This window comes from Anser cygnoides, chromosome 24, assembly GCF_040182565.1.
Source record: "Anser cygnoides isolate HZ-2024a breed goose chromosome 24, Taihu_goose_T2T_genome, whole genome shotgun sequence".
Taxonomy (NCBI): Eukaryota; Metazoa; Chordata; class Aves; order Anseriformes; family Anatidae; genus Anser; species Anser cygnoides.
The window spans coordinates 5277781-5397956 of record NC_089896.1 but is presented as its reverse complement, the minus strand read 5'-3'; the positions used below and the strand labels follow the sequence as shown (position 1 = coordinate 5397956).

At 52.3% G+C, this 120176-nt stretch overlaps 5 protein-coding genes across 11 annotated transcripts; 4 read left to right on the top strand and 1 right to left on the bottom strand.

Moving 5' to 3' along the window:
• The first annotated feature begins 1364 nt into the window (after positions 1-1364).
• LOC106037927 (protein argonaute-1) lies at positions 1365-28690 on the top strand. Of its 2 annotated transcripts, XM_048052695.2 has the most exons (19): positions 1365-1523; positions 10358-10541; positions 11534-11654; positions 11797-11978; positions 12311-12447; positions 12752-12886; positions 13184-13271; positions 14513-14660; positions 15004-15123; positions 15959-16081; positions 16696-16829; positions 18130-18314; positions 18462-18621; positions 18938-19028; positions 21160-21354; positions 21877-22011; positions 22887-22988; positions 23821-24020; positions 24436-28690. In XM_048052695.2, the coding sequence occupies exons 1-19, from the start codon at positions 1499-1501 to the stop codon at positions 24542-24544; spliced, it is 2574 nt and encodes an 857-aa protein (XP_047908652.1). In that variant the 5' UTR covers positions 1365-1498; the 3' UTR covers positions 24545-28690. The 2 variants fall into 2 exon arrangements, with proteins under 2 accessions (XP_047908652.1, XP_013039560.1); XM_013184106.3 differs by lacking the exon at positions 1365-1523 and having other exon boundaries at positions 10375-10546.
• A 3659-nt stretch (positions 28691-32349) lies between these two features.
• On the top strand, positions 32350-72023 carry AGO3 (argonaute RISC catalytic component 3). The gene is made up of 19 exons (XM_066982641.1): positions 32350-32544; positions 40275-40446; positions 44669-44789; positions 45724-45932; positions 47045-47181; positions 49733-49867; positions 52062-52149; positions 52290-52437; positions 52732-52851; positions 53261-53383; positions 53601-53734; positions 54161-54345; positions 54619-54778; positions 55966-56056; positions 56899-57093; positions 57432-57566; positions 58177-58278; positions 59805-60004; positions 60619-72023. The coding sequence occupies exons 1-19, from the start codon at positions 32526-32528 to the stop codon at positions 60725-60727; spliced, it is 2583 nt and encodes an 860-aa protein (XP_066838742.1). The 5' UTR covers positions 32350-32525; the 3' UTR covers positions 60728-72023.
• A 391-nt stretch (positions 72024-72414) lies between these two features.
• Positions 72415-78708, top strand: TEKT2 (tektin 2). 5 transcript variants are annotated; one of them, XM_048052724.2, is made up of 10 exons: positions 72415-72605; positions 73386-73558; positions 73956-74081; positions 74685-74890; positions 75018-75161; positions 75850-75964; positions 76396-76503; positions 77202-77345; positions 77607-77686; positions 78272-78708. In XM_048052724.2, exons 2-10 carry the CDS (start codon positions 73403-73405, stop codon positions 78483-78485), a joined length of 1293 nt encoding a protein of 430 aa, XP_047908681.2. In that variant the 5' UTR covers positions 72415-72605; positions 73386-73402; the 3' UTR covers positions 78486-78708. The 5 variants fall into 5 exon arrangements, with proteins under 5 accessions (XP_047908681.2, XP_047908680.2, XP_066838744.1 ...); XM_048052723.2 differs by lacking the exon at positions 72415-72605 and adding an exon at positions 72620-72694; XM_048052725.2 differs by lacking the exon at positions 72415-72605 and adding an exon at positions 72643-72766.
• A 948-nt stretch (positions 78709-79656) lies between these two features.
• Positions 79657-85166, top strand: ADPRS (ADP-ribosylserine hydrolase). Of its 2 annotated transcripts, none has more exons than XM_048052728.2 (6): positions 79657-79915; positions 80645-80741; positions 81593-81800; positions 81907-82091; positions 82182-82282; positions 82842-85166. In XM_048052728.2, exons 1-6 carry the CDS (start codon positions 79684-79686, stop codon positions 83132-83134), a joined length of 1116 nt encoding a protein of 371 aa, XP_047908685.2. In that variant the 5' UTR covers positions 79657-79683; the 3' UTR covers positions 83135-85166. The 2 variants fall into 2 exon arrangements, with proteins under 2 accessions (XP_047908685.2, XP_047908683.2); XM_048052726.2 differs by having other exon boundaries at positions 79659-79948.
• A 575-nt stretch (positions 85167-85741) lies between these two features.
• COL8A2 (collagen type VIII alpha 2 chain) lies at positions 85742-119194 on the bottom strand. The gene is made up of 3 exons (XM_048052697.2): positions 119037-119194; positions 96290-96469; positions 85742-90767 (listed from the first exon to the last, which is right to left on the bottom strand). The coding sequence occupies exons 2-3, from the start codon at positions 96450-96452 to the stop codon at positions 88846-88848; spliced, it is 2085 nt and encodes a 694-aa protein (XP_047908654.2). The 5' UTR covers positions 96453-96469; positions 119037-119194; the 3' UTR covers positions 85742-88845.
• Between the last annotated feature and the right edge of the window lie 982 nt (positions 119195-120176).

Sequence of the window (120176 nt, the reverse complement as noted above, 5' to 3'; positions counted from 1 at the left end):
ATGAATTGTGGATGTGAGCAGCTCCTGTTCGTGACAGCAGGAGTTCCCCTTGCTTGGTCCTGTTAGTAAGAAGTGAAAACACTTCTTTTTAATACTTTGAATTTTTGCGGCTTTCTTCCATTACCTCATACAATTAAAACTAGGATTAAAAAAAGATCACGTTTTGCATTGTCTTGAAACAATGCTACTGAGGTTTCATACATTACTATAAAGTCATGCCACACAATCAGTGTTTTCACTCTTGTATGCCATTTAGGGAGAGTAAGTCTAACATATATCGTTTAAAATGGGTTGTTCTTGTCTCTATAATTTCACTTGTTCTTAGGTAGAGCAGGACCAAGAAAGGGGGCTGTGAATAGATCACTTGCTAGTGTAACGCCACCACTGTTGTTGGTTTGCCAGCAAGGCTCAGACCAGAGCATCCTTTAAAATAAAAACTGCTAAGAAACGAACACACCCTCCTGTTCTTTATTCTTCAATCCAGCAACAAGAAATGAATCTTTAAAAAAGAAAAACCTCCCCTGCCAAAGGCATCTCGCCATAAACCCACAAGGAGCTAATGACTGCCCTAGCACTGCAGGACCTCAACTACTAAGGAATTTATTCCTTAATTGTGTACTCTATTAGACGGCCTAAGGACAGTGCTGTGAAGCATCGGACAGCTGCGGTGCCTTCCTGCGGAGCACGTTTGGCCTGTGGGTCCTGTGAAATTCCTTGAGGTTGGAGGTTTCAGCCCCTGTCCACCTGTTCCATTTTCTGTTAAATTCTGTTCTCGCAGAAGAGGCTGGCCGCAGAGGACAGCTGCGTAGCCCAGTTTTGTCCTGAGGAGGGGATGAAGACGGAGGGCTCCTGCCCCTGGAGCTGAGCAGGGGCAGCTGATGTTTGTCATGATGTAATGAGACCAGAGATGAAAAACCCATGCAGGAGCAGCGAGTGCTTCGTGCCTGGCTGTGACCACGGAGCCACCAAGGGCCCATGCCTCCTGTAGAGCTGCCACAGGCCATTCCAGCTCAAGAGAACTCATTAATACCATTTTAATTGCTAGCTCTGCGTGGCTCACGGCATACTTAAACCCCCTCTTAGATCCTGGTAACGAGACACACCAAACCATCAGCACGCCCCACTTATCCCAGCGCCTTCCCCATAGCCCAGCACCCCAACACCGCACAGCTCAACCTTCCCGTCCCCGGTGGGGGGACCCCCGCTGTCCCTTCAGGGGGTCTCCGATCCCTTTCCCCGCGTGTGTTTCCCCCCCCCCCCCCCCCCCCCAAACACCCCGCGGGGGGCGGTGGGGCCGGGCCGGGCCGGCCCAAAATGGCGGCGGCGGCGGGGCCGGCGGGCGCCGCCTTTGTTGGGCGCGGGGCCGGGCGGCGGCGCGTGCGCGCTGGGTGGCGGCGTGAGGCGGCGGCGGTGCGGCACCGGCCCCGGCCCCGAGCCCCGGCCTCTGCCCGGCCCTGCCCGCGGCCCCCGGCTCGGAGCGGAGCCCCGCGTGGATGGGATGGAAGCGGGACCCTCGGGAGCAGGTCGGTGGGGAGGCGGAGCCGGGGGGGGGGACGCCGCGGACGGGAGGTGTTGTCCGCGCTCCCCCCTGGGGGCTGCGGGTGCGAGACCGGGGAGCCGGCGAGGGGGCGAGCTGGGGGGCGAGGGGGCTGTGTGGGGCTGCCCAGGGGGTTGTGGGGCTTCCCTGGGGGTTGCGGGGTTGCCCCGGGGCAGTGTGGGCTTGCCCCGGGGGCTATGGGGCAGCCCCGGGGGGTGCCCGCTCCCCACGGAGCAGCAGCACCGTGCGTGTGCGCGCCCCCCACCCCGTCCCTCAGCCCCCCGTCTCCCCCCGTTGCAGCTTTGTGGGGCCGGGGCTGAGCTCCGGAGTCTCCCCCGGTTCCAAGCGGGGGCTCCCGGCCTCCGCCTCGAGCTCCCCGCGGCCCCCCCCCGGGGCTCCCCGGGCTCACGCAGCGGGGCCGTGGCGGTGCCAGATGCTCCGGTGCCAGCCGTGAGCAGCGCAGGCTCCCGCTGCGCCACGGGGCTGGATTTTGGCTATCTCAGCCCGGGAGGGGAGCGATGCGGGGGCCTGGCCTTGCGCGGGGCGGCGTGCCGGCGACTTCGGTGCCCGCCGCAACGTGCTGCGGTTCCGAGACGAAACCCCCGCGTGTTTAAAATCGAGCCGTGTCCTTTTTTTTTTTCTTAACGCGTTTAATTGAAGCCTAGCGTGGAGGTACCTACGCGCCTACGTTACCTTTTGGCCGCCGGAGCGGTGCGTGTGGTGCCGATGTGTTGGCCTCCTGGAGACCGTGATTTGGCGAGCAGCGCGGGGCTGGCACGGCGTGGCCGGGGCGATGGTGCCCCTGCAGCCCGGCTCCGTCTGGGAAACGCCGATAGCACAGCTCACGCCCCGACACGCGCGCTGTCAGCCTTCAGTAATTTTGTTAAGGTGCTTTGAAATCTCTCGGATGGGCTGGGGAGGATGGGGACGTGCCGGGGTTCAGGCCCAGCTGATGTCTCTGCACTGGGGCTGCGCTGCGAACGAAGCCCTGATGCCCCTTTGTTGGGAGTTTGCCCTTTTCTCCCCCAAAATCCGGCTGTGGGAAGCCGGCTTCGTCGAGGCTCTTCTCCCGCACGGGGCTGTAGCGGGACCGCGCCGCCGGGGTCACCCTGCGGGCCAGGAAATGTTTGTCCTGTGTCAGCAGGATGAGCGCCGCGCCGCCCGCCTGCCTTGTGCAGCCCCTTCCCCTGCTGACGGTCTCCTCGGTGTGGTGCGGGCCTTGCGTTTAGGCTTTAATAACGCCGGAGCTGTAACCTGTCAGGATAAGAAAGCTCAGGGGGGAAAAAAAACCACGCTCGGATGTGCTGAACATGAAAATGTCTGGAAAGGCAGCAGAGGGGAACCTGGGAAATTTTCAGATGTACAGGCAGCTGCTGGGGGAGGAACATGCGTGCGGTGGTTTTAAAAGCTAAACTTGGTTTTCCCCCAACTTTTAGTTTTCTTTATCCTTTGCAAACTTCCTAAACGCTGTTAATCTTAACAGTTGTCTTCCTGTGCTAAACCCAGCAAAAAACCCGAAGCTGTTCTGTCTGTTGGATCTCTTTATCTTCAGGAAGCATGAACTCACATGTGCGTGTTTCTGGGATGGGATTGTAGCAAGAAACAAAGCCAGGAGAAGCACCTTGCCTCAAGACATAGCACGTACAATTTATCTTTAAACTCTTTCTGTAGTCAATCTCTAAACCCAGTGAAGAACAAACTAGAGTCAAATTATTAAGATGGCAGACGTTGAAAGGAAGACAAATCAGGTAGAAAGGCGCTGCTTTTTTTCCGGCAGCGCGGTGTTGCGATCTGTAGCAGGGGTTTTAACCTCTTTTAGGGGAAGCTCCTGGACTGCGGGGTCCGTGGGGCTGCCCCACAGACAGGACGTGCCCTCTCGCGTGGCCACAGCGAAACGTGAAGGCGAAGCTGTCCTTGCCTTTGTCCTGTCCCTTTATCAGGAGCTGGAGGCTTTCTTTGTCTGCTGCTCACAGATGTGCACTTTCTTCGCTTGTGCTTGGAAAGTCTACACCAGCGCATGTGAAACCCTCCTGGAAGAGGCCGGAGAGATGCTATCTGCCGCCCTTTTTAGGCGCTGGTAGTGGAGTCCCCGGGCTCGTGGTCGGTGATGAAAGGGACTGGACGAGCGGCCCGCGTGGAGGAGGAGAGCCTGGAGAGCGGTGCTGGCTGCCAGGCGCTGGCCCCTCTCCACTCGAGAGACAAATACGCGTGTTTGGCCTGGGGACTCCGGGAGAAATATCTGAATTTCCAGCTATCTGGGCTCTGCTGGGCGCTGCGGCGGTGTGGCAGAGGGACAAGCTGCCTGCTGGGCTGCAGTTGGGTTTGGGGACTTTGGTTTTCCCACTGACGGCTGCCTTGATTTGGTCAGAGGCACAAAAAGGTGGGCGTGCGGGGCTGGGGGGTTGGTTCAGGGGGACAACCCTTGGGGGTCGGCTCATGCCACCGAGGCACCGGGCTGTGCCTGTGCTGCTGGAGCCCCTGATTCCACACTGCTGGCCCCAGAAACACAGAATTTGGTTCATAATCCCTGTTAACAGCAGTGTGGAGAGAAAAAGCCTCACCTGTTAACGGTAGTTGTGATGGATTTGTGGTAGCACCAGTAGGTTCCCTGTGAGAGCCAGCCAGACACAGGTATGAAACTCCTCTCCGGGGGTGCTGGAAGCCGGGGATTTCGCCAGCATCCCGCTGAGGGGCTGCAGTAAGTGATTTCAAATCCAGCCAGGATCCAACATCTCCAGCATTGTTTCCTTTGTCCAGGGTTGCGTGGGCATCTTGGCTGACAGGACTCCTGGAAAATAAAGTGTAATAGGCTTCGTTAAGTGTTAGCAATTTGAAACGCAGCTTTTGGTGGAGCAAGGAAAGCACACCGTATAGGTTTGGCTCCTTTTCCCCAAACTGCAGGGCTGCACGCCCCTCGGCTGACGCAGGGCAGAACCGCGCCCACCCGGCGCTGGGGAGATTTTGAACCCGAGGCTTTCGGGTTCATCACCTGCGATTCCCAAGCTGGGGGCTGACGTGGCGGAACGATGCCCTTTGCAGAGCAAGATGCTGGGTGCGGGGGATACAAAGAAGCAGGCTGCTTTCCAAAGTAAATGCCAGAGTAAAACAGATCGGAAACAGCTTCGGGGTATTTCTGGGACGCAGCCGCAGGCCAGGAGCAGCACCTGCCCGGGGGGGCGGGTCGGGGTCTCCCTTCGGAAAATCAGCTTTGGGGCGCGGGGACGGGTTTAACGCTGCGAGTCCGGCTGGAGCCCTCCGCCTGCCGTGTGGTCATGTTCTAATTTTACCCGGCGTGGCGTCGAGCCGAGCGGCGGCTGCAGCAGCGCTAACCTGGCCGGGCGCGGGGTGACGCGGTGGCGGGGAGTCAGCGGGCGCGGACGTCTGGGTGCGCAGAGCTGAGGTACAGAGAGCGCCTTCTGCGCTCCGGGCTCCCTGTGGTCCTGTCTTGCCCTGCCCGCTCGGAGCTGCTGCTTCTGGAGATGGTAACTTCGGAAACTGGGAGCGCGTGTGCGTGTCAGAAGAGGCTAGATGGAGAAAACCTGGCTTTTGGAAGAACGCTAACGCTGGAGGAGCGGGGATCCTTTAAAAACGGAGGGGGAGAGGGAAGGAAAAGCCTGAAGCACCCAGAAATCGCCATTTTTTATTTTTTTTTTTGGCTGTACCGTTTCCAGAAATGAAAAGTCTCGTTTCCAGCTGGCTATTCCGGGGCAGCAGCTAACGAATGTCACTGCTTGGAGCCCGTCCCGCTGCGCGGGGCAGAGGGAGGCAGCGGGGAGAACAGGTGCCGGAGCTGCCGGGAGCCGCGCGGCGCTCGCGGACGTGCGGTGGGTGCAGATGGGGCCGCACATCTGCGGGGACGAGCGGGACGGGGCTGCCCGGGGCCTCTGGTGGGGACAGGGTGGCTCCTTGGCCTGGGGACACCGGGAGAAACGTCCCCAGGCCCTGTGGATGGCGTTTCTCGTACGTTTTGCTCAGGTCCGTGCAAGGCAGGAACGGCAGCTCTGTCCCCGCTCTGTCTGCCCGCTGCAGTTGACTTTCCTGCTGGTTGCTTTGCCTCCTGACGGGGAATTTTCCCTTCTTGGGGTGGCGCGTGGGGTTGATTTAGGGTTTATTCGGGCCGAGGACGGGCCACGCAGCGTGTCCGGAGGCACGTCCCTGTGTACTCCCCACCACCTTGCTCGCTATCCTCAGGTTCCTGGCTCCGTTTTTGCGGCGTGGGTGCGTGGGGAGGGGGCCGCGGGGCGGGGGCCGTCCCAGACCCTCTGCGGTGATAAAACTCCCTTTTGTCTCGGGCCCCATTCTCCCGGCCTCTCGTCTGAATGCGGCGGCGGAGAGGATTTAGATGACATGGTAATTTCATGCCTTTCCACCGGCAGCTTCGCCCCGGCGCGGGCAGCTGTTGGTCAGCGGGTCGCGTCGGCCGGCCGGCACAATAAATAACGGGAACGGAGCCTGTCCCGGCGCTGAGCGCCCCAAACGCAGTTTCACCTTGGCGGCCCTGCCCTCGCCGCTCCCAGCCCAGCGGTGCCGAGGGGGCTCCCGCCACGCTGCCGGCGCGGCCCCGGGACGCGGCTTTTGTGTGCCGAAGCCCGCGGTTCCTCGCCGGCTGCTGAATTTATAATGGCAGGCGGATTTTATCCCGCTCACTGGCCGCATTGTGCGGCGCCACCGCCGCTCGCCCTCCAGCCCCTGGCCCTGGGCGCGCTCATTTACATGACAAAGTGGGAGTCTGCGCCGCTTTGCCATGGAGAGTTGAGGTATGCAGAGGAACCCCTCTGTCTCCGGGCTGTTTGGGTCGCTTTTTTTATAACCAGGCTCCTTCTACCAAAGGGGGGACTCCTGTGCGTTTCGCCGCTGGCCCCTTTCCTGCTCCCTTTGTGCCGCGTCCTCGTGGCCCGTGGGGAGCGGCTTTTGGGACAGGCCGATGGAGCTGGGGGGCTCAGGAGGGGTTTGCAGCAAGGCAGCTAGCACAGCGGGGCAGGGACGTGGTGTGGGGAAGGGTTAGGCCAGGGCAGGTTCGCCAGAGGATTTTGGGGTCTCTCCCACGTGGGTTGAAGGGGCAGGAGCCCGGCTGGAGGGGTTCGGGGCTGCCGGGTGCCTTTGGGTGCTGCGTCGCCCTCGTCTCCTCCCCTGCCCCAGCTGCCCCGGCGTTACCGCGCTTATAAATAGTCGTGTCCTGGGCAGCACCGCTGCGCCAGGCCGGGAGCTAACACCGGGAGCTAACGGCTTCTTTTAAAGGCTTGGGATCTCAAAGGAATTTGGGAAGGGAAAGCAATTATCGGCCGCCCTTTGCTGGCGGGGTGAGGCGATAATCCTGGGGCTGCAGCGGGTGGGAGAGCTCCGCGACCCTGTCCGGCGAGCCCAGGGCCGCGCTGCTGCGCCCGACTGCTTCAGCTCCTCGCGTTCAAGGACCCCGGCGGCCTGCAGGCACCAAATAAAACCTTCTGGCTCGGCTTTTCCATCCCTGACGCTGATCCCGCTTGCTGCCCTCGTCTTCATGGAGCATCCCGCTGCTGCCCCGCTCTCGCGGCGCTGTTCTCTGCAGCAGGGATGTCCGGTTAAGTGTCGCCGCGTTCACAGTATTTCGTGGCTTGCATCGAGCTTCTGAGGCAGCTCTTGCGTTGCTCGAGGCTGACTCCTTAATCCGTGGTTCATGGTCTTAATTGGGAGGGTTTATGCTCCTAAAGCACCTGGAGATGCTCAGGTGGAAGGGTTTGTGTGGGAGGGCGTTATTTATGGACCGATCTGTGCGGTGCTGCGCTGGAGGGGGCTTTGGGAGGTGTGTTGTGTGGCGGTGCCCGGGGTGCCTTGGGAAAGGTGGAGGCTGCGAGGACGCCACGTGGGGCAGGTGCCCGCACGCTCCTGACAGCTCTGTGTGGATCCCGTTCTGCACCACGCTTCTGCTCCTGCTCTCCCCAGCTGCTTCGGCTCCTCTCCTGGAGCCACGGTGCCTCCAGGCTGCTCCCCTGCCTCCTCGGGGAGGCAAAGCAAGAGGAGAGGGAGCCACGGACGCCAGGAGGTGCCATCCTGCACGTGCAGAGCTTCTGGGATCATCTCCTGGATCAGAAGGTCCGGAACAGGAGAGGGAATGACCGAATGCCAGCCCTGACAGCTGCTGAGGAGCAGCATGGCTCCTGGAGAGGCAGAGGAGAGCTGCGAACCTGCCTGCGCGCCGTGCGAGGGCCCGCGCGGGTTCGTGCTCGAAAGGCAGAGCAGGGAAGCGGAGGCTCCAGCAGCGCTGGCAAATACCTCGTTGATTGCTAACGCCGGTTTAAAAATGCATCAGCTCGCAGCCAGGGAGCTGGTGATTGCCAAGAAATATTCGTCGTGTGGAGACACGAATTACACTGCGAGTAGCTCATCAGAAAAATCGGTTTCTTAAAACGAGCCGCCTCGGGAGCGCAGCTCGCCCTTTTGTTTCGGGGAGGCTGCGGTGCGCGGCTGCGCTCCCCGGCCCGAGGAGCTGCAGGGGCCAGGGAACCGCCGCGCTCCAACACTGCCGGGAGCCCCTGCGGGTGTCCCGAGCCCTGTGTCAGCCCCGGAGATCCCCATCGTGCTTGTTGGGCTGCTCGAGTCGCCGCGTGGCCGATGCCCTCTGCAACCCGTGGGCGAATGGCACAGCTGGGGCGCCGGGTTTCTGTGGAGCGAGGTTTCTTCCAGCCCCGTTTTCCCCGTCCATCCCTCTCTCCTCTGTCCGTCTGCAGCCCGGCATTGCCTCTCAGGGTGTTCAACACCCCTGTGAGTTTTCGCATGGGGGCAGCGCAGGGCTCCTGCCTCACCGGCTCAGAAGCAAAAGCAAAGAGCTGGCGGTGCGGCCGGTTGGCCAGGCACCGACACCAGCAGCGGGACGCGATTTCGCAGGCTTGAAAACGAAATCAGCTGGGTCTGCTGGGCATCGCTGCTGGCTAAGACCAAAGGCGGCAGGGGCAAACACGCAGGGTCCTGGTGGCATTTCATCCAGAGAAGTCTTGCAGAGGTCAGGTGCAAAACTGAAAAGCAAGTTTGAAGTTCAGGTTGCTGCTCTTGTATCTGATACGTTTAGCCTGGGATTGAAATTCGGATTTAAAAGGAAACTGGAGGGGAGCGAGGGGTGCTAAGAGCGCCATGTGTTACGGATCCCAAATTGGAGCTGGGATGCTGTTTGGGGGCTGGCTTTGACAGTTGGCCATCCAGATGGAGTGCTCTGAATATCTCACAGGCTGCGTTCCCTGCACCCGGCCCAGCTGGCTGAAGACCTCGCTAGGTTTGGAGGAACAAATAAAAGATGCGGACGGGGATAGGTACAGATCAGGAAAGGGCAGATCATGTTTAAAAAGCAGCAGTGCTGAATGTTCCTTTGGCAATATTTTAAGGTATCTTTGAGTCCAAAGGTGCTGTCAGTTTAGAAAAGCACTTCAGTCTTACGGTGCCCTGCTGGCACCCGTCCCTTCGTCCTCAGCTCCAGAACTTCATTAGTGAGTGTCTGTAACAAGCCTTGAGGAAAAACTGGTGCATCCCTTTTTATGGGTGTGGGCACTGGGATTATTTTTGGCTACCTCCCATAATCCAGAGGAGGTTTTCATCAAAATATTTTTTCATTTTCTCCGTTTTCTAGCAGCGCCTTCCCTGGAGTTCACCTTCCTCGCTGACCTGACTGCTGTTGTTGAACAGCAGCTGAGGATTGCACGTTGGGGAGGGAGGAAGGGATAAAAGAAAGTTCGGGTGCTGGGGTTGGGTTGTTTTGTGACCTGGAGTTTGAAATGCAATCGTTACCAACCCGTATGAAATCAAAGCAATGTTACCCTGCAAAATCTAGCCGTTAACGCAGCACAGGCACGGTAACAGGTAACGGGCTGAGAACAGAGTCCCCCGGGGACCTGCGACCCCGCAAGGCCGGTGCCTCTGTGCCCCTGCTCGGCGCTGTCGGGATCTGGGCTGTTTTTAGAGCTGTCCTGGTCCCAAAGCACTCTGGTCCCCAGAGCCCGACGTGGGGCGTCCCTGGTGTCACCGTCGTGAGGGTCGGCGTGCCCGGCGCTGCGGGACGGGGAGCCCGGGGGCTGCCGCCCCGAGGAGCTGCAGGCAAGGAAAACAAGTGGCAGCCGTGGAAGGTGGCCTTGGTCGAAGCGCGCCGTCACTAATTCAGCGTGCCGGCCTCTGCCGGATGAGCGGGTGAAGGTTGCTGCTGCTGGAGGCCTGCGGAGGGCTCTCGGCTGGGCCGAGGCTGTCCTTGCTTTAAAACCCGAGAGCTGGAGAGTTTCTCTTGCTGTCCCGCTTGTTTACAGATCGCGGCGTTCCTCGCGTGAAGCGGGAGGTGAAGCGCAGCGAGGAGGCAGCGTGCTGGCTGCTTTCAAAGCCCTTGTAGCGTGGAAGCGAAGCACAACAAGTCTCCTGGCGTCGGGAGAAGCAAACTTCTGTCGCCAGCCTCTGGTCAGAAAATAGAGTTCAGGTGTTAGGGCGTAGGTGTGCCTGGGCATGGGACGTGCGATTTGTTCCTCTGCTCCTTCCGAGCTCTGTGCAGCTGCCACACGCGGCCCTGTTTGAGTTACTTGCCCTAATGCAAAGTGGAGATTATTTACCCGCTGGGTAGGCGGTTTGACATGGGAGCGGCTGGCGGAGGCAGGGCAGGAGCAGGGCGCCGGGTGCTGCCGTGTGGCAGCTCAGCTGGCTGTGGTTCCCCGGGGAAGCTCCTTCCACCCCCTGCTGCCGTGGTCCCAGGTCTGCAGCTGCTGCCTCGCGCCCTGGGTGTGAGTTTGGGGTGCGGTGACGGAGGGCTGTGGGTTCGGTGTCGTCTGACCGGGTGCTGGAGTTTCTCCTCCTGACCCCCGTTTTGTCTCCCCGCAGCTGCAGGCGCATACCTGCCACCCTTGCAGCAGGTATTTCAGGCGCCGCGTCGGCCCGGGATAGGAACCGTTGGGAAGCCCATCAAGCTCTTAGCCAACTACTTTGAGGTGGACATTCCCAAGATCGATGTGTACCATTATGAAGTGGATATCAAACCCGACAAATGTCCACGCAGAGTCAACAGGTAAGGCAAGTATTAGAGGTTTTGGCACTCGCTTCCCACCTCCAGTTTCCTTGTGGAGACACAATAAGTGCCTTTGTCCCTCTCCAGCGGTGGAAATCACCAGGGTGACACTGTCTGTGGCTGCCTTTGCCCTCTCTCTGTGCTGGGGTGGTAAAACAGTGCTGGAAGTGGTGCTGGGGCCCTGCAGGAAGCCGTGCTCGTGCCCAGCAGGCCTGGACAGTGCCAGGTGCGGTCAGTTCGTTCTCAGCCCTGTGCGCTTGGAGCCCTTCTGTGCTGGGCTTGCGGCGCTGCCCAGCGTCCGCAGATGGCTGAACCTCGTGAGCTGCATCTGCGCAGCAGCGTTTGTTCCTGTTCCTGATAGCTTAGGAGGTCCTGAACCTTACCACAGTCCCCTGCTTCTTCAAAGCAGCTGTGCTGTTTTGGCAACAGTCACGTATTTTAAAAATAGCAAGCCCCAGATCTCAGGCCATTGCCTGCTTTTTTTTTATTTTTTTTAATTATTTTTTTAATTTATTTTTTAGCTTTTTGTCGCTCTTTTCACTCCCCTTCCCCTCCTGCCCCCGGCCTCCCCTCGAAGGCCAGCGAAGCAGATGCTGGAGCTGCTGTTCCCTGTGCTCTTGGCAGCCCGTGCTCGCAGGAAGCGAGTCCCTCCCTCTCGCCCTCCTGGCAAGCACGGCGGCTTTGCAGCCAGCTCCAGTGCGCGTGGGGGCACATTGCCGCGTGCTGTGTAAACTTGTTCTGCTGAAACTGATTTAACCAGCCGTGGAGCGAGGCACGTGGGTGTTCATGTGGGGGCCCTCTTGCCTGGGAGAGATCTGGCCCCGCCATCCCTTGGCCTGCAGCACTGCAGCGAGAGCCCGGAGGTGCCCCAGGTGGAGAAGCTCAGGACCTGGCAGGTCACAAAAGGTGCTGGGCTGTGAAGAAGCTGGCGAAACAAACCTTGCTCCTCTCTCCCCTGTGTCCCTCTTTCTTGCCTCTGCTTGTCTGTGTAGGGAGGTCGTGGAGTACATGGTACAACACTTCAAACCTCAGATCTTCGGAGACCGAAAACCAGTCTACGATGGGAAGAAAAACATTTACACGGTCACGGCCTTACCTATTGGAAACGAGAGGGTAAGAGGGGGGCAGGGGACCGCATGCAGGCATGCACAATGTGCCGCGTGCACCCTAACCCACTAAAAACAACCTGTGTCTCCTTGTGCTGTGGCCTTGAAGTCCTGTGGCAATGCCGTGATCGCTCCCCTTCCCTTCCCAGGTTGACTTTGAGGTGACAATCCCAGGGGAAGGCAAGGACAGGATATTTAAGGTCTCTATCAAGTGGATGGCCATTGTGAGCTGGCGCATGCTCCACGAAGCCTTGGTGAGCGGGCAGATCCCCGTCCCCTTGGAGTCCGTCCAGGCGCTGGATGTGGCGATGAGGCACCTGGCTTCCATGAGGTACCGGCACCTGGGGGGGCTGCAGGTGGGCGCTGGGGGAGGCAGGACTCTGCCGCGTCCCCCGGAGGCACCAAATGTGCTGGGGAGGGGCTGTGCTGGGGGAGCCGGCTGTCCTTGGCAGGCCGTTGTGGCTGGGAATGCTCTTCAAGGACTCCGGGGAGGCTGCTTTGTCTGGCACTGGCGGTGATGTTATCGCCGCAAATGCTCCTGCAAGAGAAATAAATGGGGGCGTGCAGCTGGCAGGGCCAACGGGGCAAGCGATGGCTCTGACGGGCTGGGGGTGCTTCGTGGTCGGTGCCTGCTGTCTGACGTGCTGTTCCCTCGGTTTGCAGGTACACCCCCGTCGGCCGCTCCTTCTTCTCCCCGCCCGAAGGCTACTACCACCCCCTGGGAGGCGGCAGGGAGGTCTGGTTCGGCTTCCACCAGTCCGTCAGGCCTGCCATGTGGAAGATGATGCTCAACATTGACGGTGATGTATTTTTCATGCCAGCATAAACACTTTTTCTCTCCAGCGTGCACAGCACAGTCACGTTTGCTCGCAGAGAGCAGCACAGGCCAGGTCCCAGCATCTCTTTGGGTTGGGGGCTTCTCATGTAGGGTCTGTCCGGTGGGAGCCAAATCTCCGGTGCTGAATGTGATGGAGTTGGGGGCCTGCAGTGGGGAACTGCAGCAGCGGGGCTGGATGTGTTCAGGGAGGCTGCATCTGGCATGCTCTTGGGTCAGGTCCCTCTGCTGGAGGAGAGCAGAGACTCATCGTGGTATCTGTCCTGCAGTGTCTGCAACGGCCTTCTACAAAGCCCAGCCTGTCATCGAGTTCATGTGCGAGGTGCTGGATATCCGGAACATCGACGAACAACCGAAGCCACTGACAGACTCGCAGAGAGTGCGGTTCACCAAGGAGATCAAAGGTAGAGCCCTGGGGTGGCACTAGGGGACTGCCACAAACACTGACCTCAGTAAATCAGCTCGTGTCCTGCACCCAGCCCCGGCACCAAGGGTGGGGACGCGGGGGTTGCACCTTTAAAATGCCTCCTGGGGCGCTGTTGCCTCCCTCGCTGCACTTCACAGGCATCTGCAAGCCTGCCTGCTCTGCAAACGGTTAATTATTTAAGGAAGGTGTTTGCAGCGTCACGGGGAAGCTGGGCAAAAGGGAGTTGCTCCCACATTTACCAGTGATTCTGCTGTGTCTTTCTGTCTCGCGTCAGGTCTGAAGGTGGAGGTTACCCACTGCGGGCAGATGAAGAGGAAATACCGCGTGTGTAACGTTACCAGGCGGCCGGCCAGCCACCAGACGTAAGGCGGGTGGGAAGATGCCCGTGGAAAAATCTGAGCTGTTCTCCTTTCTAGCAGCTGCTGTTGGTGTTAGGGAGAGCTGGAGGGGGAAGCTCCAGCCTGTGACAGGGAAAGGCGGTGTGTTTGGCGCTCTGCAGCAGTGCTGCGCGCAGCAGCTCGCGCCGCGCTGTCATGCGCCGTGAACACGAGCGGGATGCAGAGGGTGGGAGCGGAGAGGAGGATGCTTTGTCTGGCAGGCAGCGCGCTGCAGAGGGCGGGAGCTGACATGCCAGGAGTTGTCCTAGTTTTTACCTCTGAGTTTGGTTTTCTTCTTGCTTAAAATAGACGCTGCCAAAGCAAAAGCTTTGTCAGGGGATAAAGCAATCCCCTGTGTTTAAATTATTTGCACGTGCCTGGGAGGAGGCTGGGCCAGGGAGCCCCCTCTGTGTTGGGGGGCTGCAGACCAAGTGCACCCTATGCTTCTCCGGGGCTGAGCCGCTCCCCACAGACCCCCACAGGGCTCTGCAGCACCCATCAGGGACGGGGGGAGGCAGAGGTACCCCCGGTGCCGAGCTGCCTGCTGTCTGCAGCCCGTGGGCATTTCCAGGGCAGGTTCTGCCTAGCCCGGCGCTGGCAGGAAAGGGGAGACACTGGGATGGCGAGTGTGCGGGGCGGGCACGTTCCGTGCTGCATCCCCATTTCCTGGTGGTGTCGGGTGAGGCTGGGCATCACACGCTCCTGCTACTGATGGCCCAGAACCCCCCCGCCCTGCACTGGGGAAGTTTTAATTTTTTTCCTAGTTTTAAAGTGAGCTGTACCTCCTCCTGCCCGTCATGCTCTCCTCACCCCTATAAGCGTTCAGGAGCTGGTTAACCTTTGTAGCTCAGCTCAGCTTCCAAAGAGGGCACCAAGCACAGAAGCCCTTGTGAGTGCCAGTGTGGCTGTATTTATGTACCTGGCGGTGGCATGTGTGGCATGTCCTGTAATAAACATTTACCCTGATTAGCAGGATTAGTGAGGGAGAGCTTTATTTAGGGCCCTCAGTCTCACGCTGGGATCGGAGTATTCCTTTCTTGATTTCTGAAAATGCTGCTCTTCTGCTTTTATTTTTTCTTTGTGGTAGCTGCTTTTTATTTTTCCTTTGTGGTAGCTCACGGTGGGAGCCTACCAGTTCCCTTTCTTTCCAGCCAGAGTAAGTAGTGCTTGAGGTATGGAGGTGTCTGTTCTGAGTAGGTGCATCCTTTGTGTCCTGCCTCTGCCAGGTTTCCCCTGCAGCTGGAGAGCGGTCAGACAGTGGAGTGCACAGTGGCTCAGTACTTTAAGCAGAAATACAACCTGCAGCTGAAATACCCTCACCTACCCTGTCTCCAGGTTGGCCAGGAGCAGAAGCACACGTACCTGCCCTTGGAGGTGAGTGCCAGCTCCGCACCGCTGGGCGCCCCGGCTTTTGGGCACCGTGAAAAGCAAAGGCAGCGGCCTCCGGCCTTTGGTGGCAGGTGCATGACAATATTCTGCAGCTAATGCATAATGGGTGTTAATTGCCACAGCGCTGACCTGGCGAGAGGCGTTTTTAAGAAGTGAGGGGTGAGACCATGCTGTAAAGATGCCATTTTCCTGCCGCTGCAGGCTCATCACCTCTGGTTTGGGGCTGGCTGCTGGGTCTGAGTGCTGCACCCACGGGACAGGTCGGCTGTGGTTCTCCATGCCTCACACGTTCCTAACACGTGGCTGCTTCTCTTTCCCCTGCGTGCAGGTGTGTAACATCGTGGCAGGCCAGCGGTGCATCAAGAAGCTCACAGACAATCAAACGTCAACCATGATAAAAGCGACGGCCAGGTCTGCCCCGGACAGGCAGGAGGAAATCAGCCGCCTGGTACGTGCCCCTGCACCGGGGGGTCTTTGTCGGGCTGGGCTCTGGTGGCAGGCTGGGGCACTGTGGAACAGTGCCTGGCTCTGGTCCTGCTCCTGAGCTGCCCTGCAGAAGGCAGCTTCAGCCTGTTTAAGAGATGCTGGTGGGATTAATGGCTTGGTTATTCCTCTCCTCTTACCGCATCCCCTGTCAGAGGTGCCTGTAATGGTCGCTTGTACAGGAGAACACAGCTCAAAGTGACCGTGGAAACACACGTGCAGCAAATTCAGGTCCTCACGTTGATGGAACCTGACACAAAGGGATCTGGGACTAAAAATAGAAAAACAAATTAGAGAAATGACTTCAGCTCCAGACACGTGGGGACTGTGCATTATCAGCCTGTGGTACGGGAACTCTGTGTCCCCAGGTCTGCCTGGGGCGAGCAGGGGAACGATAAACCTGGCTCCAGCAGTGGACGGACAGGATCTGGTTAATGGCCCTGTTGTTATCCAAACCAATGTCTCTGGGCTTTGGAAGCCGGGGACATTTGATATTCTTCCTGCGACGTTTGATAACAGCGTCTTGCCAGTCTGAACCTTCCCATTGAAGCCTTAAATCTTAGGAGCAGGCTCTGCTCTTCGCTGCATTGGTCAGTTCGTTCAAAATTAGGTTGCCCCTGGGTCACTTTGGAGGGCAGAATTTGGCCCTTTGTGTTAAATCGCTTCCCCTCTCCTTACAAAGAGGACTTCAGCGCTGTAGAGAAAATATTTTGTGCCCGTGTTTCCCGGTCAGCTGAACGCTGTGTGGGATGAAGCAGCTGGTCTCATTCCCTCCCACTGGCCCTTCCTTCCCTGTGCAGATGAAGAATGCCAGCTACAACCTGGATCCGTATATTCAGGAGTTTGGGATCAAGGTGAAAGATGACATGACGGAGGTGACGGGGAGGGTCCTGCCAGCACCCATCCTGCAGTACGGAGGCAGGGTAAGCAGGGCTGTGCTGGGGGTGTTCAGATGTGCTGTGCAGAGATGCCTTCGCAGCATAAAAACCCCGGTTTTAACTAAAACTTGTGCTGCCTTCAGGTTTGTGGGTTAGAGCTGGAATTTTTTTCAGAGTGCCTTGGATTTGTTTGTGTCTTTTTGTTTGTTTTGTGTTTCTCAATATGACTCGTCTGAAAGTTGGAGGCAAAAGTAATGCAGTGACAAGAAAGTGGGTGGAAAGAGAGAGGGGTATTCAGAGTCAGGTTTGATCATCCTTCCGCGTGTTTGAGGTGTGGTTGGGGTTTGCGCCCACACCCAGAGGGACACATGGCTGCCCGGGACCCGCTGCCTCGTGGTGCTGCATGAGAAGAGCTCAGGTCTATTTTCCATCACCTCGGAGCAGCGAAGGTTCTGAATTACTGTGGCTGAGTGCCGTGCTAGTCCCTAAAGGTGCGGGGAGCTGCTTTCGGCTCTCGAGGGTGTGCAGCTTTGTGATGGGGAGCGCAGACACGACACGTGCGCTCCCCAGGGGCTGCCGGCGTGGGGCCAGAGGCGGTCCCGCTCCCTGCCTCGCGGGACGCGGCCTCTCAGCGCTCTGACCGTCTGTTTGCCTTGCAGAACCGGGCCATTGCAACTCCCAACCAAGGCGTGTGGGACATGCGAGGGAAGCAGTTCTACAACGGCATTGAGATCAAAGTCTGGGCGATTGCTTGCTTTGCCCCGCAGAAGCAGTGTCGAGAAGAGGTGCTGAAGTAAGGAAACGGGCAGCCCGCGAGGGTGGGAAGAGGCAGAGGGAGATGTGTTGGCGTGCAGGGCAGCCACCCTGCTGTTCCCAGCCCCAGGCTGCACTTCCCTTATCACAGATATCGGATCTCTGCGCGGCTGAACTGCTTGCTGGTACAAATTTGATCCAGGTCCGGACTGGGTGTTCAGTGTTGTTCCTTGTTAGTTTATCCACAGTGCCTGACTGTTTATCCTGGCTGCAAACAGCCCCTGAGCCATCGCAAAGCCTGCCAGGTTAAAGTTAGCACATCATCACTCTCATACACGTGGACTGACAGTGAGTCTCTCCGCAGTCTGCTCTTTGCAGCAGGTAGCTGCAGTTTCTTGCTCTGATGGTGTCAGCCATAAAGCCAGATACGCTGCATTGGGCTCTTCTGACCTGAATTCCCTCCAGGGGAAGTTGGATGGGTTACGAGGGATATTTAGTTAAAAGTTTCTGCAATACCCCAAGAGCTCAAAGTTGAGTTTAATTTATCAAATGAACTTTCTGTCCTGCTTCAGATTTACCCTGGAGTGGTTTCCTTTGTACTTTAGGAGTTTAAGTCAGAAAAGCAGTCACTTTGGTCTGGGGTTCTGCTGGGGACCCAGGTGTCTCCTGACCAAGGGCGGATGCATCGAGGCGAGCGTTTGGTTTGGCTCTTCTGGCTCCGTTTAACACCGTTATGTTTTGGGATGGTTTGGAGCAGCTCAAAGCCTCTACATCTGCTGGAACTGGGTGCAGGTGGGAGTGACACAGCGCTCCTCTTGCCACCCCTTTGGGCTGGGGGAGTGCAACTGGCAGAGCTGGGAGCCCTGCGCTCCCTGTGGCTCTCCCTGCATCAGATTTATCCTTGGTGACCTGGCGTGCAGCAGAGCTTGCGCACACCAGAGCACGTTGTCTGGTTTGGTAAGAGAAGGCTTGCACCAGCTTTGCAGTCACCTAGAAACCAACGGTCCCAGGGAACAGGTCTGCTCCTTCTTCTTCTGAAATCATCTAAATGGGAATAGCTTACAGCTCCTTCAGTCCTTAGGAAAAATCCTTACAGTGGGTAAGAGCATGAGGAGAGGATGGCCAGGCAGGGGTCACTCCGCTCTTAACTCCTGTTGGTCGTCTTGTGCTTGTGTTCCCCGTGCGGTGCACGTGCTGCTGAGACAGGCAGTGACTTCCCTTTGCCATCCCTCTCGGGGTTGCTGGATGCTGTAAGATTGGAGGCGTGGTGGTGTGATGGGCGCAGCTCTGTCCCGTGCTGCGGTGCAGAGGGGCTGACTTCTCTTTCCTCCCGCGCGCAGGAACTTTACGGACCAGCTGCGTAAGATCTCCAAGGATGCAGGGATGCCGATCCAAGGCCAACCCTGTTTCTGCAAATACGCCCAGGGTGCAGACAGCGTGGAGCCCATGTTTCGGCACCTCAAGAACACCTATTCAGGGCTTCAGCTCATCATTGTCATCCTGCCGGGGAAAACACCGGTGTATGGTGCGTCTGGGGCAGGGGCAAGCAGGGGGACGAGAAGGGTTTTGCTCTGGCTCTGCCCTCCCGCTTTCTCCCCCGATTTTGGAGGGTAACACTGGAAGCTGTGCTTTGCTCATTGCCTGCCTGTTCACGTGCTTCCTCTGCCTGCAGCTGAGGTGAAGCGTGTTGGGGACACCCTCCTGGGAATGGCCACGCAGTGTGTCCAGGTCAAGAACGTGGTGAAAACCTCCCCGCAGACCCTTTCCAACCTCTGCCTCAAGATCAACGTCAAGCTTGGCGGGATCAACAACATCCTTGTGCCTCACCAGCGGTTCGTATAGCTGCTGCCTGTCGCAGCTTTAGGGCTCGTTTCCAACGTCCCTCCTGGCCTGCCTTCCTTTGGGCCGTCGCAGTGCTGCCAGCATGGCCTTCCCTGAGGAAGGGGGGACCCACGGGCTGCTCTGTAAAGTATCTGAAATGTAGGCGAGCTCATCTCGCCTTGTAGCGAGCTGTTGATGTGCCAGTGCCCAAGCTAGAGCCCAGAGAATCACAGCGTCCTCTGTACAATTTGCTCATCTGTGTTGGGCTGAGCATCGCCCTGAGATGCCCCAAAAGGCTGACTGCTGCTTTCTCTCCTTTCCCACCAGCTCTGCAGTCTTTCAGCAACCGGTGATCTTCCTCGGGGCCGACGTCACTCACCCGCCAGCAGGAGATGGGAAGAAACCCTCCATAACAGCCGTAAGTCCCTTCCCGAGACTGGGCTCAGTGTCTGGTAGCCCTGAAGGGAGGCAGGAGCTGGAACAGGAGTTGTGTGTCCGTGAAGAGGCTGTATCATATCACCGTTGTCCCCATGGTGACACTTCTCAGGGTGGCCCCATGCTCTGTAGGGTGCTTGGATCCCACTTCGGGGAGGTGGGAAACACCTGAAGGTGCCACTGTAGGGGATCCTACTCCTGGGGCTTGCTTGGGGTTCTCTCATGACACAGGCTCTGCCTGGGGCTTCCTGCGGGCCCCAGTCCCCTCCTGCCTCTTCACGGAGGAGCTGTGGTTTTGAGGAGCAGCTGGGAGAGCTGGCAGCAGCCGGGAGAGCTGGCAGCTGCCAGCAGATGGGGCTCGTGATGTGCCGGGCCCGGTTGGACAGGGCCTGCGGGGAGCTCGGTGCTGCTGCTGTGCTCCCTGAGGCTGGAGGCTTCGGTGCTGGCTGCACAGCAGCTCTGGGAGGCACCTTCCCGGGAGGGAGAGCAGGGACTGGAGATGGGGGGGGAGAAATGGGGTGACTTTGCTTATTTACCCCAAGCAAATAACGAGCATCCACGGAGTGATGCGACGCTCAGCTGCCGGTGGGGCTGGCTGGCAGCGCGCGCCATTTGGGAGCCTGCAGGATGTTGTCCTTGTGCTCCTCGCAGTGAAGGCGAGTGTCAGGTTCTCACAGCATCTGTTTTAATTAAGCATGTCAGCATTTTCCTATTCAGTTCTTAGCTTTCCAGGACTCATAGCTCAGGTTTTCCATGGCATGCAAATGTCTCTGTAGGAGTGGTTTTTTCTTAATTAAAAGGGGCTGGGAAATGCTTTTGGCTGTTTGCTCATAGGTGTGGGTGGGACAGGGCAGTCTGTTTCCTGGCGGCGGTGCTTCCACTCTGAAAACACTTTCTGTGTTTTTCTGTACAGGACCACTGTGGTTTGTTTTGTTTTCCTTGATTTTTGTAAAAGCTTTTTCGGAGCTGCAGGGGAGGAGAAGGGTATAGACTTGGCCTTAACCTTCTTCTCGACACGTTGTTAATAAGACGATAGGAAAGGGTTCATTGCTAGGGCTAAAGGAAACATTTCTGCTGAGCGTTTCAGCTCTGACAGCAGCCCAGAACCTAGAGCTCCTTTCGCTAAGCAAAAGCGAAACCCGTGCTGAGGGTGGGGGCCGTGGGATGGGCTCAGCGCCGCAGAGGATGTGTGGCTGCGGTGCTTTCCCTGCTCGGGTGGGCGGGATGCGGACCACGCAGCAGTGTCCCGCTGGCCTCAGAACAGCAAAGCGCCCAGGCAGCGTGGCAGCGTGTCACAGCGTGGGCTAAAACCCACCTCGGCACCGTGACTCACGCTGTGCCCCCACCCCTGCGTCATGGCTGAGCCTGGCTGCCCTCGGCCTCCGTGCCTGACGTCTTCGGGGTCTCCCCTCTGGAGCGCCGGGCTGCGCTGGGTGACTCCTGCAGCGGAGCGGGGCACGGGGACGTGATGCTGGCAGCTGCTCTTTGCAAACATTGACCGGGTTCGGTCACCTTTTGGGCAAAGACCTCCCGGCACCCCAGTGCGGGCAGGGCGGCTGTGCTCTTGCCACATTTGGAGAGGTAAGGGCTGAGCTCCCTGCTCTTGCTGTAATAAAGACCTAAGCGGCTTTTACAGCACGGCGATGGTGGGGTTTTGTACCTGGGGGTGTCCTTGTCCTGGTGGGACAGCAGAGCAGGGTTCGGGCTGAGCTGCCCTTCGTGGAAGCCCAAAGCCTCAAGTGAGGGATGGAGGGAGAGGAGTTGTAGCCCCACTCCCCCTTCACCCCTCTGCTGTTGAGCAGGAGCAGGGACAGAGCAGTAACAGCCCCGTGTGGCTCAGTGGTGCCAGCCCAGCCATCTCACTGGGAATTCCTGTAAATGCCCCGAAGGGCACTGCAGAGCATGAAACTGGGATGTGGCTGCCACCAGGGTTGTCCTTTCTGGGCTGCAGTTGTCTTCATGGTATTTGCTGTCCCATCTCCTGATCTGTGAGCTCAGGGTGCTGCCCACGGCCAGCTGTGGGTGTTGGAAGCAGTCAGAGGCTGGGAAAGTCCCACATCTCCCCCGTCCTTCCCCTGGTAACGCGTCGGCCTGGCCCGCCTCTGTCCCTGCAGGTTGTGGGCAGCATGGACGCCCACCCGAGCCGGTACTGTGCCACGGTGCGCGTGCAGCGACCTCGCCAGGAAATCATCGAGGACCTGTCCTACATGGTGAGGGAGCTCCTCATCCAGTTCTACAAATCCACCCGCTTCAAACCCACCAGGATCATCTTCTACCGTGACGGTGTTCCCGAGGGGCAGCTCCCGCAGGTGAGGACCGCTTGCATCCCCCTCGGCCGGCAGAGCTGGGGCGTGCAGCTCTGTGGGGCAGCAGGCCAGCCTGCAGCCGGAGGGAAGGGTCTTTTTAAGGCCCCGAGCTTGCCTCACTAGCATTTCTGTTGCCTGAAATGGCAAGGTTTTGCTGAAATGCTTTGTGCGTGCTGGTGGTGTTGGGCTGATTTGGCTGGCGGGAGCTGGGCCAAAGCCTTGCGGAGCCGGTGCTGGGCATCTGGCAGTCACCGAGGACGTGCTTGGCAGCACGAGGGCAACAGGCAGTCGGTGCTTTGAAGCATCTCCCGAGGCTAACTTTGAGCACTCTCTCTTTTTCCACTTGTGTCTGGGGACGCGCAGTGCTGACAAATGCTCGTGGATGACGGTATCGGATCTCTTGGTCCCTGCGCTGCTGCCTAACCCTGCGCTGGCTGCTGTGGCTTCCCTGAGGGCGGGCAGGGACAGCTGGGTGCAGAAACCAGCTGCTGCATCCGCTCACTCTGCGTGCGCTTGTCTCTCCAGATCCTTCACTACGAGCTCCTAGCGATCCGCGATGCCTGCATCAAACTGGAAAAGGATTACCAGCCTGGCATCACCTACATCGTCGTCCAGAAAAGGCATCACACCCGTCTCTTCTGCGCAGACAAGAACGAGAGGGTGAGCAGCAGGGCCGGAGGGGGACATTTCATCGCCAGCTTTTAGGGAGAGTCAGCCCTGGACTTTACCAAGCGGAAAGCTCGTTGCTGGCAGGCAGAGCACTTTCTTGAATAAAATCTGCTGCTCAATTGACTCCCGTATCCATGTGGATTAGGCTGCTTCTAGAAACCCAGACAGCTGTTTGCTGTTATTATGAGTTACTGGGTGCTGATGATCCTGGTGACTCTCTTGAAATAGCCTCTGTCAGCTTGAAAACATCTGTTGTTTTGGTGATAGCTGTAGCCGCTGACGTTGTGACAGGATGAATAACCCCTTGCTTGCTCACAGCTAGTTCATGTGTGCTTTGTGTGTGCTGTGCAGTAACTCTCTGATCTATATTTAGGGTTTAAATCTCGTCTAACCAGACTCTGGCTCTCCCTGAGCATGAAGACTTAATCTTGGGAACTAAGGACCATTTTTGACCAGGGCGTAAAAGCCCCGGTATCTTAAATCAAAGGCTCTAGTGTGCTCTCTCTGCAGAGATCCCTGGAGTTTTACTCACTTAATCCTCATTTCTGCAGTGGGATGGGCCAGTGCCCAGCCCTCACCCTGCCTGCCTGCCTTTTTATGTAGTGTGCTCTCTGTCTATGTCATGGCTGGTGTTGATGCTTGCAGAAAATGCTGGCAGGCCTGTTGGGGCAGGGAGCAGAGCGGGATGAGCTGCTTCTGTTCCCTCCGAGCGGAGTGGCTGTGCATGGTGCTCTCAAACAGCGATGCTGAGCTGGGGGACCCTGTGCTGTGGCCCTAATGCAGAGCAGGTGTTGCAGGCGGTGCTCCGGGCAGCTGGAAATACTTAAATTGTGCAGTGCTTGGATCTCTCTTTCTGTTCCCTGTAGATTGGGAAGAGTGGGAACATCCCAGCCGGAACAACAGTGGATACAAACATCACCCACCCCTTTGAGTTCGACTTCTACTTGTGCAGTCATGCAGGCATTCAGGTACCGTGCTGCAGAGCTGGCCGTTGCGATGCTGCTGTTTTTCTTTGGTCGTTGCTGCAGATTGCATCTCGTGCATCTGACGGGGCCCTCCCTGGAGACACGGGCACTTGCTCCAAGCTGCCGTTGCAGCGGTTTGGGCTAGCAGGTGCCAGGTGGCGTGGCCGCTGCGTTCTGTGGCGTGTGCTTGGTTTCTCTCCTGGAGCCAAGGATCTCTCCTCTGAGAATTTCCTTCTTTGGAGCGGCCAGCTCAGCAGCTTGTCAGCTGGTGCCTGAGCACGCTGGGCCTGCTGGTGCGCCTGGTTGTCAGCAGGGACCTGTTGTCTGCCCGTGGGCGGGAGAGCTGGGGCCAGCCATCTCTGGAGGAGGCGGCTTGCTTTACAGCTGCCCTTCTTCAGGCAGCCAAGATTAGTCAGAAACCATACAGAAGAAATTGCACTCACTTAATCTACAGCTGTTTCCGCAAGAGAGGCTTTTTGGCATCCTCTCCCGCTGCAAGGACAGCAGGGAGCTGGCCTGGTTCGGTGGGGAGCTGTGGGGCTCTGCGTTGGTGCAACGCGCGATGCTGTGCGGTGGCAGGGGCCTGGGGAAGAAGCAGCACGGAAGCACCAGCAGTGCCTGGGCATGGTTTGCACATCAGTGCAAAGTGCTTTCCTGCCTCACGGTACTTGTTCACATGTGGGGTTCTTAAATTAGGGTAGCACGGACCTCTCTCCTGCTCAGGCTGTTCTGCTGTCTCATTTTGATCGGGGAGGAGGGTGATCGGGATACCAGGCAGCTGCCTGCAGGCACGGGCAGCACCTTTCATTTCACACCGTTCCCTTTTTCTTGGCAGGGTACGAGCCGGCCGTCCCATTACTACGTGCTCTGGGATGACAACCGATTCACGGCGGATGAGCTGCAAATCCTCACGTACCAGCTGTGCCATACGTACGTGCGCTGCACTCGCTCGGTCTCCATCCCGGCCCCGGCGTACTACGCCCGACTGGTGGCGTTCAGAGCGCGGTACCACCTCGTGGACAAGGAGCACGACAGGTGAGCGGGCTGGTCCTGCGGGTTCACGGAGGGCAAACCCTAGGGAGGAGCAGCGGGGCACGAGTGCACTGCCTTCGGGTCCAAAAGAGGCTGGGTCAGAGCAGCTCTGCAGACCTGCCCGTAGCTACGTCCTCTTAGGTCCCAGTCTAGGAGGAAATGGGGGTCAAGGAGGGGTAAATCCAGATCCCATCTCGATCTCATCCCGGACTTGGGGGAGCATCCCTGGGGTGTTTGAGCATTTGCAGCCACCTCGGGGTGCTGGAATCACCGCAGTGCTGGGCACAGTTCACGCTTAGCACGAGGGAGAGGTGCGGACAGCGTCCAGAACAGCAGACTCAGATGTCCAAGGGGGTTTCTCAGTGTGCCTTGGGGGGGAATATTAAATAATCACACAATGATTTTCTTGCGCTTTCAGTGGCGAGGGCAGCCATATATCTGGACAGAGCAACGGCAGAGACCCCCAGGCCTTGGCGAAGGCTGTGCAGGTTCATCAGGACACTTTACGTACCATGTACTTTGCTTGAAAGCCTAACTTTTGTTACCTCACTCAAGAAAGCTTTCAGATTTGTAGGAGCCATACAAAAAAGGAAGCATTGGGACACCTTGTTTTTTTTTTCCAATGAGAAATCACTGCAGGGCAGGCAGCGTCGATTTGAGGCAGGAGACCAGCACCACGGGACAGAAAGATCCAACACCTTCGTAGGATTGGAAGAGACTGATTATTTTTTTAATTTTTTCTGGCTTTGCAAAATTTTGACCTGACCAAACACATGAAGGCATTCAAGGAAGGGATAAAACTCCCAGGAGGCGGAAGCAGGTTTTCATTTTTAAGATGCAATACTATAGACTCCTGACTGTGAAATGGCGGATTTGGTCCTCCGTTGCCCACCAGGCGCTGGTAGGTATTTTTTGTGGGGGTTGGGGGGAGGGGATTTTTAGAGCCTTAAAACAGAAGACTAGATTTATAAAACTAATATTTTAGAATATGAGATGCTTTAATGGGTTAAGGGGGAAAAAACAACTAGTTTATAGGAGAATTCTAACACTAACAGTTCCCCGCCCCCGAATAATTCCCCCCATATAATGTAAGGCACCCTAGCACTTAGCTCAGAACTGAAAACTGTCTTCCTTGTGTTAAAAGCTAGTTAGCTGCTGCCACTTGAAGCAACAGTCACAGACTTTTCCATGGGTGAGTGCCTTACTATGATGCTGCAAAATTTCAATGTTTTTAATCTTGTAAGGAAAATAGTAATCTTGTCTTGATGGTGGTCCATATTTCCATCGGAAGGAGTTAATTTCTATGGTCCTAAGTTGCAGTTTGTGTTAGATCACAACCTCATGGTGGTTAAACTCCATTGAAAGATGTGCACTTTCATATAGGACACGTTTAATGGCTGCTGACCCATTTTTGTTTCCAATGTACTACTTGTTATTTAAAACTGTTTCTGACAAATGGGGGCATTGTCATCCCATGAGGACAGAAATCGCTATCAATTTTTTTTTTTCCTGAATTTCTATGATGGACACCGGGATTTTTTTACTAAACATTATTTTTATATGATACCGAGTCTGTTGCCAAAATACACAAGTCATTAACATGCTCAGAGTTTACATCACCGCACTTCCTGAGGCTGTGCGCTCGCGCCAGAGATTTCTCATGTTTCCTGTCCGGTGAGTGTTACAAACTGCAGTCCGTGCAGCTCCGGGGTACTCCTCAGCACCCATCTCCCTCGCACCATGTGCCTTCGACACATGCCTGCCTGGGCCGGCTGCTTTCAGAAGTACCGCGTACCCCAGCGTCAGCACCTCCAAACTGGCACCGTGTCTGCTGCTAGGTTTTGCTGCTCTTCGTGTCACGGTCTCACTGATTTCACGCGCAGGGTTTTTCTTCTGAAAGCACACCACATTTGTTCCTTAGTCAGAATTGCGAAATCCTCATTATTGTCATGGGGGAAACTCCTACTGATTTGTGTTCTTTACAGGAAAAAAAAAAACCTTTTTTTCCCAACAGTAACGTAGTTACATAGTGACTGCTTTTCAGACTCATTTTGCTGCACAGAATGACCATTATGCACAGCAGGGCAGTAGTAGCAACTCATTACCGATATCAGGTGGGCAGATTATCTGGTTTTTGATATGAAAGGTGCGCACAACGCTTCCTTCAAGAGGAAGAATTACGTGTGCACTCCTACCAAGCTCTTTCAGGGAAGAGCTGTCACCATTTTACTGCCAAGAGCGAACGCGTTTTCAAAGCAGATCTATCCCAAGCACTGCCCCTTGTCAGTACGTGTGGATAGAAGCACATCTTTTAGTTCTGTACTTTCCGATGTTTGAACTCGCCTTGCCTTCATGAAAACAGCAGTAGTCATGTTGGCCCATTAATCTGTCCTAGCACCAGGTATTCACTCTACCTGTTTTCTTTCTGGGCAACATATTTGTGAAAAACGAAGACATCACTATGCTATGCAAACTAAGTGCTGAGCCCACTGATGTCACCTTCTGTGAAGATCCTACATTTAGCACAGTTGTATTTTGTCCTCAAGACTACAGTATTTGGCTCATATTCTCCTTTGCACCTTGTGTCAAACTCCACTGCTGTCTATCCGCAAGGTGGTGGGGAGGAGACCAGGAACTCTACGTGGTCGGTAGGGTAGCCAACTCTTAGGGAAGCTTTTAGAGAGCAGGGAACGCGTCAACACTAAGTGTCAACATGAGAAGCCTACATTCCTCTACACAAGTGCCTGCATAGTGACACAAATTCAGCACCTCTCCATTTCATCCTCGGAATTCTGGCTTGTGTGCATTGAAAGCAAAATGATCTCAGAGAGGCTGTACCTGCTCACGTTGTGTTAGAAAGCCCCTCGCTAAGAATAAAACCGGGGTTTAGGCCAAGGTTCTCTCTGTAAATCAGTTTGTTCACCAGCATTACAACGGAAAGCACCTGGTTGCTGCTCTGCAGCAAGGGGCAAAGGTATTTTGGTTTCTATTTTTTATTTTAGTGTTTTAGTTGGGTCTAGACTTCTGAAATGTCTTTTAGTAGCTGTGGCATAGCACATGCCATTTTTAACCATTTGAAAAGAGATAGCGTGGGCATTTACAGAAACAGCTTGTTGCTCTGTAACAATTTTTTTTTTTAACCTTGAGACTTGAAATGTAAAATGGACCTTTAAGATTTGCACTCATTTGTAAGGTGGCTGTTCATAGAAAACTATGAATGAAGACTTGCTGATGTAGCACCTACTTTTAACAGCAATTTTAACTACACAAAAGCTTCACAGCTTCTGAAACTCTCAGCTGTTGACTTGCAGATCATGTTCTGCCCTTATTTCACCCTCTGCGTTGGGTTTTCATGGTTTTGAATAAATAAATAAAAAAGCCAAACTAGTAGCTGCTGTGCCCTTTAAACCCTATTTCCGTTTTGAAGAAATTTAGGAGGGGTTTGAGTTACCCGCATGTTTTATATAATGGACTATGCACTGTACCTTCTGCGCGGCTCCAGCATTCGATATTTCTACCCTTCTCTTGTCCAAGATGCAAGTGAAAAACTGCATGTTGAGGTGCTGTGCATTTTGGTACCCCTAGCGGATAGGTGTTAACCCAGCTACATATCAGGACTTGTAGTTAGCCACAAACTCCACGTGAACATCCTGAACGGCTCCCGAGTCTCTGCCTTCTCAGTGCGCACGTGTTCCTTCTGCGACTGGAACCACCGCCAAGTGCATGCAGTCCTGTGGGAAGAGGAATCACTTTCATTTACCTGTCAGTTGTTGAATGCTGTTTGTTTCCCTGATCTCCTATCGGAACGTAACGGGGGCGCGGGGGCAGAGCAGCCCCCGCCCCAGAGCTTCCAGGGCAGTCGGGGGGTTCTGGTGCTTGCAAGCCTCTGACCTGATGCCTGGTGTCACAAAGCCCGAGTGTTCAGCGTTGCCTCGTGGAAAGTTTTCTTCTTGGAAAATTAGTTAACGAAATAAAAGAATGTCATTCTTTCAGCAAGGGAAGCCAGACAGCTCTGGACAGCAATAAACGAGTGAAATTCATATCTTGCCTGAGTGATTTGCACTTCAATAGTTGTGAAAGAAAATTGATGGGGACTCCAGTGCTTTTGTGTTCAATTCTAGCCCCTTTCGTACCTCCTTTATACGAGCAAGTGTTGAACTGTACATAGGGTGTTGACAAGACACTCTGTTTGGGTTGTTTTTCTTGTGTTTGTTTTTTTTTTTTTTTTTTTTTGCTTTAGCTTGAACTCCGTATGGTCCATTTGTTAAATAGACGTGAACAGTTGATGTACAGTACTTACTAAACAAGCAGCAGCACAAAACTTATTTTATTAAGAAAATATGGCTTATATTTTAAAGGTTGGATATCAACTTTTTTTTTTTTTTGTATGCGTGGAATTAAGACTGGTAAAGAGTAACAAAATCCTTGGATTAGGCCAAAAGAAAATACTGTAAGATCGTAACCACCTCTTTATTAAAGAAAACGGTATGATTAAAGAGCTCCAGAACATTGTATTTATATTTGATTTGATTGCTTTTGTGGATTTTTATTTTTTTTATTTTTATTTTTTTTGCCTTGGTCCTGATTTTTGCTTGCAACTTTGACTTTGCAGTCCCAAGTGTCTGTTACCCTGTAACTGTTGGCAGAAGACCTAAATAAAAGCAATGTGACTATGTTGGGGTGACACTCCTGAGTCAGATCGCGTGGGGAAGGAAGAAGCTTCCATGCTCAGTCCTGGCAGTTCACTGGAGGAGGGCTTGGGAACGAACAGTGAAATGCTGACTGTAGCTGGATTGCATCAGATATTGTGGAGGATCCAAAACTCCTCTCTTTCCAACTTATTTCCGTTTGATGAGAGAAACACTTAAGCGAGCAAGTAATATGCTTAAAACTTCTTGGAATACGATGGGCAATTCCACTTTTCATTAAAATCTCTGAGAACCGACTTAATTTGAGCTCCTTCGGTTATTAAATGGCACAAGCGTACATCAAAATCTGCCGCCACTCCAGCTGCCTGGCCGTGCTACCTTAGCGTGACTTGAGTGGTTTTGAGACGGGCAATATAAAAGCAAACATTTCCTCTGGATCTGTCTTGACTCAAACCCAAAACCCAATTTAAAACTGCTACTTACATTTTTACCTGTACCTTTTGTTCCCCGCTCAGACGGCCCCCTGCTATCTCTCAACTTGTGCACGTTTACACATCGCGTTTCCGCTATTTGCAGGCTTTATTTTAGTTTGATTTGCGGAGCAGCCAGCTCCTGCACTTGTGAGATCGTTTCAGCCTTTTCTGTTCAAGTGAGTTGTGGCCAGACGTTTCCAATGGCCGTCTGCTGTGAATCTGCACGCTTCCTGCGCGGCTTGTTTCGTGCTCGGAGGGTTATAAAAAGCCCACTGGCTCCGAGATGCTTTAAGGGCAGATTTCAGACTCCTTTTGGATTGGGGTTAAGCTTTGATCCCCGTGTTTCTGTACCTTGTAATACGTTACATTTCCCAGCTTTAGAGTTCCTTGCAAACTCCACAGTCCTCTGCGAACCCACGCCAATAGCTCAGGCTTCTGTCTTGGGGTACAAAACTGGAGGCTGTTTGCCAGCCACTGAATTCTGTGGATTAGTTTGGGCTCTACCTTACAAGCACGTATTGACATACCTTTAGACGCTGAATTATTTAGCAGTTGAGCTGTAACTGTGGATTTTTGAATAATGCTAAGTGATTTTAAGGAGGGACTTGCTAATGGCATGCAGGTACTCAGCTAATTTAATTAAACTGTTAGCATGCGGAACGTATTACACTGAACTGAGCATCTCTACAGATTCTGCACACCTTCTGCTCCTTTTAAGGTAATATCATTTAAAATATATATATATATATATCAGAAAAATCTTTTGCAGCTTCAGGGGGACTGTATGTGAGAAAGAGAGGTGTAACAGAAAATTGTGCCTTGTGAAGCTGGGTCTGAAGTCCTGGAAAACAGATCGGACTCCTTGGTTTCAAATGTTAGGTCGGCATTTGAGCCCCAGCCCTCGGTTCTGATTACAGTGTCCTAAGCTGCAGCATCAGAAGTGCTCGCATACCTCTGAGGTACCCGCGTTCTGTGGAGATGTCTGCCCTGGGTATATCTGCTTGATCTTGGTGATCACGTTTCCCCTTCCCTCTCAGGATTACAATTAAGGAAATATTCTAGTAGCTTACTTTTAATTTCCATGTTTTTAGAATCTTTACAACGTAACTTCTCTGATAACTAAATTTATGCTTTTAAGGCTAATTTGGTTAGCAGTCCCTGGAACAGGAGTTCTTAATAATGTATGTGAAGCCTGGATCTTGAATCTCAAGCTTCTACTCTGCTGCTCCGACGGTGCAGTTCCCCTGCTGCTACCTCCGCAGCTGCGTAGCTGGGAAATGCCCCTCACCAGCAGGAAAGCTGACATCCTTCCTCCAGAACAAGCAGCAGGTTCAAAGATGCTTGGATAGCTTCACTATACTCCTCCTATTCATGTATGTTTCTTATCAAAGAAGTATTTTGGGGAAGAGAAAATAGAGGTAAGGGTGCCACGGCCTGACCCCACGCTGGAACTGGTACGTCTGAGTCACTTTGCCGCACGCACACAATTGTTTTGCTTGTTTCACCCTCTGCGTTTCTTCTGGTGACAGTTTGTGTACCAAATCTATAACAAAGCGGTACTAAACATTGTTAAAAACACTGCCAAAAACTGAGGAGAGGGCAGGCGTACGCTCTGAATTTATGCAGATCTAGTGAATCATAGCCTTTATTCTCCTCAGCCCGAGCTACTTAGTCTCATAGCTCCTCTGCAAACTGGAAAAACAAACACAAGCCCGATGTCAATCCTTTGGTTGTTATGGGGATGTCGAAGGATAACGTGTGTTTATCAGGTGTTAGTTTTTAGACAGTTGACTGTGCACTTGTAAGATGTCTTTACATGTCACTCCCCGAGAAAGAAGGCTGCGTGAAAGGCTCGTGGGACGGCTGCCCGTCCCCACGTGTCCCCTGCAGCTGCCTTTAACCGTGCCTACAGAGCAGTTTCGTGCCTCGTCCTTTGCGTTTGGGCACTGCTGCAGCTTCGCAGGCCCCTTCCAGGCCACTTTTGTGCCTTCCTGAATTTTTCAGCCCGGAGGACGAAGCCCGGCTGTTGTGGCTGTCCTGGCAGTGTGGACGGAACGTGCTGGAGTCTGCAGAGCTCCGGCCCAGGCTGTTCCACATTCCGCACATGGGAAGTGCTCGCAGTGTGCGGTGTTCTTGGGGGTAACGAAGGATGAGGCTTAGTCCTTTAATGTTCATTTAGTGAGGATTAAAGAGAAACAGAATCACAGCATGGCTGAGGCTGGAAGGGGCCTCCTGAGATCAGCTGGTCCAACCCCCTGCTCAAGCAGCGTCACCCAGAGCACGTTACATAGGATGGCATCCAGGTGGGTTTGGAATATCTCCAGAGAAGGAGACCCCACAGCCCCTCTGGGCAACCCGTCCCAGTGCTGTCACCCGAACTGTAAAGAAGTTCTCCCTCAGATGGCGACGAAACCTCCTGAGGTTTGATTTATGCCCATTACCCCTTGCCCTGTCACTGCCCACCGCTAAGGACCTCTCCAAAAACGTTGAGATTACTGGCCCCATCCTCTCCACCTGGTCCCCTCAGGTACATATGACCTGTGGAGAGGCTGGTGGGATGGAGGTTTGTAGGATGGAAGTTTGTAGGACGGAGGTTGGTGGGATGGAGGCTGGTGGGATGGAGGCTGGTGGGAGGGAGGTTTGTAGGATGGAGGTTTGTAGGATGGAGGTTGGTGGGATGGAGGTTGGTACGATGGAGGATGGAGGTACGTTTGTAGGACGGAGGCTGGTGGCACCCCCGTCCCTCTCTCCTCCATGCCCAAAGGAACCGATGTGGAACCCGTTCGGCCCCGGGCTGCACCCCCTGAGGCACCGAAGCCCCTCGAGCGGCTGCGGGGGGGCTCGCAGGGTGCAGGAGGGACAACGGGGAGAGACGGAGCCGCCTCAGGGGACAACGGGGGGAGAAACGGAGCCGCCTCAGGGCCCCTCAGGGGACAACGAGGGGAGACGGGGCCGCCTCAGGGCCCCTCAGCCCCCCCCCCCGGCCCCATCCCGCCGTCGCCTAGCAACCGCCCCCTCCTCCCCCGCCACTTCCGCACCCCCCCCCCGCCAGGAAGGGGCCGAGCGTTAGAGGCGGGACTTCCGGCGGCGGGGGCGCGCGGGGCCGAGCGGAGCCGAGCGGCGGCGGCGGCGGCGAGAGGCGCGAGCCCGGGGGGCTGCGGGGGCGGCCACGCAACTTCCGGCGGGGCGGGGCCGGGCGGGGCCGGGCGGGGGGGGCCGGGCCGCGGCCTGCGGCCTCCGCCGAGCGGGTGGGCCTCCGCCGGGAGGGGACGGGACGGGACGGGAGGCCGGGCCTCCGCCGCCGGGCCGCCGCTGCCGCCGCCGCCCAGCACCGCCCCGGGGCCTCCCGAGCCCGCAGCCCCCAGCGGCTGCGCCCAGCTCCATGCATGGAAATCGGCAGCGCAGGTGAGGGGCCGTGAGGGGGGGGGCACCGGGCTTGAGGAGGGCGGAACCGGGCCCTGAGGGGGGCACCGGGCCCGTTGGGGGGGCAGTGGGGACCCCCCCCCCGTAGGCCCCCGGTGGTTTCGGGGCACCCGGGGGGGCCCTGAGGGGGGGGGGGGCACCGGGCCCGGTGGGGGGGATCTGGGCCCGGTGTGGGGCACCGGGCCCGGTGCGGGGGGCAGTGGGGACCCCCCCCGGTACCCCCCCGGTGGTTTCGGGACGTTTCGTAACGGGCCGGCCCCGCGGCAGTGCGGCCGCCTTGCATAACGGCGTGCTGTGCCGGGGAGCTGGGCTTCGGGCGGCACCGGGGGGGGGAGGGGGGGGGGTCACCGGGCACACCGACGTGAGGCGGCTCCCGGTGGTGGCTGCGCCCCAAAACCCCGAGGCTCCCCGCACCCCGAGGCTCCCCGCGCGGGGCCGTGGCGGTTTGGTACGTGACGGTGGATCCCGGAGAGCCTTCCGCCTCCTCCCTCACCCGCCGGGCCTTCTGCCACGTGAAGCCCCCCCGTAGCATCCCCAAAGTGCTTGAAACGCGCCCGAAGCACCTGCCGCCCGCCTCTGAAACGTGCTCGGCAGGACTCCCGCCTCGCTTTATCAGCAGCCTTCGTCTCCCCGTGCCGGGGCGGCTCGAGGAGAGCTTGGCTCTGGGCTGCGTTCGCTCGGCGCCGCGTGAGGCAGTGGGTGGCAAAGGGCACGTCGGCAGCCGCGCCGAGCGCCGTGCCCCTCGCGCCGACGGGAGCCCCGGCCGCCGAAAGCGCGGCTGTGGGGCTGAAGCTGGCTGAGCAGGACGTGTGTTTCCGTCCCTTCGGGTGGAGGTGGCTTTGGTGCTTAGGCAGAGGTTTGAATTGAGGATGGATTTGGCCCAGAAAAGCTTGCCGCCCGAGCTGCGTCCTCGCTTAATGAGCTTGGGTGATGGGATTGGAACCAACTGGGGAAGGCGCAGGGTGTTAGCAGTCCTGCGGCATTCAGGTGCTGTGCTAATGATCTGCGTGTGTTAAGTAAACTTTAATGATAACCTGGTATAATTCAACTCATCTCAAGATACAGGTTTGCCAGAGTAGCGCACAGATGTCTCATTTTTTTCTTTCCTATGAGCTTCCCTTTTGGAAGGCTGCAACGTGCTGGATTTTAGCAAAGCGCTGCCGTCGTGAGGCAGCGCTCCTGGTGAGGTTAGTCCGCGGAGCGTTGTGTTCAGCACGAGGGACGTTTCTCTCCGTGTCTGCTCCGTAACGAGGAAAAGGTTTTGTGCTTTGTTAATGTCTGAGGGAACCTTCTGGCCACCAGACCCCGGCATTGGTGCAGGAGGACACAAACCGTGCATGGCTGAGCACGTAAGGGTTGAAGCTCTGTCTCCTAAAGGGGAAAGCCACTGAGATGTTGTGCCCTCTGTGTGTGGAGGGAAGGTAAGCGGTGTCTCCGACACAAGGTGGGGAAGCACAGGGCTGTGAGTATTCCTGGAGTAAGGATGGAAGCCAGCGTGGTGTAGGTGAAGCGGTGCTGTGGGCAGCTTCCTGTCTGTGCGGTGATCTTAGCCTCTGAAATCTGGAAAGTGTGCCTCTTCCAGACTAAATAATGCTGAAACGTGGCTTACAGCAGGGGGAGGCTGCGGCTGCAGCTGCTCAGGGTGCACTTTGTGGTGAAATCAAGTAAACGGTGGAGTAGCAGCAACAAACTTGGCTGTGGAAAGGTGAAGGGAAGTGAAAACAGCTCTGAGAGAGCTGGAATTGGGTGTCGGGCATCGCGCTTCCAGCAGAGGAGCATTGTGAACCTCCCCAAGGCAGGCGTGTGCGGTGCGCCCCTGCTGCCATGGCATCGCCGGCGCTCTGTGGCATAACGAGCCCGAGGACTCGAGCACTGCCTCCCTCTCCGCTTACACTTCGTTACTCCTTCCTCCGAAGTTCAAAGCTTTTTGTGTTAAACGTGCCGTCGTTCTGGTGACGCCGCTCCGGTACGTTTCCAGTGAAGCACTACGGACGTCTTCCATCGCCTGGTGGCTTTCCTCTCCCAACTTTGGGCAGACCCAGTTCTGAGAACTGGGTGTTTTCTCTCTGCGTGAAGCCTGGCGACTTGGGAGGACCATTAAAAGCTGCATGTTTGTGGGTGGAGTAGAGCGGAGAAGGGGAATGAATCATAAGTGCCTTCAAAAGTTACTCTTCCCCAGAACAGCGCGCATGTGATGTGAGTTAGAGTGGAACCTCGCCTCGGTGGAATTGCAGGGGAAGCTGTTTGAATCAGAGCACGAGCTCCACAAATCGCTCCTTCCTCGGTGGTTTAACTGTCAGGGTACTTCTTGAGCTAATTTCCCAGATAAATTAAAACAAAACAAACAAAAAAAACGACGACAGGACTATAAGGCTTGTGTGCTTTTCAACACATCCGGTACGCGTTGAAGCAACGTGCTAATCAAACAGCGATCTCCCACTCGCCCCAGCCGGTTCCTGCAGCGGAGAATTGAGAGGCAGCGCCTACCTGGGGCGCTCAGGGGAGCCTCAAAGCTCAGCCATCGTCCGAAAACTTGTGTCGGATCCGTAGGGAGAAGTAGCAGGCAGCAGGGTGGCTTGCCAAGTGATCGGAGATCTCGATAACTGAAGTCATTTTTCTTCTGCATTAGAATAGGTTGTATAACCCAGCTGTCATGGAAAGCATTCACCTCTTAATTAAAGAAAGGGTTATTCTCGGATACAAACCGGTTTGGTTCTTAATGTTCTTCAGGCACAGCTTCTCGGTGCTTTGTACCGTGGTGCGTTTTTGTGAAAACGGTGAGATTAGTCATTAATTTATTGCTTTTAATTTTGCTCGCACGCGAAACTTCTAAGGGGTGTTAAGTAATTTTAGCGTTACGTTTCAAGAAGTTCTGCTCGGTGACTGTTAAAACGTATTTTTATTTTCTGGTAGCACGGTTCTAAATTTGGCCGTATCCCACGTGCCTCAGATCTGCCGCGCTGCTCTCAGATATTCTTCAGGCAGAAAACCGGAGAAAGGGAGCTGCGTGCGGCTCAAACCTGAGCCCAAGGTGGCAGGCCGGTGGACAGCGCGTTTCTCCTGCTCGGTAATAGCAGTTTGAAGTTAGGGACTGTGCCGTTTTCAAAACAGCGAGTAGGAAACCGGGAAGACAAAACCCCGGCACCTTTGGCGGGGGTCCTTGCGCTCTCCCTCCTCCTCCAGCCTGTCGCTGATAACACACAGCGCAGATCAGCTGCTTTTTGGAGCTAGACGCTCTCTGCCCTTAGATTTTATTATTTTATTTTTTAGCAGGAATTTATAAGCATTTGTTATCTCGTAAATGCTTCCAGAGCACCTCGCTGTGTCTTCTGTACCCGTGCTGTGCTAGAGCAAGTCAGCGTGCTGCTGGCTGTCTGTGCGCTTGGCTATCGCTGCGAGTGGCGTCAAAACGTTGGCTTTTGATGAGTTTGAACACGACTTATTAGATGAGGCCGTTAAAAGAAAAAAGTGGAGCCTGAATTGCGAGCAGGAATGCTTAGAAAACGTGGATTGCGTTACTCATAAATAATGTAATGCCACCCAGAGAGGTTGCTGCTGCAGAAATACGGCAATTCATGACTTCTGGCATAAGTAAGGAGCCTGGTTATTGAAACCAACGTTTAAATATAATCTTCCCTATCTATTTTTTTTAATTTGGAATTAACTCATTTCTTGCTGGTGACAGGATTTTCTCTGAGCTCCATGGGTTGGGCCTCTGAGTCCATACAGAAGCTGGGGGCCTCTGAAAGGGAACAACTTTTTTTTTTTTTTTTTTTTCCTCCCCTTTCCATCCTTTCTCCTCTCTTTAGAGAGCTTTCTGCAGCGTGCAGGCTCCAGCCGGGGGATGAGGTCTGTGAGACAAGTCTGCCTCGTGTTCCTGAGCTGGAGTTTCAATCATCTTTTCCCCGTTAAGTCCCCTATCCTGGTTTTTAAGACCGGGTGGTCACCCATTCAATTAGAGATTTAGAACAGCTTTACACACACACAAATCTATTCAGTAGTCATCTGTTAATAGTTTTTAATTTTGTAACGCTGAAGCCCACCGTAGGAAAAGGTATAATTTCTTGCTGGAGGCTTGGCGCTGATTTTCGTTCCTTGCAGAAAGGATCACGTAAGGAGATCTGCATTTTCTATTAGCATCCTGCTAGAAATCGGGGCTTTGCTTCCTGCTTTGACACCGCCTCGCCTTCCAAAAGCTTCGGTTTTCCCCGGAACGGTTTTATGGGAAGAGTTGGGAGGTTTCTGTGCCTGCGCTTTCAGTTCAGGCGTTATTGTGCCTGGGTCCCCATCTGGTTGCCGGATTCAAACCGTGTTTTGGGTGCGAGCCAGACGGGGTCTGAGCCGCGAGCTGTGCCGCCACAGCAAACACTGTAGGGTTTCGTTGTTTGGTCTTTGCAGTAAATCTGTACTTCTGCAGAAGGGACTGTCGTGATTCAGATCCTGCCCAAGCCATCGGGGTACTTCCACGTTGCTCTGGCACGTGGTCTGATTTCGGAGGGAGTTTCCAAGCTGTGGATCCGAATCCCAACAACCACAAACTTTGGAGGTTTGCAGGTTCAGCTGGGGTCAACGCTGCCGAGGTGCCGGCGCCTCCGCCTGGACCGAACTTGTGTCCGAGCCAGAGACCCTGGTCTTAACGTCACTCCAGGCTTCAGCTCTTTGAGAAGTAGTATTGGTGTGAGTTGGTTTTTTTTTTTTTTGGCGTTTCATGAATAATACTTGCTCCGTTTTAGCCATTTTTTGCTTTTTGGTGAATTGATACTGGTACAGGTGGTGGTGGCGGTGGGGGACGGGTCCCGGCAGGCTCCGCTGCTGCCTCTTCCCGAGCCTTCACTTGTGGGAGGTCTTCCAGCGTTGAAGGATGCTCATAAATAATGCCTCCAACGAATGCCACGAACAGCGATTTATAAATCGATATGCCCTCGGGTCCTGAGGAGAGTCTCATTTTCTGGTCTGCGTTCTTACCCACGTGGAGGCTTAGTTAAACGTTTCCTCTGCAGCCCGTCCCCCTGTGTTCTCTGAGGGACCGCGCGCTCCGAAGGTTCACGGTACCCAGTGGCAGCTCTTGTGTCTGCTGGAGGCTTGTGTCTGCTGGAGGCTTCCTCCCTCGCTGGGGAAAAGCCTCCCAGGAATCCATCCGAGGCTCCGGGTGCAGTTTGGGCGTTGGTCCTTCCGTGCTCTGCAGCGGTGGGTCACCGCTTTTTGTTGCTTCCTTCCATCCGCAACCCGTTCTGTGAACTGAGTACCGATCTGGCGTCCCAAACGGACCTGGTCTGTGTTCTTCCGTGGATTTTTAAGAGCACGCTAGGAACGTGTTCACGTTTGGTGTTGCAGCAGCAGGGTAGCAATAGGCGAACCTTGTGCTGGGGCAGCAAAAACCTCTGCCCTCGTCCTCCGCCGCGCCGCAGCAGTGCCATCGCGGGGGTTTTTCAGACTTTGCGTTCCTATGGCTGGGCGGCTCCTGAACGTAGCCCTTGTGGGCGTGCTCAGCGTGCGGTAGGGTAACGCCGCAGCTCACGGTTTTGGTTTACCTGGCCAGTGCCCGGGAGCATCCTCCGGTGTTTGGGCACTTGCTTCGTGGGGCTCGGTTCATGGGTTCGAAGGCAGCGCCGCGTGGCCTTTCAGTGTGTTTTGGAAGCGGGGTGTTTTTGAGGGGGTTCTGGCATGTTTGGGCAGCCGCTGCAGAGCGGAATTACCATTTACTCCTGTTTCTAGCGGGCTTGCCCAAGGGAGCCTTCGCACCACACAGAAATGACAGCAAAAATCAGCTGAACGCCCCAAAACAGTTCACAAATGACGTGCAGACCCGCACCGTTTATTTATCACCCCCTTGATTCGATTCCTCTGGGCCACAACCCGGCCCTGGCCGCTTCCAGGCGCACCCTGCCTGACGTCGGTAACCAAATACTGCTCCCCTCTTCCAGGGTTTTGCTCTTGTGCAGACAAACGCTCGGATTTTGTTCGTGTGAGCGAGGGGTGAACAGCGGGGTAGCGTTCCCTGCCCCAGCAGCACCCGCAGGGGGGAGACGGGGCAGCCGGGATCACGGCATCCTTTTTAACCTTATCTGTATTGTCTTTGCATTTCCTACGGTTATAAACTATGGCGTGCATGATCTCGTAATAATAAAATCAGTGATCGAGTCGTTTGTGTCACTCAGATGTTTCGTAGCAACTCCTCGCGTATGCTTACATCCAGAAAACATTTCGGGAGTAAATTGTAGGGCTGCCTCTACTCGTGTCATCGTCCCAAAATGAAGGAAAAGTTTAAGAGAACAGATGCCTGGAACAAGTTTGGCATAAGCGTAGTCTGTGAGGGTGTTTTAAACGATGCCTCTTGTTTTGTTTTTGTTTTATCTTAAGGCTCGACGCCAACCCACCCAGAATTTTTTGGTAGGTTTCTGGGTAGAGCCAGACAAATGTTACGGTGGAACTCGGCTTTGATGTTCGCCTATTCTCAGTACGCAGCCTCAAGATAGTGCAGCTTTTTCCAGGAATGGTGGAGATTAATCAAAAGACAAATACGATGTTTTTACCAGCACTTGACATTTCGACTCTTCTATGAAAATGAGTGGGCAGGAATTGCTGTCTGCGTCACTGAGTAGGAGTGGAGGGGAGAACTTTTAACTGATCTGATCGAATGCTCAGTAAATCATGACATTTGTGGGATGAGTAATTTTAAAACTGGAAGCAACTTGGACTACAAAGCCTGTTGTTTTTGTTGTTTCCTGAATGGAAAGAGGTATTTTGAAGGGGCGATACCAGCAGAGATTCTTGAATGCGGACCGTGTTTACTACTGCGATGGGGTGTGTAAGCCGTGAGTAACCGGGATCTGGAGCTGAGGATTCCTGCCTGAATGGCACAAACGAAATGGCACGGATAACCGGGTGGGAATGGAACACGTTACCAGCTAGATGCGTTTAGGTAACTTTTGAAATACACATCTCATTCCGGATTTCGATGGTTTCTCTGAGCACCTGTGGGTGTTCTTTTCTGAAGTCTAAGTGAGGAAGGGTTTTATGGTCCTAGCGTCTTAATCGGAGTCTGTCGCCTTCTGGCCGGTCACGTTTATCAGTGGAGTTGCACAGGAAGTAATGGTTTTGTTCTTCGTCCGTTTTCAGCCAGCACAGTTCAAGAATAATGTCTTCGCAAGCTATGCACACAACGACAGTAAAAGTTTGTCACAAACAGCACGAGTCCAGAGCTGCAGTTTTGTTGTTACGCGGGTGTTCAGAAAAAGGCATGTGAAAACTGGTGGTTTAATGCCAGGCTGACTTTCCCCAATAATAGTGTTACGAGGAAAAGCACACGCTTTTGCTGGTTTAGGACATTTCCTGATCTTATTCATGCTAATCACATCAGCTAAAACCGATCAGTAAGAAAGCGATCTAGTTGTGAGTGGAGGGGCATGGAGGGGAACAGGGCAAGCGTTAGCTTGGAACTTAACGTGTCAGCGTGCCGTTTGGTAAGGCCCGTCTGCCCTTCTTCGAACGCGCCAGCTCTGATGCCTGCCTGGCCCTGCGTGAGTTGGTTCAGGGAATTAAAACTGAAAAAGAAAGTATGTTAGTAAGTCTCGGTGGGAGACCAGTACACGTACCTGCAAATGCAAGGAGCCTTCTGTATTTTTAGCTGCCGAAATGCGAGCAGGTGGTACCTCTGCAGCACAGCGTTTTGTGGTGCCTATCTCCTGATCTGTCGTTTTTCTCTTTTGCAGGACCCGTCGGGGCACAGCCCCTGCTCATGGTGCCCAGACGTCCTGGCTATGGCACCATGGGCAAACCCATTAAACTGCTGGCCAACTGCTTCCAAGTTGAAATCCCAAAGATTGATGTCTACCTCTATGAGGTGGATATCAAACCAGATAAGTGTCCTCGGAGGGTGAACAGGTAAGAAGGTGAACTTTGTCTCCTAAAGTATTCTTGTGCTGACATTTTTAAGCAGAGGGACCTACGGAACTAAATGCAGCCTGCGTAGCTTGAAGTCTGAGCATCCATAGAGCAGGTGAGAGCTGTGTTCTGCTACGCTGTGTGCGAGTTCTCACAGCTCTCTGTGAGATGGGTGCAGAACCTGCTCCAAGGTCTTTTAGTTGGGTTGTGTGCTATGAAGTGGGCCAGCAGGTAGTGGTCACAGTACTTTGTGACTGGTTTGGTGGCAATCTCTATTCCTCAGGGCACCAGAAATACGGTGTTACTATAGGCTGTGACTCTTTTTAGTAGAAATACCGGCTGCTAAATCATTTCCATTAGCAGATATCTACTCCTATGGACGTTTTTGTTTTTGGTTGATACAGAGGTGCATTGATTAATTCCCAAATTTAATTCACACGGATGCTGTGATCGGAAGCTGGTGTCCGAAAGCCACCTCTGTAGGCGTGGGAGGAGACAGAAATCAGCTGGAAAGCTTCCCTTAGGAGCAGTGGTATGAAAGCGCTGCAAGCAAACTAGTTTTTCCCCTTGTAATAGATATTTCATGGAATTAGCGTTGTTTTTGAAATGAACGGGCTTGGTTTGAGCTCCACGTGGGTCCTCTCTGTTAGAGCGTTTTGTACAGTGCATTGTACCTCATCTTGTTTTCACGGCTGCTGAGTCTTAGGTCGATTAAATCCCTTCCTACTCTCCTGTATTTCTGGATTGCTGGTTAGATGGAGAGAATATTTCCATGCTCTGGATCCCCATTCATTTGGTGATCCAACAAATAGCCCATTTTGGGTTCTTGATTCTTCAGTGTTATCAGACTGCTTGTATAGCTTTTTATACATGGCCTTGGTATATTTTGTCCTAAACTTTACAAATTTTGGTAGCCAAAGAAGCCCCTTTGGAAAGTGCTTTAAATTGAAAGTCTGATATTGTAGCTATAATTTTTTTTAAAGATGACAACCTTTTGTATCTCCTGTATTTCTTCTCTGCATTAAATAATGTTTTAGGAGGAGTTATTTCTTAGTTTCTTGTGAAATCCATTTTGTCAGTTAGAAAGTTTAGCACAGCTGAGAAGCAATCTTTTCCTCTTTCATCTCTGAAACCCTGGATGTATTGCTGGTGCCTGATTCTGGCTGGCGATTTTTCCCCCTGCTAGTTGAAAGCTGCAGTTATAAAGGCTATATGAATGCCTACATCAAATAAGAATTAAAAGGAAACTAATAAATTGCTAAAATTGGGATATAATATTCCTGTGTGAATTAATATTTAATATAATCTCACTGTTATGAAAAGTTAATTTACTGTATTGTTAAATGAAGAATGCTTGTGAAACCATGGGCACAGGAATACAAAGATTATAAACTGCTCTAAACTGACTTACTGTTTTGTATGACTTTCAGATAAATGCCATTTCATTTAAATCTATTGACTAAAAAGTCTTTTTTGGAAGGAAATGTGGGATTAAAATAGACTAAAGGAAGCCTTAAATCAAAGCTATCGGAACTCTGATCACTCATGCAGTCAGGGTCTGTGATTCTCTGTGTAGTAAGGTTTTTCTTTAAAAGTGGGAAAAAAACTACAGATGTTTGAAAATAGTGAACTTGAGATAGGTTGTTTAAAGATAGCAGCTAAGCTTGATTTTTTTTAATTTTTGAAAAGTTAAATATTTCCCTTTCATGGTCCTGCTTGGAGGGTAATTTCAAGCTTGCTTCCAGAATTAAATCTGTTTATCAAAGCTTGTCTTAGTTGGTAATGCTTTAGATAAATGCTGTGCCTTCTGAAACTTTCAGCTTTTGTGGAGAGAGGCAAAAGTATTTAGTCTGTAAAGTAGTTCAGCGTGAAATTGTAGATATTTTTGCGTCCTAACAATGATTTCCTGAAGGCTGTTAGCAGCTGATACACCTTTGCATACCCTTTTGTCTCAGGTTATCTGTAACATTGCTTCTGACTTTTTTAGGTTAGTGAGTGCTCGTTGCTTCTCAGAAGTGCTGTTTACAGGTTGGAAATAATTTTCAGTGCTTTTTGAATGAGGTTTCTCATGAGTTGAGCTAAGAAGGCCAACTGAACACAGGCTACCTAAGAAATTGCTTTAATAGTCACATTTAATAGTCAAATAGACTTAATTTGTCTTAATGTGATAGCAAGCAGTACGTAAAATATGACTCCTAATGTAATCTGTAGTTTAGGATCTGAAAGCTGAGGGTAAGTTTTCCATGCATATTGTTTTATTTTTTTTTTCCCCAAACTAGGGAACCATGAAATTCCCCAAACTAGGGAACCATGAAAATGAATTTAAAACTATTCCTACTTTACCAACTTTAATGCAAGTAACAATGTAGGAGATGTTAGTTAAAAACTGCAAGAGCTCGGATAAATGAGCCCAGTAAAAGAATATGGTATCTGCAGAGTAAGTGCCTCTGAGAGTGCTGTGGGTTATGCAGAGAAGAATGGCTTTTGTTAGTCTAAATTGAAATCAGCGTGCTGGACTATACATCCTTTGAAGAATTTTCTTAGAAATACATTTTTCCCTTTCTCACCATGCTGTGACAATTACTGCTGAGAAGTCAGTGGGTTTCCATAGGCTCAGCTCCTGAAATAGTTTCTGACTGACATCTTGGCTGCTTGGATTGGGAATAAATAGGTTTTTAAGTCTAATTTTTGAAGATTTTGCTGAACAGCTGCTGCTTTTAAAATTCACCTCCACCTTTGCTAGTTTTAACCTGTATGGAGGCTTTAAAAACTCGAGTTTCTCTTGTGTTTCCTTTTCCCTTTCCTTGGCAGTGATGTTCTTCACCACTGTTTCCGCTGTGTCGTAAACTGGAAAGCGGAAGGCAGTAACGCCTTGCCTTGAAGCTGTCAGTCTGTGCGAGAGCAGGAGACGGCTCTGGCATGAGTTTTGGTTCCCAGAGCCTCTTCCTTGTCCCTCCTGCTCCGTTCCTGGTCCCTAATGTGCATCCGTCTGCATTTATCATGGGTCGTGCGATGGAGCTGGCGCTTACAGAGAGCTGCTGCCGCACGTGTAGCATCGTGCGTAAGGGAGCGCGGTGCCAGAGCACTTGGGGATTTGGGACTTGTGGACTTGTGCCAGAGCACAACCGAGTGCTAAGTAGACACGTTAAAGTGGCTTTGGTATGCTCTGCGTTTTGCCGGTGGAAGGACTTGGATGCTGAGGCTTCAAGTGAGTTTCCCTTCGCCTTCTCCAAGTCCCCAGTGAAAGTGCTGCTCTCACCCTGCTTGAAGAGGAAGCTGGCGTTGGTTGTCTGAGTATTTTAGGCTAATATTGCCGGGTCAGGAAATGGTATGAGTAAGCTTCTGCATTGCAAACGTGCTAGTTAGTGTATGCTTAAGAAGGAAAATGTTTAATTTCTGTAAAATAAGGGAACTATGACACATCAAGATAGCTTGCAGTGGGACTGAAACACAAAGAATCCCCAAAGAGTTCAAAATGTGGAGGCATGTTTCAGTCGGAGGTATTGCAAAACTCTCTTTGCACCTGATGTATCTACTACTTGTATCGAGAGGACTTCTTTAATATGAGATGAAATTTTTTTTTCAAGTGTAAGTTCAGTGCTTGTGTCTCTTTACAACAGGTTCCTGTTTTCTTATTGCCATCAGCTCACAGTAAAGTAGGAGAATCTAACGATGCAAATTTCATCTTTACTTGATTTTATTGTAAAATCTTAGATCGTTAATGACAAGACTTTTATTAGGCCACCTCATCTTTATATAAAACGTCGGCAGAATTCAAAGCTCCTGTTAGCTGAAGAGCAGATGTGTGTTACTGGGTACAGGGTACAGTTCATCTGCACGGCTTCCGTGGGCTGGCATTGCTCTGTACCGGGTTTTCATAATAGCTTGTGGGTTTCTTCCGAGGGAAGTGCATCCTTGCTTTGTATATAAAGGTTATGGAAAGGCCTCAGTCATTTCTGGTACTTTCTGAAATGTCTTTAGCAAAATTACTTTCTGGTACTTGAGCATTTGCACTGATTGCGATTTTATTTTGTAGCGTTTTTCTGTTATCTTAGTTGCAGCGTGCGAAGCGCTTTTTGGGAATATCGGTGGGTGTTGTATAATCGCCTCGAGCGGTGTGTTTATTGAAACTGCCTCGGCAAAACACAGCGTGTGTGGGAGCCGGTTCCAGCATGAAACTTCTCTGAAAACATTTTCAATGTGTAAATATCAACTTTTCTAGGGAGGTGGTGGACTCAATGGTGCAGCATTTTAAAGTGACAATATTTGGGGACCGTAGACCAGTTTATGATGGGAAAAGAAGCCTTTATACAGCCAATCCACTTCCTGTGGCCACTACTGGGGTAAGATAACTGGAAAAACAATGGTACTTGTAACAGCTGCTTAGAAAAGCAAAAGAAACAAGCCCAACTTCTAATATTACTGAATTCAGAAAATATTTTAAGGTATCTGTGCTGAAATAGTCCTTTTAATGCAATTTCTGTAAATTTCAATATATGTAAATATGTTACATTATATATAACGTGTCATAGTTGCATTCAGAACCTCCCCTAGAATTTAGTCACCTCTTTCTACAGCGTAATCTATTAAATAGAGTTTTTCAGACTGTAATACAGCTTCCTGTGAAGTACTGTTAATAAATTAAACTGCAGTTTCTTGGGAATGAAGAGTTTTCTAATTCAAGATGACAGTTCCGTGAACCACATCTACAGTTCCCTTTATTTTGTGCATTGAATTATGTACTTCATCAAATGTGTGATATCCTAATTATCTCGGTTTTTGAGTCTCTGGCCCATTTGTGGGAAGGAGTGAAAATACCTGTCCATCGATCAAAACGAATGGAGTCCTGGTGTGTGTTGTTAAAAGCAGATCCTGAGGTCTGTCCTTTTGCAGGGACAGCAAAAATAATGAAGTATTCAGTTTAAGTCAAGAATTCTACATCTGAATTTTTTTTGTATCTTAAGGATGTTTGGTGCATGTGTCGTGTTAGTAACTGCATTTAAGCTGTCAGACATAACTTCTGGATAACCCACGCAGTCCAGCTCTTATCTAGGTGTATTTTTATATAGGTATCTAACAGATTAATAGGGAGTTTTGATTCACTGAGACTTGCGAAGTAGATTCTCCTTTCCCAGCTTTCCAGTTCAATAAATACAAAGTAGATGGTCCTGCTCCAATACTGCCTCGGATTTCAGGTGTTAGATACAGGTGACAAACGCATCCTAGCAAACTCACAAATTAAACAGCCACTTTCTTTTTTTCCCCTCAACCACCCAGGTGGATTTGGATGTGACATTACCGGGAGAAGGTGGAAAAGATCGTCCCTTCAAAGTGTCAATAAAGTTTGTTTCTCGGGTGAGCTGGCACTTGCTGCATGAAGTTTTGACAGGAAGAACCTTGCCTGAGCCTCTGGAACTAGACAAACCTATCAGCACTAACCCTGTTCATGCTGTCGATGTGGTGCTACGACACCTACCCTCCATGAAGTAGGTTCACTGTCTTCCTGCAGTCTGTCTTTACCTGAAGTATCCCCATTGGGAGACCTTCATTCCTGTTTTTTCACAGGTGAAAAGAAAAAAATGATCATTCCCTCATGCAGCACACCTGATTAGTAGAAGTATGTGTTTTTGTAGACATTTAAACTCCAGAGCAGGTGATGTGTTTTTTTGGAAAGCTCAAGGAACAGGAGATGCTTATATTAGGTCTTAATTGAAAAACGGAGAGTTTACAGTATGCTAGAGCACTGCTTTCACATTTTCTGTTCAAAATGAGCCAAATATTGTGTACCTGGTGACTATCTAAAAGCATGAGTCTCTAGTTCATTGATATACCCATCAGTGGTGCGTGGTTCTCATGACTTAAATACATTGTTGAGACTAGATCCTGTCTTAACCATGCCTGTTATTCTTTATCTCAGAACCCTGAAATATTAGAGAAGGCCCTATCGATTTTTGCCTTACTTGGGCCTTGGAATTTCCTTTTTGATTGCTGGCTGTACCTTTCACTGGTGTTGTTCATTGGGTGTCACTGACTCTTAGAAATGATCTGTGGTTTTGTGGAAGCCAGTCTTCTTCAGCTGCCCAAATCCTAAGGAAATGTGAAAGACTGTTGTGTCTGTACTAATGCCTGTACATTTCAAATGTAAGGAAGCATGGAGGTTTGTGAACGTACCTTTTCTACTCAAAAAGCATTAGTTTCTCTAGTTCTTTGTTACCACTGCAGTTTTAATGCAGTGTACACCGAGAGAAGTAATCAAATGTTCACTAGTAAAACATTCAAAATGATATTTGAAGGTCAGTCCAGTATATGCAGTGCTACTGTACAGAATCTGTGCTGTGATGGAAGTTACGCTTAATAAAGTGGAAGATCAGAAAGGAGAAATTAACTTGTTGCAAAAACTAGTAAATGTTTTGTCTAAATTTAAAAACACTGCAATGGAAACACCAGCATTCAGTGTATTGTTTAAACTTGACACCGATCCCAGTGCACAAAATTCCAAAAAAGAATAATGCTGTGCGGTATGATCTCCTAAGACAGAGCTTTTTATTGTATATTGGGAAAGTGGTAGCATAAACGTGTGGTCATCTTTTCTGGCTAGGTATACCCCTGTGGGCCGCTCCTTTTTCTCCGCTCCAGAAGGCTACGATCACCCCTTGGGTGGCGGCAGGGAGGTCTGGTTTGGATTCCATCAGTCTGTTCGGCCTGCCATGTGGAAGATGATGCTCAATATTGATGGTGAGTTGGGATTCGGAGTTGAGAATAAAGATCATAACTCTTGTCTCTAAGAATAAAATGACCTTGAAATTCAGTTCATTAACTGTCGTGTTTGTGTTTATGATACCTAAAATTTAGGTAGTAGAGTAACTTCTGCTGCTTTCTGTACAGAAGGATTTAGTAACCATGAGCCATCTACACTAATTTCTTGTCTTTTTTTTGTAAAGAATAAAGAGTTAAAATAGTTTGGGGTATTTTGCTAGAATTTGTACCAGAGTAAGCAAATTTCCAAACTCTATAATCTCTTTGTGTGCAAGGGATTTTCATCTGAAAAATACATGAGTCTTACAGCTCAGTTTAAAGATTTAGTATTTGTAATGTCCTTATAAAATGGAACGTTAACTGTAAAGGCAACCTTCTGCAGGAGTTTTAATGACAATAGTCGAGTGAGATGGTAATAATAAAGTGTATGCATGCATACTTTGGCTTGCTCTTCAGCCAATTCAGACCAGACCTCTACGGCAAAGGCTACCTAGAAATCCTGGTCTTCTTTTTTTCATTTTTGTTGTCATGCCAGCATTTGAGCAGAAGTTCACCTGCCATATTAAAAAACAAAATCCTTTATAGGGAGAAAAGGCCTAGCATAGCTTGTTTTCCTCCTTCACTTCTGTACTGGTGCATCCACAGTAAGACAGACAAATTGCTTAAGCTGTCTCTGTGAGGCTGTCTGTAGTAGGTGGCATTCAATGCTTACAAGGAAACTGTAAAGTGTATCACAAATACCTATGTAAATAGGGCTAATTAAGGTGGGCTTTCTTATGCTAAATCAGGTCTACTCTGCACCACTTTATTAAGTCCCAGATGAATGTACTTGGGATCAGCCAGTACATGTGTCAGACTCCTTGTGTCTGTAGGCACTCCGAGTCTGCCTGGTAGCTAAAACCCCTGTAGAAAAATGTCAGGGTTTGAGATGCAGGTGCTGCCTAAAAGTTTCTGTAATTCACATTCTGTTCTCACTGTCTGTTTGAAATGCTTTCTAAAACCAATGTAAATAGCCTGACTTCTTGAACTTTGTTAAACGCTCCAAGTCAGGTTGTGTGTAGAGCCTGTCTTAAAGCGTAATGAAAATGTCACGTATTTCTGAGCTTTCACAACAAAAATGTGCATGTCCACTGCTGTGGTTTGCCTGAATTGTGAACGATACTCATTTGACTTCAGGTGGGTTTGTTGTTTTAAAATTACCATTCAAAGTGCAGCTATGACTTAGTTATTGTTTGAAAAAGGAATGTAAAAATATTTCCAACCTGAGAAATATCCAATCCTAGTATCTGTGTGCAAGGTACTGAGATGACTACTGTTCAAGGAGGACAAGAGTATTAATTTGTACCAATCTATGATGCACTGCGCCATTACCTTCTGCGAAGGTAGTTTTTCCTGTCAGCGTTAAATAGCGTAGTAGTTATTCTTGCAGTAGAGCTTTTTCAATCCTTTCTGGGAGTGAGACACTCAGTAACTTTGTCTTTAAGCTACAGTTTATAGGCTGATCACCTTACGTTGTGGTTTAGGCTGTAAGGATTACATTCAAATCCTATTGTATGATTTTTTTTTCTGTTGTTTAACTTCATGCAAGGTTCGTTGCAAAATCCGTTCCTCTCTGTATCACTTTTGCTGCTATGGGAGACGAGCGGCGCGCTGCCAGCCGCTGGGGGTGTAAGCTATTTGTGTTCATTCAGTAGTCGGCATCCGGAGGTGGTGGCCGGCGTGCGTCATGCGAAGCTGGCAGCCTGCTGCAGTGACACACGTCTGAAGAATGTTTGGTTGTATCAGCACGGAGATGTGGTGGTTTGGGTACATGACATCTGGGAAACTAAGAAAGCGCTTGTCTACTATTTCACTTCTGTTCTTGCTGTTTAAAGTTTGAAACGTATGGATTATCTTACGTTTGAGCCGTAGCCTAGTGCTACCTCGCATTTCTTGCTAAAAGGTGTTGTTTCAGTTGCTTATAACTTGGCTAAGCACGTTGTTTGTGGTCTTCATTCCGTGGAGTGAGTCAACTGTCCTGGGTGAATACAGTATGTTGTCACTTAGTGTGACTGGGGCGTTAGTATGCAGGGAGGGTAGGAGATATTGGTAGATCAAGGGCTGCACTAAGCACTACGCTAGCATAATTTGTGAACTTAAAATTGTGCTTATGTAGCTAGCAAATATTCAAGTAATTGAGCAGATCTCATATCATTGACAAAATCATGTCGCATATTGCTTGTAGCTCGATACAGAGTTGACAGAGAGCGTCTCTTTGGGACATTACAGCTCTCTAGAAATAAATATCACCTGGGGAAAAACCCTTCCAAAACCCAGAAATGCAAAGTGGTTGTAGGATGATGATGCTGGTGACTGTGTCACTGTGGGTTTTGTTTGTGTGTTTATTGCAAACCTCGCTAATCTGTTTTGAAAGCAAGTGCTGCACAACATCTTGTTGGGGATTAGTTGGAATCTTTAAAAGCATTCATTTATCTACTGCTCGACAGCATTCTGACTTGCCTTTTTACACGTGATATTTTGTTCTTCTTAGTTTCTGCCACTGCCTTCTACAAAGCACAACCTGTAATTCAGTTTATGTGTGAAGTTCTTGACATTCATAATATTGATGAACAACCAAGACCTCTGACTGATTCTCATCGGGTAAAATTCACCAAAGAGATAAAGGGTGAGTAGAAACATAACTGTCCTGTCCCAGGTAACTCAAGGTAATTCCAAGAATTTGCTCTAACTGGAAACCTTCTAGTTAGCACGCATCAGAAGGGCCCTGGGACTGCTAGGAGAACTGCAGTACATGTTTGTAGTTCTAGTCCTGAACGAGACAATGTGGCTCTGCAGAAATGAAAAATGAGATATGTTCCCAGTGGCTTAAAGAGGGAAAGGGCAAGCGTGTTGTTTATTGCCTGGTTAGAGGTAAGTGGTTGTTGCCTGCTGGCTGGCTAGCCTTTTAGAGGCAGGGGTCATCGAGGCCGTAGTGGTATTGTGCTGTAGGTCTCCCGCTGTTTAAATGCTGAGGTAAAATGAACATTGATTTCAAAGCTAACATCATTGATTCTTTGAGAGTATGCTATTGCGGTGACTACTTCTTCTAATAACTGATTGCCTTATGGAAAAATAAGTACCACTTGATAACTTGCAGCTGAAGGCCAAATTCCATTCCAGAGTATTGCATAAGCCACTGGTTAGAGTAGTTGCACTCCATACATGCTACTTTGCTTTGTGTTTTCCCATATCCTTTCATTCCAGTGTAATTTGCAGAGAGAGAAGCCTTGAAAGAGTTCAGCTCTTCAAAGCTCTGCTCTGAAATGCTTGTGTTACCTGATGCAAGACTTAACTCTGCTGAAATACTGGCCAGCAAATAATAAATCTGAACTACAGTCACGAACTGATGTGCTCGTGGAATAGTCATTAGTTGGGAAAAACAAAAAAGCCACCTTTAAGTAAATATTTATAGTAGTCCTAATGTGCTTCCTTTTTACATTTGTCTGTCTTCATTCTGGAAGACCAATAACTGGAGAACGAGAAGCTGCCTCTTCTCATGCCTCAGACACTCTGCTACCATAGTCAGAAAATATTAAAAGGTTACCTTTGCTGTCAATATTTATTTTTATTGCTGTAGTATCAGGGAACTCTAGCCAAGACGTGATTACGTATAGTGAAACAAACCCTGCATTAAAGAATTTGCAGTGTCTGTGAGCAGCTCTGAGGGAGGGTAGTGTGTTCTGTGGTGTCACAGCAGATTAATGACAAAGCAGTGAATGGTTTCCAGATATTGGTGTATTCACAGTGATTCATGGCTCATATTTTGTATTTCCTTTTCACGCTGTATCAGGTCAATGGTAGCTTATTTTTTTAATCCTCGAAGTAATACTGATGTTAATGTTGCAATTAGTGCAGTCAGGAATCAGTGAAGCACAGTTAATGCTTCTCTGGGTTGTCTGTGTACCAAGTAAAGTGGTTGTGGCATCTGCTCTCGGGGACTAAGGGACCTGGTTTGATCTGGGGTATTCAGTTGGAGGTCTGCAATCCACATGAGCCTTGACAAAACGAATCATCCTGCTTTAAGTCCTCTACTAGTGGACTGTAGGTTGAATCATTTGGGTAGCAATGCTCTTTTCAACTGCCTTGTCTTCCGTGGGGCTAGGGAAAAGCATAACAATGTGGCCATGCTATGCAGCACCTGTGTGATAAGCTCAATACTTTCAGCAGATGTTGAGTCTACTCCTGTGTACGCCACAGGCAGTCGGTGCTTGCAGTTTATAGAAATAACTGCTGAAAATCCGATGAGGCTGCTGTTGTTGCTGTCAGTATTTGCTGTGGTTAGACAGTAATGTCTGGTGAGCCTGTGGCATATAGGGTGGGTGCTTTTAGACTAGATCTTCAGCTGCTCAAAAGCTAAAGAAACTTGGTGAAAAGTAAAGAAAATTATAGGCTGACTGTGGTTGCAAGGCTAGGAAAAGCGAATATAAGGGAGAAATCTGCCTTTGCCCTTTTAATTTTATTGTAACTGCTGGTTTTAAGGGAAATACAGCACTGAGAATGAGAACAAAAGGATACAGTAAAAACAGCACTCTCTCTCCGAGGTTAGTCATATGTCTGCTAAATGAAACTGCAGTGAGAAATTCAGATGACATTGAATGTTAAATATTTTACATTGATTTGTTTCTGAGGAAAATACCTGATTAGTCAGAAATCCACTTAAAATGAAAGCAAGATGTTTAGAGAATAATTATTTTTTGTTCTGTGCTGTTCGAGCTCTGACCATGACAGCTGTTGGATTAGAACATACTCATAAGAAAACGCGTGTCTCCTGTGAAAACTTTTGTGTAGCTATGACATAATTTTTTTGTATTTCTGTGCAGGTCTAAAGGTAGAAGTGACTCATTGTGGAACGATGAGGCGGAAATACCGTGTTTGTAATGTAACAAGAAGGCCTGCAAGTCATCAAACGTAAGATGCTTTTTGTCAGAGCATAAAATGTGTAATAGCTTGGCACTGAATATGTAATGGGATCTAATATTCATTTGGGGAGAGTTGATACTTGCCAACTAAGCTCTTGGTAAGTTTGATTAAAACATATATTTCTTCAGCTTTCCTTTACAGTTAGAAAATGGACAGACTGTGGAGAGAACGGTAGCACAGTATTTCAGAGAGAAATACAACCTTCAGCTGAAATATCCTCATCTTCCCTGCCTACAAGTGGGACAGGAACAGAAACACACCTACCTGCCTTTAGAAGTAATGAATTTATTCTGATAAATCAGCTCGTTATTGGTAGGCGGTATCATTTTGCAGGATGTTAAGAAGTAGTACACTTTGTGGTACAAGCATGTTGGCATATTTACGTATTCTTTATTTGCTTTTTGTTGTATTTTTACCATTGACTACATTTTTAAGGAGCTTTAAAGATTAAACAACTCTACGCTTTTGCTTAGTTCTAAACACTTTGGAGGTGTATTTTATAATGGTAGCGTAGTACTGTACATGTGTCGTATGTTGGGATCTGTTTCTAAATGTGGATTTTTCTTCAAGGTATGTAATATCGTGGCTGGCCAACGGTGTATCAAGAAGCTAACAGACAATCAGACATCGACTATGATAAAGGCCACAGCAAGATCTGCTCCAGATAGGCAAGAGGAAATAAGCAGATTGGTTAGTTCTTAAATTTCAGTTTGGTGTGACCCTACTCGGTAAATGACACTGGACTAAACCACACTAATGCCTTGACCCCAGCCTGACAATTCTTTTACTGGATCACAGCCTACTGCTTATTTGTAAAAAGTATCTTATATTGTGTTCTTCAAGCCACCTGTAGGTTTCCTGAATGAATGACTGAAAGTTTGACTGCTTTCCTCAGTACACAGTAAATATTTTCACCAAAGAACTCCAACATATATCTTCATCTTTTTATGTGTCTGCTGCTGAATTCAGCCACTCTAAACAGTAGTGTTTTAGCTGCCTGGAAATGTAAAGCTTGAGTATTTTTAGTTGAATATTCTTATAAACAGTTCTGAAATGGTCTGCTTTTGAGCTGACATGTAACATGTAAAAACTCTTCTAGGTGAGAAGTGCAAATTACGATGCAGATCCATTTGTTCAAGAGTTCCAGTTCAAAGTCCGGGATGAGATGGCCCATGTGACAGGGCGGGTGCTCCCAGCTCCAATGCTGCAGTACGGAGGACGGGTGAGGATTTTGTGGTTTTAATTTTGGTTCTGTTACAGTTTTCAGAGAGTGATTTCCCATGCACATTGATGAATTTAACCACTTCAGTTGCCTTGTGCAGTACAGGGATCAGAGTTCAAATAGCAAGCTTTGTTTTTTCTTACCCTAAAACTGTAAATAGATAGGCTTTCTAATTTTCATTCACTTGAACGTCAGTGTGATTTTTCTGTTTCCACAGAATCGAACAGTGGCAACCCCAAGCCATGGAGTATGGGACATGCGAGGGAAGCAGTTCCACACTGGTGTTGAGATCAAAATGTGGGCTATAGCTTGTTTTGCAACGCAGAGACAGTGCAGAGAAGAAATACTGAAGTAAGGCATGTCATAGTTCAGGCTCTGGACAGTTCTCTTAATGAAACCATTTAGTAAAAGCATGAACACAGCAAATCTAATGAGCATTTTATCTGGCTTTACACTTCTGAGGTGTTAGGGAGAGAATTCAAGCTGCTTCCTTGCTGGAAGCTACAGTCAAAAAACACTGTTTCAGTCTTGTGACATTGCTGCTTTACATTTTAGCATATTGAATTGAGTACTAGAGGCCTCTAAATGTTTTTTTCAGTTCTAGCCTATGGTATTTTAAAGCTGTATGGCTGCCACGTAATGCATGTTTTAAAAATGCTGCTTTGAAAGTTAGGTGGAGTCCTTTTCTTCATTTGAGTAACAGACTTCTGCCCCCTTATGCTTTGGTTGACGTGTGCTCTCGCTGGTGCAAAAATTCAGTAAACTTCTCATCTTTAGGGGTTTTACAGATCAGCTGCGTAAGATCTCCAAGGATGCAGGGATGCCGATCCAAGGCCAGCCCTGTTTCTGCAAATACGCCCAGGGTGCAGACAGCGTGGAGCCCATGTTTCGACACCTCAAGAACACCTATTCAGGGCTTCAGCTCATCATTGTCATCCTGCCAGGGAAAACACCGGTGTATGGTAAGGAAATACCTCTGTATTTACCTGTTTGGTCAAGTATCTTTCTAACAGATGCCCAGCATGTTAGAAAATTCTCCAGGACTATTCTTTAGACATAAGAAACCAGTACTTTGCCTGAAGTTAAAATAAATTGGAAGCAATTCTGAGCATGCAGCTGAATTTAAAGTTATTTTGTAGAGTATCTATACTGCAATTATTGTGACGTAATCTAAGATGAAAACATACCAGTAGTTTCAAATGGACTCAGTTTGCATCCTAATATTTGCTTCACAGCGGAGGTGAAGCGTGTGGGAGATACGCTATTGGGAATGGCCACACAGTGCGTTCAAGTCAAAAATGTCATTAAAACATCTCCGCAGACCCTTTCAAACCTGTGCCTGAAGATTAATGTTAAGTTAGGAGGAATCAACAACATCCTTGTACCTCATCAACGGTAAGAATTGTTGTGGAGACTCTTTCGGGTTTTGTTTTAACAAATGTGGTTGTTTGATACTTTGCACGCAAAATTTAAACGTACCCAAGATTTAGCTTGAAGTATCCTTCTGGTAATATGTGAGAATAAGGCAGAATTATTTTTTTTTCTAGAATGGGCCCTGAATAGTTGTAGGCCTGTGAACTGTCTTAAGTGTTTTTCCAAATGTTTGATTGGTATCAAAAATTTGAAGAGTACCTGTAGTTCTAGAGATGAAATTACTGCAATTAGAAATTTTCTGGAGGTTTAGGATTATGCAACACATCACAGAGAAATGTAACTCTTGGTTAGCATACCAGTGTGCTGCTAATAAGGGTAGAAGTATACTGAAGGCATCCTACTTCTCCCACTTTATTACGCTAAGTAATTCAGCTCACACTTGTTTTTTGCACAGGTAATCTGTGCTCTGTTTCTGCTTATATTCCATTTGCTTTGAAGCCTTCAGTAGGTTTGTAAGTCCAAGCCATGCGTCCTCCCATCTTTCTGCCATGCTTCATTCTGAAGAAGCATAAGTCTGTTAGTCCTGAAGACAAGAAATTCTGATGGTCTCTAACCATTGCAAGAGCTTATCTATTCTTCAAGAGTGGAAATGTGCATAGTGCAAGCCAGAAAAACTTATGGAGTGTAAGTTTTAGGAATTCTTTCCCGAGACTTTCTGAGACCTTGGAATCAGTCTAAACATGAAGCAATGGCACATGGAACGTATTTTGAAGGCACTGGGAGATGATCCTGCTGCCTTATATCCTGTAAGCCAGAATAAAGTGTGTGCTGCTGCACCCAGCCATCTGTTGCATGGCTGATACAGCACAGAAGCAGTGTTTAGCTGGCCTCATAGCACTAGTGTAATCAACTGGTAGAATAATAATTTCTGTAAGATACTGTCTGTGAAGGTGTAGCTCTTTGGCTTTTCTCCATCGGAATCATGCTGCAGTTACATGGCAGTGTGATTTGGAATGACCGTTACAGCGTTGTAGAAGTTTACATCTCGTGCACAAAGATTTCATTGTTTAGGTCTGGACAGAGTACCTGATAAGAAAGTCTCTCTGCGCAGCTTAGCTGAGATAGAAACAAAGCCCCATATTGAGCAATAACCTTGCACCAACTGTTCATCTGCAAGTGTGACTTAGCACTTTTTTTTTCCTTTGAAGACCTTCTGTGTTCCAGCAGCCAGTGATCTTTCTGGGAGCCGATGTCACTCACCCTCCTGCTGGAGATGGGAAGAAGCCTTCCATAGCTGCTGTAAGTTTTATTAAATCAGCATTGTTATTTCGTCTTGGGTAAATGTTAGAACAGTAAATGCACCTATGACTGTCAAATATCTTTCAGGGCTTATGCCAGTTCTTTGGTGCACATTTCCAATATTATTAGAAATCATTTCTTTAAAAGGAAAACACTGCTTGATACTTTTTCTTAGCATTTTATTTTTAAATCAGGGTAAAATGTCAGTCATATTAAATAGAATATTCTTGCAGAAATATTGTAAAGGAAATAATGCAGCTTTGAGATATTTGTTAATAATATCGTTGTATTTCCGAAAGAGGAAGGCTAAATTAAGGCCTAGTTTGGCATGATTATTCTTGATGTGTTTTAACTTTTTGTGTTGGTATTGCCCAGGAGACCACCAGAGTAGTGGTTGGATGCTTGCTATGTGGTCAGTCCATTGCTAATTTGTCTCCTTGGTATTTTACTTGTCATTGATTGCAGTTATGGAAACTGCCTCTTTGCCTTAAGTAAGTAAGGCAAACTGAAATGTTTCTCCGTGTAAATGTGAGAAAATGTCCAAGGAAAAAAAGTCAGTTTCTTGATTATAAGAATGTGTTAGTGTACTGTCAATAGAGGGGAAGACTCCAAGGCAGATAATTTCTGCAGATGTGTTTCAGGGAGCCTGGAGGGCAAGTTACATACCTCTTTTCAAAAGGTATTAAACCTGCACCTACCACAAGTTCCAGTTAAAATGTTACTGTAATTATTTTTAAAGCAAGCATCTTTTACTTGAAAATTCTTTTCTTGGCTTTTTTGCTATTTCATTTTTTTTATAGATTTGATCTTGTAGCTTTTAGTCATGTAATGTTCCCCTGAAGGTTGTAGGTAGTATGGATGCTCATCCAAGCCGGTACTGTGCCACGGTGCGAGTTCAGCGACCCCGGCAGGAAATCATCCAAGATCTGGCCTCCATGGTTAGAGAGCTTCTCATCCAGTTCTACAAGTCAACACGGTTCAAGCCCACGCGTATCATCTTCTACAGAGACGGGGTCTCTGAAGGACAGTTTCGACAGGTTGGTTCATCTGTTTGGTTTTTGAAACACTTACATAATCCCTGGCCTCCTGTTCGAATGAGCTGTACTGCTTATATTTGTACCAAGGTATCACAAAATAATTGAGCGTTTTAGGAGAGATTTTCTTAAGTATGTTCAGTTAGAAAAGTTGCACCTTCTTTCCTGTATGGGAAGAAAAACTCTTGGATCTTTGGAAACAATGTATTTCTTAATACTCCCTAAGATTAATAACTGTGTGGCAAAGTTGAACCTAGTGTTAACTACAAACTATTTATTAAGCATTTTGTGTAGAATACAACGTGACAAAAAACTAAACTATTCTGTTCATGGTCTTGTAGGTTTTGTATTACGAACTGCTAGCCATTAGAGAAGCCTGCATCAGTTTGGAGAAAGATTACCAGCCTGGAATAACCTATATTGTGGTGCAGAAACGACATCATACACGATTGTTCTGTGCTGACAGAACAGAAAGGGTAATCGTTGTCCTATCTCAGTACAAGCTTGATGTCAAGCACACATACTGCTATAGAAAATATCGGCATGGGCTTCTGTCAGTCTGATTGTGTTTGTGTTCAGGGAAGATGTTGAATTGATAGGCACAAAATGCGACACCAAACTGGAAAATCACTGACCTTTTAAAAAAAAAAAAAAAAAAAGACTTTGTCACAGTGCGCATTGGTACTAATTTTTAACAGTGAACTGTAACTACCTAAAGCCAAGTCTTCAATTAAAGACTGCTGTAGAAAATGCAAAATGATGGAATCCTTAACGCTTGTGTTCTGATTGAGTCAATCTGAACTTAAGCTCACAATTCTAAATGTAAATGTGCACACAGCTTTTTCTGGGTTTCTGGCATTGAAGGTTCTGAAGTTCTGGATGAGTTATTCTGTGTTGAGATGGTAAACAGCAGTACAGTGTCCATGTCACACGTTCTAGGTTACCGTATTGACACATTCCAGACAGTGCTGAGACAGTCTTTCACTGAAATGCTGCATGTCTTAAATGCAAACTTGTATTTTTAATTGGAGTTGAGGTGTATAAACAGCTGTTAGCTGCACTGTTTTTAACAAAATTTTTATTTAGGTTGGACGAAGTGGCAATATTCCAGCTGGAACAACTGTAGATACAGACATTACACATCCATATGAGTTTGATTTTTACCTCTGCAGCCACGCTGGAATACAGGTATGATTGTCTTGTAAGTAAGTGTGAATTCAGAACACTCTCATTTTCTCCCTTATGTGACAAATGTACTTACAAACAGTTCCTTAGTAGGGAAATGTCATTTAGCTCAGTTCTATCTGAGACATCACGTTATTACTGGACTAATAGTATTAATTATTTGCTTTAAGAGGTGGTCTCTGCTATGTTCAAAACTTAGACTTTGTGTAGTGTAAGGCAGTGTTTGATCATTTGCTGACTAAATGCAGACAGGTGAGTTACAGACTGGAAATAAAATTCAACAGTGGTATTGCCAACAATACAAGGGAGAATCAACTTAATGACAAAAACTCTGTCAGGATATTGGTTAAAATGGAAAAAGTTCACTCTTTTTTATCATTCTTCACTTTTTTATCATGTGATTCTGTGACCATGTTGTTGTAAGCTCTGTTTAGGCTAAGTAGGTATGTTTTCTTATCCTGTTTTGAATCATTGCGGTGTTTTTATTCAGAGGTCAGAACATCTACTGCTTTTCTCCTTACGCGTGTACCTTTATGCTAGGTCTGGCCAAGCTAGTTTTTGGCCCCTTTGGAAGGGGAAAAAAAAAAAAAGTATCGATATAAGTTGTAGCAGAAGTGTCAGATGTAGGTGCAGCTCGTTGTTATAGCAAGCCACAAGTACATCTCTACTAAACTGAGATTTTATATATACTTAAGGGAAAAAAAGACTTCTAGACTGGCTAAAATACAGCTATTGACATAACCTGGTTACACCGTAAGGTTTAGCTCTAGTGCATCACATCCTTTGAGGGAGAAGCAGGAGGGAAGAGGAGTGTTCATTTATTCCAGAGCAATGTCTTCCAAAGTAATTGCATGTCAGTCCTTTAATGGAGAACTTCCAAGAGCTCCTAAGAACTGTGCACAGCATTCAGTGCTTGTTATGGTCTGGAAGGAATTGTTAAGGTAGTAACGGTGAAAGTCAGCGTGCATCTGGTTGATGTACAAGCATCTGTTTCAGCATAATGCCAAAGAGCAATTGTAACTCTTAAACCTGTAGGCAAGATGACATTGTGTAAAGCAAGGAAGTGTACGTTTTATATAGAACTCCTCAGGTAACTTCTGAAATAGTGGAACCATTTCTAGTCTTCATACTAGAAGTTAGGGGGTACTGAGGAACTGGAAAGAGTTAAATGCAACAGTTATTTCTGTGAAATGTCTCGGTGAGAAACAGTTTTAATTGAGGGTGGTTAAGAGGTGGTGTAATCAGTTTAGTCATGTTGGAAGCAGGCTTCAATTGTTAAGGGTTACCTAAAAGGTATGTGGGCTTTTTTTGCACAAGCAATGGTAATTGAAGTAACGTAATATGAACAGTAGACATTTATTAATCTCTACATACATTTAGGGCTGACATAAGCCTGAAATTTCCTTGGCTGCTGTTACCGAGGAATTCAGACTAGACAGTCTGGCCCTTTCTGAGCTTAAAAATGACTTGATTGCATGGGGGGGAAAAAAAAAAAACAGCTAAGTGAACTGATGTTCCCTTCTTCTTAGGGTACCAGCCGTCCCTCACACTATCATGTTTTGTGGGATGATAACTGTTTTACTGCAGATGAACTTCAGCTGCTGACTTACCAGCTCTGCCACACGTATGTGCGCTGTACACGATCAGTTTCTATACCTGCACCAGCGTATTATGCTCACCTGGTAGCATTCAGAGCACGATACCATCTTGTGGACAAAGAACATGACAGGTAAAGAAAAATGCACATGCTTTAAGTTTTTGTCCGTGTTAGTCTCTGCTCCGTTGTCAGGCATAAAGCCAACTGACTATAGGTAATTACCTCTCATTTTGCAGTTAATTTGTGTTAACTCTGTGACTAGATTTAAGGTACTCATTCCTGACAGCTAGTGCTGAGTATCAGACAAGAGTGGGTTGGTGGATTCTACTCAGTAACGCTCAGATTAAAAGAAGTGTAGTGTCATAAAATAGTTATTACTTTGACGTGGTCTTAAGGAATCAAGCCACGCATTTAGTTTTTTTTGCTTTAGAGTATTCATAAATGAAGCAAATGTTAAGTTTCTTGCACCTAACTCTGCTTTGTATGTCACGAGTATTTTATAAACTTAAAATCATCAATATATTTTTCAATGGGGTACTTTTAGATGAACAAATTAAACAAGGTAAAGGGATTTGTCTGTTCACTCAGCAACCTCGAGGCTTTTGACAAGTATTTTTTTCTATTTGTTTCTATTAATATTGCCATGTTACCCTCCAGAATGCTGAAGAGATGCAAAGGCAGCTTTTAATTGGAATTAATATGATTTATAGCCCTGCTTGTCTTCATTTATTCTCATTTTCTTCCAGTGCTGAAGGAAGCCATGTTTCAGGACAAAGCAATGGGAGAGATCCACAGGCCCTCGCGAAGGCTGTACAAATTCACCAAGACACCTTACGCACGATGTACTTCGCTTAAGTCAATAAAATGGGAGCATACTCACTGAGAAGGAAGAACTGAAAAATTAAGCCACATACAATGTATGTTTCCAGTGGGGTTGGTTTATGGGGTGTGCCTCCGATCATGCTGAAGTTGACACTGTGCAGGGGCGAGAGGCTAACCCTTAAATTGACACAAGGAAGATTGTTTACTTCATCGAGGAACACAGCACTATTATGCAATATGAAACCAGCCAACTGCTTTTTTGGCGCGGTCTCCTGTAGGAAGCACCGCCATCATTTTTTTTTTATTTCTCGTAGTTTAACCCTCTTATGCCTTTACCTCAAGTTGCTCGGCAGCACAACTATCTTTGCAAAAAAAAAAAAAAAAAAAGGATGGTGTAATTAAAAAAAAGCAAACAACCTTTACAAGAACAATCACAATGATTGTTTGGGAGAGGAAAGTGTGCAAAAAAAAATATTTTTTTTACCCCACTGCATTGAGGAATCTTTCTCTCAATATTGCCATCAGCGTTCGAATGTGAACATATCTGAGTACATTTGAATGTACAGCACTAACTAAAAAAAATTGAAGGGAGGGAAGATGTTTTGCACACTAATCCAATAATTTGAACATAGTTTAGCCAACTGCTGCCTTTGTCTTTCTTCACAGCTTTGGAGTCCTCAGCTCCAATAGTTCCCTTTTAAAAAGCAAACAAAGCTAGTGGTATTATGTGCAGGCAGTAGTGATCCAAACTCTTCTTGCTCCCTGGTGAATTTACTAAAGCTGCTGTTTTACCTAGTCCAAAAGTTTCAATTATTTTCTATCTGGCACGTCAAATATCTTGAAGCTTCACATGAGATCAGATGTCCCAAGTTTTATGGGATTACATATAGCAAACACCAGAACTGAAACTTTAGAGCTAAGGTCTTTTTGGAAAAAGAAAAATGCTAGTTTACTTGCTGCCTCTCACACCTTAATGTGATTTCATATGTATGTTTTTGAAGTTTAGCTTCCTTTTGTTTCTTTTATATTTATTAGAGTAATAATAATGCTTTAATTTAATTATTACAGAACATATGGTCAACATCAACTTTTATTTTTTAGAAATGTAACCATGTTTATTTTTAAAAAAAACTGACAACTTGTTTTTGCTATCTTTTAGTGCAATAAGCGTTCTAAAGGAAATCTGTGTCCATTGAGCTGTACTAAAGCAGTGTTTGTACCACTAACTGTGGGATAATGGACACCTCCATGATTTTAAAAGGACAAAGTAAAAGCCTTAATTTTGAAAGGAAAGTTTTATAGTCAGAAGGAATCTTGCATTTTCCTTTTTTAAATCAAAAAAGAAAAGCAAAAATGCTTCTAGAACTCTGCAAGCTTTACTTGTCACTGCAGTATTTTGATTTAACAAAGGAATTGGCCATATTTTTGGCTTCGAAATGTGGAGGATATTTGAAGTAAATGAAAAGGGTTTTTTATTAAGATCTAAGTTTTTACATGCTTAATTAAATCTATTTGACATCAATAAAATGTCTGGAATTATTAAAAGTTTTTAGGCTTTTTTCCTCTTTGATAATGACTTTCCTTTTAAAATTAAGTTATTGGTAACTTCATTTCACTTTGCAAATAAAGTAAGAGGGCTGGGATAGTTCTAACTTCAAATCACTGAAATGTGAAACAAACTAATGGGACTCTTTCATTCCACTTTAAAGGTAAAACAATATTTAAGATGTCAGAGATGAGCATTTATTCAGTGAGGGGACTGGGGAGTTTTGCACTTTGTAAACTCGTGAACTGCATTTTTGACTGTTTTTATTTGCACTGGTTCATAGTATATATATTCTGCAGATCGTTTATATGGGCATTGCTGTTATCCCAGCCCTTCTGAACTCCACCTGCTCTCCACATGAAAACCAGTGGGTTGGTATAAGTAGCTTATCTCCTGTCATTTATCTCCTGAAATCCGTTGTTTGCCAATATACTGTATTTTGAGCCTAAAATCTGAGCCCATTTTGCTTCAACAGGCATGAATCTCCCCCACTTTTTCTGCCAGAAAACAAAGTACTGTATTTTGTGCATCTGTATATTGTATGGAAATGTACGTAGTGCTGTTCACAACACTGTCTCAAAGAGCTTTACTAAACAGTGTATATACGTATTTTATCTCCCAGTATCCAGGAAGATAATGTTTTCAGCCTAACTTCGCAACGTTACAATTGCACTGGAAATAGTCACGACGGTGGGCAGTTCGACGGTGGCTTTTGGGGCTCCTCAGAACAGGTTTGGGGTGAGCAGGGGAGATTTGGCAGATCCCGAGCCTCCTGGGGGCTGCACGCCTTGGCTGGATCTGCAGGTCCAGGGTTGTCCCAGCCGTGCTCCTTGACTTCTTAATGCACTTACTTTCAGCGCCTTCAAGTAAAACTGCTGCAGGGAGGTTGGTGTAACTGAATAATCTGAGCAAGATGGTTTCCGAATAGATCTCTGAAATGTTTTCCGTAGTCAGCGACCTGATGGTTTTCTCTCAGAAGCACTCTAGCTAGTAGTTCTGTTTATAAAAGGTTCAGGTTAGGGTTTTTACAGAAAATCAACGTTTTAAAAAGAGTTTTTTTTAAAGAAGCTATTTTACAAAGATTTCTTGTGGATTTCTGGCGTTTAGATGAAGAAAATTCCTTTTTAAACAGTCTTTTAATGCTCCTTTCAGAGACACTGTACACTTCTCATCCTGCCCACACTCAGTGACTATGATCTGAGAAGCTTTTTTTGCTTTCTACTTTCACCAAAAAAAGAAATTACAGCAACTTCATTGGGAAAGTGACTTAAACGCTAGCTTGACAAGCAGTTTTACCTGGTTTTCATGTGAAGAGTATTTGGAATTTTTAATCTCTATTCTTGGTTTTGCAAATATCTACGTAAAGTGCCGATACTTATTTGTATTATGATATCAACTTACTGGCGTTGTGAGGGCCACACATTTATAATGCTGTAGCTGCTATATTTATTTAAATGGAGATGGACAATTACTGCACTAAGGAATGAGGAGATAAGCAAGGAATCAAGGTTAGATAGATATCTTGGGTTTTTTTTTTTTTTTCAAAAGAGAATTAATGGTGTGAAATATCAAGTGTAACAAAGGGTGCTGTCATTTTAACTGAGATTAAATAGCCAGATATTCTTCCTTTGTTTAAAAACATATATATTTTGATGTTTGCAGTTTGGGGGTGGGGGGTTGGGATAAATGGTACCTCATCTGTGGTGGCAGTTTCCGGTATATTTTCAGAGTATATGGATTTCTTTTATTTTTGTACCTGCTCTCCTTTTAAAAAAGAAAAAAAAAAATCTCAAATTTTATGTGCTGTTTGGGGACACCTTGAGTGGCGTACCAGATCCCCCTCTCTTTCTGGGAGCTGTCCGTGTACAGCCCAAAGAGGGACGCGGGCAAAGGCTGACAGTTCTACTTTGCAGACGTGCTGGCCTCGTTTATACGCCTATCTAGAAAAAAAAAAAAAAAACAGGTTCCTATCTCCTAAGACACCGTACCAGTTTACCAGACCGAGACCTCGCTTGTACTTACAAGTGCCACTTGTTGCTTCCGTGGCAGGGAGCACGCTGGTAGGGCATCGGCCACGCAGAGCGGGAGCTGCAGCGCTGGTACCGTGCCAAAGCGGGACCCACTCCCCCGGGACGGAGCCTTGCCGAAACCTGTGATCTCTAGTGACTAGTAGATCCAAAGTTGGAAGGGAGTAGAGCGTTTTGTAGTCGAGGCATTAAACTTGCAACATCTGCTAACAGAATGACTGACTCCACTGTAAGTAGCTTTTTTGTTGTTGTTTTTGTAGGGCACTTCAGCTGTGGCCATTCTACTCAGGATCGGTGTATTACTGTTAAATGTGTCATTTGGTTGAACACGTTCAAAAAGTTGTTTCTGCAGAGCTCATTCTGGCACCCTTTTGGAAGTTTGGCCGTAGAAATGCTTTTTCAGGAGTAAAGTGGGTTTCTGAAAGCTGTCAGTCAGATTATTTCAAGATGCGATTGGTCCTAAGCTAGATTAGGTTCATGTACAAATTTTTGTCCTATAAAATGGTTAATGTAAGATAGTCATCTTCTGTACAAATTCCAGCTCTGAATACTCGTTTTCTACTAGTCCTGAAGTTCACTCTGGTGAAATTCCAAGCTCTGACTACAGTTCAAAAAGCTTGAGGCCTTTTTTTTTTTTACGCTTCCTTCATATCTTGTCCTCTTTTGATATTTTCTCAGTTTTGTGAACTGAGGGTTTAGAACTTTACTCAAAGCACTTTTGTAACCAAGGAGTCAAAAGCTCAGATTATGTACCTTGAAACTATCAATTCGGTTTTCAGAGATCATTATTTCTAAATGGCCGTCTTGGTCTCTGCTCGCGCCAGGCAGATCCTCTGTCCCTTCCAGTGCTCTGGAATTCTTTGGCTGCTACTGGCAGATTGATTGGATCCAGTGAAAAAATCCGTAGGGATGTCAAAGGGAAAGACCCCTGTCTTTCTTTTCTACCCAAAGATGGTACTTTAGGTCAATGTTGGGTATTAGGATAACATTTTTGTTTCGGCACATGTTGAAATAAAGCTTCCCTTAGCCAATTCGCTCGTTTTTTGTAAGCCTGAAAAAGATAGTGGTTAGAGCTTGAGCTAATTGATGCTTTCTGCTAGTAGATGACTTTGTATTTTTTCAGTTACGAAAGAGATGCGTGTAGGATCCTGAAGTTTACCTCCCTAGCAGAATCTCAAGAATCCCAATCTCTATAACACTAAAACAAAAATGTTTGTCCCTGAGTAGGCGAAGGTGCGTATGGAAGGGAAGGAATTGCAGGAGGGAGGCTTGCGAGGGAGAATGTTGAAGCATCGCTTATAGAGGAACGAGGATGGTGGCGGAGAGACTCCATCCGCCTTGCATCCCATGTGCCCTGGTCTTTTCAAATTTTGTCTGAGGAGCCCCTCAGCTAACACGGGTAGTTAACAAAGGGTCCTTTTAAAACAAAATGGTTCCACTGTTTAAAACTTGGAGTGATTTTTATTTTTTTTAAGCAAGACAGTCCTCAGAAAGTGCCTTTTTAGAAGATGGTGCTGTAGATTTTTATTTTCCAGTTGTACGTGGCTGAAAATTTAAGATAAATAATTGAAAATGCCAAGTGTTTGACGGTATCTTTCAGGTACTTTCAAGCATCAGTTTCTCTGAGTCAGGACCAAGAATAACCTGGAAGGTGTTTTCATTTGGAGGGAAAGGCATTGAGGAGCGATCACCAAATTCAGCTGGTAGGCTAGAATCAGTTTTGATACTTAAGTCAATGCAATTTGCCCCTTCACATTGAGGGGGCACGTGGCTGGGGGGAGGCTGTAGGAGAAGCAGCAGCATGGGAACACTTTGGGCGTGAAATGGCATCCGTACCTGGTGAAGGACGTTGTCTCTTAGATGCAGCAAGCACCCAAAGATGAAGCAGGCAAGCTGAAAGCTATCTAAAGACTTACGAGATGGTCAGTCCTACTGTGAGCAGACGTCACGCAGCTTGTGTTTGTAAAGGAGTGATTTGCATATATTATTGGGACTTCTAATTCCTAACTGAGTTTTGGTGTAACAGCCTGGTGGGGTGGGTGGTGCTGCCCTGGTCAGACGGTTGAAGATGCTGTGGGTCCATAGTGAGTTTGGTGAGCATTCCTCCAGTCAGGAAAAGCTGTAGACTAGACTATTAAACACTGCACCTCAGTAACCTTGTAATGCTGCATAAAGTAATAATAATAGCAAAGTTCTGCTTTGATTACACTGTAATGTGCTTGCACATGCCTGCAAAAAATACACACAACTTTCATTTTTGTAATGGTCTTAGTAGCAGTTTTCAGACTTTTTCTTTTATGATGAACCTTGTCCTTTATTGTGGTGTTTCTGTATATTTATTGGTAGTCTGTGTGCAGCTCATAGGTCTGTATGTCTGGTCTGTATGTTGCCTTTAACACTTTTAGGTGGGAGAAGTTTCTGAATGTTTTTTTCTTCTCTGAAGTCAGCTTAACTCTTAAGTCATGTTTGAGAAGATACTGAATAAAACAACTTGATAGACAGCCTCATTTAATTGGTACCTTGTTTTTTGAGTTGAAAGCTAAAATGAGTTTGTGTTCATTTTTATTACTGTTCACACAGTATTGGGCATTTGAGATGTAGAATAATTTGATGTCGGGATATTTCTGAGTATCAGGAGCTTAAGCATAAAATTTCCACTTTAATTGTAAGTGGTATCGTTGCAGGAGTATGTTTGTGTCCAGGCTTTTCCTAGGAACAAGCAGAGCTTTTTAACATCTGTTAACTAGGACACAATCAATGAAATAGTTTGGGTGTACAATGCAAGAGTGGGGACAGTGACCCTTGTCTGGAGTTGCTGACACCCCTGCGTTTGAAGGGACTCTGTCAGATTAGCTGGCAAAATAACACTGCTGCTTATGCTACCCACAGAGGCCACGAAACAAATACCTAACTTTTAGCTGTGTAGCTTTCTTCTGATTGAAGTTAGAGAAAGGAACTGATGTTTCTCGTAGCTGAACAACTTTCTTGTTTAGTACAGTGCCCAATGCTACTTTCTTGGTATTTAAGCTTGCAATGATTTTAAATTTTATGTTCCCAATTTCTTAATGTTATGAGGCTAGGATTTAGAAAGCATTTTTTAGTCTAAATTCTGAGCCAAAATTGTCTATCTTTTTTAGTAGTAGCTGTTTTTATCTTTTAGACTAAAAAGGGCCAAAAAATCTTGTACCATCAGCTTGTTTGCAGCAATACTCTCCATCTCTTCCCTTGCCTATGAACCAGTTTCTTTTCTATCTGTATTTAGATTTACTGAAGCTGTTGAGATTTATAAATTCCTGCCTTCTCTTTCTATACATTGCAAATGTGATCAAAAGAAATGAAATGGATAGACTTGCATCTGACGATGCTAGTTTCTGTCAGGCACAGATCTCTTCCAAGAAGTCTTGCCTTGCTGATGAACTGTAGCACATATGGGTTTAATTACAATAGAAATGGTCTGTGTATTTCTTTTGCATTCATTGGAGGGTGCATGATGCTTTAACGTATCCAATTTAAATACAAGCTAATAAATTGCTGAAGATGTAGACACGTGAGTATAATATTTCAAGTGAAGAAAGAAAAATCATCATTTTTCCCGGCAAAGTTTGAGATTTTCTGTAATTGATACTACTCATAGTAAATTGTGCTGTGCTGGGATTAATCCTAAAATTGAACTGACTCAGCTGTATGTTTTATGAAGGGGAGAAGAAATGGTAGTGGTGACTATGCTATCAAACCAATAGCTGAAAGCTCTGAAAATGCAAGGGGGAAACTTGTCTTCCTCCCCAAAGAGCTGAATATACTGAAAAAATCTTATGCTGCTAGAGCCTTGTGAACCTGTATCTTTGTATCCGCAGTTTACTCAAGTCCCCACAAGTGACTACTTCAAAAAAAACTAATACAAGAGGAGGGAAGCTTTTTTCCTGCATTTTTTAAGCAAGAGTGCCTGTTCACCTCCATAAAGGAACGCGCTGAGAAGCCGGTGGCAGTGCCTGTAACAGCTGCGTAGTTAAATCAGATTATCTGTGCTCTGGATCTAAATCTTGAAGCTACCTTACTTGGTTCGAAACAGATAAAGAAAAAAAAATCCAGTAGGTCGGTGCTACTTGTAACAACGGAGCCAAGGGGTTTTGCGAGCAATATCTAACCCCTCCATTAAACGCAGATGCTCTGATAGATTTCTGGTTATCTTCAGGCAGTTGACGCTGACGTGTGCCTGGCTACCGAGAAAAGCAGCAGGCAGTTGTAGGGTGAATGTTGCTGTAGCACTGCAGTTGCTCTGCTCTTCCTCAGCTCTTAACCTACCTCCCCGCTTCCCTCGCGCAGGATCACTGCTGCCTGTGTAGAATTAGCGATGTTGAGGACGTTGTAGCTGCGTGCAAGGCGATCAGCTCTGCCTGGGTGAGAGGCGTGGTGGCGATGAAAGCAACTGACTGTAGGGATAAAGGCTTCAGTAGAGGTTGGGTGGGTGTTAATTGAGCTATGGTCAGCCTGAGCCCTTCAGGGAAGCTGATGGGAGCCTGAAATGGTAACTTCGGTGTCCCGGACTGTTTGTGTCAGACTTGAACTCACTGAGAGCAAGCATGTGCCTTTTTCTGATCAAGGACAGAAGCTAGAAAAACTTGCATTCGCATTGATAACGTGGTTAATATTTTTCTTGAACCGGTCTTAAACGTGAAGTCCTTGGTCAGAATGGAGTTTGTTTTGGGTTGCATTAATCAAAGTGAGCCCTGAATTAGAACTACCCAGAGAGGAGGAGCTTTTAAAATTAGTGGTTTCTGGAGAGTAATGTCATCAAATAAACGTACTTCCTGGTAGACTTGCAATTTTTTAAATGAACTTTAACTTTGATATGTTTCTCTGTTGAGAATCATTAATTCTGCCTTTGTTTGAATGTTACCTGTCCTGTAATGTCTTCACTCTTCGCTGTGCTCCTGCAGCTTTCTGTACACTCCTTTGCTCCTTTCCCCCGCCCCATCTGGTGACTGTAAGGACCTGAGGAATGTTGTCTGGTGAATGTAGGGGAGCAGTGCAGAAGTCTGGTGAAGTGGGAACATGGTGGCGAGGATTAAACATCACGGATGATAATTCTTGAAGAACCATCTTGCCAGCAGCTGAGGGTAGTGATGTCCGTGCACAGAGCTGTGCGGTGTCTTGGGTATGGAAAGGTTTAGCAAAGTGGTGTGAGAGGGAGCAAAGAGCCTCTCCTTTTACATCAGGGTACCGAAGGCAAGGCTCTTGTATGCTGGGTGCTGCACAAAAGAAGGCACCTGTGTCCTTAGGGGTTAGTTCAGGCTTAAAGCTGCTGTGAAAGTGGATTTTGAGAGAAAAATGGAAGAGCTTTTAGATAGGTTATATTTTATGCAGCTTTAAGGTACTGGTGAGTTATCCAGCCAGGAACTCTGCAATCGATGCTGGCTCTGAAACGGGTTCCCTCTCTGACTTCGGGTAAGTGCTTTTGCCTCTGGTTTTTGCCCTGTCTAAGAAATGGATGAGATGACTCACATCGCCTTACGAGAGCTAGCTATAAGTGTTCTGAGGATGAATCATGTTGTGGAAGTGCTAAATTCTTGATACACACCTGTGCACCTTCTTACAAGTTTGCTTCTTCACCTAATACAGTTCTGTTTGAAGTCTGTCTGTCTCCGACATGAGCCTGTGCTCTTTGCTTATATCTCATCACAGCAATGCCCGAGGAAGGCATTTGGGATTGGTCTCATAATGTTTACCTGCTGCTTTCTTTTAAGATGATCTTCTGTTTCCATTTGTTGCCAAATAGACTCAGATGGCAAGTTTATTTAAATTAAAGGTTTATTTTCCATTGCTGAGGATCTCATAGGTCTTTCATACACATCTGGTAGTTGAAAAATAACTACCGTAATACTATCTAGCAACACAGAAAAATATGATTATGTTGAATTTAGGGCTATGCTAGCCCATAAATCGTAGGTGCACAACCAATTTAAATACAGATGTGCAAAAATTAGATATTAAAATACTTACTAATAATCTTTCATAATGCTTACACTTGTGAATCTCTTAGATACATTCAAAACCAGTTTCTTTGATATAAAATTGATGTTTTGCAGGTTAATGCTTGCTCAGACATACATACGAGCGAAGTAATACCCACTGGGGCAGTACTAAATTTAAACTTTTGAAGTTTTTGAACCTGATGGTGTGCAAGCAAAGTAGAAACTTGAGTAATGCTCCTTAAGTGGAGAGGAGAATTGAGTGCTGGAAAAATCTCAGTGTGAGGAAGACTGCTGGAGATGAAGTTAGTCTTCTGACTTCTGGCAGCTCTGCAGTCATGAATGGTTTCTTTAGGGTAATCGGTTTTGTACTTTCCTCCTGTGGCTATAGTTTTCAGTTTTCTTTGGACTTGATTTCTATTCTTCAGCAAAATGTTCTCATTCTGCAGTTTTCAGTGTTGAATCTAGCCTTGAGAAAACTTAATGGTGTTTTTCTGTAGATAAACCTGCTTCTAGAGAGTTGCGTTTTCTGTCTGTTTTGCAGACAACTGTGAAAAGCCAGCCTCAGCACAGCAATAGAGTTGACAGAACAAGTTCTTAGTCCGAGATGATCTTACAGGCTTGTTGCCCAGCCTCTGCTGCCATGATCAGTGACACCAGTATATAGACCCTGTGTTCTGCAGGTCAGGCAACGAACTTTGTGCTCACACAGGGTATAGATCTCCTCCTGGGTGTTGTATTCTTGTCTCTTCCTGTGGTGTAAGCAGTTAAGCTTCCCCAGGTAGCCTCTTGGTGGATAAATGGTATTGTTGCTTGTTGGGGGGTGGGGGGAGCGAGGCTGTTTGAATGGCCTAAAGGCATTTGATCATAGATGAGAACATTGTCTATCAAGAGGTATTACTATAAAGCTTTCACTGTAATTGGTAGCATTCAGTTATGAGCCAGTAGGGGTATAAAATATCTTCAGGAGATGCTGGCTCAGGTGGCATAGTGTGTGCCATAAACATTGCTAGTGATCAATCTGTATTTGTGTAGGAGACTTCTGGAAGCAATGTTGTGCATATAAATTTTGCGTATTTAATAACATGTTTAAATGAAGAAAATAAATTGTGCTGTTTGGGATTCCTTTTCAGAATAAAATTCTAATAAAGCAGTCCAGTGGATTGAGATTCCCTTCTATGTGTATGTCTTGCTCTTTCTCCTGTGCTGGTAACTGCTCCCCTCTCGTTACGGTGTTACCATTGCTTAAGCAGGAAGCCCAGTGTGTGCCCACCATGAAGGTACTGGGGCTTGTCAAAAGCAAAAGGGAATTGTTTCAAGAATAAAGTAGAGCTGTGACTTGAGACATTGCACAAATCGATTGTAGACGGATAGCAAACAAACTGGTAAAAGCCTTTATTTTTACTTAACCATCTTGACCATGTGTGCCTATTTGTATTGCGGATGTGGGCTGCAGCCATGCGGGGTGGGAGGGAAACCATGCGTCGGTGTGTTTTGAGGTGTACTCGCTAAGCAGAAGGGGTGTCCTCTGCCCGTTCTCCCTTTCCAGAGAAATTGTTCTTGCCAAAATTTTCTACCTGTTGCAAGAGTTGCTTTCTTTCCAGCACAGTAAAATGTCAACTTTCACTGTCCCTCCCCTCTGGTAGGCATCTGTAACCTCTGTACGACTGTGTATAGTACACACAACAGTCATCAGATCTCTGCTGGCTTTAGATACCATCAAGTTGGGTGTATTGTAAACCAACCGTATTCATTTGAAAAAAAATAAATTTTTTTGGAAATGCGTATGTGATATTTTATTTTGTTATACTTGCATCGCTTGAGTTGCTTCCCAAAGCAACTCCAGGCATGGATGGAGATGGAGGTGTTGGACTGAACTGGGTCAGGGCTGGGCGGTAGCTTCGGGGGGAGCACAGGGCGTGATCCCCAAACCTTTGTCAGAAAGCGATTTTACTTTCAGCCTTGGGTTTGATTTGACTGAATGGCATTTAATTTTCTTAAAAGCTAGGAGAGCCTTGAAGTGCTCAGAGGGGCAGCTTAAATCCTGCTGTTACCCACAGAAGCAGGGGGGGGATATGATGGTGGGTGCCCAGCTCTGGTAAATCCTGGCTCTGTGCTTCTAAATCTGCTGTAAATCCTGGCTCTGTGCTTCTCCGTGTTGCCAGGCCTGTCCCTTTGCTTTCACCTTAAAAAAAATAAATAAATTCCTGTTTTTGCTTCTCCACGCTGCCAGCCCTCTCCCTTTGGCTTCCCCTTTAAAAAAACTAATAATAAATTACTGTATTTTGCTTTGCGTCGGGTTGAAGCGTAACTCCCGCAGTAACCGCAATAGAAAGCTGGAAGCCTTGCTCCGGGCCCCGCTCCCTCAGGTATCGGCCCGGGGGGGGGCGGCGCCGCGTAGCAACGGGGCCGCGCGGGCCGGTAACGGGGAGCGGCGCCGGGCGGCCTTGGGGCGGCGGTGAGGGGGCGACGGAGGGCCCCGGGCTCTGAGGGCCCTGAGGGGAGCGGGGCCGGGCCCTGAGGGAGCGAGGTCGGGGAGAGCCGCTCGGTGCCGCTCTGAGGGCCACCTGAGGGCCGCGGGGGCCCTGCCCCGGTGCCCTCCCCTCGGCCGCGGGGTCCCGGAGGGTCTCCGAGCCCCGTGTCCCTGGAGGCTCCGTGGGGTTGGGGAGCTCCAGCCGTGCCTCAGGGGGCTGGGGGTGTAGGCGCGTATGGTGCTGGGCTGGTCGTGTGCCCCCAGAGATCCGCTGGGTTGTGGGGTTTGAGGAGCTGCGGTCTCCCCTGGAGCTGCTCCGAGCCCCCTCAGTAATCCCCAGATCACAAAGATGGCTGCGAGACATACAGCTCCTGCAAAGCCTCCGAGTCCCCTGAGAGCGCTGCCAGGGGCAGAGCCTAGACAACAGTGACAAAAGCAGAACCGCTAATGTAATCAGCTGTTTTGTCCGAGCCCAGTAAATGAGAGGTGGTGCCGGGAGCAGCTCCTTGTCTCTGCCAGCAGCACCGCTCCCCAGGGAGGCACAGGTGGAGGGGCTTTCCTCCTGGCCCAGGAGGGCAGCTCCGATCGCCCTTCCCCAGAAGCAGGCTTTGCTTCCGTGCGTCTCCATTTACAGGGTGTTTCTGTGAATAAATATTAATCTTCTGCTCCCTTTCAGTCGCCTGTTTTAGTGAGATGGCCACGCTGAGTGTAAAACCGGGGCAGAGGTTCACTGTGCCGGACTGGCACACCAACACCGAGCTCATCTCAGCTGATGCTGAAAGCCAGCGTTCTGCTTCCCACCGAGTCCGGCAGGAAACCCGAGCTCTCCGCAATGAAACCAACAACCAGGTGGGCCTTCAGCAGCTTGGCTGCTCCCGGGTCTGTCAGAACAGCAGGCTGAGGAGTGTGGGAGGGTATCTAGATCCTGGTGTACAGACTAGGGAAGAGTAGAGGGGTTTACCTCCTGGAAACCTCCTAAATACATTTACAGGAAGTAAATATATATGTGCAATGATGTGTGTACTGTCATGAGATCCCAGGGTGCGATTCTCACAGCCTTTGCAACTTGTGTTGTTTTCTGTGCTCCCCACTTGTGTAGGTGGCTATTTGACCAAATGACGATGTTATGCCTCTGCGAGAGGTCTATCAATTCTGAACACAGGAAAAGGCTTCAGCAAGTTTCGCAATTTCAATGTAAAAAACAAACAAAAGAAAGCAACTCATGGCATTTCTACTATAATTCCAGGCAAAATGGGATGAACATGACAACCAAACTCGCCTGACTGAACGTATCAGCAGTGTGAACAGATGGAAAGAGACCCTGGACAAATGCCTTGCAGACATAGATGAGGAAATCGATGCATTAGCCAAAGTATGTTGGGAAGACAGATGGCTGGAAATCAACCTACGCTTTTAACATGGGATGTTAAATAATTGATTCTTGTCTTCTGCAGTGGGCAAGCCCATATGGTGTCCAAGGTGGGGGCTTGTCACAGGTACACTGGGATCGATACCTGATGAAATGACTTCCTGGAAAGCAAGCCAGTGTGTTCTTGGCTGGGCTAAGCCATTTTGTGGAGCTGTGCATTGCATGCTCATGTGTTGTTGTTTTTTTAGAGCTCTGAAGTATAGTAAGCAGTATGTTAAGACCTTAGTTTGAAAATGTTTGATTTTAAATAGAGAGTAGCAGTGGGATGTGTCTCTGATTTGTTTAGTTCTAAACCCACGGGCTGCTCCTTTTGGAGCCCTTAGCCCCCAGCAAGGTGTGACTCCTGATATAAGGAGCAGACGTAGAGGACTGGTGTGTTTAGCTCCCACAGTTTTCATTCCAGATTTTCTAAGAGGTTTCAGAACTGCAGATACAAGCAGTGGAAAGGCCCTCCTACCAAGGGCATTGGTGGTGGGCTTCCCTTCCTTTCTTCCTCTTCCATCCCTGAAGGAGACCCCCTCACACCCAGCTAGCTTCTCCCTCCAGGTGAAGGAAGCAGCAGAACGTGCCCTCCAGGCAAAGAACTTGTCTTTGGACGTTGCCATTGAGTGCCTGACACTCCGCGAGAGCCGTCGTGCCATCGACATGGTGAGGGACCCCGTGGAGGATGAGCTGCACAAGGAGGTGAGGGTGATAGACAAGGCCAAGAGAGAACTGCAGCAGAGAGTGAATGAAGCCTTCGAGCAGCTGTGGTGAGTCAAATGACAAATCACTCATTTTAAAAAGATGATGGAGGTTGTGATTTGAGAGTGGGGAGCTGCCTCTCTCCTCCGCTCCCTGCTCTCTGCTCCCCCCTGACTCCAGCCTTGCTTCCTGCAGCCTCCTACAGGAAGCTCGTCAGCAGCTGAGCTTTGACCACCGGGGCAAGATGGAAGCATTGGAAATAGATCGCGTGTGCTTATCCCTCAGTGTGAACTCTCCCAATATCTCCTTCAAGGTCAACCCAACACGTGTCCCAAACGGGTAAGTAAAGAGCCTGCCCCTGGGGGATCAAATCCCTGTTGGTGCTTGAAAGAGCCTAGAGTGCAGTTACTGAGGGAGCTCAGAACAGGAGTTGGCTGCTGGGATTTGTTGTGGCTCTCGGAATGTGAAGCTACAGCCTTTTGGGAGACGAGACCTCTCTTACTCCGTGCTTGTAGTGGGCTGATTGCTAGTGGTGTGTACCGGTGCTATCAGATCTTTCAGGATGTTGGAGCATATCTAGCCCATAACGCCGTCACTGTCAGGTAAATAAACAGCATCTCTGTAAAGGGGAAAATGGGAGCACAGTGAACGTGTTATCTAAATTGTCACTGCAAAAACAGGGAAGCTTGCTGCCCTGCCTCCCTGGTACTTGGCTACAGATGACAGTGAGTAGTATGGTATCAGCCTTTGGCACAGCTTATGGGGGAGCTGTTGCACATTTTTCTCTTGCTTGGCATTTCATAGCATGCTTTGGATGTGTCCCCAGTTTGAGCAGATGTTGGGCTTGGTGCAGGAGCCGTGGGGTAGCAAGCTCCAGCTGGTGCACTGAGGGGAGCAGACAGGATGTGACCTCCAGAATTCCTGAATCATTTTGCACTGCAGAAAGCCTTCTTGGCCTGCAGCAGGTGGTTCCTTTTGAACTGTCTTGCAAACACACAACTTATTTTCATAACTGATTTGTTCACAGATCAACTGCAGTTGATGAGTGGGAACAGAATAGCCAATACAACAAGGATCATGCTGAGGCGGAAATGAAAGCCTCGACTAAGCTCCGAGAAATGATCGTGCTTGCCATTGCCCAGGTAAATTAGTCCCTTGGTTGGGAATCAGTGGTGCCAAAGGTCTGTGGGACCCAGTGTGGGAGAACGGGTTGATGTTTGCTGTGACCAGGGGAAGGGAGTCTTGGAAAAGAAAGCATCAGCCCGCACACCCTGCTGAGAGCAGTTGCCCTTCAGCTTTAAAAGGGGAATTTGATTGTGCTGCAGAGGTTGCAACAGACTCAGCAACCTGGAAGACTTGTACCAGTCCATCGTTCCCATGCGTTTTGGCTTCAGGGAGCTGCATGACCTGCATGTGCATGCCAAGGGGGCCTTCCAGCTGCCAGAACCCCGATGGTTTTGTTTATATAGTTTAACCTCACAGGAGATCATGTCTCATGTGATGGTCGTAGTGTCAAGTGCTGGGAGGGAGAGCCATTCGGGATGTGTGTCACTGCAGACTGTTCTCTCTTCAGACCAACAACGAGCTGGAGGCTCAGCGTGTAGCTACAGAGTTTGCCTTGCGCAAGAGGATTAGAGACATGGAAAGAGCCTATGATGAGCTGAAATGGCAGGAGCGAAACGTAAATGGCACTTGTTTGGTTATCAACCACAACTTTGGGTGGGAATTGAATCCGAAGGCTGATTGTTACCTGGAATGCTCCTTGGTCTGAGCGCTTCCTTGCTGTGCTCGCATGTCCTGGTCCAACAGGCTGGGGACAAAGATGGGTAGGGGCTTCCCTGCTGCAGGGGAGGCCCTGTTACACCACGGCACACTGTTCCATTCCTTGGGCTTTTATCCATCCCATTAATCTGTGAAGGCATAAGTCTGCTTTTCCATGCTGGTTCTGCACTTGCAGGGGAATACAACTGTGAGAGAGAGGCTGCCTATAAATCTGTCTCAGTTTTGTTTTAAATATAAAGATCATTCCCCACAAGAGCTGTTAAGTGGCACATGTGTGATCTCTGCAACATTCAAACTTCCTCTGCCATCACAGTTGCTGCTCTGGCATTTCCCAGCAGCGGTGCCAGGTTTTGGCCTTTTTATTTCACCCCTGGTCTCAACCACTGTGGCCATAAACCACCTCAGCACCGTGTCTGCTCTGCATGAAAAGCCTGATGTATGAGCAGAGGGGTTCAGAACTCGGAAGGCATCCAGCCCTTGTTTAAAATCCATTCCCAGCACAGTAAAAGCCCAGGATGCGTGGGGGCTATTTTCCAGTCTGTATCCTGAGGGAAGGGAACTGTGGCTGTCCCTCATGATACACCTCTTTATCCTTAGACCTTGGAAGAAATCTCTGAGATGGAAGAGGACATCCGACGGTTGGAGGAAGATCTCCGAAGGAAAATGCAGGATCTAAAAGTAGCACACACCCGCCTGGAGACCCGCACGTATCGGCCCAATGTGGAGCTCTGTCGGGATCAGGTACCAGCCTCACCTGGCACGCATCCTGCCAGCAAGGCCTGGGGAGCTGAACGGGATGGGTGCTTGCGTGAGTCTGAAAAGCGTGGGTGTGCTTTGGAGAAAACTACAGAGGGACTGAGCAACAGTTCTTACAGTCACGTGGCAAAGCAAGCAAATAAATGTCACAGCTGGGCTAGCAGGGGAGCGAGAGAACTGTGGCTTTTCTAAAACAGCAAATTGGTCCCATTAACTGCCACGACTGACTCCCTCCCCACCTTGCAGGTCCAGTACGGGCTAACAGATGAGGTCCGCCAGCTGGAGGGAACAATCCGCGCACTCAAGCTCAAGCTAGCAGAGGCACAGTAAGTCTTCTGCTCTCTGCAGCAATGGTGGCCCAGCATTGCTGATGTGAGGGATGTGGCTATGTGCAGTACTGGGCCTGGCATGCTTGCAGGAGCTGCAGTTTGGAGCTTGTGTCTGTTTAGAGCAGGAGTGGAGATGGTTTTTGGGCATGGAGGGATGCTGCACTGGGCAGCAGGGGAGCAGGCAAGGCCTGGAGGTCTGCATGGTGGGAGGCTGGATGGGGTTCCCACGGCCCCTGCCTGCACTCAGACTTTAACCAGGCTGCATCAGCAGTTCTAAAAGGGGAAAAAAGTGGGTGAAAAGTAAAGGAAGAAATAAAAGTGCTGTTCTGGGCTGGCACGGGGCTCCCAGGGTGCACGTCTCTGTGCTGCAATCTAGGAGCAGCGTGTGGGCTTGCTATTCACAGACCCAAACAATGCTACTGCTATGCACCGAGGAGTATCTGGTGCATTAGCTCTTTATGCAAAGGCAAATGCTACACAGCTATTTCTGCTGCCAGAAAGCGGGAAGTTGGGTGTTTCCTGTCCAACTTGAGATGTGAATAGTGTCTGAACCCAAATCCTCTCACTTGTGCTTGTTCTCAGGGATGCCTTGGACGCTCTATACAGACAACTTTACCGCATTCAGACAGATATTGGCTACAAAGCCAATTCCCTGGTGCTGGACAACAAGTGTATGGATAGCCGGCGAAAACTCGTGGTTCCTGCCGAGAAATTTGTGCCAGAGGTCGACACTTTCAACCGGACCACAAACCGTGCACCCTCCCCGCTGAAGAACGGGCAGCTGGAGTTGGCTTAGCGTGCTGGGGAGTGTTGTGCAACGAGCCACGCCGAAGAGAGAGCTACCAGTGACTCAGTTCCGTAGTAGGGAAAGCGGACATCTGTGTCATGTTAGGATAATGTAATTCTCCTCCCTCTCTCTCTCCTTAGTTTGTTATATAACTGTCTGTCCCCTTGCATGATGTTTATAGCCTCTTGCACTCCAAGGAGCATTATAAACAATAAAGAGTCTGTCCCCAAGAGCAGTTGTCATCTGACAGTGTTGGAAGCATTTTGTGATGATTGAATCCATCTGGGCTCTTCAGTGTTTTAAGTCCTTCAAAGTGCGAGGCTGGGCTCTGAAAAGGGACTGTGTAATGGTGGCAGCGCGCCACATCTGCTCTCTGGGTGCACTGACTCGAATCTGCTCCCTTTAATGATTAAAGTTTGGCTCGGGATTTCCCCCCGCCTGCTAGCCCTGCAGAACTAACACAGCTACACGAACAAGAGCCAGAGTCCATTCTGCCTCACGTGCCAGCAGCCTTGTTTTAACACAACACACGGTGAGGTGCAGGTCCCGCTCCCGGTGTGCTGAGAGGTGCTGAGCACCGTGCTCCCCCTGGCAACCATCCCTGGCCCGGGCCTGCTCCTGGGGGGAAGGAGCTCTATGTCCTTCACAAGGGGTTGGAGGAAAAATCAGCACAGGGAGACAAAGCAGCCGGCTGGGAATAACATCCTCCAGCCTGCTGCTGCTCGTAGAGGGGAGGCTCAGGGCAGAGCTCGTTGCTCTCTGCAACTGCCTGAAAGGGAGGTGTGGGGAGCTGGGGGTCGGCCTCTTCTCACAGGTAGCCAGGGATAGGGCCAGAGGGAATGGCCTCGAGTTGTGCCAGGGGAGGCTCAGGCTGGAAATGAGGAGACATTTCTTCTCAGAAAGAGCGGTCAGGCGTTGGGACGGGTTGCCCAGGGAGGTGGTGGAGTCACCGTCCCTGGGGGTGTTCAAGGGGAGGTTGGACGTGGGGCTTAGGGACGTGGTTAGTGGGTGATGGGGGCGGTAGGGGGCGGTTGGACCAGGTGAGCTTGGAGGCTTTTTTCAACCTTAATGATTCTGTGATTCTGTGGGCAGCCCCCACCGGCCCTGTGAAGCCCCCGGGGACCCGGTGCAGCCCCCGGCTCTCAGCCCGCTCCCCTCCGGGCCGCCAGGGGCCGCTGGTGCCGGCGGCGGGGCGGTGCGGGACAAAATGGCGGCGGCGGCGGGCTCCGGGTCGGGACCGGGCTCGGGCTCGGGCTCGGGCTCGGGGCGGTCGCCGGTGGCGGCCCGGCCTCGGCCCGGTCCCGCCCGGTTCCGGGGCTGCTTGGCCGGGGCGCTGCTGGGCGATTGCCTGGGCGCCGTCTTCGAGGGCAGGAGCGTCGTGAAGCTGCCCGACTTGCTGCGCTTCCTCCGCGGCTTGGAACCGGCGCCCGGGCCGGCCGGTGAGGGAGAACCGCCCGGCAGCGCCCGCAGAGGTGGGCGGAACGGCGGGGCCCTCGGGAGGGGAGCGGCACCGGGAGCCCCCTGAGACCCCCTCTCACCGGGCAGACCCCAACCGCGAGGAGCCGGGGATCCCCCGACCCTGCCCGGGTGCAGGATCCCGGTGCTGTGGGGCTGGGGTCCCCCCGTTGGGGTTGGGGTTCCCCCTTTTGGGGCTGGGGTCCCCCCCTTTTCCCAGCTCCCCACGGCCGTGTCCTGGCCCCTGCCCCCATGGCGGGCGTGGAGGTGATGCTGAGGGCCCTCAGCCGCTGCTCAAGCGAAACTGGGGTGCAGGAGCATCGCCTCGCCTCAGTAGCACAATTTTATTGCTGTGTACCTTAAATGCAGCATTGCTTCCTCTTCTCTGCTTGTCAGTGCATGCTGTAAACTCCCAGAAGAAAAAGAGGCATCTCTGACTTGTCCATCTGTGCCTGTGAAATATCAAACATTTTGTCTTGGCTCTTATTTGCCTTGTAATGCTTTTTGTCTCATTCTTGCTGTGATTGCATCCCTCATGCTCTGTGCCTTGTTGCTCTAATGGTCTTGGCCAGTGAGCGTGAGTTGCTGTAGGTCTTCTGGTAGTTTTTAACTCCAACTATACGGATAGGGGGTCCTTGGAGAGTAGGGAAGAGCTGAGAAGGACAGGAGCTTGCCCTTGGACGGTCATGTTATGTTTTGACCTTCTATTTTAGAAACGCTTTCGTACACAGACGACACGGCCATGAGCAGGTCTGTGGTGCAGTCTCTGCTGGCCAAGCGAGAGTTCGACGAAGTTGACATGGCCAAGAGGTAAGGACTGCAGCCAGCTTCTGAGGCCAGGGTGTTGACACGTACTAGCAATGGCAAAACTTTCTTAAAGTGAAGCAATCACTGTAATTTTCTGCAAAAGGGGACAGGGGCTAAGGCAAAGTCATTGTTAATTTGTGGAGAGAAAATAAGAGTGATTGGTAATCCTGTAATTTATTATGTGCTTAGCGCTGTCCTGGAACATACAGCATCATTAGCTTTAATGTGAGTTCAGAATATGCTTGGAAACGAAGCAGTATGGGACGTGCTGTTTTACCATTCTGTATTGCAGGCGTGTGCATTTACCCACCTTTGTGAAAGATAACGCTTAGACATTTCAGAAGCATTTCCTTTCATGTTTATTTGTTACTATTTATGTTTGTACTTCCCTTAATTTAGTTGGTGAATATTAGTGAGGTCAGCTTCAGCTTGTTTATGATCCATTTCCCTTTTGGATCCACAGCCCTGGCAGCATTTGGTTCCACTTAGGGGAGAACATTTATTTGTTTAGAAAACACTTCAATTGAACTTGAACAAAAGACTTTCTTTGTGGTTGTGACCCAGGGAAGTGTTTCCAGTTTGCTTCTATTTCAAAGCAAAGTTGAGAGGGAAACAAGTGGGTTGTGAAAGATGATGTTTATACACCCTTTCCTCCTTTCACACCAGTTTTTGGGAGTGAGATTCTTCGTATGCAGAAGTGAATCAGTTGAACCATGACTGTCACTGGATTGTCCATGTGCTATTAATTCACTCTATAAAGTGCCTTTTACAACCCTTTGCAACTTCAGTAACAGACCGAGTATCCCTTGTATTGTTTCTCACCTGTGTAACTGCTGCTGTCTTGACCGCGGCAGGTTTGCTGAGGAATACAAGAAGGAGCCCAACAGGGGCTATGGGATGGCTGTTGTCAACGTCTTTAAGAAGCTCCTGAGCCCCAAGTGCAGTGATGTGTTTGAACCTGCAAGAGCCCAGTTTAATGGGAAAGGCTCCTATGGAAATGGCGGTGCCATGAGGGTGGCAGGCATTTCACTCGCCTATTCTGATGTTCAGGATGTAAAGAAGGTATGATTCTTGGCTCATTTGGGCACCCTGGCCCTGCGACTCCCTGTTGTCAGGCGAGTCCCACCGTGGTCTCTCAGTTTTGCTAATGATGTGTTTTCATTCACAGTTTGCGAAGCTCAGTGCTGAATTAACCCATGCCAACTCCCTGGGTTACAACGGGGCCATCCTGCAGGCCCTGGCAGTGCATCTCGCCCTGCAGGGAGAACTCAGCAAGGAGACCTTCCTTGAGCAGCTGATTAGCCACATGGAAGACATAGAGGCAGATGATAAGTCTCTTACCGATGCCCGAGCGTAAGTAGCTGTGAGGAGCACTAACACTGCTGTGTACGGTTTGTTCTGGCTTTTCACAGTCTCTCTTCCTCATTGCGCTCTTGTTTCCAGGCTGGGATTTGAGGACTTACCATTTTCAAGGCGCCTGAAGAAAATAAAAGAATTTTTGGAGCTCAGCAGCGTTCCCAAAGATGATGTATTGTTTGAATTAGGTAAATACCTTTCTTACTACAAGTATTAGGAAAGAGCTGGAAGCAAGACCAACTCAGTAAGCCAGGGTCATTTGTCCTCCCCCAGGCTACCACTTTGGCTCCTGCTGCCTGCCAGGCACTGCGTGTGCTGGAAAGGCTGTGTGTGCTCTCCAGGCAGTAATTCCCTGAGTCCTGACCCAGTGACTCCCTCCCTGTATTGGTGGGGAAAAAAATCTGACTAGGAAAAACTATCTCGAGTAAAGTTTCTTAATATTCTAAGACCTCTTGTCTTAATGGCTGTAAGATGTTCATGTTGGATGGGATTGAGTAGGTGTGTACTGCCAACCTGTGCTGGTGTGGCTCTGATCTGGTCTCCAGGGTGGGAGTGGTACTGGTGAACACGGGGAGTCTTGTGCAAACTTAGTTTTGCTCTTTGGCGTGATAAAATCAGCAATACTAATACAGAAAGTAACTGGCAATGGGGTGTTAGGATGTTGCAATGAAAAAGTACTTCTGTGGGAAAGAAGACAAGAGTGTTCTGCAGCACTGAAGATAATTGTGGTTTTGTTTTTTTCAACAGGCAATGGTATCGCAGCTTTGCGGTCTGTCCCTACTGCAATTTACTCCTTCTTGCGCTGTATGGAAGCGGACCCAGATATTCCTGAACACTACAGCAACCTGCAGAGGACCATCATCTACTGTATCTCTCTGGGTGGAGACACAGACACCATTGCCACCATGGCAGGAGCCATTGCAGGGGCTTATTACGGTGAAGAACAGATACCCCCGAGCTGGGAGCAGAGCTGTGAAGCTTTTCAAGAGACGCAGAAGCTGGCAAATAGCTTGTATGAACTGTACTGCCAACGGCTCTGAGCCCCGAGGGGAGCTTGTGTTAGAAGGCAAAGTAGGTGGTCACCTCTGCTTTTCTGGTCAGAAAGTTGGGGCTCTGCAGACGCCAGCGAGCCTCCCTCTGCGAGACGCCTGATGTTGTGAGCCCAGGGGTTTGAAGAGACAGGACGTGCCCTTCACTTCCAGCTTAGCTGGGAAATGGCTGCATGTGGCGCCTTGGACAGTGGCGTGCCTCTCCTCCGAAGTACAGGAGCATCTAGGTTTCATAAGATTTCTGCTTCTTGTTTGTCCCACCCTCCTGCCACTATGTCACTTTGTCATTACTGGGTGGGTGTCTGAACCCACTGACTTTTTTGCAGTTTTGCTTTGTACGCCGTGGCCTTCACTTCAGTTGTTAGTGCTCTGTCAAGCAGTGGCTCTCGCAGTTTGCTCACTCCACTTGAAACACTAAACCATTCTCTATTGACCAGCTAAAGGCTGTGGGTAGGAGCCATCAGAGCAGCACGTCAGGGGAGAGCCTGGAGGATATCCTGCGAGGTGGGACGGTTCCCACCTGTACTGTGCAGTGAGGATGCGGGAGAACAGACCTCACAGGGAGCTTTGCTTCGTTAAAGGCAAAATGAAAAGTGCCAGACATTGGAGAAGGGATTTCTTTGCATAGCTAGTGGCATTTTAAGAACTGCCCCATCCCTGGAGGCATTCAAGGCCAGGCTGGATGCGGCTCTGGGCAGCCTGCTGTAGTGGTTGGCAACCCTGCCCAGAGCAGGGGGGTTGAAACTAGATAATCTTTAAGGTCCTTTTCAACCCAGGCCATTCTATGATCCTATGAACTGCCTTTGGTGCATGCAGACAGAATCCCAGTAGGCTCATTGTTACCGCTGGAAGAAGGCGTAACTAATTACTGTCCCTTTGGTGCCCTGTGCTCTGCAATCTGCCTGATGCTGTCCTGATTTATTACATTTTGTGTTCCCTTGTATCGCTGACTTTCACATTTCTGCAGCTACTCCAGCCATTTCCTTAGTTCCTAATCCTTGCACCCTGCATTTTTAATCCTGTCCTACCTATGTCCAGAGCACCAAGAGATTGCTATTTAAATCTGGGGGTGGAGGTACGTTGTGAAACCTAGTGTTACACAAGGATTGAATTCTTGCTCCTGCTGCAGTCAGTGACAAAAAATGACTTCAGCAGGAAGCAGGAGTTAATGCTCATAGCTTTAAAACTCTACTGTGTAAGAATCATCTGAAAATAAAGGGAAAAGCAGGTTAATTGGGAGAGAATTTAGCAGAGTTTAAAAGAATTTCAGGAATTGAAGCTGGTACTGGGGGGCAAGAATATTCTAGCCAAGCTGTGTTGTTCCAGAGTTTCAAGTTTAAAACCTTTGCCAAATGGAGCTGGTCAGAAAGGGAATAACAGCTTGTGTACGGCACGTCTGAAAAGGGTTACGATTTTCCAATAATTAAAAACAAAAGAGGCAAGCAGTCGTCATATGGAAATGTTTGTAAATTTGAATGTGGCAATGTAATTCTGTGTTCTCTCTCTAGTATTTCTTGTAACACCAGGAAGTGAACGTTGTACACGAATGGAGTTCACTCCCTTCTGATAACAGCACATGGCTGTTGTGTGTGTCAGACCGCATGCACGTGTGGAAAATCTGGTCGTGATAGTCATTCCAGTCTTTCCTGTACTCTGCTTCCTTCAAGTGCCAGTCTTCTGTGTGATGCTTTAATGGGTTTTCCTTGTATAAACGAATATCTTGTTCTGAGAACATGTGGAATTTTGGTCTTTTGTATATTGTGCTGCAGATCTGAGGTGTAAAATGTCAGGTTTTTCACATTTTTCTGCCAGAGATGTCGATGTATTCACAGAGTTATTTAAAAGAAGGTATTTTCCCTTTAAAGGAGCTTTATAATTTTGAATGTGTGGAATTCGTGAAAAACAGGAGTTTCCTGTTTAAAAAATATAGCTCATTTTAGGCCAGAATTTAAATGCATACCAAAACATTCAGCTCTGACTTTCTTGGAAAGAAATAAAATCATGCAGCTATCTTTGTTATTTAGCCACTGCTCCTGTCTTTTCGTTAAAGTCATGAAGTAGTGTTTCTGGGCTTCAGGCATGACATTGCCCTGGGGAACATCTGACCTCAGCCTCCTGAGCTGGAGAACAGAGCTGGTCAGGCTTCTGGGCAATTAGATGGCTTTATTTATGTTTCTACCAGGGTTTTGTAGCTGTTTTAAAGAATCCTTGTCGTTTAGCTGAAGTTGGACTTGGGGAAAATGTACAGAGAAAGCGTGCGTGTGAAACGTGATTTGCCTGGAGTCTGTTCTGCAGTGTTCCTGTTTCCTCTGCTAGGAGAGGACATAATCCTCACCACCGCTGTGAACGGATTTTGTGTTCGTCGGAGGTGCCAGGGACAGGACCAGGTGAGGCCGTGCTCCTCGGGAGTCGGTGGCAAGTGCGTGGGGAGCGTAAGGAAGCTGTCGGCTCGTGCCTAGGCGAGCTCGTTCTCTTCCCTTCCAAAAAGGGTCTGCCCCGTAGGTGTTTTTATGCCCTGTGTGTGCAGCTTTTGGGGGGCCTTCTGTCCAGAGGAGTGGAGGGTGAGGTAAGCAGGACAAAGGCACAGCTGAGCCTACCTTTTATACAGTAAGTTTTATTGATGGTTTGTCAATACAATCAAGTACTGTAGTTTTAGTTCTGAAGACAAGGCCAGTTTCTGATCACAAAAAGAGTGCATTTTAAACCAACTTTTACTATGACAGACAGTGCATGTAATAAGTATTTACAAAACTAAAAACCTCTATATACTAGGTTAGAAATGAAGATACTAGAGGCAAATTTAAAAAAAATAGTAAGAATTTGTATATAAAAATGCATGTTGTAATGCAGTTTTCATAATTAAAAATAGACATACTTCATCCAACCCAACCTTTTTTTATTACTGCGATTGAAACCAAAATCCCATGCGCTCACACACACGACAGAAAATAATTCTTTCTGCTGGCGAATATCACGTACTCAATACTCCAGAAAAAAAAATCTTCCTGACGATATCTGGTTTAGTGAACAGCCTCCCTCGTCCCGTGCATCGTTTTTTCTAGCCTATGTGCATGTAATCTCTCTGCCTTTCAATTACTGTGTAAATGTAACAGGTTATATAGCTGCAAAAGGTTGATTATGGTTTATGCTCTGCACGTGAAGGGAAAGTGGAAATGCAAAACAATATCTACAGCACTGAACGAGTTACTGACTCGGTTTGGTTACAGCGAGTATTTTTGTCGCCGCTTTTTTTGCCAGCCAGAACGAGAAGATTGGAATAAAACAACACAGAACAAAACGAGATTGAACGTAGGTTAGAGCACAGTATAAATAAATCGCGTTGTTGAAGAAGAGGGCTACGCTTCCACCCCGGAGAGCACCTGGGAGCACGTGGAAGCTGCGGACCCTACTGCAGGTAGTGTGCACGTCGCCGCCCCGCCGCCGCAGAGCTGCCTGGCAGGAGGAGCGAGACCCCAGCGGGTCTCCCGTGCCGCCAGCTCCAGTTCGTTGCTGTTCTCCACAGGACAGAAAATTCGATAAAGGAGACACAGGCTTCGTCCCAGAGCCCTCCTCCCAAGGCTGGGCTCGAAGAAATTGAGCTTCCACTTTTAATTTTAGGGATGCTTTTTTTGCATGGCTCCTGTCCCAGCTGGGATCAGGACCCAAGTGGCCCTGGCACTTCCCTGCTCTCAGGAATTAAAAGCGTCCAGTGGGATCAGAAGCACCGGGGCTGCGTTTCAACTTGAGAGAACTTCCTCACGTCACAACTTGCAGCTTTCCGTGGAGTCAAATCATCCTGACGGAGGGATGCCAAACCCAGAAGGGCAGGAGCTCAAGTGCTGGTCTTTCAATTTTAGACTTTTGTGTTTCTTAATTTCCGGGATAGGGGTGTTTTTAAATGGAAGCCCTGGATGGTAAGAGGCAGAAACACAGGACAGGCTTACAGAAAAACAAAACAAAAAACAACCAAAGAAAAAAAGTAGAAAAAGTTGTTTAAATATCTTGTACAGTAAATCTGGAGAACAATCCCAAGTCCCGTTCTTGGTACATCTCTTCTCTTTGGCCATGGAGTAGGCTTTAGGAAAATCTGAGGGTAACAGTTGCTCAGCTGGTGACCAAATCGTTGCCATTTTCTCAGGGATGTGCCCTGGTAGGGGGACACGCAGTATAACTCGTGGATTAACTTCAGCAGCGTGCTACTTGCCTGGGATGAGAAGAATTGCTTCACTCTAAGTGCAGGTGGCAATCACTATTCTACCATGAGAAAATCCGCAAAGCAGCAGGGTTCAATCACTCCCTTTTAGCAAAGGACAGAGCAGCCAAGTGGTCAGAATCCGCGCATTCCTTCCCCAAATCCTCGTAGCTCATATTTAGGTTGATGACGTTTCAAGCATTGGAGGGACAAAGTGGTAACAACAGACAAATGGGAATTTTTTTAACCTGTCACAGATTGGCACCCGCAACGGCGCGCTTTTACAGATACATATTGCACTAGACTTGTAAATAACATCGTTAAGTAGGTAATAGCACCGTTGTAAAACGACTGAATGGAAAGTTAGAGTTATCACTGGTTCTTAATAAAAAGGTCCCCGGAGAAGGGGGAAAATACCAATGTGAAAGCTTACACATCCTGCAGTAGTGAGGCAGTGAAAGCAGGTTGTCCGTAAGAGGCACTTGGAAGAAGGCAGAACTAAACCTTTCATCACACCAGGCCAGCAGCACTGTAAGCCAGGCTTTTTGTGCCATCCCCGTGTCGTCAGAGAATGACACACTCATGAGGTCAAGTCTTTGGACTGCAAAGAAATGTACGGGACAGGACTAGCCCTTGGACTTGCCAGGAGATGAATTAACACAAGAGGGAGGATCGTTGTTCATCCATCACAGGGGTCCCAGCTTCCCTGATCAGCTCTGGACCAGGCTGGCTGTCATCCTCCCAGATACCAGTGCCTGGATGGTTTTATTCCTAAAGATGATGAGGGAGGTAGGGAGGGGGAGGGCTAAAAAATAATATTTACTTACTATAAGAAGGTGCTTATGCAAAGTGTTCCACTTTCTCTGTTTATAAATCCAACCACACTGAATCTGGAGTAAGACAGGCCCCCTCAAAGCACAATCTAAACAAATAGGCATCGGGGAGACCGAAACGTGGACATTTGATGGTTTGCGAAGGAAATTTCTCAATCCATCAAGGATCTCCGGTGCTGTATACACTTGTGTGAAGTGCCTGGGACCCCTGTATTGACTAGCAAATACACCATCCATTACAACAGCTGTATTTATTTGACTAGTGCTCAGAATGGGAAACGAGGGCACTTAATTATAGGCCAGAAGGGTCTGGTCTTCCAGACTCCCGTCCCTGGATCGCAGAGCAATGTTCTGCACAGCCAGATCCTTGCCATCCCAAGCGAGTTCCTGTGTTTGATGTGCAGTCACTAGGGTAAAATTTATTCCAAATACACGTTACTGAGGAAGTTGCTCCCTCCCTTCTCTATCCCCCTAAAAAAGAAAGAAAGAAAGAAAAGACGTCTCCTTTCTGATTACCCTCTTGACTCATGGATCAAACAGCGTGAAGCAAGGTCCCGCGACAACGGCTTGCGCGTTCTTCCCAGTGATTTTTCTTTTTGTATTAATTTTTTTTATCAAAAAAAAAAAAAAAGAGTTTATGGCTAAAGTGGGTGAAAAGGAAACGTGCCCTACAGCCGTTATGTGGGGCAAAGCAGGAACCCAGAGAAGGAGGAGTGGATGTACTCTGTGGAGTACAACCCGTTGGCCTGGTCCGAGGGCATTTGTACCCAGACTTGGTCGTTCTCCTTGAGTTCAAGCACGGCACTGCCCGAGGCTTGGTCCAGGTAGCCTTTTTTGTACTCGTCGTAGGTGTAGGTGGCAGGCACGTTGTTCTTATAAAGCGCCACCCAAACGTTAGTCCCTTTGACATGCACGTGGTAGGCAAAGTAATAAATGCCGGATACGGGGCAGGTGAATATCCCGGTGACCGGGTTGTAGCCATTGTGCCCGTTGTACAAAGTCCGGTCGAACTTGACCGGCATGCCGGACGCCGGGAATGGAGAGGTGAGGATGGCGGTGAAGGCCGGCGCGATGCGGGCGGAGAGCTCTCCTCGGCCATACTGCGGCTTCCCCGGCTTGCCGTTCCCCAGCACGGCGCCCTCCACGCCTCCGTCGGGCAGGTGCAGCCCCGCGATGCCCGTCTCGTCAAATACCCCCGGTGCTCCCGGTGGCCCGGGCAGCCCCGGTGGGCCCGGCGGCCCGTTCAGCCCCGGTGTTCCTGGCATTCCTGGTGGGCCGATGGGGCCGGCCATGCCGGGTTCGCCCGTCTTCCCCTCGCCGGGAGCCCCAGGGAGCCCAGGCTCCCCTTTGAGCCCTGGCAATCCTTGGGGCCCCATGGGACCCGCGGGTCCCTGCAAGCCTGGGATGCCAGAGGGGCCCCGCAGCCCCGGCTGCCCAGGGATCCCACCATCCCCTTTTGGCCCAGGGCCGCCCGTTAATCCCGGCACCCCCGGGAGGCCGATGAAGCCCGGTTCCCCTTTCGGGCCTGTTGGGCCAGGGGGACCCTGTGAGCCGGGCAGACCCCTTTCTCCTGGCACTCCCGGCTTCCCTGCGAAGCCGTTGGGGCCCTGGTCACCGCGCATCCCTGGCATTCCCGGGGGCCCGCTGGGCCCCACGTCGCCCTTGGAGCCGGGCAGCCCGTGCTTGCCTGGCAGGCCCATGGAGCCTGGTGGCCCCGGCGGCCCGATGACACCTGCAGGGCCTGGCTCACCTGGCTCGCCATCAACGCCGGGTTCCCCTTTATCGCCGATGGCTCCTGGCACCCCGGGCTGGCCTCGATCTCCTTTGAGGCCGGGCAAGCCTGGCTTCCCATAGCCCGTGGGGCCCGGCAAACCGGGGAGGCCACGAATGCCCGGTTCTCCCTTCGGTCCCATGGGGCCCTGTATGCCGGGCACCCCCGCTGCACCCGGGATGCCGATCCCATCGATGCCGGGGGGCCCCCTTGGCCCCACGGGGCCGGGCTCCCCACTGACCCCCGGCCCACCTGGGGGCCCCATGTCGCCCTTCTCCCCCGGTGCACCCGGCAGGCCATCGAGGCCGGGTTTTCCAACGCCAACAGGCCCTGGGGGCCCCGCAGGGCCCGGAGGGCCCCCATTCCCCCGTGGTCCCGGTAGCCCTGGCTTCCCCACTCCGTTTTCACCCTTCATTCCTCGCTCTCCACGGGGACCAGGCTCCCCTTTTGGGCCAGGCTCGCCCCGAAACCCCGGAAGCCCCGGGCCGCCCTGGGGGCCTGGTTTCCCATTGACCGAGATGCCAGCTGGCCCTGGCAGCCCTGGGGGGCCGGGCAGTCCTCTGGGTCCTTGCTCTCCTCGTATGCCGGGTTCACCCTTGGCTCCAGGCATCCCCTTCATCCCCGCCTTTCCAGGCAGTCCTGGGATGCCGGGTTTCCCAATGCCCGAGAAGCCGGGGGGCCCAGCAGGTCCGGGCTGGCCATGCATGCCCGGCTTCCCCGTGCCTGGCTTTCCTGGGTAGCCAGGGGGGCCGGGGGGGCCGCGGGGTCCGGGCTTCCCTGGAGGTCCTGGCTCCCCTTTGAGGTCCATCGGCAGCAGCGGCGGCATGTCTGTGGAGAGAGGAGACCGCAGAGCTTTACTGGGGGCAACGGCAGGCTGAGGACGCGTGAAGCCGCGGGGTTCAGGTGCCTCCAGCCAGCAGCACCTTCATTTTGCAGTGACACCCACCCCAAGCAGCGTGCGGTGCTGGAGGCAGCCACTGTCAGTGCTGGGGCTGGAAACAATCCCCGCAGGCCGGTGGCTAACATTTATTTTGCAGCGAGTGCATGGCTGCGCAGAGCGGGAGCCTTCCCTCAACTGGGTCCTTGCAAGCCTGCCCTCCTCCAGAAATGGTTTTATTTAAACGTGGTCACGGTGGCTTCCTGGGCCACCACATCAGCAGACTTGAGGCCAGACCTTGGCCAGAGCCCAAGGCACTAATTGAAGCCTTGCTCCATCTGTCCCTCCACAGAGGGTGTCAACAAGACCGGCAATTACTGTCGGCTCTGGCAGCGCTGTTTTGTGATGACCTGCTGTGGGGTTTTTTTTTAGGAGCTGGATTCAAACCTCCTGCTGCCTCACTTCCCAGCAGCCTCGAAAGCAGCGTGGGACTGGGCCGCTGCTGCCTGGGCTCAGCTGGCAACAGAGGATGCCAGGACTGGAGATAATCCCTCCACCCCGTCCCGTGAGGCCAGGGCCCCAGAGACCTACGCTCGATTGTCTCCTTTGGGATTAAAAAGAAACCTCTTGCGTGTACTCGAGAGACCAGAGAGGCGATTCGTGTAGCCGTTAAGACATGCCAGCGGCGTTCTCTGGCTCAGCTCCCGTGTCCAGCGAGGTAGAGAAAAACTTACAAAGAAAAAAGCGCTGAGGAGGGAGGAAAAGCCAATAGCTGCGAGGGAAACGCAACCTCGGTTGCATCCAAGTGAGTCAGCCCAGCTGGGAACAGGCCGTAACCACTTGACATTTAAAGAATTTATAGAGGTCTTTTGCAAACGGATATAAGAAAGAAACTAATGGGCTGAGAGACTACAAAGCCGAGGCGAGCCAGATTACATGCCCACCGCAGCTCAGCATTAAAAGCGCAGACGTGAGCATAAATCACGCTTTGAGGCTAGCCCAGGCAGGGTGTCGCTTCCCACGTGAGGCGGGGAATGGGTGAGAAACACTAAATGCGATGAGCTCTCTTTTGGGAAGCTTGAAGCGAAGGAAAGGCTTGGCAGCCGTATGTACACGGGGCTACGGTGAGAAAGGTGAAGGGCACAGGAAGGGGCCTCGACACCTCGGGCAAATTTTAACCAAACCCAAGGAAGAACGGAGCTGAACTGGTCGCTGCGTGCCCCAGCCTGGCGCTGCTGGAGGAGGCAGAGGGGGCTCCTGAGCCAGCCCGGGGAGCAAAGCGCCCACAGCACCATCACCTGCCCACCCTCAGCTTTCCTCAATCAACAGGAGGAGGTTTGGGACACGTGTAAAGCACAACGGCAGCAGCAGCAGGCACGGCTCGCAGCGCACCAGCGGCAGCTTCACCTTTCCCAGCTCAGCAATTAGCTCTGGCCATCTCCAGGCCTGGTGCCTGCTTGTTTTAATTTCGGTAATGGAAACATTTTCGCAGCTTATCTACATATCAAAGCCTGGCCCACTCCTCCTCCCCTGTAACAGAGGTCACTTGGCAGCCTGGATTAAGGAAATACTTGTCTGTCATGACACTGCCACTGGATTTCTGCGAGGCTCCTGCTCCTCACCCCAGAAAACGGTGTGGGAAAGAAGGCAAGGGAGACGTGAAGCGTTGCACTGAAGCAGATTTCTGGGGTTTGAATTCTGGAAAAATTTTTCTCCAGAAAATTATTTCAATGTGTTTTCTCCTCCTCTCTCCCCCCCCCCCCCTTTTTTTTTCTCTTCTTGCAATGGTTTGAAAAGAATTAGTTTTCTAGGTCATTTTGCATGGAATCAGAACAAGGCTCCGCAGCTGAGCCCGCGAAGGAAGGGAAAAGTGTGCGCACACACTCACACAAGGCAGCGCAAGAAAAACGCCAGGCGCGAGCTGCCAACTTGCAGGCGGCCAAAAAAGCAGACGGGAAAACCAAACCGGGGACGTTAGCAGGGAGAAACTGGGACATTGCAGCCCCGGCGGTATCCTATTTCAAAAGACCATGTCTTACCACAGACGCATGTCTCAGAGCTCTGCTTTTCACGGCAGCAGCATGGGGTTATGTGTTCCCCTCGAAGCATGAACAAAGCTGCCCTGAATGCTAACGCAAAGAGCCAGCTGGGGCAGCAGGAAGGGGAAGGGGCAGGCACGGCCTCCGCGAGCCCTCGCCTTGGCACCAGGGAGCTTCTCGAGGAGCGTGGGCATCGCCCAGTGGGTCCTGCAGCCCCCGGTGCTGCCTTCGTCCCCATGGGGACCTCGATACACCGGGAGGAGTAACCCGGCCATCGGAGGAATAATCCAGCACCCTACCAGTGCCCCGAGCCGAGGTGCTGCAGGCCCGGATGCCCCAGCTGCTCCTGCTGTGCCTGTCTGCTGGCAGTTCAGGCCTATTTCCCTCGTAAAACTGCTCATGGCATTTTTTCCTTTAAAGCTGTGCCCCTTGCAGCTTGGCTCACGGCCGCACCGGGGCCAGCTGGGTGCAGGGGAGCCCCGGGCACCCCACTGAGCACGGCCCACATGTGGCAGCGAGCTGGGGACTGCTGAGGCAGGGCCTTTGGGACAGCCTTCATGCTCAGAAGAACCACGAATGCTCTTCTGAGCCCAGACAAAATAAACCCAACCACGCAACTATCTGCTTAAATGCTGTTAGCATCCCTGCTCTGTGGGGATGGACAGGCAAAGCAGCCTGCTGCTCTCTGTGGGGCCAGGGGCAGGAGGGTGAATGGGGCTGCCCATGGGGCTACGACTTCCCCAGTGGCCTTAAAACAGCTTAGAGAAAATCACTGGTCAGTCTGGGGAGGATGCAGGGGGAAACTGAGGCACGGGGAGGAAAGGGGCAACGTGGGCGAAGAGCCCTGCGATCCCATGGGCAGAGGAGGGGATGTGGCCACTGGTGCTGTTTGCTCAGGACCTGCATGGGCTCAGGCAGAGCTTGGAAAGAAACATTTCTACCTCTCTGCGGCTTTTGGAAAGGATGGATGTGTTTGGAAAGAAGGGATGTGCTTGGAAAGGAGGGATGCGTTTGGAAAGAAGCGATGAAGCCCAGGCACAGGGTGAGCACCCAGCCGTGCTGCCAGCTGTCCAGAGCTGCCTCCCCACAGCCAGGAGCCCAGTTTGGGGTCAGAAAAAATCAGTCTGGCACCCCAAGGAAAGCAGCCCTGTCCTTCTCACTAGATGGCACCAGCAGACCAGGCAGTGCCTGCAGCCCTGGGGCTGGCTCTGGCCCCCCAGGCAGGGGTCCCAGCCCCCCAGACCAGCCTGGGGCAGCAGCAGGGGGCCGCAGGGGTCCCGGCGGCTCGGGGGGCAGCGGGGGCCCGGCACGGCCCTGCGCCATCGCGGCGAGTCAGCTGAGAGCCCCGAGCAGGGCAGGGGGCCAGCGGGGATTTGCTTTGCCAAGGGCAGGTTAAGCAGAGCTGGGAGCTGGGTGGGATGCGGGAGGCACCGGCATCCCCGGCGGCTTCGTGTGGCCCCCCCTGCCCGTTTTTCCCCGTGGGGTTTTGGAGGGTGAGGGCCACTAGGGTCCTGTTCCTCCATCCTACAGCGGGGCCACCAGCCTCAGCGGGAGCCCCCCCGGGTGCCGTCTGCCCTTCTTCGCCCCGTGAGGTTGCTCTGCCCTGCGTCAGTGCTCGCTGCTCCGCTACGGCCAGCAGGCTCGGCGGCAGCACGAGCCGCTCAGACGCATAGGAAGTAGGAGGAAAAAAAAAAAAAAAAAAGAAGGAAAAGCAGCAGGGAGAAGATATTTGAATCCCGGCCCATCAGCAGCTGAAACGCTGCTCTTTGGTGAGGCTGCGCTGGAAGGTTTTTGTCTCTGGCTGGGATTCAGGGAGCAGCTTTACAACAGCTGGGAAGGGGGCAGGGAGCGGGGGGGGGGGGGGGGGGGGGGCTCCGAGCATGCCTCGGCTCCAGGTTTTGCTGTGTGTTTTCTGACATATGTGCTGAGCTGAACTCCTGATAAGCCATTCAGCCCAGCAGTAAATCAGCCACCGGCAGCCAAACCTTCTCCGGTTTCTCCTCCCAGAGCCAAGACTTCAGCTCCCAGGAGGGTCTGGGTCTCAGCGAGCCTTTGGGGGGGGGTCCCCGTGACTCTTGCCCCCCCACAGCAGAGCTGCTGAGCACCCCAGGGACCTGCCCCATCCCATAGCGCTGCCCGTGCCCTGGTGCTGGCTGCAGGAGAGCAGCGGGAGCACCGTGTGGGTGCCAAGGAGAGGGCTCGGTGCCCCCCGTCCGCCCCCTCCTCGATGTGCTGATATCGCCCAGGTGTGACGACAGCCGCGGGCACCTCCGGGAGGTGCTGGGGGCTCCCTTGGCAGAGGAGCCAAGAAGCGCCGGAGATACCTGGCCACACTCAACACCTTTAATTTTACAGAGGGGATGTGTAATTAGCACAAGCTAATAACCCCCGGGTTTGGGGCTGTGATGGACCCTTCTGAGCTTTGGCACCAGGGCACAAAGGGAGCCCCAGGCAGGCTCTGGGGTGCAGGCATGGGATGCAGGCAGGGTGTGCAGGCTGGGTGTGCAAGCAAGGCGTGCAAGCAGGCAAGGCGTGCAGACAGGGCATGCAGGCAGGGTGTGAAGGCAAGGCGTGCAGACAGGGCGTGCAAGCAGGGCGTGCAGGCAGGATGTTCAAGCAGGGCGTGCGGGCAGGGCGGCTCGGGGCCGGCGGTTATGAAAGGCTGCAGCTCGGCTGGAAGCGCGGCAGAGGGGCTGGCGGCTCGGAGCAATGACCTCAGCGCCTCTGCCCCTCCGAGCGGCACATGTTGCCTGGTGGGGATTGATTTAACACGTGTGGAGGAGGAAATCACTCTCTCTCACCCTCGTCGTGCTGGGCTGGGTCTCCCAGCTTGGGCCTTGGCCCTCTTTCCTTTCCCAGCTGGTGCAAAACGCAGACAGGGAAAACAGAATAGGTGGAGGAGTGGAAAAAAAGCCCTGTGGGGACAGCTTGGGTTTAACAGCAACGAGAGGGACGCAGCGAGTGTCAGGGCTCCCGTGCCTGGGCATGAAACCCAAAGCCACTGGAAAATTTGCAGAAAAGGAGGAAAAGGAGAGCAGAGGGCTGTGGGGCTGCTTCGTGCATGAGCCCCAAGACTGTGCACCCCAAGGGATGCGAGCAGGGCAAGAACTGGAAAACCACCCGGCCCCAGCAAGGGCTTTGCTCAGCCTCTCTATGCTGTCACCCCCTGGTCTTATTTCTTTTTCTGGGGGAAAGAGAGCAATCTGCAGGGCAGCACTCGCTGGGATGGTGCCGGCCCTGGGGCTCGGGGGTGATGGGGAGCACCCGGCAACTGTGGGATGTTGCGGGATGCTGTGGGATGCTGTGGGATGTTGTGGGATGCTATGGGATGCTGCAGGATACTGTAGGATGCTGCGGGATGCTGCAGTCCCCCGGTCTCACAGGCAGCCTCATCCCCCCCATCCTCCCAGCTCCCCGCCGAGCGCGTCCCTTACCGAGGTACTGCCCTTTGCCTTCCCGAAAGGGGGGTCCCAGGGGCCCCTTCACCATGGGCTGCATGTACTTCACTTGCGCGTAGCCCGCCGCTCCTCCTCCCGCCGCCGAGCGAAGGCCGACCACCACCAGCAGCAGCAGCAGCACCGCGGCGTCCGGCAGCATCCTGGCCCGCGCCGCTCCTGCGGACGAAATGGCAGTGAGGGGGGACCCGAGCCCAATTTCCACCCCTCGTCCCATAAGGCTCAGTGGTGAGCATGCAGCCAGGGCCCTGGGAAGGGTCCTGGGGGAGTGGGGACACCCGAAATTCCCTTTCTCTGCGCCCCTGGAAGCGTTCCCCTTCCCGACACGCACCAGCCGGGGGATGCAGGATAAACGCACGGATCCTGTGCCATAAGCAGAGCCCTGCCTGCCCAGGCAGCTCCTGGCAGCCCCAAACGGTGAGGTCGGAGCCCAAACCTTGCCGCGATCGGGGTCAGCTGCGGTGCTTCATGCACAGAACCAGGAGCTCCCTCAGAGGGCAAAGGATGGGACCCTCAGCTGGGAAAGCCCCGGGGATGGCTGCGGAACTTGGGAGCAGCAGCCTCGGCCTTAAGAGCCTGTTTATTTAAAATAAACACCCTCTATAAATACACCTCTCCTCTAGCAACATGTTCTGTGCCAGCCCCATGTGCGGAGCTGCAAACAGATTGATTTGCGGAGAACATTTATTTTCAGAAGCTTAAATAACACGTGATGCCAAAGAGCTTTGCTTTTTTTTTTTTTCCTCCTCCTCGCAATAATTGACCCGTGGTGGTTATTAATGAGAATTAAGCCCTTCGCCTCTCCCCGGCAGGGAGGCAGGGACAGGGCTGCAGCGCGCCGGGATTTGGTCGGAATTTCTTGGATCGCTTTTGCTGAAACAGCAGCGAAAAAAAAAAAAAGCTGCAGCGCGGAGGGGAAAAATAAATAAATAAGCTAAAATATAATTAAACCAAATTAAGTAAAGGGAGCCCTGGCGTGGGATTGCTCCCCGTGCTGCAAGCGCTTGGCAGGTTGGCGGAGGCCTCGTGTGCTGCTGGGGCTGGGGGCATCAGCAGGACCCTGCCGGGGTCCTCGGCAGCGCCGAGCGAGCGCCTCGCCGGCCTTATTGTTTGCAGGGTTTAGAAGAGGAACGCTTATTTTTATGAAGCATTATTTTACAGGGGTCTGTTTAAGGGGGAAAAAAATCCCGTTTTTAAGGGACTACAGCTGTAAAAATACGGTTTCTGCTAAATAAAAGAGGAGAACAAAATCCTGAATCAGCTATTTATTTGTTTTCCTTACCTGGAATGACCCCCGTGCCTCTGGCTCTGACTCCATCCCTTCCCCTCATTTCCTATCTCTATTTTCTGCCACTTGGGCTTTGCTCAGACTTGTTCCTCCCCTCGATTCGGGAGCTTTCGCGGGATGCTCCCTGTTGCTCTGAGCAGCCCGCACGGCGGGAGCAGCGCCTTGGCACGGCTCAGCCCGAGTGCCGCCGGGTGCCGTCGGGGCTGTGGCGATGGGGACAATCCCGACCAGGTGGCTGGGGCAGGAGGAGCTGCAGATGTTGGGACACCCCATAGCCATCAGCAGCACCTGGAGCCAAAAGGAGAAGGGGGACGGGGACGGTGGCCACGGCGATCTGCCTGCTTTGGCTCCGGCTGCGGTCTTGCTGCGCGCCGGGTGCTAAATCAAGGCGACCTGCTCCGTGGCTGAGATAAGCGGCCATGGATCACCTCCAGACAGGGCTTAGCTCGCCCGTGCTCTCCTTTAATGCAGCCGGGTGGCTTCACCTGTCCTCCCGAGGGGGCTGCAGGGCTGCAGACCTGGCCTGGGACCCCGCAGGTGGCTTAAGGCAGGCACTGGCCGCTGGAGTCCCTGAGATAGGTGGTAGCCCCGGGCAGTGACTTCATAAACTGGCAATGTCTGGAGTTTCCTATGATGGATCAAGTGTGCACAGCATGGCTACGAAGAGGCTCTTTCATGCCTGAGATCTCCTGCGTTAAGTAATTCATCACTCTTAACAGCCCTGTGATGTGTCCATCCTTGAAGACACCGCCGCGAGCTGGCTGGCTTGCCAAGGAGCCAAAAATCCTGCAGGGCCAGCGGTTCAGGAGAAAATTGTCTGCGGCCGGCAGGGATGGCACAGGGGGCTTGTTTTTCCCACCTGGAGAAGGGGAGATGTGCTGGGGGCTCTGCAGGTCCGTGGCACAGCCCTTCCTGCCCCCCGAGCACCACAGGATGAGGCCACCATCCCCTGCCCGTCCCCGCGCCGTACAGTAGTTGGAGCACAACCTCCCCGGCCAGGAAAAACAAGCCCAGCAGGAGCAGATGGGGCCGGAGAGTTTATAAAGGGGGTGCGTTCAGGGGGCTCAGCCAAGCCGTGCTGTCCCTCCCAAGGGGCTGGCAGTGGGGAGCGGGCTCCGGAGCAGCGGGTGCGCGGCCGGCCCGGCGCGGAGACCCCTGGCACGGCTTCAGAGCGCGCCGCCGCCGCGCTAGCTGTGCAAGTGTCTGCTCCCCTGGCACCGCGCGAGCAGACGTGTTAAAAACCCCTGGCACGCAATGAAAGCACCGGAGGAAAAAAAAAAAAAAAAGAAAAAGAAAAAAAAAATCTCACACTTAGAGCACGAGAAACGAGACAAGAAATGTCACCTTGTTCTCACAGCAGCGCCAGGGCTGGGGGCGCGCAGCCCCCGCCGCGCCAGGAACAGGCTGCGCCTTGTGCTCGCCGAGCAGAGGGCAGGGGCGTGCGGCACGGGGGCCGGATCCGGCAGCGGCGGTGCAATCCCGGCACCTTCTCTGCTTTTGCTTCCCGGCCCCGTGTCCGAGCCCCCGGCACGGCCCCGCTCGCAGACTGCTGCAGCCGTGCGCTCCCCTGCGCTCACAGCCACGGGCTTGTTCGCGCGGCTGCGGCTGATTTACGGCCCCTGCTCTTTCGGTATTAACGATGGGGCTGGCAGGCGGGCGCAGCACCCGCTCGCTTCGACGCTAATTATTTTTTAAGTCAATATATGTGATCCACGGGGGATCCGCGATTGTGGTTGGAGGTCAGTAAAGCGCAGAACTTGTTTAAACCCAGCAGTAAAAACACCGTCAGCACTGGCCTCGGCTTCAGCCCCAGCCCAAAGCCGCGGCCATGCCAGCCCCGGCCATGTTCCTGAGCCCCCACTTAGGTTTGTCACCGCCCTGTCCCTGTCACCATCCCAATGCCATGCACTGGGAGCACTTGGGACAGGGCATGGGCACCCCACTGCAAAATGCAGTGCACGGGGGGACGTCACGAAGAGAAAGCACCGAGAGAGCAGCCGGCGCGCGTGGGTGGGCTGGAGGCGGCGCGGGCTTGGACGCCGCCGTGTCCCATCGAGCCGCTCCATCCTCCGGTCATTTACAATAAAAAATAAAGCAGGGAGGTTTTCCAAGTTCAACACGGGGCTGGACCGGCTCCAGCGGGAGGTAGGTGATTTGGTTTGCACTACACATGCTTTAAAAATAATAATAAAACGAGTCAAAAACGAAAAGTGAGCTATTGAAAGGGAGAGCGAGCACGTTATTTCCGCAGGCCGGGCTGCGAAAGCCAAAGGCATCGCACAGCAGCTCGGCCGAGCAGCGCAGGAGCGCGCGGGGAGAGTCTTGGCACGGGCGAGTCCTTAAATGCATGACACCTGATCCGATCCAAAAGCTGCTGTACGCGCCGCACGGATCCAGAGCCTCGCCCGCCCTTCATCAGAGGGAACAAGAAAACATTTTCCTTGTCGAAAAGAAAACACCCCACCCCATCTGCACGCAGCTTCCTGCCACCCTGGGAGTGCCGCGCCTGGCCCCAGCACACAGCTGGCATGGCATGGCATGGCACTGCATGGCATGACAGGGCATGGCATGGCATGGCATGACAGGGCACAGCATGGCATGGCATGGCACAGCATAGCATGGCACAGCATAGCGTGGCACAGCACGGCACAACATGGCATGGCACAGAAAGGCATGGCATGGCACGGCACGGCACGACATGGCATGGCACAGCACAGCACAGCACGGCATGGCACGGCATGGCATGGCACAGAAAGGCATGGCATGGCACAGCACGGCGCATCACCCAGCAGGCTGCGGGCAGCAGCTGTGTCCATCCGTAGCGCTCAGATCCAGGCAGGAGCTGCAGCCAAATTAACCCCGGAGCTGGGGGCTCTGCGCTAATTAACCCCCGCTGCGTTAATAACTACCGCAGGGGGAGGCTGGGGCCAGGCACACGGGCAGCCGGCACCCGTGGAGCTCGGAACGCCCGCGGCCGGGCTGGGGAGCAGGAGGGGAGCGGGGCTGGCACTGGCGCGGCTGCGATGGGGGCGGCTGCTGCGGCGGGAGGAGTTTGAGGGCTGCACAACACGAGGCTGTAGGAAGCCAGACTCCGCTCGCTGCGCCGGCCATAAAACAGCTGGTTTGCACACAGCTGCTAAAAAGATTTCTGCAAACCCCAAGCTGGGTACTTCTCCCTGTCTTGACTCGCCTCCCGACACGCCTGAGCCATGTGCGGTGTGCGGAGAGTGGCGAGCGTGCGGGGAGCACGCCCTGCCCCCGGCGGCGATGTCCTGGGGATGCCAGGCTGATTTTTGGGACACAGCGGGGACGCACGTGGTGCACGCTGCTCCAGCACACGCTGCTCGCTGTGACGCCGCCCGGTGCCCGCGGTTCATCCTGCCTGGAGCCAGGGTGCTGCCGATGGGGTCGGTGCCGCCGCTTGATCCCGCAGCCACCGGGTCAGGGATCAGCTAAGGCGGATTAATGCCCCTCGGCGTGTGCGTGCCGCAGCACAGCGAGGCGTGAGCCCGCCGCAGGTCACAGCTCAGGGCTTAATCCCTCACCTCCAGCTGTCAAAACTCCTCCGCTGAGCGCGGCGGAGCCCCGGGCTGATCGCTGCTGACGCGCACAATGAAGCCATCCCCGGGGAACAGCTCCTCGCACCCCCCGCCTCGGCGGCACCGCAGCACTCGGAGACGTGGGCAGAGAGCCCCACGTCTGCTCTGTCACGGACACGGGTCAGCACGGAAAAGCAGGGCCCCGACCTGCCGAAATTCGGTGTTTCTGCTCCTACAGGGCTCTTCACAAACGGCCTTTGTGCGATCGCCGCGGGCCCGGCACGCACCGGTGGCTGAGGTTTCCCGACCAGCCCAGCCTGGAAGCAGCACCCGCAGCCCCAGGACGGATCCAGGCAGCACGAGCAGGGTGTTTGTCAGTGCTGCGGCCCTTCCGCAGGTCTCACCGCACCAGGAGCCCGCTTCTGGGGGGCATCAGGAGCAGCCCCTCGCCCAGCAGTGCTCAGCCAACCCCTGCGCCCTGACCTGCTGTAATTAAGCAGTAATTAACAGCAGCATGCTCGGGCTGCTCTGCAGCCGGGCATGGAGCCGCACGCTCTGCTGGAGGCTCGGCCCGGCTCAACACACCCCTGGGTGCTGCAGACGGGGTTTCAGCCCTGATGGGGCTGCTCCAGCCCCCGTGGGACCTGACGGGCGCGTTCCCCCGCAGCCAGCCCCGCGGAGGGCTCCTGCTCCCCGAGCTTCCCGCTCCCGTCCTCCCCCTCCGAGCTGCAGCCCCACCGAAATACCAGACTGCGCGCAGCATTAATAGCAGGGTTGCCTGCCAGGTGCATAGTTTGACCAGTCGGATCACACATGCCAAACCACAGGTATTTTATGAGACGTTTCCTGTTATGAAGACATTTTTGTGGGGATTCTTTTTTTCCTTCCCCTCTTCTTCCCCTCTCCTCCTTCTCCTCCTCCTCCTCCTCCTCGCGGGGGGACGGTGCCCTTCCCAAAAAAAACGAAAGGACAGTGCGGAGCGAGCCAAGCACCGGGGCATGTGGTGAGGTCGGTGATGCCGGGGCGTGGTGTCCCTGCCTTGTGCCATGCAGCACCTGCACGGACACCGTGGGATGGTGGCAGCTGCAGGACCCAGCCCTCTGCAAGGCGCTGCAGTGTTTGTGCAGGGTCCACAGGGACCAGCACCGCTGTGTCCTCGCAGGCCCCGCGCAGAAGCAGGGTTTCAAACCCGACGGGTGTTTTGCAAAGAAATCCGCCAAGCCCGGAGGGCCCCGCAGACAGCGATTCCCATGGCAGGGAATTTGCAGGCAAGCGGCCACGAGCCGCAGACGTTGAAACCGGCCTCGTGTCGGGGTCACCGGCTTGGTAACGAGCTGTGGTCCCGGCTGGAGCCTTTGGGTGCGCAGCCTGCGCTGCCCCATCCCACACAGGGACGCCGCACAGGGATCTGCAAAGGTCGGGGAGCTGCTGCCCGGCCCCACGGAGCAGCGTGGGGTCTTCAGGGACATTTCATTATTTGTTGCAGGTCCCTGTCCCTTGTGAGTGTGCTGAGAAGAGCGGCGTTAGGGCAGCACCACACCAAAGGCGCACACAGCCGTGCCCCTGTGCAGGATTAGCCCCGTGCCTCTCCAAATCCCATACACCTGCTGCATCCACTGCACCTGCCCGCGCATCCCCAGGGGGAGGTTTCTGTATCTGGATGTGCCAAGGTCTCAGGCATCGCCCGTGGTGGGAACCCAAAGCTGCCGGGCGTTTTGGGGCCGGCAGCTGGTGGGAAGAGCCGCGGCCGCTCAGCCGGGCCCCGGCCAAAGCCGCAGCCCAGCCACGGCGGCTGAGTGCTGGTTGAAGCGAGCGCACCGCGGGGCAAGGCGGCTTGGCGCTCTTCCCTCCTCCTCCAGAGGGCTTTATTCCTCTGTGTGTTTTATAAATAAAAGCGATCGCATTCGCCCGGTCTCGTCAGGACGAGCTGTGTCGGTTTGTGGGACAGCGAGTGTCCCAGAAGTCACCCCGAGGATGCACTTGAAGGCTTTATGCCTGGGACGTAGGAGCAGGGTGCTCAGGGCAGCCCCACGATGGGGGATGACGGAGAATTATCCACGGTGGGAGCGTGGCCACAGCCAGGCATCTCCTCCCATCCTTCCGAGCTGCACCCACGGCAAGCAAAGCGTCGTCAGCCACCTCCTCGGCACCCGGCGACCCATCACCGGGGCAAAATTTGGGGTTGGGGGTGGAGGGGGCCGGGGCTGCCCGGCTCCTGCCAAGAGCCGGGGGCATTGGGGCTGCTCCAGGGGCAGCAGCTGGGGGCAGAGCCGAGATGGGGGGAGAAGGCAGGCTGGGTGCACAGCCCCTCGTTCCTCGCTGCGTTAGGATCTAAGCAGCAAACGGCTGCTCCGCAGGACGACCCTTGTGACCGGGTCCAGGAGCTTCTCCTTGCCCGGATCCAAACGCTGTTGGGACAACAACCTCCCTTCATCACCCCTGAGTTCACAAAAACCTCCTCGGCGGCTCCAGTTTGCGGCACGGAGCCGTCAGCCACAGCACCCGTAGCCCAGGATGGATGCGCGCCGCCCATCGCCAGCCTCGTGCCATGGCAGGGATGGAGCCGGGGCACCGGGAGCCGAGGCTGCTCCTCCTCGTGCCCCGCGGCTCCGGTGCCACTGGTGGGCTCCTCGTGGTCCCGACGCGGTCCCGGCATCCCCACTCCATTCTTTTTCCAGGCTCAGCACCACCGCGCTCCTCGTCCGTGTTCTGGTGCTCTCCTGGCCTCCCAGATACGACAGCAAATTTGTGAGCTGCTGTGAAAACTTCTTTCGGGTGTGAAATGCCAAAGTACATAATCCTAGCCTCCCGGCTCTCTGACAGCGAGGCTGGCTGCCTGGGATGGGAAACTGTGTTTCAGTGTTTATCCTAACAGTCGTTTTATTTTAATGTCACGGGTTTGAAATCCCGTCTCCCTGCTTTTGCTGGGCCCTTTGATCCCCGTTTCCTCTCCTTTTCCACCCAACCGGGCGATTTCCCCTCCTGCATTCGCGCCGGGCTGCTACAGGTGGTGGGGACCCGATGGCACCCAAAAAACCTGGGGCAGTGCCACCAGTGTCGGGGCCACCGACCCCACCTGGGGCCTGGGGGTGCAGCGGGGTCGCCCCATGCCCGGGGAGCTGCGGTGCCCCCCCGTGGGGTCCCTCTGCCACCATCCCAAGTGCCCGAGCCCCCGGTCCCACTGCTGCTGTGCCGCTTCTGGGGTGAGCACGGGGAAAATCTTGTTTGTGCTCCTCTAATATCTGCCTTCTGTTTTGCATTTGCCGTTTCTTCAAAGATACGGTGCGGCCTCTGCCAAGATTCCTGAGGAGATATCCTCAGCAATGCAGACCACGCTCCCCACCAAATTCAAAGAAAACAAATGTCAGGCCAAGGATTGATATGAAATAGTTTAAAAATGAGAAAAAGCTGCCTCAGAGCTAGGTTTACATTAAAATAAATTTCAGGACTGGGAGCCTCGGCGGCGTTTCTGCTCGGCAGCGGGGCGGAGGGCGGGGGGCGGCGGGGAGGGATTGGGTTACCTGCCAGGGAGGTGCCGCGGCCCTGCCCAGCCCCTCCACAGCCGCCAAACCTGGGCACCCCGGGGTCCCGGTCCCACAGCCCACAGTCCCCTTTCACCTCTTGGGGCACCGCACCCATCCTTTCCCCGCCGCACCCATCATCTCCCCGCACGCAGCACCCAGCAAATTCCCCTGGTGGGGTGCTCGGTAGCCCCCGGTGTGATCGCCCACCCCGTGCCCGGGGTCTCCCCGCTGCGGGGTCTCGGGTGCGGTGGCAGCGGGGTTGGGGACATGGTGTGGGTGGCGGGGATGGTGCTGGGGGGGACAGGAGGTGGGGGGGGGGACGGGAGGTACTGGGGGGGGACGGGAGGTGGTGGGGGGGACAGGAGGTGCTGGGGGGACGGGAGGTGTTGTGGGGACAGGAGGTACTGGGGGGGACGGGCGGCGCGGAGGCTGCACCCCTCCGCACCGTGGGGCCCCTCGCCTGGTCCTGCCCTCGCTTTGCCCTATAAGGATGACTGACAAGCCCAGCCTTCGCTCGGGGATTTCACGGGTTTAAAACATGTGACTTTTCTGCGTTCTGTCAATTAACTCATTAAAAAAAAAAAAAAAAAAGAGCGTGTGGCTCCCTCTGCCCGGACCCAAACACCCCCATCTTCCCCTGCCAACGCAGCTCAAGCCCTTGGCACCCCGCGCCCCCTGGGGCACCCCCTGCCCACCATCCCCATCCCCTGCTGCACTCGGGTGCCCGAAGCCCCGCTGCTGAGCCCCGTGCTTTGCTCCGTGCCCCTACACGGGGCTCAGCACCAAAACGCCCGCCCCGGTTTCCCCTCTTGCCCCCTGCACGTCCCGGCGGCGCGGGGAAGTCTGCGCCGGCCGCACTTCAAACGCGCTCACGCCCCGGCGAGGGGATCGGGTGCGCGACGCTCAGACATTAGCTTAGTTTATGTTATTTAATTTAATTTAATTTATGTGAGCCGATGTGAGATCCCAGAAAGCCCGAGGTGTTCAGTGGAAACTCTGACAAGCCGCTACCATAAACCACGCTCCCGTCGCCCGGCCAGCGCTGGCTCCGGCGCTCCCGGCTTGTATTTCAGATTTTCCCCATAATGACCGTTTTCGGCGGGGAATGGAGGCGATCTGGATCGTTTACACCCTGGAGCAGCTCAGGACCTCTTAGCAGAGCTGGATGCAGCGCCCCACGAGCCTGCAGCACCGGAGGAAGCAGCCCCCGGGTTCCCGAGGGGCTCAGCTCCGTGCCCAGGGGGACGCGGCCCCGCAGCACGTGCGCGGCCGTAGGGACGGAAGCGGGCTGTGTTAAAACCAGGCCGATCCTTCCCAGAACCCCGTTTGGAAAAAATTCCTCCAGCGCTGTCACAAGATGTTTCAACACCACTGAATCAGCTGTTTTGATTTTTCAATTTGAATTTTTTTTTCCCTTTTTTTTTTTTTAGTAGTTCCCACATTTCTTTTGTCTCGGAGCTGAAAGCCTCGCAGGGAATTCCAGCCACTCTGCTTCTCTGGAGATGGCTCCAAACCTCCCGGCCCCCTCTGAACCCCGTGGCAGAGGCAGCCGAGCCCCGTGCCCGCTGTCCTCACCCTGCTCCCAGGGTGTGCAGAGGGGGATGAGGGGCCCCGGGTCGCCCAGGACCCCGAGGAGCAGGGGATATCTTGACACCCCCCAGCCCCGACCCATCGCAGCTTTGCAGCTCCACCCCTGGGACAAGGCTTGTCTGTCTGTCTGTCTGTCTGCCCCATCTATATTTGCTATAAACAAAGAGCTTCAAACCCCGAGTAACGCTAATCTGCAGCTAGCCGAAGCCACAATCTCATTACCGGGCTCCTAATTTCCAGTGCAATCCAATATCTGGTCTAATCTGCTTTAAAGGCTTCCAGATCCCGAAGCCTCCCTCTGCCTGCGCCTGGCCGGACCGGAGGGGGGAGCAGAGCCCACCCCGGCCCTTCCCCTGATATTTCTCCTTCCCCCAGACGTTGCCACCAGCCGAGCTGTCCCAAATACACGGCGGGTCCCAAACACACCGGGGTGGCCGCACCGATGATGATGGGAACGACCATCCTGGGGGAAAACAGACACTTCTGGACCCCACTCGGGGAAGGTGGCCCGTAGGAGCAGTGGACGCAGCGTCACAAGTGGGTTTGGGAGAACTGCTGTGAGGCTGGCGACCTGGGCGAGTTTAAAGCTTTGGTAGCAGCAGAGCCAGCCCCGTGTCCCGGCAAGGCGGGGAGCGCTTGACTTGGGCGGGCTTTATTATCGCTGACCCTTTGCCAAGCCAAATGACGGACCCGGAGCTCAAGCACCAGCAGCGAAGAAGACGCAGAATGTTTTCTTGGTGGGACTTATTTATTTCTGTAAGCGACGCCAGCCCTCAGACAGATGAGCAACCAGGGCTGGCTCCGCTTCCCAGTGCCCTTTTGCTCCCCGGCTCCTCCCGATGCGCACCCAGCACCCGCAGCGACCCCATTGTGAGCCCCCCTTGTGCCCCCGGCAGGAGGAGAAGCCAAAACCCGCCGGGCATCGCGGCCCCCGCAGGCACCCCGCTCTTCACCTCTTTCCCACGTGTCCGCGTCCCGCTTTTGACGAAAGCAAACAAAACCCCGCTGAAGCGATCTTTTTTTAAGGGCAGATTTTGCATGAAAAAGCACAAGGGCTCGCGGCAGCGGCGCTGGGCCCTGCCCCGTGGCACGGGGGCCTGGGACAGCTCTGCCCCTTGGCCCCCGTCCTGGCAGCACCACGGGGAGAAATCGGGGAGCGCCTCGCCGGGGCCACGGCGGGAGGGGGGGCCGTGCCGGCCAGCCGCGCCGGGTGCAGAGCCGGGGCCGAGGGACGCATTTATTACAAAACCTTTTGTTTGGGCTTCAAGCTGGAAAAACATTCGGCTCCTATTTTCCATGCACGGCTCCCCTCCGGGCTGTGTCATGCGGGAGCCTCCCTCTGCCCACGCTCAGCACCCGCTTCCCAAGCCCCGCGGCGGCTCCGAGCCAGCGCCGGTGCCCGGGCGGCATCCAGCCGGAGCGGGCAGCGCGGCCGGGGAGCCTGCTCCGGCCTCCGCGCTGGGGCAGCTGCTGGTTCCCATTACAAACCAGTTTGGCAGCACGATGGAGTCGCACCGCGGGGGTTGAGGCCGGGGGCTCTAGCCTCGCTGTCCCTGCGCTGCCTCTGCTCCTGCCCTGCACAGGGGGAGTGGAGCTGAGGCCATGCGAGGATGCTCTCCGCGGCACAGCCGTTGGCACAGCGCACCGGGACACCATTCACACCATCCCCACGGTGCTCAGCAGGTCCAGGGATGCCAAGGGGCCATGGAGGTGGCTGGGCACCGTGCCTGCCCGGGGGCTGACCTTGGACCAGGCGCTTTGCAAGGCTCGGAAATCACACGGGAGCCCAGAGCAGGGCACATCCGTCACCAGACGCTCTGTTCCGAGGGCGGACAGCGCATGAATCTCGGTCTCTGTTACTCAATTGTGCTGTGCAAAAGCCCAAGCACGCAGGGGTTCCCGCAAGCTCCCAGGAAAGCCACCATGCACGGATCCTGAGCACTGCCAGGAATCCCAAAATAACCCTGCAATGCAAAAAAGCGTGCCAGGCAGGAGCACGGGCACGCATGCGGCTCATCCCCACGCATGCACAACTGCACCCTGTGGGGCCATTTGCGCCCCGTGCACCCCTCAGGAGAAGCCCCGGGCATTTTCCTGTTTCTGTCTTCGAGGAAATGGGAAATGTTTGAGCCCCCGGCTCGAGCGTGCCGCGCTCTGGAGAGCTCTGGGTTTCTGCTGTGGCTGCTGCGCTGCTGTGCTTCGCTTAGGATTTATGGGCCTTCATATGTGGCAACGAGACATGGGGAAAAAATTAAATCAACTTATTCATCCTATTTTTCTAGAGGACAATTATAAAAAAAAAAAAAAAAAAGAGGAAAAAAAAGAACAGAAACCCTTCAATTTTTAACCCAAAAGCTATTGTGCAGGGAGCAGTGCAGGGAAAGGCTCCTGCAGCTGCACTGGGGGCCGGGTGATGCCCACGGCTTTCTGAGCTCAGCACCCTCGTGCCCCAGATCTCTGCACCCAGAGGCTGGTGGGGCTGGGCAGCACCAGCTTTGCTGCTGACGGAGAAATAACTGGAATTAGCACAGCTTGCCTGAAACGGCAGGGAAGCCTGGGGGGATGCGGGGCTGCTGCGGTGCTGAACGGGCTCGGCTGTGCCTTGGCACCCCGTGAGCCTCCTGGTTTCCCAACAGGAGCTCCCCGCTGCACAAGGCCAGCCTCCCGTGCCCTCGGATGACCCCTTCCAGGCCAGAGCTGCGGGGAAAATCTGAGGCAGGGGAAGTGCCTGCAGGCGGTGAGCCCCCGGGTGGCACCCGGTGCCTGCTCCCAGAGCATCGTCCTCGCTGGGGACAGGGACAGCCAGCCCCAGCGCCAGCCGGGGACATCCCAGTGGCAGGCTGGTGATGCAGGGGATGCCTCCAAGCCAGCCGAGGCAGCTCTTCCCCGTGCTTCCCAGCATCACGGAGGGAAGCGCGGAGCTGGTGCAAGGCGGGCGCAGGAGGGACGAAGGCAGCAGCCGGGGCCAGCCCTGCCTCCACACCCAGACCCGGGGCTGCTTCTGCGAACAGCCCAGCCACGCGACCCTTGGCGGGGCCGCGAGGCTATTTCGGGAACTTTCAGCACCACCCAGAGAGGTGTCCGATGCTTTTATTTATAAACCCGCTGGCTCCTGCCCAGCTACAAGCAGCTCTCTTGCAGGAAAAAGCCCAGCGGAGCCAAGACAAACAGAGCCAGCAGCATCCCTGCGCGGCAGGAGGCGATGCCGGCCGGGCCAAGGCTGCTCCAGACGAAATGCCCGGCCCTGGGGGCCCGAGAAAGCAGCTCAGAGGTGCCCGTGCCCAGCTCGGGGTGCTGCAGGACCAGTCCCCATCCGCAGCCCAGACAGCGGTGCCGTGGCTCCAGCGCTCCCCGCGCACGTCACCGATGGAGATGCGCGCAGTCAAGACACCAAACCCTGCAGGTCCTGCCGAGAGGCTGAGCTCAGGGGGCTGGAGGTGAGGGCCCAGCCTTATCCAGGGGGGCAGAGGGGCTGCTCAGGCACCCCAGGACCAGCTCCAGACCCTGGCAGCGTGGCCACAATCGGGTTATTGTCAGCGTGCCGCCCGGGACATGAGTGTGCCAGGGAATTAAGCAAACCCCGCATTTTCTGCTGGGCACACTCGCTTTCCCAACATTGGCTAATCCCCTAAGCTGCCCGTCAGCACGGCCCCGTTTGCAAGACGGGGACGCCGGCTCCTGCCTTCTCCCCCGGGTGCAGTGGCAGCGGTGCTCAAGGGCACCAGCACCCGCAGCGGGCCCCAGGTGGGCGCAGACAAAGGCGCAGCGAGCGCAGGCGGCGCTGGGGACTCGGCTCACGGGGTCCTTTTGCCGGGTGGTTCTTGGAATAACAAAGTGCATCATCCAAAATAGCGAAACCACAAAAGGGGATCGGCTTGCAGCCCGGCGCACAAAAGCCCGTTCCTTGTCTGGAGGCCCCCAGTGCCCCCCAGTCTCCTGGAGAAAACTCGATTTAAGCAACAGAAGCGGCCCAGCCCCGCACGCTGATGCTGTCCCAGCAAAACGGGGAGCGAGCAGGGCTCAGCACCCTCCTCGGGCTGGCAAAACCCATGGCCCACCTCAAGGAGTGCCTGTGCATCCCCAGCCAGCTGGGGGGGACAATAGAGTGACTGGGGGGGGACACGAGGCCGTCCTGATGTGGCCCTGCTGGTACCTGCCGGGAAGGGAAGGGAAGGGAAGGGAAGGGAAGGGAAGGGAAGGGAAGGGAAGGGAAGGGAAGGGAAGGGAAGGGAAGGGAAGGGAAGGGGGAAGGGAAGGGAAGGGAAGGGAAGGGAAGGGAAGGGAAGGGAAGGGAAGGGAAGGGAAGGGAAGGGGGAAGGGAAGGGAAGGGAAGGGAAGGGAAGGGGGAAGGGAAGGGAAGGGAAGGGAAGGGAAGGGAAGGGAAGGGAAGGGAAGGGAAGGGAAGGGGGGGAAGGGAAGGGAAGGGAAGGGAAGGGAAGGGAAGGGAAGGGAAGGGAAGGGAAGGGAAGGGAAGGGAAGGGAAGGGAAGGGAAGGGAAGGGAAGGGAAGGGAAGGGAAGGGAAGGGGGGAAGGGAAGGGAAGGGAAGGGAAGGGAAGGGAAGGGAAGGGGTGTGGATGGGATGGAGCCCATTGGGCTCAGAGGGATGCAGCTGTCCTGGCAGCAGGATGCAGGCATGCGGCCATCCGGCTGGGTCAGATTGCCCACTCGCTGCTGCCAGCTCACCCTGCTGTATTGCAAGCCCCCCCAGATCTCACATTTACCCCACATTAGCATTAAATACTTAGAAGGAAAGGGCAGCCCCAGCTCCGGCAGGGCTCAGACAGGAGCAGGGAAGAGCAAGCCACAAACACCCCTCCATCATAGTGAAATATGAGGCCTGACACCTGCTAAACCCTCTAATCCTCTTCTTATCCACCACAATCAGCTCTTTAAGGCAGGTTTGGCGCACGTCAGCCAGGTGAGAGGGGAAGATGTGTGAGCCAGCGAGCTCCCAGGCGCGCTCCCAGCCCGGCTCCAGGCTCCTGCGGGGGATGCTGGCGGAGCGGGGCAGCACCCAGGGTAACGGGGTCTGGGCTCTGCTTCCCTCCGGGACCTGACCCCAGGGAGCAAAACCCCGTCAGTGCTGGGCCCAGAGGGGTCTCACCGGTGCTGAGCTGCCCCTGTGCGTCCAGCGATGAGATGGATGCGGATTTATTCCTCCCGCAGCGCTTCCCTTGCTGCTGGCTCTCCAGCACCGAGAGCCCTTCATTTCACTACTCCAGCCCCAAAACCCACTTCAAGTCCTTGCAACCGGCCACCTGAGCAAGTCCACTTCATTTTCACCCCCAGGCTCAGGCCCCAGCAGCCAGAGGACTCAGCAGGCCGTTTACCAGGACCTTTCCCAGCCAGGCAGGATGCCGCAGCCCAGCAGCAAGCAGGCAGCCGCTGTCCTCGCGCCTGGCGCTCACCCACGGGGCGGCCTCGCTGGCATTTCCCTGACCTTTGGGGACAAGCAGCCCGCTCCTCCCACGGCCCTGCAAATGTCAGACGGGAGGAGACGGCCGCCAGCTTCCCCCCAGACCCCGGGAAGGGACGGATGGTCACAGAGGGCAAAGCCGCCCCCGCGGAGGGGATGCGACTGCCGGGCAAAATGACAAAATCTGGATGTGTCAGGGGGGAAAAAATGAAAAAAATCTGTGGTTTTTGAGAGCTGGCAGCCGTGCCCTTTTCCTGCTCAGCACCACCCGCTTGCGTGGGCACGGCTGGCTGCGGGATGGTCCAGCATCACCCCTGCTCCTGGGGGATGCTCGGGCACGGGGGGGGCAGGGGCTCGCAGCGCTGTCGGTACCCGGGGAAGCCCCCGCCCCGTCGGTGCACCGTGGGGAATTCGTGTCTGCCCGGCAGCGCTCGGTGCATTCCTGCCGTAAGCACCGCGGATTTGCTGTGCTTTATGAAAAACGAAAAGAATGTTTCAAATGAAATTAATTCTTAGGAGCCCAACATTTCATAAAAGCGCTGCCTGGGCACGGTTTGGCACGGGCCCGCGCTTATACGCTGCACTGGCCTTCCCCCGGGGGAGGAAAATACCCGGCTCGGTATAAAATAATTACAAACTCATTGTATAGCTCCGCTTATAAGTGCTTGGAGGGGCTCTGGGGTCTCATCTGAGCTCATAGTTTACATTCAGCACTAACATCACACATGGTCTTGGAGAAACAACGCCGAGGAGGCTTAACGGCAACGGGCACAGGAGGAAGCACTGAGCAGCGCTGAGCGCACCCGGGGCAGCGGTGCTGGCTGGCACGGCGTTTGGCACGGCCTGGGGCTGGTTGTGGTGCAGACATCTCTGCGGAGGCGGCAGGAAGGAAGGAGCAGGGTGCGGGACCCCGGCGAGGCGCTCCCGGTGCTCAGCGCCGCCCCGCCTTGGCGGGGGAAATGGTAACGAAAAAAGCAAAAAAAGCCCCCCCCAGCTTCCTTTGGATGCAGACAGGGGATGTTATGCGAAGACGCCTGGTTCTCCCTTTCATCTTTACAACATAAATAATCAAAACCACGAGGCCCCCAAGACCCGAAACCGCTCTGCACCACCTCTGCCAGGGGATGCTCGGTGCGGCACGGCCCCTGCACATCGCCGCCCTGACCCTGCCACTTGGGTGATGCAGAGCACTATTTCCCTCCGTCCACGAAGCCAGAACTCCCCCAGCATGACACCCAGAGCTCTGCGGGCACGTGGCCATCGCGGGGCTCCAGGACCCCGGTGCCCTCCCTGTGCCCGAGGTGCCCGTGCCCGCTCCGAGCAGCGCCGTGGTCGGCTCCTGCACCCGGGCTGGCGCACAGGACAGTGAGGTTTCGGGGTGAGGTTATCAGTGAGACCCCGCTGGGGCCCAAAGGGTCTGGAATTAACGGCAAAAGGAAGACAAAGGTATCGCTGCTGTAATCCTAACCCAAATCTGCGGGGATCTGACCCATGGCTTTCGAGTGCCAGAGTGGCACTATCAGGAAATACGAAGAAACAGCAATAAAAGTAGGCTTGTTTCCCTGCGCCGGCTGGCTGGCTTACAGAGCACTGCAACAGCTGAATAATACCTTTCTGAAGTCATTGACAATGCATGTTTGAGGCTGAAAATATGCTTATCTGGCAAAAGCCCACATACTTAACCTCGGCGGGTACTGGCGGCTCAGCCTGTGGCTGTGGGAGCAGGGCACGGAGGAGCCCAGCAGATCTTGCACGGCCTCCCCGGGGCACAAAAATGGGACGGGAGAGCTTGCTGGGAGCTGCTGACACCGAGCCACTTCAACGTTAGCAGGATGCGAGGGTGATAAGTGGCCGATGTTGAAATTAAAGCTACGAGGAATGCAAAGGAAGCTCTGCAGCTCCCTGCTGTGCCAAGCCTCCCCTCGCCTTATCAGCACTCCCCTGAAAATGACGGCTGTGTGGTCCTGACATTAAATCTTCTCCCCACGGCGAGGTGCAGCTCCCCCACGACACCCGAACGCTGCCAACCTGGTGCTCCCCCTGCACCCGTGCTCTCACCCCGAGGAGCTGAGCCTGGAGCAGAGCCAACGTCTCGAAAGCAAAAAAAAAAAAAAAAAAAAGTGCAGCCAAGGCTTCCAAGCGCCGTGGTGAAACCACACGATTTTGATGGGAAGCCATAAATCAGTCCCAGGCTCTCTCAGCCTCCGGTAACTTCTTAAAACAAACCCGGGCTGAATTGTAGGACTTGTAAGGAAATGGGAAAGCAGGTGAAGCGGCCGCAGGCTTCGGGCACCGCGGCAAGCCTTGTGCACAGAGCTGCCCCTGCCGCCCCCGCTGCCCCGACGCTGGCTGTCCTTACAGACAGGGCAGCCTCCACCTCCTGCAGCTCGTGCCCCCTTGGCCAGCAGCACCCCGAGCAGCACGGAGACCCGTGGGTGCACAAAGGACGCACGCAGCAGCAGGAGCAGAAAAGAAATCCCCCCTCTAAACCCAAAGAGCCAAAGACACCTGCCCTGCCCGCAGCTTGGGCACCGGGACGTGGCAGAGAATGGGATGAATTCCCCCACGGCTGCGGAGAGCCGGGCGCTGCAAGCACAAGGTGGTCTGGCTGCAGGGGCTTAGGTTTCAGAGCAAAACAAAGAGGAGGCTCTGATTTGGCTAATGTGCCCCAGAAGAAAGGCTGTATCCTTGTTTGCTCCCACTGCTGCATTGTCTGCGGATAAAGATGGGGACAGATCTCATCTCGATACCAGCAGTATCATCTCATTCATCTGGACGGGGCTCTTTACAAGACCCCTTCTTTACAATTTAGATCCCTGGGAACTTGGAAGGCAGCAGTGAAACAAAACCCTCTGCAAGAACAATAACGAGGCTCTCAGCAATGGCCAGGGAGATCTGCATGGGAGGAAAAGAGAGCGGCGACATCCCAGCGATCGGGGCTTTCTGGGCTGCTTGGGCTTGGGGATGGTTTGCAGAACTCTGCTGGTTTTGGGGGGGATTCCTGGGGCCACATCCTGCCCAGGGAAGACAGTGCTTGCTGGGGGCTGAGAGTGCTGAACCTCAATGCTCAGGACTCGGGTCTTTGGTGCAAAATATCCAAGCTGGGAAAGCCCCGGCCTCCGCCTCTCTGTCTGCCCCTCGCTGCCCGCACAGAGCCGCAGGTGGACATGGAGATGATTTTCCTCCTCCCCAGTCATTTCTTGCCAAGCCCTGTCCTGCGCAGAGGCGCCCCAGAGAGTCTCTAAGGACAAACATCTCCAGATGGGACAGAGGGACAGGCTCAGCCCCAGGGAAGGCCACGGAGACGAGAGCTGCTGCAGAGCAGCCGGGGATCTTGGCTGCGGCTCCTGCCTGTGATCCGCAGCTCTGCCGCCTGAACTCGGATGACACCGGGGCCACAGGAGGCCAGAGCTGCACTCTGCAGCTGGGTTGAGGGTACAGGAGAGAACCTCACGCAGCTGCTTTTGGGCTCCTTTTTTCCCTTGTCCCTCTTCTAACAACCCCCAGCTCCTGCCTGCGGTGCTCGGGAGCAGGTCCCCAGGGAGGGAGCAGGATCTGGCCACGGCAGGGTGCCGGGGGGGTGGGTCTGGAGGGATCACAGAGGGTTTGGGGCAGGACGTGGGCATGGTGAAGGGTCGGGATCCTGCAGCATCTCCCGAGGAGCCACAGGACACACACAGGTGAGCTGGGGCTGTGCAGCACAGCACCCGACCTGGCCACCCGACCTGGCCTCTGCTGCCGGCCGCGGCCCCAAGCAGACATTCGGGTGGCATGCTGAAATCTGGCCGGGCAAGAAGGCCCCCCCTTGGCAGTGGGGTTTCATCTCACCACGTTGTAGCTCATAGATGATGCTCAGGGTTGCGCAGAGACCAGACAGTCCCGGGGAGGAGGCCAGACACACCGGGATGGGACTCAAGAACAACAATGGTGATGAGGGGAAAAGGGAAAGCAGCTCGTGGTGTCCGGCAGCGCCTGAGCCGTCCCGTGGGGCCAGTGGCACGGGGCTGAGCCCAGCAGGAGGGAGGAGAGTGTGGGGCGACGGCCCTGGCATCGCCTGCAGCCCCAGGGGGCTCCGGTCCCACGGGATTTCTGCAGGATGCAGCTGGGGGGCTGCCAGCAGCACCCAGTCCTCTCCCCAAAACACCCAGGGGAGAGCAACCGCAGAGGGGCAGGGAGGCTGGCCCTGCAGCCGGGCAGTTAATTGGCCTCTGTAATTAGCTGGCGAGCGAGCACACGGGGCACCGGGCAGGCTGCGGGGAGCCCCAGGGTCTGCACCTCTCCAAAGGGAATTGCTCGGGTGGAGCACCTGGGGGAAACCGAGTGAAATTCGGCGTCTCTTCATCCCTCCCCCTGCCGAGCTCCTTGGTTTTGTTGTCACAGACGTTTTCTGTAGCGCAAGGGAATGGAAACTCTGCCGCTTCCCGAGCTGCGGACAAGTTGAAATATGAGAGAATGACAGAGGGGGTGTGTGAGAAAGGGGAAGGGAAGGGCCCTGCACGCCCCTTCCACCGGGGTTAATGCGTTTCGCAGGTGGCCCTGCCCAACGTGCTGTCACTGCCACGCTGCCCTCGCCGCACGGCTCGTGGGGAGCCCGGCTGCAGCACGGGCACCAGGGGGACGTGGGGGCCCAGCCAAGGTGGTTTTATCACCCCAAGACCCCGAGAAGAGTCGGAGCATTAAAAGCAGGCATCGTTATCTCACCCTTCGCAGGAATCTCTGCGCCCCCCACGAGCAGCCGAGCGCACGGATGCACCACGCGGCGCCCGCGTCCCGTGATGGATCAGCTCTGAAAACAACACCCTGCTAATCTTCCTCCCCGGCAGCCATAAAACTGTCTTCCCGGTTCCTTCAGAGAGGATTTACAGCAGCTCGAAGCAGCCCAGAAGCGCTGCATGGAGCGGCTGCTGGAGGCAAGAGCACCCCGCAGGCACCGGCCCCGCACCTGGGGCGCATCCTGGCAGCGGGGCCGTGCCCGAGCGGCTTTTTCCCCTTATCACCTCCCAAACCGACGCTCCCCAGCATGGACTTGGCAGCTCCTCTGGAGCATGCCAACGCCCCCAGGGACATGCCTGACCCCAAGACACTTTTGCCATCGGTACCAGCCCAGCTGCCCCCCCCAAAGGGCCCAGGAGGGGAAGGGATTTCTCAACACCGAGCCGAGCGCAGCGGGCGCGGAGCAGCCCCGGGGTGGGCAGCGTGCTCACGCCAGGCTGCTGAATTGTTGCTGCGGTTCCTGCGAGGCAGGGGGGCTCACCCTTCGCTGGCCAACGCTGGGCTCGTGCCCCACGGAAGCACCCGCTGCCTTGCAGCAGCTGGACCCCCCCATGGGGCTGGGGGGCTGCATGCGCCCCCCAACACAGCCCCACGGCCCCCCTGGGTGCCGAGACGCTTACGGCACCGGGACGTCGGGGTGAGACGGCCGCTGTAGCGCTCCCCCCGCCCCAGTATCCAAATGGGAAACCGAAAACCCGACACAACGCGAGCTGTGCTGAGCCCCTGCCAAGAGCCCCGGACAGAAATATCCTTGATTTCACCAAGGTGTGAATAACTTTTGACACTTCTAGGGCTTATTGCCGTAAAAATCCCCCAGCAGTCCCCATTCACACTCCGCGCGACTGTGTTTCATATGAATGGAACATATGAATCAGGGCGAAGGGTTTAAACGCTTCCCCGTACAAAGCGAAGCTCACTCCCCTGCCTCCGCCGCCGCAGCCGGGCTCTGCGCAGCCTGAAACAAAGGGCACGGCAGGAAACGAGCACAACGCTGGGTCACCAAAGTGCTGCTCGGCGGTGGCATCCCACGGGGATTCCTTCAGCTCGAGCCAGCGGGACAGAGCTGGGCGCCTCCGAGCACCTCTTACAGTCCTAACCCCGCACCCTGGCACCGTGCGCTTCCCAAGCTCCTGACAGCTCTCGGGTTCAGACCTCGGGGTGCCCTTCAAGCCGCAGCTCAGCACCCCAGCGCGCAGTCTGGAGGGAGCTGAGGAAGAAAACTTCTTGATTTTCATTCCTCTGCCCCAGCGCGTTAGGAAATCCACGCCCTGCTGTGCGGCAGCCCCGCGCGGCCGAGCTCTGGCGGGGCTGCGGGGTGCGGGAAGGCGGGCAGGCTGCCCGCTGGAAACGGGGCGATCCTTCCTGTAAGGATCTCTCTCGGGTTTTTGGAGCACTTTTGTTTTCGCTGCTTCTCTTGCCCCCAGGCAATAGGGCGAGGAGGAAAAATGTAATTCGAAGCCCGGCCGCAGCCTGGCTGGGTTTCTAGCTGCGCGATTTCCCCTGGCATCGCCGCCTTCGCTCCGTGCGCGCGTCGGCTCCCCCAGCCCCGGCGGCACACGGGAGCTGAGCAGGGGCCGGCGGGGGTCTCACGGGTGCTCGTGTCCCCCCCCTGTAATATTCAGCCCCTCTGAGAGATGGGGCAGAGGCAGAAAACCACAGTGAGCGTCAGGGGTGGGGTGCTGCCCCGCACAGGGGGGGCCCACAGCCCCCAACCCGCTGCCAGGTCCCTGTCCTAAATTCGCCGGATCCGGCCCCCGAAAGGAGCAGCTTTGTTTCCCAGTGTCCCTCGCAGACAGATCAAAACTGCATTTTTACAGAAGCAATAAAAATCCCAGGAATTCACCGGCCTTATGATTTATTAAACATGTTCCTTATAGCAAAGCTGCCCATAGATGAGAAAATAGCTCCGGCGGGTTATTGCCTCGCCTGGGGCTAACGCACGGGGGGGGGACCTGCCGTGCCTCACCGGGACTGCTCGGAGCCGGGGAGCTCGGTAGGATCGGGAGCCAATTAACAGCAACGCTCTTAAAAAAGAAAAAAAAAATCAAATAAAATAAGCACCTTGTGCTTGCCAAGGTGTTTGGGAACGAGCTGCCGCGACCTGCCCCGGTGCTGCCGGTACCCGGGAGCCCTTGGGTGCTGAGGTCTGCCGGGGATGGGCACCCATGGGGCAAGGGCATCGCGGCACCGAGGTGCAGCCGGCGGCAACCCCAAAGGTCGCAGAGCTTTCCCCCAAACACTTTTTGTTCCCAGCAGGGCGTTTTGCAGCAGGGGATAGAAAGGTCCGAAAGTTGGGGCCGGGCAGCGGCGGGGTCCGGTTGGGTCCCCCCGCGGTCGATGGCGCGCGGCGGGTCCTCGGGGCGCAGGAGGCAGGCGAATAAAGTGGGCCAGGGGAAAGAAGGGATGACAAAAGGGAAAAATTAAGAACTAAAAGCATGCAGGCGAGGAGAGGGCTGCAAGGAGGACCGCTCCGCTCCGCGCGGGGAAAAGCCACGGGATTTACAGGGTCCGGTGATGGGGTCCCCCCGAGCCCCCAGCCCCATCTGCCCGCAGCCAGGTGAGCGGGGCGGGCTGGGGGCCGCAGCGCGCCCTTACCTTGGCCGGGGCTCTCCCGAGGCTCGCAGCGGGGGCTGGAGGCGCAGCCGAGCCGAGCCGAGCCGAGCCGCGCTGCCTGCCCCGGGCGGGACGGGGCCGGGACGGGGCCGGGGCCGCTCTGGCGGCGGGCGCGGGGCGGCGCGGGGGGCGCGGAGCGGGGCGGAGCGGGGCGTGCGGGACCGGGGGAGGGGGCGAGGGGGCGGCTCGCAGCCGGCTGGGCCGGGCTGGGTTGGCTGCGGAGCCTTTTCCTTCCCTCTTTTCTCTTTTTTAAAAAAAAAAAAAAATTTTTTCCTTTTTTATATTTTTTTATTTCCTTTCTCTTTCTTTTCTTTTTTTTTTTTTTTTCTTTTTTTTTCTTTTTTTTTCTTTTTTTTTTTTAATTTCTTTTTCTATTTTTATTTTTAATTCGATCCCAGGATTGTTCCTCCCTTCCCCAATCATCTACAGCGACTACATGCAAAATAACGAAGTGCAGCCCCCCCCCCCCCCTCCCAGCCAGCCCCCTGCACGCTGTCCACACCGTGCCGGGGCACTTGGCTCCTCGATGCTCCACCGGCACCACTCGCACCCCAAACCCTTGCTGGGTGCAGTGCCCCGGGGATGCTGGTGCTGGAAATAGAGACCCTGGTGGTGGAAAATGAGCTCCCTCCATCTGCAGATCCCCCAGCACCAGGCTGGGCACTACCTGCCTCCAAGGCTGCCTGGGGATGTTGGGGCTCAGTCCTCTTCCCCTCCTTGGCCTGTCTTGCAGCCAGGGGCTGGAGCAGCCGCCACATTGCCCCAGAACAACCTTTTGTGGGCACGGGGCCAGCGTGAGCTGTAAGCGTTTTCCCTCCTTTGCTGTGGTGCAGGGACATCACCACCCCAAAAATCCCGCAGCACGCAGCCGGGCGCTGCTGCCCCTCAGCTCGGCACGGTTCTGCATCGTGTACCCATCCAACGGGGAGCCCCGGTCCCACCTCCTGCCCTTCCCAGCCACCACGTGCTGCCCCTTCCCGAGGCGGAGGTGTCACAGTGTCCCTGGCACAGGCCACCACTGCAGCTGCTGGGGACCAGGAACCCTCCCGTGTCCTGCCCGTGGGGTGCAGACCCGGGGGCGCAGGCCCCCGGTGTGCCCAAGGAGGCAGATTAGGGTCGCCC

Coding starts and splice junctions, on each gene's coding strand:
- LOC106037927 (XM_048052695.2), top strand. CDS start 1,499: ATGGAAGCGGGACCCTCGGGAGCAG. Junction 16,830..18,129: donor TGTCGAGAAGAGGTGCTGAA/GTAAGGAAACGG, acceptor TCCCGCGCGCAG/GAACTTTACGGACCAGCTGC. Junction 22,012..22,886: donor GCGCAGACAAGAACGAGAGG/GTGAGCAGCAGG, acceptor TGTTCCCTGTAG/ATTGGGAAGAGTGGGAACAT.
- AGO3 (XM_066982641.1), top strand. Junction 52,150..52,289: donor AGGCCTGCAAGTCATCAAAC/GTAAGATGCTTT, acceptor ATATTTCTTCAG/CTTTCCTTTACAGTTAGAAA. Junction 54,346..54,618: donor AGGGAAAACACCGGTGTATG/GTAAGGAAATAC, acceptor TTTGCTTCACAG/CGGAGGTGAAGCGTGTGGGA.
- TEKT2 (XM_048052724.2), top strand. CDS start 73,403: ATGGCCACGCTGAGTGTAAAACCGGGGCAGAGGTTCACTGTGCCGGAC. Junction 74,082..74,684: donor AAATCGATGCATTAGCCAAA/GTATGTTGGGAA, acceptor TTCTCCCTCCAG/GTGAAGGAAGCAGCAGAACG. Junction 77,687..78,271: donor CTCAAGCTAGCAGAGGCACA/GTAAGTCTTCTG, acceptor GCTTGTTCTCAG/GGATGCCTTGGACGCTCTAT.
- ADPRS (XM_048052726.2), top strand. CDS start 79,684: ATGGCGGCGGCGGCGGGCTCCGGGTCGGGACCGGGCTCGGGCTCGGGC. Junction 80,742..81,592: donor GAAGTTGACATGGCCAAGAG/GTAAGGACTGCA, acceptor TGACCGCGGCAG/GTTTGCTGAGGAATACAAGA. Junction 81,801..81,906: donor ATGTTCAGGATGTAAAGAAG/GTATGATTCTTG, acceptor TTTCATTCACAG/TTTGCGAAGCTCAGTGCTGA.
- COL8A2 (XM_048052697.2), bottom strand. CDS start 96,452: ATGCTGCCGGACGCCGCGGTGCTGCTGCTGCTGCTGGTGGTGGTCGGC. Junction 90,768..96,289: donor AGGCAAAGGGCAGTACCTCG/GTAAGGGACGCG, acceptor CTCTCTCCACAG/ACATGCCGCCGCTGCTGCCG.